General features: G+C 49.7%; 4 protein-coding genes and 2 pseudogenes across 4 annotated transcripts; 4 read left to right on the plus strand and 2 right to left on the minus strand.

The window, feature by feature from the left end:
• Positions 1 to 2,449: 2,449 nt before the first annotated feature.
• Positions 2,450 to 11,039, plus strand: ITPKA (inositol-trisphosphate 3-kinase A). Its single transcript, XM_037161810.2, has 7 exons — positions 2,450 to 3,069; positions 8,946 to 9,042; positions 9,129 to 9,345; positions 9,460 to 9,664; positions 9,861 to 9,962; positions 10,251 to 10,322; positions 10,432 to 11,039. The coding sequence occupies exons 1-7, from the start codon at positions 2,581 to 2,583 to the stop codon at positions 10,633 to 10,635; spliced, it is 1,386 nt and encodes a 461-aa protein (XP_037017705.2). The 5' UTR covers positions 2,450 to 2,580; the 3' UTR covers positions 10,636 to 11,039.
• Positions 11,040 to 12,479: 1,440 nt separating this feature from the next.
• LTK (leukocyte receptor tyrosine kinase) lies at positions 12,480 to 15,412 on the minus strand. Its single transcript, XM_053665264.1, is given in 6 exon segments — positions 12,480 to 12,586; positions 13,559 to 13,698; positions 14,215 to 14,271; positions 14,273 to 14,349; positions 14,594 to 14,691; positions 15,202 to 15,412. Coding segments are annotated over 6 exon segments (690 nt in total).
• A 6,856-nt stretch (positions 15,413 to 22,268) lies between these two features.
• RPAP1 (RNA polymerase II associated protein 1) lies at positions 22,269 to 37,019 on the minus strand. The gene is made up of 25 exons (XM_037161782.2): positions 36,637 to 37,019; positions 35,950 to 36,206; positions 35,457 to 35,605; positions 35,045 to 35,134; positions 34,243 to 34,363; positions 33,473 to 33,694; positions 32,460 to 32,642; positions 31,384 to 31,499; positions 31,001 to 31,099; positions 30,048 to 30,149; positions 29,654 to 29,821; positions 29,233 to 29,415; positions 28,973 to 29,107; positions 28,710 to 28,880; positions 28,078 to 28,235; positions 27,479 to 27,637; positions 27,125 to 27,326; positions 26,592 to 26,701; positions 26,141 to 26,336; positions 25,778 to 25,930; positions 25,422 to 25,564; positions 23,977 to 24,733; positions 23,077 to 23,253; positions 22,879 to 22,938; positions 22,269 to 22,773 (listed from the first exon to the last, which is right to left on the minus strand). The coding sequence occupies exons 2-25, from the start codon at positions 36,128 to 36,130 to the stop codon at positions 22,624 to 22,626; spliced, it is 4,185 nt and encodes a 1,394-aa protein (XP_037017677.2). The 5' UTR covers positions 36,131 to 36,206; positions 36,637 to 37,019; the 3' UTR covers positions 22,269 to 22,623.
• An 8,428-nt stretch (positions 37,020 to 45,447) lies between these two features.
• Positions 45,448 to 62,233, plus strand: TYRO3 (TYRO3 protein tyrosine kinase). Its single transcript, XM_037161806.2, has 19 exons — positions 45,448 to 45,825; positions 47,512 to 47,695; positions 47,899 to 47,999; positions 48,819 to 48,989; positions 50,478 to 50,564; positions 51,349 to 51,464; positions 52,976 to 53,153; positions 53,831 to 53,976; positions 54,519 to 54,663; positions 55,007 to 55,136; positions 55,216 to 55,316; positions 55,594 to 55,689; positions 56,027 to 56,107; positions 56,565 to 56,657; positions 57,048 to 57,169; positions 57,795 to 57,904; positions 58,067 to 58,226; positions 58,442 to 58,578; positions 60,784 to 62,233. The coding sequence occupies exons 1-19, from the start codon at positions 45,693 to 45,695 to the stop codon at positions 61,172 to 61,174; spliced, it is 2,682 nt and encodes an 893-aa protein (XP_037017701.2). The 5' UTR covers positions 45,448 to 45,692; the 3' UTR covers positions 61,175 to 62,233.
• Positions 62,234 to 80,171: 17,938 nt separating this feature from the next.
• On the plus strand, positions 80,172 to 80,318 carry LOC119061329 (uncharacterized; annotated as a pseudogene).
• Positions 80,319 to 90,137: 9,819 nt separating this feature from the next.
• Positions 90,138 to 90,668, plus strand: LOC119061245 (60S ribosomal protein L18-like; annotated as a pseudogene).
• The last annotated feature ends 14,895 nt before the right edge of the window (positions 90,669 to 105,563 follow it).

Here is a 105,563-nt window from a genome sequence, read left to right on the forward strand (position 1 = left end):
TTACTGTGCACACATGGGCGAGGTGGCACCTGTTCTTTTCAGAGGGGAGTAACGCAAATGGTGGAGGGTCAGTGAAGGTGGCTAGATCTCACCCTGCTGAACTATGCCAGCCCCTAATTCTAGAATATTCCCACGAAGCCTGTCTATTATGGGGCCAGAAAGGGCTGGCATGGCAGGGAGGAGAAACCGAGAGGCAAAGGGTCTGGAATTGTCAGGCTGAGAGCCATTCACTCCCTTTCCTCAAGAGAAAGGCCTTCAGTTCTTCCTTATCCTCAAGTTTCCATTGGGCCCTGGCTCCGGCCAACCGTCCAGCACCCTGTCCAGTATGCTCCGGGCAGAGAAGGGCATCTGACTGACTGGGGTGGGAAACTGTTTGTATGATGCAGCTGAAGGACCAAGGTCTCACTGATAGTCCCTTGGAAACAGTAAATGCAGCCATTTGGCATCTTGCAGCTTATTTCCTGGTTGGGTCCCTTTCTGGTTTCTTTCCTTCAGAAGACAATGTAAAATGATATACCACCACTCCCAGTAAGGAGGGGGGCCTCCTAAGAGCTACCCATTCCTGTATTCCTTTTACCCAGTACAGTGCCTGGCCCATAACAGCTGCTCAATGGAAGTTTGTTTGCTTGGTGAGTGACTGAATGAATCACAGGTATTGTCACAGAATATTGGAGTCTTGGAGTCAGAAAGTCACGTGCAGGACACCAAGCCCCACAGAGCATGTCTAGGAGTCGCTGATTAGAATGAGACCTTAATGACCTGGTCTAAAGAAACACTTCCCGCCGCCCTCCCAACACACACACACACACACACACACACACACACACACACACACACACGCTCTGCTCTCTCTGGAGAGGACTTCAAGTCTCTCCAAAGCAGCAACAGATGGCCCGTTCAGGCAGGTCCTCCCTGACTCCCCAGGTGGGTTTGTCCCCAGGCCCCCTCTGAGAGCAGTACCTCTCCAGCGCCCCCAACCCGCAGACCAGGGTAGCGCCAGAGGAGGGAGAGAAGTGAGTCCAGTAGACATGAGTGTTTCTGGGCCTCCCAGCTCCAGAGCACCCCGCTCGCACAGGCACCCAGGCTCCTCCAGACCTCCGTGCCTCCGAGGAGGCAGCCACTGCTTTCCCAGGTTCTGCACAGAGGACTCGGAGTTCAAACCCCTGCATTCCCTTCTTGCTCCCACTCCATTTCTTCAGTTCCTCCCCCTTCCTTCCCCTCCCATTCTCTCTCCAGTTTCCCACAGGATCTTCTCCTTCACTCTGCCGAAGTGTTCGGTTCTGTTTCTGAACCCTCCTTTTCTCTCCTCCAGGACCCTCCCTGGATCCTGGCCGAGGGAAACGAGGAACGAAGAGCCCCCTCTCCGGGCCCTCAGCAGCAGAGGCAGTCCTCCCGGGATGCCCTCCGCACAAGGCCACGCGATCCCTGGGCTCCAGGCACCTGCCAAGATGCTGGCTTGTGGCCTTTGAGGGAAGATGGGAAAGGCTGTGCAATACTGAATTATTAACTCAAAGCAGCCTCGCAGTTCAGCTGACCACTAACATGTGAAGCGGCCGAAGACCCACCACAGCGAGGCCACCGATGAGCACGCGGCGGTGCAGGAAACGTCGCGCCGGCGTCCGCAGTGTCTTCCCAGCCCGCAGCGCCAACGCCGTGGGCCAGGCGAGGCTTTCCTCATCACACCGGGCGTGCGGTGAACGAGAGCCTGGCTGTTTCCACCACCCACGCTAAAACTATTCTAAGTTTTAGAGATTTCATATCTTTCATTTTGTTTTGTTCTCACAGCCGCCCTGTGAGGTGGACAAGCACCTCGTGGAGGAGACTCGGCAGTTCACGGAGATGAGATGACTTGCTCACAGCCCCGCAGCAGACTCTGAGCAGCAAACCACAAAAGCAAAGGGGAAGCGGGCTCGGCCCCCGCCAGCCCCAGCCGGGCGTGCGGCCCAGGACGAGGCCGGGCACGTGGAGGGATCAGGGTCCCGCCCGGCCTCGTTCCGCCCGCGGGAAGTGGGGGTTTGAGGGGAGAAGTCTCCGCTGTCCCCGCGACAGTGTCCCCACTCGGGCGAGCGCCGGGGTAAGGCTCCTTCGGGAGGCCGATGGCCCTGCACTTTGTGCCGAAGGGGCACCGGGCAGAGAGAGCGGGGACGGGATGGACGCCAGGCGGAAAGCCACGCGCGGATCGGGTGGAACTGGCTCCGCCCCCGCGGGGTCAGCGGCCGCGGAGCCGCCCGAGGAGTCCTCCTCGGCCCGAAGCCAGAAACCCGGGGAGGCGGTGCAGCGGCCCGCCGCCTCCTCGAGGGTGGGCGCAACGGGGCTGCGAGGGCCGGGCCCTGAGTTTTCTGTCCAAACGTCTGAGCTTCCCCAACGCCGGCGGCAGCCGCCGGGAGCCTTCCCCGCCGGGCGAGGGCCGGGCCGCCCCGCGCTTTCTCTGAAAGTGAAAGAAGTGGGCGGGGGGCGCGGCCGAGGCGGGGCCGCGGGGAAGGCTCCGCCTCGGGGCAGTCCCGAGCCGGGGCGCCCGGCGCCTCCAGTCCCCACCGCGACGCGGGCTGGTGGGCTCCGCTGCGGCTCTCGGGCCGGGAAATGACCCTGCCCGGGGGCCCGACGGGCATGGCGCGGCCGGGAGGCGCGGGGCCCTGCAGCCCGGGGCTGGAGCGGGCCCCGCGCCGGAGTGTCGGGGAGCTGCGCCTGCTCTTCGAGGCGCGCTGTGCCGCGGTCGCAGCCGCCGCCGCCGCGGCGCAGCCCCGGGCTCGCGGGGCCAAGCGGCGTGGGGGACGGGTCCCCAACGGGCTCCCGCGGGCTTCCCCCGCACCGGTGATCCCGCAGCTGACAGTGACAGCCGAGGAGCCGGACGTACCGCCGGCCAGTCCCGGGCCGCCGGAGCCAGAGGGCGGCTGGCTCCCGGCCGCGGGCTCCTCGCACCTGCAGCAGCCGCGCCGCCTCTCCACCTCGTCCCTCTCCTCTACTGGCTCCTCGTCGCTGCCCGAGGACTCGGAGGACGATCTGCTGAGCGACAGCGAGAGCCGGAGCCGCGGCAACGTGCAGCTGGAAGGCGGCGAAGTCGTGGGTCAGGTACAGGCCGCGAGGGCGGAGCCAGCCCCGGGCACCGGGGGGCTGCTCTCGGGGGACCCGGCTCTGGGCTCTCCGAGGTCCGACTCCTTCCCAAGTTCCCTCCGCCGAGGGTCCGACCCTCGCTGCCCAGGGGCCGAGGGGCCACGGGGAGGCGCCAGTCGGGTCTGATCTCCTGCCTTGGCAGTTTTCGACCCGGTTCCACAGGCGGGTCTCGACCCGGGCCCGGGGGCGTCTGAGAAGGCGTGTGAGGAGGAGTCTGCACAAGTCACGGGGCGGGTGGGGTGGGGGGCGCGGAATCGTGACCTGCCGGCTGCGAGGTGGGGCTTATGGTTCGGTAGGGGTTGGCCTTGCCCCGAGAACTCTGGGGAGAGAGGGGCGAACGCGGCTCCCGATCTTGCCGCCCCCTCTCCCGCGCCACGGCCCCACCCCCGCCGTTGCCACGGTTTCGCTCTCCTGAGTGGGAGTGGAGCGGCGCTCGAGTCTCTGCTCGGGAGCCTCCGCCGCCGTCTGCTCCCCGCGCCCGCGCGCGAGGCGTGGACGTGGGGAAGGGAGGGGCGCAGGGCTGGGAGCTCCGGCTGGGAGGGGACCGCCGTCCTCCCCGCTTTACTGCTCCTAGTTGTGGCCGGGAGGGTAAACTGAGGCTGAAAGGGCGTGATCAACCTATTAGGCTACACCTCTGGTGTCAGAGGCCTGATTCGACCCTGGAATAATCCAGGCCAGGGTTCCCTGGAGACATTACCTGTGCCTGCCCCTTCGGGCTGCACCGCGCGCGGGACAGCCGTCCTGGGCCCCTTGTTTAAACGAAGGCCAAATACTTTCAATAACTCTTCAGGATCAGTAGGAAGGAGTTGCTCTAGATCCATGTTATGCGAGTGTCCCCAGAGCTGAGGGAGAGACGAAGGGCGCCCTCAGGCTCGGGTGGCTCCTGGCCTTCCCAGAAGGGCGATGGGAACCGCGGAGGCGCGCCACAGCTGCGGGGAGAGCACCAGGGCGCGCCGCGCGCTGCGATTGGACGAGGCGGGGAGACACTGGGACGGCTTGCAGTGGACCCGGCTTGGTTACCCCCTGAAACTTAACCACATTACCTAGAGGGCGGTATGGTTTGTGACACAAGAGGAAAGAGAAAAGTCTCACCGACTAGGTGTGGGGTGCGGGCGTCCCTCGCTCCCTCCGCGGAGTCCGGGTGCCCCTGCCCCACGGTCGTTCCCAGTGCCTCCCTGGCCCATGCAGTGAGGCGGTGCAGCCTAGGGGTTTCCAAGGAAGTGGAATGTGGGGCATTAAGAGGACTCCTCCCTCCTCGCCTCTTCGGAAAATCCGGAGCAGTCCACGGCTCCCCAGCTCAAATCTCTGACAGCTGAGAGGCGGGCGCAGGAGGAAGGGCGCCACGAGGGCAGCCTCGCCCCTCAACCCCGCCCCATTCCATCTAGAGCCTGGGGGCGAAGGAGGTCCCGCGGCCCAAGGCTGTGTGCTACGTAGGCAGCCCGACTGGGGTCAACGCTCCAGGGACCAGTCTCAGCTGTGTGCTAGGCCTCTTTGGCTGGCCTCTCCCACCCTGGGCCTCGCTGTCCCGGCACGGCCAGGAGCCGGAGCAGATGGCTGCGTGTAGGCCCTTCCAGCTCCAAGGCTGCGCCTCTCAGGCCTTCCCAACCCCCAGCCCGCCAGGGCCTCCCCAAGGCAAACAGCCACGGCGATGGCCGATAAGCCAGAAGCTGTTGACAGAGCCACCTGCGTCCTCGTGGAAGGGCCTGGCGCGGACTTTGCCTCTCGGCCAGTCGGGGAGCGGCACAGTGCGCCCGCCCATGCTGCCTTTAGGGCTTCCCCAGGCAGGAAGCAGAGCCCGTGGGCTGGCCAGCGGTTAAGGATGCACCTGGGAGAAGGGTATTGAGGCAGCGCTGAGAATTCCTAGGTCCCCAGGCCCTTACATTCGGACCAGGGCAGACGACGGGAGTAGCCAGAGCAGAAGGAAGTCTGGGAAGACTCTACCTTGCTTCTGCCGGGCACACACGTCCTTTTCCTTCTGCTAGGAGCCGCAAAAAGCCTGCCCAGAGCCTGAAGCTGGGCTCCCCATGGGGTCGTTGGGGATGGCGCGCCTGCCTCCCTCCCTGGACCCTTCCTTCACAGTACAGGGAAGACTCACGGGCAGAGAAACCCAACGCGTGGAAGCTGGGGTGGGGAAGAGGCTTTCCTCAAGGGCAGATGGCATGACTGTGTTCTTAGGACTTGCCTGCCTCTTAAAACAATGTTGGGGTGTTGCTGTGCCGGAAGAGAGGGTGTTGGCGCCTGTTCACTTGGTTCTCTTCTCTCAGTGCTCCAGGACGGGTAAGGAGACTTGGATGCCACCCTGTCCTGGACCCAGAACTCCCATACTTCACTTTTCACTAATTATAGAGCACAATTTAGGTTAACTGACTTCCTTTTTAAAAAGTAAATGCCCCTGGGAGGGTGAAGTCGTGGGTCACTTATACCTTAGTGCAAATGATTTTATAAATTTAAACTGATTGCTTTCACCACCACCACCACCACCACCACAGGGAGTACTAGTTTGATAGGCAGTGGGAACGTGGGGAGGGGGTGGGGCTGGTAGAGAGCTTCCGCCAGTGATTGGATGGCTGGAGGGAGGGAGTGGGAGTCCAGAAGTACCCGGAGGGGTACCAAAGGCAGAGTAAAGGGTTTATTCTGGCAGAAGATACACTGAGTGTCGGCTGTGATAGAAGAAGCAGAAGTCCTCAGGGCTTCAAACAGAGCTTGGATAAAAGCAAGTGAGAGGCTAGTGTCTAGAGAAGCCCTGTCGTCCAGAGAGAGATGTTCCTTGTTCAGCCCGAGGGGTGAGGAATTATCAGAGGGTCTCCTGTGACTTCATTAAAGACACACAGGTCAGCTCTCCTGGGCTTTTTGCCCCAAGAAGTTCTGCTGGCCTCTGGCTGTGAGTTGGCTTCCCAGACTTCTGTGGGGAGTAGCCTAGGCCAGAGAATGGGGCTTTGGCCCTCTTTTCAGGTAGCTCTCCTTTTGTAACACAATAAATCTTTCTGATATCCATGCAATAAAGGCCTTACCTGCTCAAAAATTATCTTCCCTGCTGTTGTTCATGTGCCCAAATCACCACCCACCCACCAAGAATGTTTCTGCAGGAATCTCCCTGGAGATATGCCTCTTTGTATGTATTATGTCCTCTGGAGGAGGTGGCTCCTGGAGAGGGAAGGTGGCAGTGAGTTGCATGACACTTGCACGAACCCCTTCCATGTGTGACCACATCCGTTACTGGCCAGGCTGCTGAACCTTGCCAGAGCAACCTCAGGAGGCGGCTGGGATGGCTCAGCTGGCATGATGGGTACGAAAGTCCTTCCTGGCCTGCATGGCTGGACCTGGCCTTAGTTTTTGCTGCTCTCAGCTGACATGATCCTCTCAAAACTGGTGTAGGGAGGGTAGGTGATGACCCCATTTTACATCATTCTTAGAAGCAAACTGATGCTGTGTTATCACACATCAGTCAAGTGGCTGTAGTCCAGGACTGCCGGTGCTAAACCTTCTTCTACCAGACCCACCCTCTACCTTCCATCCCCTCTCACTATGCCCACATGATCCCAGAAGAAAGGGTGATGCAGTTCCCTCATCTCACTTGACCCAAAGCTGATTCCCTCTTCCACTGGGGTGGCTACAGAAATAGATATACCCTCTGATTAACTCCGTCAGAGTCCCACTCTTCCCCACATTCTGCCAGTAGGCCCCTCAAGCTGCCTGAACCTCACCATTAAACCCACTCCCTCAGATGAAGGCAAAGGTGTCAAGCCAACAGAGGGATGGGTCCCCAGGCAGATCTCAGTGTTTCTGAGATCAAAGCACACCACTTTGCAGCTGTGTATTGCTTCACCTAGTACAGAGCTCTTTCTCATGGGGGGGGGGTCCCCTTTGACCCCCCCCCAAAGGGAATCAGGGTGGTAGCGTGGACTCTGGAACCTGCTGGGGCAATCAGAACATAGGAAGGGGGTTGGGCTGGTAGATGGTGCAAACCAGGGACTGGGAGGCTGGAGGCAAGAAGCGAGGGCATGCTGACTCCCCTGTGCCTTGATTTCTTCGTGTAAAATAGCAACAATGCCACCCCCTCCTGCACTTACTGTCTATGTGCTTCATTATCATCACTCTCAAACTGAGAGTGGGAGAAGAGGGTATAGGTGGTGCTGCTGAATACACATGGCACATACATCTTCCCAGAATTTTATTTGAAGTTTTGGAGGTGGGAGAGTTTCATAATAAAACTTGGGTTTATGCAGCATAATGCAAGCCTTGTATGTATTTAAAGAGTGAAAAAAGGAGTTTTGAAAGAGTGGGCTGCTTCTGGCTACACCCCTAGATCCCTGGAGATTGGACATGTGATCACACCCCAGCACACCATATAGGGGCTGCGGCAGGAAAGCAGGAGCACTGCTGTCTCGTGGAGGTTGAGAAGTGCCTGGCATGCAGTGGGCGGCCAGTAAATGGTGGCTTGTGTTATGGCAGCAGCTGTGCCTTCGCAGAAGAAACAGGATTGTACAGATGAAATTCTTGTGTGGACTCACTTGCCTAGAAAGTGACAAAGCCAGGCCTGGAACCAGCTCTTGACTCCCAGTCCAGTGCTCTGTCACTAACTCAATCTCATCAACCTCCCACTTCATCCACAGGAAAGGGCTAAGGTCAGCAGCCTTACCCTGCTTAAGCCACTGCCCCAGTTCTCCCTCTTCTTCTTAGAGCTCCCTCTGGTCAGGGAGGCTGGATTCCGGGGTTCCAGCCCTGTGGGGGCACATATGTGTAACTCCTCTAAAAGCAGGCACTCTTGGGAGGAGGCAGCCAACACCCGGTTTGGATGAGCAAACCTGTGTACAACAAACCTGTAGACATAGGAATGATGGGTTTGGGGTGGGAAGAGGAAAGGTTCAGAATATAAGATGCTTTCAGGACGGGGTGGAGGCCAGAAGAAATGGTCATGAGGCAGGAGGTACACCAAAATCTACGTTTCCCTCCCAGTTTGAGCTAAGATGACAGGCCCTGGGCTCTGCCTCCCATTTGCAAAGCTCAGGTTTCTAGGTCCAGACTAGGACCAAGAGTGCTCTGGGTCTTGCCAACTGGTGAGGAGTGTGGCATGGCATCCAGGGGTAGCAGACAGCTTTGGGAAAAACAAGTCTGTCTTTCTCTAGACATTGCCAGGCCCCCCCCCCCCCTGGGCCTTTGTAGAGGTTTGCTTCTGTGATTGTCTGTCTCCCTGTATGAGAGGAACCTATGGTCCCGAAGTGAATGAATCAGCAATCCAGATTTGTCCAGCTTCTACTTTGTGCCAGGAAATGAGGTTGGAGGACAGAAAGCTTGTCACACATTCAAGCCTCACTCACTACTCACAACAGCCCAGTGAAAGCGGTTATTTCCCTGTTTTACGGATGAAGACTCTGATGCACAGAGGCAATGTTTCTCAGGCCCCAAAATATCCTGAGGCATCAGAATATCCAAAATGCAAATTTTTGGTCCTACCGCAGACCTACTCAGAATTTCCCTGTGGTAAACCCAGGAATCTGCATTTTTAATAAGGGTGACCATCAGGTGATTCTCACACTCACAAAAGTTCTAAAACCTGGACAGAGCAGTTTAGTTACCGGCCCACGCAGGTTTTCAGCCTTCTGATGCTAAGTCCAGGGCACATTCGAGAAGCTAGATATCTGTCACCACCTTGTGCAGCTCAGTGTCCACCACACAGGCTCACAATCAACTTTCCTGAGAGAGCAAATGACTGAATTACCAGGCCCTAGCTGCTTGTCGTGGGGTGGGGCGGGCCGCGTCCCTGTTCCAGAGTTGGGAGGGCTCATGCACTGCCCAGACGCCGGACAAGGAGCCCCGGACCGTGTTGCTTTCAGAAAAGCCACTGGCAGAAGATCCGGACCATGGTGAATCTGCCGGTCATGAGCCCTTTCAAGAAGCGCTACGCCTGGGTGCAGCTGGCTGGGCACACGGGTGAGCACGGCCGGCGCGGGTGGGGAGGGTGTGTTCCCCGGGGACCGGGGTGACTAGGCAGCGCTAACAAGTGCCCCCGTCTACAGGGAGTTTCAAGGCGGCGGGTACCAGCGGGCTGATCCTGAAGCGCAGCTCGGAACAGGAGCGTTACTGCTTAGCGCGGCTGATGGCCGACTCTCTGCGCGGTTGCGTGCCCGCCTTCCACGGCGTGGTGGAGCGCGACGGCGAGAGCTACCTGCAGTTGCAGGACCTGCTCCACGGCTTCGATGGCCCCTGCGTGCTTGACTGCAAGATGGGCATCAGGTATGCGTGCCCTGCCCGGCCGTGCGGGGACCACCGGGCGGGGGGTCCGGGGCGGCGCTCCGCCGGGTCCGGGGTGAGTCCGCTCACGCCCCGCCGCTGCCTGTGCCTCTTTAGGACTTACCTGGAAGAGGAGCTGGCCAAAGCCCGAGAGCGGCCCAAGTTGCGGAAGGATATGTACAAGAAGATGCTGGCCGTGGACCCTGCGGCGCCCACTGAGGAGGAGCACGCGCAGCGCGCCGTCACCAAGCCGCGCTACATGCAGTGGCGGGAGGGCATCAGCTCCAGCACCACGCTCGGCTTCCGCATCGAGGGCATCAAGGTGCGCGCGCGCGGCCCCGCCTCCCTCCGCCCCGCGGCGTCCGCCTGCGGGGTTGGCCCCCAGCTCCCCGGAGTCGGCGCCCCTCGGCGGCCGCCTCTCAGCCCCTGGCTTCCGCCGTCTGGAGAGGTTGCTCTAACTGATCCTCTCCCCGCCGTCGGGCAAGGGCCCCTGACGCTTCCTGTCCCACCTCCTTAAGAAAGCAGACGGATCCTGCAGCACCGACTTCAAGACCACGCGCAGCCGGGAGCAGGTGATTCGGGTCTTCGAGGAGTTCGTGCAAGGGGATGCGGAAGTGCTGGTGAGCGCCAGACCCTGCACCTCGAGCTGTCGGGGAGCCTGAAAGCGAGGGGCGCCCCCAGCCAGCCTGTCTGTTGCCCTCGCCTCTGTGACCCCTCCCTAGCCTATTATCGCCTTGTCTTGTAATTGTTTTGCGCTCCTTCCCTTCTGTTCCGCGCGCCACTTGAGGGTCTGTGTTTTCCTCCACTGGTATTTACCAAGCCAAGCATGCATCTTGGCCCCTAATGTTAGCAGAAGCTCAGGTGGTGTTTAGCTAATTTGCCCTCCTCTCCTGCCCTACCCTCTCCAGAAGAGGTATCTGAATCGCCTGCAGCAGATCCGGGACACGCTGGAAGTCTCTGAGTTCTTCAGGAGGCACGAGGTAAGAGTTGACCCTCTTACCTCTGCGGTCCGTGAGGGCTGCACCGGAAAAGCGCGGCGGCGCTTTTCCCAGGGGAAGGGCTGTGGCCTGACCTTCTGGGGCTCTGCAGGTGATCGGCAGCTCGCTGCTCTTCGTGCACGATCACTGCCATCGCGCCGGCGTGTGGCTCATTGACTTCGGCAAGACCACGCCCCTGCCAGACGGCGAGACCCTGGACCATCGAAGGCCCTGGGAGGAGGGCAACCGCGAGGACGGCTATTTGCTGGGGCTGGACAATCTCATTGGCATCCTGGCCAGCCTGGCCGACAGATGAGGCTCGGCCCCTGTCCCCACACAGACCACTGGTCTGGCAGATGGACCCGCGTCTTTGTCCCCGCCCTGCATGCCGGGGAGAGACTGAAACCCAGAGGCTGGGGCGGTTCACAGGTTCCTGTAGGGCCAGGTGCCAGACACTATGGGATGCACTGTAGGCACCAAGGCTGTTCCCCATACAAACCCAAGTGGTCCCAGAGCCGATGACACTAATTTATGCAGGGGGGGTGGGGGTGGGATGTAGGCTGCCACAACGGGCTTCTTCCTCATCCCAGCTCTTCTGAGGGACTCTGTGCTTCTCCAGAGAGGCCAGAAAATGAATTTCATTTTGCAGGCACTAGATCTATTGATCTAACCTCCCACACTACAATGGACCCCCCTTCTCAATAAAACTCAAAGACATCAGCTTTGGCAACTCAGGCCTCATCTCCTCCCTCCCCTGGTCCCCTCTTTCTCACTTCCCAGGCATCCCTTATGTCCACTCAGATTGCGGGACGATATGAGAAGACTCTATTAGAGGCATCTGTAGGGCTGCAGACTACCCAGATGAAAGGTGCTCACAGGGGAAGGGCAATCCAGCCAAGGCTTCCTGCAGGAGGCAATCTCAACTCACCACCCACACCTGAGGGAGGGGGGTTGGCCTCTGTTCTGGTCCCAAAGTTCAAAGTCTGGGAGTGGCCAGGCTCTTCCCCAGGAGGCCTGGGTCTGGTTTCCAGGATGGAAAGTCCAGTGCTGCAGGCCGGCCCTGAGACAGGCCCAGGCATGCAGCAAAACTGGGGCGGGGGTGGCAGGGGAGAGGCTGCTGGAATAACAAGCCACCTAGAAACCTAGGGAGGGGCGCAGGGAGGAACCATTGCTAGCATCAAGTGCCTGTGCCCTCACCCTTGGCCCTGGGGCCCAGCAGCCATAGCAGGATTTCAGAAGTTCTGAGGTTGGAGTCCCCTGGATTTGGGGCAGGAGTGGGGGGGAGGTTTGAGGCCAGAGGGCAGCCAAGAGCCAAGGAATCTCCCTCCCAGCTCTTCAAGATCTCCAGACTCAGTTCCTGGGCCTGTGGGGACTCTTAGGCCCTCCAAAGGCTCACTTCCCCATCAGGGAGTCCCTTCCCCCTCCAGAGTGGGCCCCAGCCCCATTGGCAGAGGTGAATTCAGCACATTGGGTCCTGTAATAGGATGGTTAAGCAACTGGAGGGGAGGGAGTGGGGTTTTTTTCCTGTCTTTTTAAGATCTTATTTATTTATTTTTAGAGACAGGGGAAGGGAGGGAGAAAGAGGCAGAGAAACATTGATGTGGGAAAGGAACATCAATTGGTTGCCCCAACCTGGAACTGAACCCACACCCCAGGCCTGTGTCCTGACTGGGGATGGAGCCAGTGGGATGAGGTCCAACCAACTGAGCCACTGCAGTCAGGGCCCCAGTGTTGTTTCAGGCCTCCTTCCCGACCCCACGACCAGGTGATCGTGGCAGGTCACAGGGCACACCTGAGAGCAACTGAAGTTGCTCCAAGATGCTGGCAAAAGTGGGGCAGAGTTCAGGCTGCTGCTGCCAATGCCAGGTCATGATATGCTCCCTGGGGAGAAGCAGGATTTTGTGCTCCACCATGGCTGTGAAGCACCCACTCCCTGAGCAACACCTCATTCTCACACAATCCCTGATGGCCCCTGGGAGGGTCCATCTGTCCCCCTCTGGCTACTGGCTGGCATGCCCAGGGTAGGGCAATGTAGCCCAGTGAGATATCCCAGAGCAGTACCCCAAAAGACCTGCGTCATGAATGGGGGAACCAAATGAAGCCCATCAGGCACAGCCTCCTCTTCCCTCACCTGAGGCAGGGGAGTGGGAGGGTGTGGTATCACCAGGAGTCTGTCTTGGATGTAAAGGTGCCTTCCAGGAAGGCCTCTGGGGCACCTACTTGGCCTGCAGCAGAGCCCACAGACCCTTGCAGAAATGAGTGCTCAACTGGAGGGAGGAAGAGAGGGATGAGTTATTCAAATGTCACAGGAGGTTGCTGGGAAACTCCCTTGAAGCAGCAGCCTTCCTCACTGTCCTGTCTTGGCCACCAGGCTGTCCCAATGCAGCTCAGCAAACAGTCCTAGCAGTGATGTCCTTGCAGAGTTGGGGGTGGGGGTGGGGGACACTGCCAGAACTCAGAATCTCTGGCTCTAATCTACTTTCATAAAAGTTATGTTGGAAGGGCTCTTTTTTTTTTTGGGGGGGGGGGGGGGGGGTTGGACCAGCGGTTCCTTGAGGCAGGATTAATTGGACTTGTGGATGAAGGGATTTTCCTTTAGGTGGTGGCAGCCCTGGGCTGGAGCAGGTCCCACATGACCAGAGGTGACAGCTGGCCTGGGTTGGGCAGGCAGTACGTTAGCCTGCGCAGATGTGGCATACATGGACAGGGTCTTTAGAGGGGCCTGGGAGAAGGGTCTCCCTAGATAGGGCCGGCCGTGCCTTGGGAAACTCTGCATGTCCTCCCGGATGTCAGCTCCGATAGAATTAGGTGAGGGGCATCCCAGAGGCTGAGCCCCACATGGTGCCCAGTGTTTCGATGGCTGACCTTGCTGGGCAGGTGGTACACATACCCCATCACCAGCAAGGAAAGACACCATGCTTTAGGCTCCACAAAACTGGAGGGGACCACTGTGTCTCTTGCTACCTCTCAGCCCCAGGGTGAAAAGAGGCTGTTCCTGCAGGCAGTTCTGGGGGCCTCTCCCCCTACTTCCACGGGGCCTCTGGCCCCAGGTGCACCTGATGAGAGCACCTGCATGAGGAAGTCGGCGCCTCCTGTGGAGAGCAGAGTTCTGGCAGGGTCTGGGAGGACAAGGGCACAGAGCTCCTGAGCTTCCCAGGAGCTCCCCAGATGCTTCAGGAGGGTGGGTTGACCCTGGCATCAGCAATCGTTTCTCCCTCCATGGAACCCTGCTCTCCTACCCGCAGCTGGAAGTCCCACCCCCTCTGACATTGATAGCCACCCAGGAAGGCCAATCACCAGACCTTCACAGGCCTCTCCAAAGGCACCATAGCCCAGGTCTCTCCATGAGGACAGGTTGGAAGGGAGTGGGTGGCTGAGCCTGGGGAAGGGTCCTGGAGAGTCTAGTCTCCTTTACCTCCCTCCCCCCATCCCCTCCTTGGCCCTATCTGAGAGTCTGAGCTTTCTCTACATCATGGCATGTCTCAGGTATAAGTCCTGCAGAGGCAATGTTGATTGGCACAGAGCTGGGGCAAAAAAGAGAAAAGGTATGGGCTCAGGGTTGGAGTGGGAGTCAGTATGAAGCTCCCCCTTCGGTTCTGGCAGACACTCTGAGGTGGAGGCAGCTCTTGCTCCAAAGGAATCAGATCCTAGGGTCCCTACTATCCCAGAATTGAGGGTGACATCTGACCCTGGGCAAGTTATCCTTTGTCTTGGAAGTGCTCTGGCCTCTATCTCCTCTATACAAAGTATCTGGGCCAGCAGTTGCTCTCCGGGATCCAGAACTCACCACAGCAGGGGACAGTGTGGGAGGGGGGATTCAGAGTGCATAGGTTCTCAGAAAGGGGACAGAAGACTAATCTGAGCAGAATGACATTCTGGGGGAACATCACAAAGCCCTGGAGGTAGAGTCCAGGACTGGGCTGGGCCAAGCCCCATCTGGCAGCAGTCGGGCTGTCCTGATGGCGGATGTCTGAAGCTTGCTCACTTTGAACCCAGGGCCTGGCAGCCTTGTCCTCCACAGGCCCTGCCACTCCTGTGGTTCACTGAAGGTGGGAGAAGCCACCCTGCTCTGCCTCCTCCTGCCTAGGACACCTCTTCAGATGCCAGTTAAAACAAATGTTTTCCCCATGGCCTCCCCAGTTGCTCCTCTTAAAACCCCAGAGGAGTTCACCATTGCTCTGCAGGGAGTGGGGCTCTTGAAATCAGCCCCATGGGCCCTGAGACCCCAAACAGTTCAGTGGAGAGGTGGGCAGCCTTGAATCAGCCGTATCTGCTGGGTGATCCATACCCAGAATGAGGACCCCACACACTATAAGGAGGCTCAGTGTACATGTTGCCCCCACAGCTACCAGTAGGATCAGAGCCTGGGGTGTGGGCAGATCCAGGGAGAGAGACACCTCCAGTGGGACACTCCTCTCTCGTCCCTCTACTCCAGGTTCTTACCCCGCCTCAAGACTCAACTCAGGTGTTAACTTTTCATTCATTTTTTAAAAAATCTTTATTGTACTTTTCCCATCACCATTTAGTCTTTTTATGTCCCTCCCCCCAGCAATCCCCACACTCTTGTTCATGTCCACAATCGGGTGTTAACTCTCCCTTGACGCTTTTTCCACTTACCCTAGACAAACACAACCTCTCCCTCCTGAGAACCCCTAGAACACTTTACCTCCCCTATGGCAACTGTCACTTTGATATATGTCTATGTCTAGATATATAGATAGCTACAAAGTGCCTCTACCACTAGACTGTGTGCTCCCTAAAGGCAGAGCATGCACGGATGCATCTCTAATCTCCTGCCCACACCCAACACAGTGCCTGGCATACAGCAAGCAATGTTCGCCATACCCTACTGCTCCTCTCAGCCTGAGCCCCTGGAGACAAAGGCAGAACAAATGCATGCAGGGGATGTTACAAACAGCTAGCTCCATGCCCTCTGGGAACATGCATTCAGCCAGCTGGAACCCCGCCTGCCATTGGCAGCCTTTCAAAAAGCAATGACTTCAATTGAGATGCAGTTGGATCTCCACTTCTCCATGGTTCTCCTTGATTATGAGTAAAAGAACTAAAGATGGAGCTGTGGGGGACACATACATACTTTTGCCAGCCCCATAGATAATTCTAGCCCTGGACTTTGAAACAAGGAGCAAAGCCAGGCATTTAAGGGTGGGTGGGAGGTCTTCGGGGACTTCTCTCAGGCCTGGATACTTCCTTTTCTGGAATCTTTGAGCTTGCAAGTATTTGAGAATTCATAGTAAGGAAATACTTGAAAATCGCCCCAGAATGCCCCATACAGACAGCCAAGTTCCTAAGTATTTCTGTGTTGTGCAGGAAGCAGGTAGTTCACTGTGCAAAGTTCCTGGCTCAGATGGGAGTGGGCTCAGGGATTGAGGAAAAAGGCTAGGTCAGACTGAAAGCTGTGGGGTAGGGGCTAATACCTGCCAGAGGCTGCAGGTGGAGCTCACTGCTGGGGTGTAGAAAGGATACACCATCTTCCCTATTAGCAGAGAGCAAGTCCATCTCTGAGGTATCACCCCCGGAAATAGAAAGTGATAGAGGAGGAAGGGGCACACAGCTGCCTCACTGCTGGCAATGGCTTATGACCAGTGGGGAGCCATGGCTGGTGTGGCTCAGTGGATCGAGTACCCGCCTGCAAACCAAAGGGTCTGGTTCATTTCCCAGTCAGGGCACACGCCTGGGTTGCGGGCCAGGTCCCCAGTAGGGGGCACTCAAGAGGCAACCACACATTGATATTTCTCTCCTTTTTCTCCCTCCTCCATCTCTCTAAAAATAAATAAATAAAATGTTTGAAAAAAGAAAAAAAAAAAAACTGTGGGGAAGCTGGAGTCTCCCAGCAGAAATCCGGAATCCCAGCATGTGGCCTCCTCTATGCTAGCATCACAACACAGGTGCTGCCGGTTCACAGGTGGGAGCCAGGAGCCAGAAAGGTGGGAGGGAGTATTCAGCTGGAACCTGTAGGACTGTCTCAGGCTGGCTGGGACACCTCCTGTCCATCTGACTCCTCTGGTCCCATGTCCTCAGCTGTAAATGGGAGAGGCTGTATATAATGGGAGATGATGTATACAAACTACCGTATTTTTAGGACTTTAAGATGCACTGGACCATAAGACTCACCTAGATTTTAGAAAAGGCAAATAGGAAAAAATTTTTTGAAGCAAAAAATGTGATAAGATATTTAATAACCTGTGACCCGGCTCCACTGCCTCCCCCTCCCCCCCGCCCCGTTCCCCAGAGAGCCAGGTAAGCTACATTCGGACTATAAGACACAACCCCATTTTCCTCCCAAATCTGGGGGGAAAGTGCATCTTATAGCCCCCCAAATACGGTATTTATAAACAGTATAGCCCAGACAGACCCCAAGGCTTTGTTTCTTTACACCAGTGGTTTCCAAGCTCAAACGTATTGGAATCACCTAGAGGACTGATTAAAACACAGATTTCTACCCTTCCCTAGAGTTTTTTTCTTTTCCTTAAAAAATTTTAACATTTATTTTTTAACTTTAGAGACAGAAGGGAGAGAGAAGAAAAAGAGAGGGAGGAGAGAGAGAGAGAGACATCTATTTGGTGTTCCACTTATTTATGCGTTCATTGGTTGATTCTTGAATGTGCCCTGACCTGGGAATGAACCTGAAATCTTGGTGTATGGTATGGGACGGTGCTCTGACCAGCTGAGCTACCCCACCAGGATAACACTAGGGTTTCTCATTGAGTAGGTTGCAGAGGGGCTGAGAGTTGGCATTTCTGATCATTTATTTCAGTAGGTTGCAGAGGGGCTGATGCCATTGTCTCGGGGACCACACTTTGAGACCTACTGATTTAAATGATTTCTGCCTTTCTTCTTGTCTGCTTAGCTTGCTAATGTGGCCACCTGTGACTACTGCAGAACAAGAAGGGAACCTGTTGTGATAAAAAGGTCCTGGATTTCATTGAAAATCTAAGGAGTGCTGTCTGCAAGTGTGACTTGCAACTTATCTAACATTTTCCTTCCTTCCTTCCTTCCTTCCTTCCTTCCTTCCTTCCTTCCTTCCTTCCTTCCTTCCTTCCTTCCTTCCTTCCTCCCTCCCTCCCTCCCTCCCTCCCTCCCTCCCTCCCTCCCTTCCTTCCCTTTTCTCACTCTTTTTCTAAGATCTATTACTCTTTCTGCTCTGGCCCATTCATTCTTCTGAGAAACTCGGCCTGTTCTAAGGCTCTACCTTCACTTCACCCTGGGGGCTGCCCATCTGCCCAGGCCAAGGGCGCACCTACTCCCGTGGCCTCAGTCGCTTCTGCCTGCAGTGCAGGCCCCTCCGCCACCCTCGAGGCCGCTGGCTGCGGCCCAGCCAAGCGCAGCCCTGGCCGCCCTCCGCCCCGTCTCCGTCCCGCAGTGAGCAGCCGGCCTGCAGAGGGGAGGTGCAGTCGTCCCCTCCACCTGTGGAGCAGCCGAAGGATGGCTGGCAGCACGCCCACCTCTCCCCGCGGCCCCGCGGCCCCACCGGTCGCCGTGGAGCGGCTCTCCAGTTTCTCGGCCGCGGCCTGAGGTCCCGTCGCCTCAGGTGGGCCCGACAGGCTCCCCTGGACGCCACCCCAGCGGTTCAGCAGCGTGCTCTCCAGGCGTCGAGTGAGGACACGGGCGCTGGGCGACGGCTCCCCACCCTGGAGTAAGAAACGGGGCCCCCAGTCAGACCCAGGGACTTTGGGACCCCAGGCCCGCGCATACAGCGCTTGGGTGCGCACTCGCGGGAGAAGGTTGCGACCCCGACGCTGAGCGTTGGGGAGGGAGCTCCCAGCCGGAAGCTAAAATGTGCGCAAAAGCCGCAGGTGGAGCCCCGGCCCTCGCCGCTACCCCGGGGCCCAGCGCCGAGACCCCTTCGGTCCCGTCTGTCGCCGCGTGCCCCTCAGCGGCCTCAGACTCTCCGAGCCAGACGGCGGGCTCTCCCAGCTCCTTGGTGGGCGGCGGGCGCTAAGCAGCAGGGCCCCGGGCGCGCTCCGCGCAGCGCCGAAGGCTGAACTCGGAGGGGCGCTGGAGCCGCCCCTTCCCCGTGGCTCCGCCGACTCCCGGACGGGCGTCCTCTCTTCGCCGTCCAACCACGGAGGGGGAAGACGCCGCGAGCCTGTGACCAGTGGTTCTCGGCGCCTTTCGGCCCGCGACTCCGTAAACTGAGATCCTGCGGAGACCGTGGTCCTGGGGCCGCCCTCCTGAGGCAGAGGTTGGTGACAGCGGCGGCTCCGTGATTTCTTATCCGAGGGACTTAGAAGCCATAGTTCATTTTAAAGAGATGGGAGACTAGGTTTGCACACCATAAAATTACATTCTACACTTATTTAGGAAGCTTAATAGAGACGGGGTGGGAGGAGGCTCAAGCCACCCACCCCTTGACTCCGCCGCCGCTGTTGGCTCCTCTGCTGGGCGGAAACGGGCTTTTGGGTGTGGGCGAACGCGATGGCGGCTCTCGTCACCTTTCCAGAGATCCGCGGGACGAAGGGGCAGTCAAGGTCACCGGGGCCGCACGTCAGCGAAGGAATACCCTAAGACGCACTGTGGTGCGCGGGCGGCCGAGCACCTCGGACGCCCAGGCCATCGCCCGCCTCCATTCCTGCGCCTCGCTTACTGGTCCCCGCCCGGCGCCCCCGCTGTCGACGCCGCGTTGCTGCCTGCGTGAGCCCCGTCTCACTCTCTGTGGGCTCGCGCGGTCCGCAGGGCCCGCAGGCGGACAACTGCCAAAGCCCCTCGGTGTCTGGGAGCGGGGAGGGAGGAGAGGATAAATAGGGCACCAGCTCGGCGGTGGGTGGAGAAGGGAGGAAGGAGCCTGGAGCTCACCTGGGGAAACTAACAGAGAGGCTGGCTCCGAGCTCGCAGGCTAGGCGGGGCCTCGTAACGTTCGGGTCCCGGGGGTTGGAACCCGGCGGGGACGAGGGTGGCAAAAAAAAAAAGGAGCCTGGGACTTGGGGCTGAAGCAGAGAATGGCTCCTGAAAGGTGACAGGGAGACAACGGGGCTGGGAGAGGAGGCAGCATGCTCAAGGGGGACGAGAGATGAAGAGAGAACTTCTCCAGAGCTGGCTCAGCCTCCCTTGGCCCCGCCCTAGCCCCGCCCTAGCCCCGCCCACCCAGTGCTGTCTCCCCTTGGTCTCGCCCTGGCCCCGCCCACCAAGTGCTGTCTCCCCTTGGCCCCGCCCTAGCCCCGCCCACCCAGTGAGCCCCGCGCCGGGTGTCGGGCGTCCACCCAACCCGCGGGTTGGCGGCTGCTACTTCTGCACGTTTCTTTCCTGCAGAGGCCCTCCCAGTGAATGACTTGGGAGTCGCACTGAGTTTGGCCCTGCAGCCTCCCCATCCTTTCCTCGACTTAGCGTGGTGTTCCCGCCCCTAGGCGGTGCTGGGACCCCAGGGCCTGTCCCTCCTTCCCTAGCTGCGTGATCTGGAGCCTAGGATTCAGGCACACCGGCGCCTCTCCCGCATTTTGTAAGCATCCATTTCCAGTGCTGGCCGCAAGGATTAGAGGCTTCTGAAAGAGCCATTGGGACCCGGTCTGTCGAGACTTAGAAAAGTGCCTCTGGCTGGACAGTTCCTTGACTGACAAGAGAGCACTTACCCGCAGCTCAGCCACAGCAGGTGAGGGCTGTAGAGGCCCATCGCCTGTTCGACTGCTGCTTCTAGGTTTGCCGGCTTAGACCCAACACCCAGGGATCAAACGAACTACGATTTATAGGAGTGTCCAGCCGCTCACTACACACCAACTGGCCCTAGAGCCGGCCTGACCACTCCCACCTCAGATTCTGGGATTTCGAAAGAGGAAAGGGTGGGTCGTTTGATCAGAGAGGTCCCTAAGCTTCCGGAAGAGCCTTGCAAAGCCCCCCCACAAATGGACTCAGTCTCCTACCTCTGAGTTGCGCTGCCCCAGGGAATGGGGTGGGTACCCAGTAGGGGAGGAAGTGTCTCCAGCCTTTCGGAGCAGGATCATGAAAAAGTGGAGCGATAACCCTGACACCCACATGGGGCTTCTAGCTCTCTCCTGCCAGGAGCGGTGGGGTGTGTGCACTTCATTGGTAGTGGCCACTGTAATAACACATGGGAAGTGCTCTTTAAACTGCCCCAAGGAAAAATAAATAAACTGCCCCAAGAAAGGCAATATCACTTGCCCTAACTTGTGTCTTTCAGTGACTGTGCCAGCTAGGTTGCACCTCCCAATACTCTCAGAAACATGGACCTCTGTGTTCACCTCACACAATTCCATTGCCTGTGTTAACTCTGCACACAACTGTAGTGCGATGGTGTGAAACCCTGAGCCCTGATGTCAGGCGTGAGTGCTGGTACTAGTACTAAACTCGTGTCTCTGGTCAGTGGGTGAGGGTGCACCACCACACCAGTTCTGAGACAGTTTCCCCACCACCTGCAAAAATCATAGGAAGAGAAACTGCTCTGCAATTCACAAGGCATCCCACAACTGTGAGGGCCAAAATCTTCATAGTTTTGTGTCTTCCTCACTCTTTTGCACAAAATGCTAATTTTATAGGCTAAGGCTTGTGTTTAATATAAAACGTTGGAAAAAAGCAGCATTAGTGGCCCTGGCCCGTGTGGCTCTGTTGGTTGGAGTGTCATCCCTTAAACCAAAAGGTCGTGGGCCCATTCCCCGTCAGGACACTGTAGGTTTAGTCCTGGGTCTGGGGTGCTTACAAGAGGCAACTGACAGATGTTTCTGATGTTTCCCTCTTGCTCTCTCTCCCCTCCCCTCTCTAAAATCATTAAATGGGTCCTCGAGTGAGGGTAAAAAAAAAAAGCTATAGTAGTAGGTGCTTGGTAGTCTCTGTACAAGGCTAGATGTAGATTCAACAGTGATTTTGTAAAATCCCTGGTACCCACGCCCTGTTTAACTCTGTAGATATTCCACTATGAAGTCACAGAATTTACTTTGCAAGGTCTCTGTAAGCCAATGGTTCTCAAAGTGTGACTGAGCCAGGACAGCAGCATAACTGGGGAACTTGTTAGAAATGTAGATTCTTGGGTTTTACCCTAGACCTACTGAATCATAAACATGGGTGTAGGGCCCAGCAATCCGGGCCCAGACATTCTCCAAGTGATTTTCCTCTCATGATAAGTAACTATTGCTGTTTGCAGATACAGTAGTTGCTTAGTAACAGCTATTGTATAACACTAGGTTCAGCCCTGGTTGGTGTGGCTCAGAGGACTGAGCGCTGGTCCATGAACCCAAAGGCTACAGGTTCGATTCCAGGTCAGGGCACATGCCTAGGTTGTAGGGCAGTGCTAAAAGACTGAATGGTTGTACCCCCACCCCAAACCCCCACCAAAGCCAAATTCATGTGTTTAAACCTAATCCCCAGTGTGAGGATATTTGGAGATAGGCCCATTGGGAAGTGATTAATCATGAGGATCCTACCTTTCTAGTTGGAATGGGACTAGTGCCCTAGAGAGAACCTAGAAAGCTCCTTTGTCCCTTCTGCCATGTGAGAGCTGTCTAGGAACCAGGAAGCAGGCCCTCACCAAAGACCAAATCTACCAGCACCTTGATTTTAGACTTTCCGGCCTCCAGAACTCTAAGAAATATGTTTACAATAAGCCACCCAGTCTATGATAGTGTTCGAGCAGCCCAGATAGGACAAACAGGTATTGCAGCAGGCTGATTTTTAGTCTTTTTATGTCTCAGGACAGCAGTTGATGGAAATAGGAAACTGTAAGAAGAAAAGATGCTCACCTACTTCATTAAGGATACCTGCTCTCCAAGGGGACTGCTGAGAGTATCCTTCTAGAAGTGCCCACAACAACATGAACACTGGCCTGGCCTGGCTCCACTTCATAACCAGGATCCACATTTTTGTTGTCTCCACACATGTACTGTTTTCACCTTCCCCTGGTTCTTCCTCCCACATCTCTCCTGCTTCTCCCCTGGGATAGCCCAACCCTTGATACCACATCTGAAATCAGTCCAAATCACACTCCCAGAATAAAAAGTTTTGTTTATTTCAACGCACAGCTATAGCATTCATGTACCTTAGCCCGGGTCAGCAGGAGGAGAGAGGTGTCTTGTCCCCCAAGAGGGGATAAATAGCTAAGTCATCCTTCACTCCTAGCACTGATCCTCAGAAGTCCCACATCCTGAGCTCCAGGTATCAGGATATAATGGTAGGGCTGACCTGACCCTGCTCCAAAAAACTCAAAACAGCCTACTTCCAGGAGGGTAAGCCTTCTGCTCCTGTCTCCTGCCCTCCCTTAGGACACAAAGCCCTCCTGTCTGGCCAGGCTTCTGTTGGTGAGCTCCAGGAGACGGCATCCATCTCTTTCTCTGTAGCAGCTGTACTAGGTCTCCGGTACCCCATTTTGGGGCATCCCTGAGGTCAGTCTCTGGAGGTACTGTTGACGCAGAGGGGGCAACCGGGGATACAGCTCAAAGCCCTCTGGAAGGGCAGAATTAGGAAGCTTATAGTGGAGGAGGTGCTGTCGGAGACCCTGCAGAGATGGAAGAAACTTTAGGAGGTGGGTACTGAGGTCCCGTTGAGATCTGTCCCCCAAGACCCACCACTCTCCCGCCCTCCAGGAAGTGCCTGACCCTACCTCATCTGCCAGCAGCCACGTTTTCTGCAGCATGCTCCTGCGGGCAGCCTTCACCTCGTCCTAGAGACAGAACAGGGAGAGGTGGCCCTGGGCCAAGGGCTGGTACCCCTCGCTGGCCCTCACCTCCTCTCTAGCTGGCCCAAAAGCAGTGCAGTTGCAGGCTCCGTTCCTCCCTTTGGAGATGGGGCTGTAACTTACGGAGCTCTTTGGGTCCTGGGAGAAGATGAAGGTGTTGACATGGGCCACAGTTACAGCATAGAGCACGGGACACCAGTGTGGACGGAGTGCACTGGTCACCAGGGCCCGGAAGTAGAGCTGGAGGAGGGCCAGGTTGTCTTCAGGAGGCTCCGTGTAGCATTCCAGGGACACAGGCAACTGTGAGAGGGGAGACGAGATGTGCTGTGGATTCAATGGTCACCACTGGACAGTGGGGTTATGGAGGACTGTGATAATGTTCTTTTTAGTTCTCAAAAAATTTTTTAGTGTTTTTATATAAAGTATACATTTATATTTTATATGTATATTAAAATAGTTCTATTTTAAGTTTATCAGAATGTTATAAAAACAACAGCTCTTTACCGCTTATCAATTAAACTCCTTAGCTTGATATTTGAAGCCCTCTAAGACTTTATTAGCCTTGTTTCCAAGAAGTTCCCAAACTGAAATGAATTCCAGACTCCTCCCTCTTCCCCAGCCATCATATTCCTTTCTGCTTCAGTGCTTTTGCTTATGCTGTTCCACTAGGAACATTTCTGGTCAATGCCCAGTCATTTCCCAGTTTTTTCATAAAAGCCTTCCTCTTACGGGAAGCCAACTTTCCCTTCTCCGACTCCTGACTTAACACCTAAAATCTAAATAATTTAAAACTATTCTGGGATTTCAGTACATCTCTTACCTGGATCACAGCACCTCACAAACAAGAACCTGTAACTTGAACATCTACTATATGCCAGGTAACCTTTTCATGGATCCATTTAACTCCTTGAAGCCTCCAAGAGATAAAAGAACTGGAGGCCCATCAAAACTCCCCACACTCACGACTGCCCCTGAGGCCAAGTATAGGATGCCCGTGGTAGGCTCTGCTGGGTGAGAAAGTACCTGGGTCAGAGGCAGGCCCAGAGCTCGCAAGGCTCCCACGTGCTCCCCAAAGAGGGCAAGGCGCAAGTTGACGCTGAACCGACGCTGCAGGGGAAAGAGTACCAGAGCCCCAAAGAGGTGGTCCCCAAAAGAGACAGCCTCAAAATGCTCCAGGAAGTTGATATAGAGGTCAGGGAAAGACGCCAGGCCAGGAAGTGGGCAATCCAGGTTGAGTTTTGGCAGGACTGCAGGCTGGCATAGCCGGGCCAGGATGGCTGCCACCAGACGTTGTATTGGGGTCTCCCGGAACAGTTCACTGTCCACCAGGAACACACACATGAGCCGTGCCAGGCGGGCAGCAGGGGGAACAACCCAGAGGGCCTGGGGGCGCCAGCTCTCCAGGAGTAGCACCCACTGCAGGGCCCGCATGGCTGTGCCCACAGCTTCAGCAGGAGGGAGCCCTGAGGGGGCATCTGAGGCCTGGTGGTAGAGGTGAACCAGGGGCAGGAAAGGCCAGTCAGTGGGCAGCAAAGGCTCCTTAGGCAGGGGGAGCAGCAGAGCTGGGATTTGCTGTAGCTCCCCTCGGTACAAGGCCTGAGAGGCTTTCAGGCTGGGCTGGGCCAGTGAACAGTGGGTCAGGTAGCAGCTGCGAATGCTGGGGAGGTCCTGGCAGGCCTGGGCCAGCAGACCCCCTCGCCCAAACCCAGGGTCCCCGCTGCTCCCTAAGGACAGCCGGTCAGAGAAGTCTGCTGCTTCTGGGCCTCCTGATGCTCTTTCCCTATAACAGAACCCAAAAGCCACAAATAAGGGCCGGAACCACGGCACCCAAAAGGCTATGCCAGCCTTCCAGGGCTTCCCAGAGGTCCTAGGTGCTCCCAGTTCCCCCAATAACCTTCCATGTAGTGTGTGCAGCAGTTAATAGGATGGACACTAGAGTCGGCTGCCTAGGTGCAAGTTTACAGAACTTCTCTGTATCTGTTTCCTCGTAGTAAAATGGCTAAATAGTAAATCACACAAAGTGTGATCACTCTGTAAGGTATGTAATGTCTAATCAGTATGTTGTACACCTGAAACTAATATAATATTGTATGTCAATTGTAGTTGGAAAATAAAGAATTTTAAACAGCAATACCTATCTAATGGTACAGGTAAAATACATTCAAGCACTTAGGGAACACCAGACACAGAGGAAGCACTCAGTAACTGTTGGCTGCTGCCTGTGTACAGCCAGTTCGTTATTACTATACAATCATAACAAAGTCTCATAACAATTCTCCAGTGTGTTTATTCTCAACTGCATCTTACTAATGAGGAAAGGGAGGCTCAGGCAGGTTAAGGGTAATTCATGGAAGAAAGAGAATTAATTAAGCCCACGTCTCCTGGCTCCAAATTTAGGGGTACTCTATCAACGAACAACCACAGCCCCCTCTCAAAGGGCTGAGGTGACGCCAGTAACCTGGACTTACGGGAGAAACTCCAGCCGGAATACACAGCTCAGCAGTAGCTCAAGCACAAGGTGCTCGCTTCCGGGTAGCAGCCGGCTCAGCAAGGCCAAGGCCACGCCATGATGGAGGGCAGCACCAGTGGCTGGCACTGGCTGGAGTATTGCCTGTGGACAGGAGGAGAGCACAGGGGTTGAGAGGGGACAAAGCAAAAAGTGAGGACGAGGACATAAGCAAAGAGGGTGTATGCTGAAGGGCAGGTCTGAAGGAAAGCAGGAATGGCATCGCCTGCCAGCAGCAGCACAGGCTCCAGAGAAGCGAGAGGGTGATAATGTGGGGACAGGGGAGGGGATCGAGGTAAGGGCGTTGGAGACACCCACCGCTCTCTGAGCCAGGATGAGTGCCAGATACTGCAGGTGGTACTCATGGCGTAGGGCCCACGCCGAGTAAGGTGTAAGGGGCGGGGCAGCCCCAGGAGCCACACACTGGAGGAAGTAGTTCTGGAGTCCTGGGGCAGCCAGTACAGCAGCCAGCTGAGGAAAAGCAAGCTTGTTCAGATGTAGACGGTGACTCTGATCCTTTCTGGGGTGCCCAGGTAGCTGCTCCTTCCCCGACCTAACTCAGAAAAATGGGTGCTTGGCAGAAGAAGCCTCTTTTTTCCAAGGGGTGCCCTCCCTCCTTTCTTTATGACCCCTGCCATATTGGCCCCCTGCCTGGAACCTAACCAGGGGCCTAGGGCTCACCTGGCCACATAGCCCCTTGTGGATCCGGGCCAGGGTGTTGAAAAGACAGAGGAGGGAAGTGAGGACTGGGAAGGGTGAGGCTGAGCCAGCAAGACTGAGAGGGGGGCAACCTCCCACGCAGCCCAGTGACACGAGGCTGCGGAGAGCTTGGGGGGCTGGAGCACAGGACTGCGGGTTGCAGAGAAGAGAGCAGCACCTGCAGGCAGAATGGAGAATTTGAGGGGCTCTAGCCTGATGTGTGCCAGGCTGGGAGAGGCAGGGGCTTGGCTGTGCAGACAGTGCCTGCTCTGCAGCGGGCAGTGCCCATTCCTTACAGCCTCTAACTGATGCCACTTGGGAGTCAGATTTCCTACCGGCTGAGGGTTTCCACCTGGAATGGACCAGGGAGCTAGATTCTGGAACCCCACAGGAGAGAAACTGCCTCAACCACAAGTACACCCACAGTACCTACCTGAGGGAATCCCACAGGCTGCCCAGAGCAGGCTGGCTCAGCAGGGGCAGCAGCAGCTCCCCTGACAGGCGCTCTGTGTCCTGAAGCCAATCCTCTGGGCACAAGTCTGGCTGGAAGACCAAGGGGCTCACTGAGCTGACAGTCCGGGACTCCCATTCTCTTAGACCCTGTGTACCCAGGCCAAGCCCGTAATTCCAAGAGCCCAAAAGAGCCCTCCTATTTGGAGGTTCCTGCCGTCTGACCCTTGTAGAGGGAGAGAAAACCCTGAGGTTGCTCTGGCACTTGAGGTCTCGGGGTCCTGGGAGAACATAAAGGCTCCATGGAGGCTGAGCTGCCGCTTGGGGTTCTCAGACTCTTTGGAAGCTCCAGTGGGTACAGAGGTGGAAAGAGGACGAAAGGTAGGAAGGGAAAGGTGGAGAGCGGAAGGGGAGTGGGGAGGCAGGAGTGGAAAGATGAAAACAGAGAGAGAGAGGAGTGTTAAGGTAAAAGCAGGGCCTCCTGGGCACAGGGCAAGGCAGGAAGGCAATACTCACCTGCCGGCTCCAGGCCTGGTAGTAGGCATCTAGAAAGAGGAGGCAGGCAGTGGGCACCGGGCCCAGAGCACTCCACATCTCAGGTCTGGGCAGCAGCTTTAAGGTCTGTCTTAGACATGGCTCCACAAGAGGCTGGAGCCCAGACACCTGTGTCCAAGTGACAATGGAAGGGGAGGCCAACAGACTGGCCTCAGCGGAGTCACTACAGGAAAGCCAAAAGGGGCCACAGTGAAGCTCTGGCTGCCTCGACTCCCCTCTAAGTTCTAGCCACCATCTTCCTAGGGAGGAGCTCTCCTGCCTCTCTCAGAGCACCTGGTGGGAAGTCCCTGCTGGCACCTCAGGGCTATTGCCTACCTGCTGGGTTTGCAAGTAGTGCTGCTGGCTGTCAGGGTCAGCTGGGTGAGGACAGTGAGCAATGAGGCTATCCGCTGCATGGACAGGGGCTGAGGGTGGTGGGCGCTGAGCTCCTTTGGCATGACCTGCAGGGCCCGGATCAGCACCGGGTATAGCTCCCTGGAGAGAACAATGACTGCCTTTGAGTTCAGAAGAGAGATGGAGATGTAAGATGCAAGGCAAGGCCTGCCCAGGGCTCTGCAATCTAGTTAAGAAGTATGGGAAGGGAGAGGTTCCAGGCTGGGTACTCCTGGTCAGCTTTAAGAGGGAAGGAAGGTTGGGGGCTGAAGGGAAGGAGGTAGCCCTTCAGGCTTCCCCCCAAAAGGGAATTAAATCTGACTTATACCAATGCTGTTGTACACAGAATGTAAACAATGTTCTGTGGATGGCACAGATTTTGTTCGCCTCTCCCCTAGCTGGTCATTACTCCAGAATCCCCTCTTCCTCGTTTTCAGCCTCCTTCCAAGCTTAAAACCTTGAGCAAGGCTGAGTTATCAGTTTAGGCAAGAGTGCAGAACTGGAGGGGTCTCCCAAGGAGCCTACCCCTTGTTTTTCCTCACCTGTAAAGGTCACCGCCCTGGCCATAGGAGGCTGCCACAGCCCACAGACGGAAGGCCTCAGTATTCAGCATCTCAGCTTCCTCTGGGGGCAAGGTCAGTTCCTGGGGAGCCTCAGCTACGAAGCGGCACAGGCAGCTCCGGAGATCAAAGCTACTCAACTGAGAGTGGACAGAGTCGGGATCAGGATCAGAGCTGGGGATCAGGGTCCCCAGTAGCTTCAGGTACTTTCATTATGGAGACTGGCTCAACCTAGCCCTGTTCCGGCCCCCTCTGGTACCACAGGGTCATAGGACCAGGGTGAAACTACTTTTTCTTTCTCTCCTACCCTCCCCTCTCCTCTCCTTTTTAGCAAGCACTTGCTGGCACCTTTTCAAAGGCTACTTGGCTATGGGTGATGTGTGCCCATCTGTATGTGGCTCTTCTGGTCTGGGAGCCTACCCTTCACATAATGAGAGCACAGTAGGTCTAGAGGATACGATAGGCTCCAGGTGACTAGGTTCCTGACTGGTGTTTTTTGTTGTATTTCTAAGCAACAGAATCAGAGACGAAGAGGAAGATGGAATGAGCAGGGCCCCAGAGTCCAGGGGCCATGCTCAGCCCCCAGCCCCACCCCTGCCCTGTGTCCTGCTCACCAGCCGGGCAGCAATATTTCTACCAGCTGAGGCCAGGACACGAAGTAGCTTCATAGCAGCAGCACAGGGTACTTTGTGTAGACTGGGGGCAGGCCCTATCCCCATGGGGGACCAGCTGGTGGGCAGGAACTCTCGAACTATAGTCTCAATCAGCCGAGGGCACTCCAGGACCTGTGGGGGACAAGAGGAAAGGGAGGTAGGGAGGCTGAGGGTCAAGATCAGGCCCAGATAGGCTCTTTGTCCATACCCTGTCTCTTTCTCACCCTTGTGGCTGACTCCAAGGAATGCCGGGCCAGACGGATAAGCACAGCCAGGATGTCAAGGACCACAGAAGGTCCTGGGCAGGTGACCTCTAGCACATAGCGCAGCCGAGCCAGCAGGTTGGTGGCCAGAAGCCCCTGAAAGTTAGAGAGGTAAATGCACTGCCAAATGCAGCTGGGCCCAGGCTTTGACGACCCCTCTTGCCTGACATGGGTATGCCTTGGAGGTCATGGGACAGATGCAACTGTCCCAGCATCTTTACCTTGATGACATCATGTCGAGCCAGGTCAGATGGAGGCTGGTTTCCTTCCTCAGGGCTCTTTTTTTTGGCCTTTTCTCCTGAAGGCTCTTCATCTTCATCCTCGTCCTCCCTGTCCTGCTGGCTGGGCATCAGAGGGAACACCAGAGCTCCATGGTACCAGGAGAAGGTGCTGTCCAGGAGCTCCTGCCAGAGGAAAGAGGATGCGGCAGGAAGAAGAGGGAAAGCCAGGAAGTGGGTGCAGGAGTAGGGAGTGGAATGACCCACAAAGAGAAGGGCAAGGCTTCAGGGCTTTTAGGAGAAGAGGGGTATGCTTCCATCCCATTCTCTGCTCTGCCTGGCAAAGCCTTCACCACGAGGGCGTGCCCAGCAAGAGGAGTAGGGACACTGATACTTTAAAGCCCCATTCGTATCCTGGTGGTACCTCATCTCCAGGAACCACCAACAGAGCTCGAAGAGCACGAACAGCAGCTGCGATGACCCCATCCGCTCTGTCATCCAGGGAGAAGCGCAGCAGGAAGAGGAAACCAGCATCCAAGAGAAGGTGCAAGACGCTGCCTGCTAGCCGGTCCCCAAACTCACTGGCCTGGGCCTGGGGGGCAAGAGGATAGAACCTTGCAGGAGAAAGTTATATAGTCTTTGCCCTAAACACTTCATTTGCCTACCCATGGCCTTGGGTTTGTCCCGTTCCCAGTCTGACCCACAGATGGTTGGTGTATGCACTCGTGAGCCAGAGAGGAAAGGGCAGGAAGTGGGAAAGTCTAAGGCTGTGAGGTGAGGTGTGGGGGTAGGCAGGACCACGCCAGCAGTCCACTCACCCTGCTGACGACCTGGGCCAACACATGCAGCGCTAGTGCTCTCTGCTGGGACACCTGGCTTCGCGTCAGGTGGAACAGCTCCTGTAGGGAGTACCCTGCTCTCTGGGGCAGGGACAAGGAGTGAGAAAGAGCCAAGATACAGGGCAGCACCCCCTATATGCCATGCACTGAGTTAGGAGTCAAGGGGAAGACAAAAATAAGTGGTAGCTGTTGCTGCTGCTTTCCATGGATCCTCAAACTGGTAAAGATATGACTTGCATACAAGTAATTATGACATAAGGAAGACTGGGAGGAACATGGTAATCAGCGTTTAATTTGCAACCAGAGAACAGGAGCAAGAGAGAGAAGTGGAAAAGTGATATGGTGTTAGCGGGTGGGTAGAGCTTCTTCGATGGCCTGGCCTAGAGCACAGGGTAAAGGCGTTCCCTGGAGCAGGCTTTAAGAACTGAGCCCCGGAGGTCCGTAGGCATAGGGCCTGTGTGGGGAGAGGGCAGCAGAATGGCACAGCAGGAGTGAAGGCGCCAGAGACAGACTGTGGAAGGACTGTCTTGTGGGGCTCAGGAGCCAAGATCTTATTCTTTGAGCACAGGGGAGCCAGGAACTTCCTGAGGTGAGGCAAGGCATGGCCCGAGCTGGGCCAGAGGGAATCAGTGTGGCAGCCCCACGAGGGGTGGGATGGAATGGCATGGCAGAGAGGAAGACATGGTGACTGAGCCGACAAAAGGGAGCAGGGATCTTCTCAAGAAAGCACCAAGGGGAAGTGAGAGAACCGGCAAGTTCTGGGAACTGACTGGAAAGCAAGGGAATGAGGAGATTTCGAGCTAGGAGCCTGAATGGACAGTGAGACCATGAACTGGGTTAGGGCACACAGGAGGTCCAAGGCATCTGGCCAGAGGTCCTTTGCTACATGGTTATTAAAAGCTGCCCAGTCCTCCCTGGGCCCCATGCCTCACCTCTGCCTCCTCTCCATGGTGGTGTAGTCCCAGGTGGGTGGGCAGGTCCACATCGGGAGCCAGTAGCTCTCCCTGAAGGCTGAATCGGGCCTGCATCCGCTAATGGGAAGAGAAAAAGGACTATGTGCTGGAGACAGCAACAGTGGCTCCATACCCACTCTTCATCCATAATCCCAGCCTCTTAGGACTTAGGTCCTGATTCTACTCCTGGTTAGAAACGGCTCCTCTGGCCTATGATGCCAGGAGGTAAACACAAAGAAGAGATATTTCTCAAGCTTGGGGGAAGAAAAGGGTCTGAGTTCTGGGGCCAAGAGCCGCAGCCCACTCTCACCTGGCTCCACCCCTTAGAGGCTTGGGGGTGAGAGCCTTAGAGCCTTCCTCACCTCCTGTGTCCGCTGCCGCCGGAGTGGAGGCAGGTCCTGGGTCCAGTGGAGCTTGTCCAGTTCAACAGTGTCCATATGCAGCCACTCCTTCTTGGGGGTTACCGGCAGTGCCAGAGCTGGGGAGATGGAAGCAGAGTAGTACTCCCTCAGGGATTCAGCCCACTGACCCACTGGTGTCCCAGCCATCACCCCATAGCTGCCATGTCCCTCTCCACCCAAGGGTCTGGCAGCCTCTGCCTTCAGCTGTGGCTAAATGGCAGAGCTCAGGAGCTGGACTCCTGGGAACTGGGTGAATGTCTCAAATATGGCAGAACACACCCAGTCCCTGGGCTCTAGCCCCTATCTGACCCCAAGGGTTTGTTGGGAGGGGAAAGAGGAAGAGGAGAAGGTAAGGAGAGAAGAGGGAGCAGAAGAGGAAGGGAGGACCACGTATATCAGAGAAAACAGTTCTCCACTGGCTAGTATCCACCTCTTAAAAAAGCAGAGAAGTAGGGATGATGAAGAGGGAGCAGTTATACCGCTTCAGGAAGGCAAGACACAAAACACACACACCCACAGCATCCAACATCTTCTTCCTTTCTCACCGCAACCCCCACCCAACCTGCTCCGCTGGCCTGGAGCTCATCCAGGGGCAGGAGGATCCTGGCTCTCTTAATTCAATTTCTTCTTTTGTTAATCACTAATAAAATAATCAAATTCCTGGGAAATGAGTGCTCCCACTGGCTTCTGTGCTTCAGGTCTGGCATGTTCATAAGGCCTGCGTCACTTGTCCCCCATCTCCCTGGCCCTACCATCTCCCACACTCCCCCCACCCAACACTGAGAGCAGGGGCAGAAAACTAGGATGGATGGAGCCACACCTGGAAGGGTGAAGATGGTCTGCCAGGGGAGGAGGCCGTTCAGCCACCACACACTGCAGATAAAGAATGATTTCAATGCAACAATGAGGATTCATGTTAGGGGCTCAAGGACAGAGAAGATTCTCTTTTCTCATGTACCAGAAGGAATGAGAAATACTTTCTCCACTTTTCCTCTACTTATATTCTCCAAAAGATGTCCCCCCAACTTCCTGCAAACCTGGGGATCCTGGCTCTGGCTCCTCTTTGTGCCTGTGTTCACTGGAAGAAGTTGTCATAATGGGCTCTTCTCCAGAAGGATCCTCGACGGAGGATCCTCCTGGCCTCTGCTCCTCTGTGGCCTTTTCTTCTGCTTGCTCATGGGTGCAGCTGCGAGATCTCAAGAAAGCAACCAAGCTGGGATCTAGAGGAAAGAGGGATGAGAGAGTGGGTGAGGGCAGATCCTCTCTAACCTTCTCTACACCTGAAACCTGAATACTACCTGCCTATGGACGCCAAGACAAGCCACTTACCACCCTGGCCTGAAACCCCTGTGCTCTCGGGGAACCTGCCTGCCCAACTAAGCCTCTACCCTTCAGTCCCCTGACCCAGGTTTATGCCCATCCCTGTGTTTGGCTCTAGGTCATAGGCCCAAAGTAAGTTGCTGTGGAAAAAAATGAATAAATGTTGACTAGGGCGAAAGAGAAGGCATTTAGGGGAACGTATTTTCTCCCTTTTAGCTAATTTATTTATGCACAAATCTTCACTAAAAATCTAATATACACTATGCACTATATAGGCACTGAATATAGTTTGGAACGAGATGGACTTGGTGCACAGAAACTAGGAGGGAGGTACAATATAGTAGAGCATCATACAGTGAAGCACACTGCAGCCATACTAGAGAACAGCTATAACACAGCGCCTATTACACTAATGTAGTACAGTGCCCACAGCAGAGTGGGTAGAGCAGGGCCCGAGAGACCACATGGACCTGGGTTTACATCTCATCCATGTTCCCTACCAGCTGGGTGTCCTGGGGGAGAATTTCTCAAAAATTTGAGCCTCAGTTTTTTCTTTGTTTTTCATAAGTAAATGAGGTTAGTACCACCTACCTCCTAGAACAGTTTGAGGACAGAATAATATAACCCATTCAAGTACCCAGCACAATGCCTAGCCATCCCAGTAAGCTTTCCTCAGTAAGTGGCTGGCCCTTCTTAGCTTAGTCTCAGCAGGAAAGCCAGGTATTCATACCGAGCTGAGCCAGCAACCTCTGCCGTTCTTGCAGGATCTCCTCAGAAGTCATGGCTTGAAGTCTTGCTATGTTCTCTTCATGGATGGTCTGGGCTTCCTGCTCAGCCTCCTGGCCCCTGAGCCCTTTCCCTGTGACTAGATGGGGCCCCTGGAAGTTGTGATTGCCCCGTGGAAGCTGGTGATACTGCTCCCTGGGTGTGAGGAACTCACAGGTCACAGCACCTGGAAGACGTGTATGATCAGTTTCATTGCCTCATACCAACTGGGCTTTTTGGTCCTCTTCTCCAATCCCATTAGCCCTGGAGACAGATGGCGGCCCTACAGCTTTCCCAGACACAGGGTGGAGACCCCTACCTCTACCCACTCCTCCTTCTTTCCCCTGGATTTATATGAGGAATTTTCCCTTAGAAACATCCTACTTTCCAACTCTTTTCTCATATATGTTCAGGCTACTGTCTGCCTCCAGGCCATGCCCCCAGCTGTCCTGCTGGTAAAGGAACCATGGCTTCTATCTTTCTAGTTTCTGCTAGACACTTCTATCCTCTCCATTGGCCTGCCTCTTCCTGCACCTAAGACCCAGATACAGACACAAGCCACCCACACTTCATACTCTAAGGGAGGATATGAGAGAGCTTCCTCTTTAGATGGCTCAAATGCAATGGACATTTGAGGCAGGGAACAGCACCTGGAAGAAGTGTATGATCCAAAGATGGCTCTATGATCATGCATCATAAAAAAGCCAAGCCCATGCCTCTTCAACCTCAACTCACCCTCCGGTGGGTCCACAGTAGACACAACTCCTCTACCTGGTGGGACGCTGGCTTCAGACACTCTCCTTGCTGCAATTTCCTGGGCAAAGATGCTTCTCTTACCAGATACTGCTGGCTTCCTCTATGGGGTAAAAAGATAACAAGGATGACTGATATTCACTAACCCATTCTCTTCTCAGCCTCTTTATACCAAAGTCACTGGAACAAAGAGATAAAAGGGAACTGCTTAATTTCCAAGGATCACAACCTTAGTGCTCAGAAAAAGAAGGGTATTATGAAGCAGAGATTTTGAAGTCTGCCAGACCTGGGTTAGAGTTACGATTCTTCTATCTATCAGATATGTGGTGTTGGTCAAATTATTTGTCTTTTGGAGGGGGTCTCAGTTTCCTCACTTGAAAGAATGGGGATAATGTTACCTACCTTACATGGTCATTATGAGGATTAAATGAAGTAATGCATATGAAGTGCTTAGTATGGTGCCACTTTAACAACAGAACTATTTATCATTATTACGATTAATGACCTGGCCCTGGTAAGGTAGCTCAGTTGGTTAGAGCATCATCCTCATAAACCAAGCTTGTGGGTTTGATCCCCAGTATGGTCATATACAAGAATCAACCAATGAATGCATCAGAAAGTGGAACAACAAAGAAATCTGCTTTATTCTATCCCCTTTCCTTTCCCTCTTTAAATCGATAAATACAATTTTAAAAAAATGATCGATCTGGGAAAGATGAACTATGAGACTATGAGGCTCACTTGACTGAACCCTAAAGCACCATCTAAGGTTACGTCTGCCTACCTGTCTCCCCTGTGAGCGATGGAATACAGGAGGGAATGCAACACCACTGGGCACAGGCAAGTTCACAGCCACTGAACTTGTATCTCGTTCCTGCAGCAACAGAGCACAAAGGAGTGATGAAATAGAGATTTCCCCAGGCTGGAGCCTATCCCAGTAGCTCCAGTTCTTTATAACTAGAACCTCACTCTAGGAAGTAATACACCCACCTTGCTTTTTAGGGCACAGTGATTCTACACTTGACCTTAGCCAAAAGGCCAACAAGTGATGGGGGAAAGTGATTCTAAACCAGCCCCCAATCTGACTGTAGGTCCCACCCTTCTAAATCATCCTTTACTCATAAGGTTCACCACCCCCACCCAATGTCATTGCTGCCCTTGGATGCCTGGTCCCACTCAGCCAGGGTAAGACGCACAATAATCTTAGTCAAGACAGCAGTGATGTGCTGATCATGCCTGTTCAGCCTCTCCTCAGTGTCCTCGTTGTCAGCCAGGGGATGGCCAGGGCTAGGCTTGGCTCTTTTTGGGGGAGCAGGAAGCAAAGCTGGGGGCAAATCTGGGAGACCTGGGAGAAAGAAAAAGCAACCCAGATGTAGGGATATTCATTTATTCCCAGGAAGAGTCTGAGGATATTCATTTATTCCCTAATGAAATAAGTAAATTCATTTATTCACAGGAAAGCCAAAGAAAGTATCAGCTGCTGGAGGGCCCTGGCTCAAGCTGTGTCTCCTTGGACAAAACCTTTACCTCTTTGAGCCTCAGTTTCTTTCTATGTAAGATGGGATTGCAGCAACAGTGGCTATGTGGTATATGAAATAATAATGGGTAAAATCCAGCCACAACAGAATGAAGAAGGAGACCCTCAAGCAGTACCCCCTCCTTCTCAGCCTCACACCCACAGCCACTCACTGTCCAGCATCACTGTATCCCGATGATCCTGCAGCAGAGGCTGGTCCAGGTTAGCATTGGCACCTCTCCTACTTCCTTTCTTCACCAATTGTACTGCTGGGGCTGCACCAGCTGCGAGAAACTGACTCTGGAACCGGAGCAGGTCCACCTCGGATTCCCCTGGCTTTGGTCTGGACAGCATCTTGACACTCCTGGGGCCTCCCCAGTGCAGCTCTTTCCAGCACCGTTTCGGTGTGGGGACTCCCTCTCATTCACTCCTAAAAGCAATAAAGATGGGCCTTGTTTAAGTGAACCCTGTTTCTCTTTCTTGTGCATCAGAGAAGGCTTTTTTCTTGCCAACTCATTTCTCCTCATTCATGCCTTCTTGCCATTCTCTTCCTTTTTAGCCCTACCTGATGTCGTCAGCCTAGCAACAATATTTATTGCCAACTTAAGCTGATTACAACCTGTGGATAATAGAAAGTCTGGAGGAACTAAGGAAAATGTTTCCAGGAGCCAGGCAGATAAATGTGTCGTATCAGTTAGTGCAGATTCTGCATCAAACTGGAAAGAACACGCCTGGTCTAAAAGTACTGAAGTAGTAAACCACCTCGGGATGTAAAGGACAGATATATAAAAATCACTTCAAGTTTTATACACTATCAAAGAACGATCAGAAAATGAAGTTAAGAAAACAATTCAACTTACAATAGCATCAAAAAGAATAAAATACTTAAGAATAAATTCCACCAAGGAAGTATAAATCTTGTACACTGCGGGGCCCCGCAAATCCGCGTAGGGCTCTATGGTAGCGCGTGCTCTTGGACCACCAGTGTCAGCAAAGAGAAATCTCGTAGTTTCAGCCTACGCTGCCAGCCGATGGAGGAATGGCCGTGGCCGGGATCTCCACACGGAAGTGGCCTCGGCCGCCCCTGTGCAGTCCAAACACATTCCCGCAGGCTCTGACAAAGGAACTGAATATTCTGCAATAGAGCCCTCCACGGAGATCCCTGAAGTCAGTCTCTCCAGACCAGGCACCTACTCACTGTCGCACCGCCTAGGGGACGCCATCTTGCCCCGCACCCGCCCGGTTTCCGCCGCCTCCGTATTTGAGCTTCCGCTCAGCAGCCAGGCCCCGCCTCTTTGAGCCTGGCTCCTCCTACTTTGGGGTGTGCGGGCTTGGCTTTAGGGACCACTTTAACGCGAAAGTACTCGGCTTGCAGTGTACGCGCCACGTGAGTTTTGTGCTGACAGACCACATCCTTCAGTGTACAGTAGACACAGGTTCTTTTTCATATACAACACCCGCGACAGAGACAAAGCGCAGATAGCCTCACTAGCGCGAATAACCCAAGCTGCAGGAATGATGGTACTAAGAACTGAGAGAAGAAAGCCTCACTGCCCTCAAGGCAATCCCCTTCGTGAGCATTCTGCCTGTTAGTCAGTGTCCATTATTGGAAATTTTCCTTTACACTCTACGCCCAAAGTGTTTCTCTTAAGGCCTAGCTGGAGTCAACTGTAAAACCCTGGCCAACCTGGCTACTCACTGAACTTCGCTTGGGAACCTCGTGTGGCATGTTGGGAACTATCACTAGTTACCTTCTCACAAGCTTATGTTTTGTATCCTTCCACCGACTGAGTTCCTTGGGGGCATCAGGTCTTCTTTTTCGCATCCCTAAGGCTCAGCACTCTCCGTGTTGCCATGCATATAGGACCTTAGTCAATCATTGCCCTCTTAGGGCAGCCCAGAGGTTCTCAACTTGAGCAGGCACCAATCACCTGGAGGGCTTGTTAAAATAGATTGCTGGCCCTTGCTGTTGTGGCTCAGTTGCTTAGAGCGTCGTTCAGTGGGCCCCCGGGAGGGAGGGCAGGTGGGTCGCAGCTTTTATTCTGATCAGGGCAAGTGCTTGGGGTGTGGGTTCCTCCTCAGGCACGTAGGAGAATGTTTCTCACGACGATGTTTCTCTCCCTCTCTCCCGCCCTCCTCTCCCTTCCTTCCCCTCTCTCTAAAATCAATAACCATGAACTTGGTGAGGATTAAAAACAAAACAGAAACAAAAAACAGATTGCTGGACCTCATCCTCATAGTTTCTGATTCAGTAGGTCTGGAATAGGACCCGAGAATTTGCATTAACAACAAGTTTTAGAACCTTTTTTCAGTTCTCTTGATCGCAACTGCAGCAGTAAATTTCAGCTACTGGGATTTAGCCAAACTCGGAGTTCAAAATAGTACTGGACCTGGTCAGAAGTTATGAGAAAGGAGGGAGGGGAACTGGAGCCAAAAATGTAGGAAGAATGATAGTGGAAAATTGTTTTTGAACCACTAATGATATAATCACTCCAGGCAATGTTCATTAATGGCTGATAAAACTATTAAATGAAAGGTCAATTAGGATTTTATGTGGATGGATCAGGTTACCAATTTATGAATCTACTGATAAATCTTTTTTTAAAAAAATTTTTAGCCCTGGCTGGTGTAGCTCAGTGGATTGAGCACTGACCTGTGAACCAAAGGTTCACCGGTTCAATTCCCAGTCAGGGTACATGCTTGGATTGTGGGCCAGGCTCCCCCATGTCGGGCATGTGAGAGGCAAACACACACTGATGTTTCACTCCTTCTCTTTCTCCCTCCCTTCCCCTCTCTCTAAGAGTAAATAAATAAAATCTTTTAAATAAAATATTAAAGCAATATTTTATTTAAATATTGTTAAAATATTTTATTTATTTATTTTAAATAAAATAAAAAATATTTCATTTAAAAAGATTTTATTTATTTACTCTTAGAGAGAGGGGAAGGGAGGGAGAAAGAGAGGAAGCAAAACATCAATGTGTGGTTGCATGGGGGAGCCTGGCCCACAATCCGGGCATGTACCCTGACTGGGAATCAAACCAGTGCCCAATCCACTGAGCCACACCAGCCAGGGCTGAATCTATTGATGAATCACTAAAAAGGGGATCACTGTACATAATATGCTTCAAGATGTGATACAGTTGTAAATACAAAACACTTCTTCAGAAGGCTTCATGACAAAAATTGAATCTAGCCAAGCACCTGTATCTAACTACCAAACTTCAGGAAATATGGGCGGGAGAGGAACATGTGTTATAAATGATAGCACAAGGATACAGTTAAATCCAGATTGTGGGAAGTTCTCTCTCTTTTAAAAAAAGATTTTATTTATTTTATTTTTAGAAAAATGGGAAGGAAGGGAGAAAGAGAGGGAGAGAAACATTCATTACTTGCCCCTTGCTTGACCCCAAACAGGGACCTGGCCCAGGCATGTGTCCTGACCTAGAATCAAACTGCAGTCTTTCCGTTCTCAGGCTGGTGCTCAATCCACTGAGCCACATCAGTCAGGGTCGGATTGTGGGAAATTATTCAAATTTCTTCTATACATTTCATATCCAAATGAGAAAGAGATTATCCATTAACTATATGGTCCTTATTTATATCCAGATTCAAACAAATCTACTGTAAAAAGACATTTTTTGAGACTGCTGGGAAAAACTAAATACAAACTGAGTGCAATATGATACTAAGGATTGGTTAAAAATTTATTGGGTATGGATGTGTTCTTTTAAATAACTTTATTTTAGAATAGTTTTAGATTTACAGAAAAATTGCAAATATAGTTTCCATTTATCCCACACATAAATTTCCCTGTTATTAATATCTAACATTAATGCGGTACATTTTTTTCAGAATTAATGAACCAATATTGACATATTATTACTAACTAAAGTCCGCACTTTATTCGGATATCCTCAGCTTTTCCCTAATGTCCTTTTTCTGTTTCACCAGCCACATTATTTAGTTGTCAGTCTCCTCAGGCTCCTCTCAGCTGTGACAGTTTTGTGGACTTTGGTTTTTGGTGACTTGGACAGTTTAAAGTAGTACTGGTATTTTTAGAATGTCCCTCAATTGAATTTTTTCTGATGTTTTTCTCATTATTAGACTGGGCTTATGGTTTTTTAAAAAAAAATTTTATTTATTTATTTTTAGAGAGAGGGGAAGGAGGGTGAGAGTGGGAGACATCAACTGGTTGCGTCTTGCACGCCCCCTACTGGGGATCTGGCCTGCGCCCCAGGCATGTGCCCTGATTGGGAATCAAAACAGCGACCTTTTGGTTCACAGGCCGATGCTCAGTCTACTGAGACACACCAGCTGGGGCAAGACTGGGTTATGGGTTTTGGGGAGGAAGACCACAGAGCTAAAATGCCATTTTACAGGGGTAGCTACTATCAACATAACTTGCCACTGTTTATGTTAACCTTACTCATCTGGCAGAGGTAATGGTTGTCGGATCTCCCACTCAGAAGTTACCTTTATCCCGCGGTGCTCCATCCTGTCCTTTTTGAGAAAGCAGTCACTTTGTATGGCCCCCACGTGAGTGTGGAGTTACGCTCCACCTCCTTGAGTGAAGAACTACATAAATTATTTGTAATTCTTCCACATGGGAGCTTTATCTACAATCCCTGTTTATTTATTTATTTTTAAATTTTTATTTATTTATTTTTAGAGAGAGGGGAAGGGAGGGAGAAAGAGTGGGAGAGAAACATCAATGTGTGGTTGCTTCTCATGTGTCCCCTACAGGGGACCTGGCCTGCAACCCAGGCATGTGCCCTGACTGGGATTCAAACTGGTGACCCTTTGGTTCTCAGGCTGGCACTCAATCCACTGAGCTATACCAGCCAGGGCTCCCTGTTTATTTTTTATTCCAACATATACTGATATTTGACCCTTTGACATATGCCATCATTGTGTGCATTTGGGTTCTTGTTTCTGTTTGGGGGCACTTTCTTACTTTCTGGGACTGTAAGATATTCCAGGCTCATCTTGTATATTTCCTGCCCCAGTCGTAAACTCAGCCATTTTCCCAAGAACTCTTGTTTCCTTTTACTAGAAAATGGTATTGGAAGGCAAGATTTGAGTGCTAGATATGCACATTGCCATGGGGGTGTCTTGCTTTTTGCCTTTCTCAGCTGACAAAGGAAATATACGTGTATACTATTATATATATACAATGTCTATAAATATTTTTATATATAACCACTTGAATCTATACATGGGTGAGTTTTTTTAAAGTCTGTTACAGATATGTAGTGTAATATTTACAGCTGAAAATAATTATACAGCTGTGATTTGCTTTTAAAAACTCCAGCAAAGGCCCTGACTGATGTGGCTCAGTGGGTTGGGCATTGTCCAGCAAACCAAAAGTTACTGGCTCGACTCCTGGTCAGTGCACATGCCTGGGTGCAAGGCCAGGTCCCTGGTTGGGGTGCATACAAGAGGCAACCAATCGATGTTTCTCACATCAATGTTTCTCTCCCTCTCTCCTTCTCTTCCCCTCTCTCTAAAAATAAATAAATAAATAAATAAATAAATAAATAAATAAATAAATAAATAAATAAAGTCTTTAAGAAAATAAAAACTCCAGCCCTGGCTGCTGTGGCTCAGTGGATTGGGTGCCAGCCTGTGGACTGAAAGGTTGCTGGTTCAGCTGCCAGTCAGGTCCCCAATTGTGGGGTGTGTGAGAGTGAAAGGCAACCAATCAGCATATTTCTCACACATTAATGTTTCTCTCTCTTTCTTTCTCCCTCCCTTCCATGCTCTCTAAAAGTAAATAAATAAAGTTTTAAAAGAAATAAAATAAAAACTCCAGCAAAACAACAAAATAATAGGACAGTTGACTAAGATAATACAGAGTGATGGGTATACTGGGGATTCATTATTACACTATTCTCTCTACTTCTATGTTTGTTTAAAATATTCCATAATGAATTTTTTAATATAAAAATAGATCCAGCCCTGGCTGGTGTAGCTCAGTGGATTGAGCACCAGCCTACGAACCAAAAGGTCACCAGTTCGATTCCCAGTCGGGCACATGCCTGGGTCGTGGGCCAGGTCCCCTGTTGGGGGCAATTGAGAAACAACCAATTGATGTATCTCTCACACACTGATGCTTCTCTCCCTCTAAAGAGAGAGAGAGAGAGAGAGAGAGAGAGAGAGAGAAATCCAGAAAAGCCTCATTTAAAGATAATCAAGTCAAAAAGAGAAATACAGATAGCCTGACACAGGGCATTCAGATACACCCACACTTACACTCACACAAAAAACTTCCTTTCTCGGTGCAACTTTGCCATCCCTAAGTGAAATTTTGAAGGGGACAAGTTTTTTTCTTCCACATGTTTGGACTCATCTGCCTGTATAGAAACCTCAAACTTCCTGCTGTCTTTCTACTTCCTAAATCTGCTTTTGGAAAAAATCCAATCATTTGAAAGTTCCCTGACTATAAGTCAATGTATAGTTTCTCCTCAGGGTTTACCTTTCTGCTTCATCTTTGGCTGGACATGGAGCGGCACTGTTTTTGGCTTAGGAATTTCAGGCAAGGGGTGTTTGGCAGGCACAGCAACAGTCCCCAGCACCCCTGGAATTGTACCTGTGGTTGGTTTTCCTCCAAGCCCCACAGGCATAGATTTCCTGCCTTCTCTAAGGTGATTGAGGAACAGTCTGTGGCCTGTGTCATTCCTTAAGAGAGACTTCCCAACCCTCTCCTCTTTAACCAGTAGTTGGGAAAGAACAAGGTCTTGGTCACAGGGCTGGAGAGACTGCCAGGACTCCATGGCTCACCTTGGATCCCTCTTGGTCTTCCTACCTCCAACCCAGGGTTGAGAGGGGGTGGGAGGCCAGGGAGAGGAGGTCCAAACTCTGAAAATGGTGAAGTAGCTGCTTCCTGTTTTCCTGGCAGACGGTTTTTATTTCCAGATTTGTCTTTGTTTTCTCTGGATCATTGACCTCCTTGGGCAGTCAGGAGTCATACAAGGCAGAGAGTGGGGAGGTACCGAATTCACCTATGTAGTGAAGTGCCGAGGCTCAGCCTAGCTCCATCCATAAAGAATTGCTGTGGCCCTTTCTCTCTCCTGCAGCCCCTTTCCCCTCTAGGGATAGATCATAGCTGGCTCCTGTTTTGTTCTGAGGACAGGAATTCCTGGGACAGCTGATCTTGCATTAGGTCAAATATATTTCCTGTTGATTTGATTAGTTCCCTCCTAAGCAATGGGTTTATAAAAGGAAGGGAGATTTTTGCAGGCATGTATTTGCATAGGCCGCCAACCTCCTCCAGGCGCACTCATGCAGGCACACACACACACACACACACACACACACACACACACACACATTTTCTCCTTATCCACCCACAAAGCGTCAGTCACATTTAGAGTTTGCACAAATGCACACCCTCCCTCATATATCACAATGCACACCCTCTCACCCACCTACACACTTCTCCCACAAAATCACACCTGCTTGAATACCCTTAAAAGTATGTTCTATACCATGCAGAGAGAGAGAGAGGAGATAGGTAAGAAAAATGGGTTATGAGGGCTCAGGAAAGCAAGCACCCTGCAAGTACAAATACTAAGAATTGAGCCCTGGCTGGTGTGGCTCAGTGGATTGAGTGTGGGCTGCGAACCAAAGGGTCACCAGTTCAATTCCCAGTCAGGGCACATGCCTAGGTTGCAGGCCAGGTCCCCAGTGGGGGCCACGTGAGAGGCAACCACACATTGATATTTCTCTCCCTCTCTTTTTCCTTCCCTTTCCCTCTCTAAATAAATAAAATCTTAAAAAAAAAAAAGAAGAATTGAAAGGGATTTGGAAGCAGGGGTAAAGGAAGCGGAACTCAGGGCTTCAGGCCCCATGTGGACAGTGTGCTTTGGACCTGTGACAGTGATGTGTCTCAGGTCTGCAGCTGAAGCAGGAGGTTTGGAGATTCTGAATAGAGAATGCAGTGGCATCCATGGCTTGTCTGAGAAGCCTATTCTGATGGGTGGTGAAGGATGTTCCTTGGGCTGGCATTCCTGGTCAGAGTTCAGGAAATGACTGGGAGGGAAAGAGGAGAGTAAAGGAAGTGGGAGACTGGGTTTGGGCTCAGGCTTTAACATTCTCTAGGAGGGTTCTTTCCATTGTCAATAGGAGGGCGCTTCCTTCCACTGTAAACTGGAAGTCCCCTCTAGAGAGGATGGGTGGGGGAGAGAGCCTTGAGAAGTGACAAGTGCTCAATCAAGTGCAGGGCTGCAGCAGCCACACTGCCGCAGTAGGGCCCTTGCAAATCTGGTTTCAACCCCAGACTGTTGTCTGCCTGATATGATCCAACTCAACCCAAATTCAGAAGCTTTGGATTCTGGAAAGGAGCTTTTTTTTTTTCTTCAGGAAACGGTTCTGGAGCTAACCCACAGTGCCCAAGAAAACTGGTCTAGTGCTCTGCTAAGCTGAAGGCTGGGCCCCTGCCATCAGACAGCGCCTGCGCTTCGGCTTCCGGAGTCTCTCCCTGTGCCGCCGCCTGGGGGCGCCCCCAGCTGGGTCTGAGGCTGCCTCCAGCACTGCTGTTGCTGTTATCATTAGCGTAATTAATAAACAAGCACTGATGCGGCCAAGTGGAGAAAGAGGCAGGCTCCCGCTGCACTGAAGGCGAATCCCTGGAAAGATCCAATGAGGCTGCGGGGCAATGGGGGCTGAGTGGTGGCTTGTCCTTCCTCCCCCACCCAGGAGTTCTGGAAAGGCGCATCTGGAGGAAGCTCTAAGGCCCAGGTAGACAGAGGCTAGGGCAAGGGGAAGGGAACACCTGGATTTGGAACCAGCTCGGCGTCTGCCCGACAGAATGTCCGTGGGATCATCCACCCCAGTGATTACTGGTTGTGCGACAAGCCAAGCTCTGAGGAAATTATTTAACAGGCATCTGCTTATTTATTTATGGTGTGCAAGGTGCTCTACTAATAACTAATGTTTTATTAGACACTGAAGTAATAGAGGCAACCTTCATACCAGGTCCTGCAGAATGGGAGGCAGAAGCTGAGGAAGCAACTAGGAAGAATGATAACTCCCCAAAGCTATTGGGCACTGGATTTTGGCCTAGCAAATAAAACCTGAGGATTACCCAGTAGAGCTTGGAAAACTCAAGAGTAAAGGCTCAAGATCTTGGAAACAAAGGGGTGGGGAATGGAGCACCAATTGGGGAATTTGGGTGAAAGTCTCAAGAAAGAGACATGAAGAGGTGCTAGTAGATCCTGTGGGGGGAGCCCTGAGTCACAATTTCGGGGGTCCCGATGGTTGGAAGTGTCTACGACACTGAGATGCTTTATAACCTTAGAGGTAGGCGCTGGGTTTTCAGACTCAGAATCTGGACAAAAGTTAGTGTGCCGTAGAGGCTTCTAACAAGGTTGTGAAGGAAGGATCAGGAGTGCTGGGCTTGACACGATTCTGGAGTGTATTTGGCAAAGGAGGGGCGTGGCCGAGGTGCCATCCAGGGACCCACTCAGATCCTCGGGTTCGGCATCGAGGTAGCTCGGGCAGCGGGTGCTGCTGACCAGGGTGGCGATCGGCCGGGAGGCAGAGACTAGTCTGGCAACCTGCAGGTTGGCGCTCGGAGCCCCGCGGGGGGGCGGTACGAGCTCCGGCTGCGGGCGGGAGGAGCAGGGAGGAGGCGGCGGCGGCTCGGAGAAGAACATGAATCAGCGGCGGCGGCGGCGGCTGTGGAAGGAGTGCGGTGGCCCAGGAGCGGCCCCGGGGACCCCGCGCCGCTGACGGCGGCCGCCGCTACTCTCCGCCGGCGCGGGTCTCGGACGCGCGGGCCCCCGCCCCGCCCCCGGCTGGCCCCCGCCCCTCCCTCCCTCAGCCCTCGCCTCCCTTTCCTCCCCCTCGTTTCCCTCTCCCTTCTCCCTGGTCACTCGCCGGCCGGGCCCGGCATGGTGCGGCGTCGCCGCCGATGGCGCTGAGGCGGAGCATGGGGCGGTCGGGGCTCCCGCCGCTCCCGCGGCCACCGCCGCCGCCGCCGCCGCCGCCGCTGCTGCTGCTGGCGGGTCTGACCACCCTTCTGCTCTCGGAGCCGGTGGCCGAAGGTGAGAGCCGGCCCGGGAGGCGGCGCGAAGCAGGGGCCGCGGAGGGGCGCGGCCGCGTCGGAGCCCCGCGAACCCGGGCCTGGGCGGGCCGGAGGTTGGGGGGGGGGCGCCGAAGCTGGAAGGCCGAGGCTTGGGCGCTGGGGGAGGGGCAGCAGCGTGTGTTCGCATCGGGTCTCGGGGCCCCCACCCCCAACTTTCTCTCGGCGGGGGCTCTTCTGGCGGGGTGGGAAGGAAAGGAGTGGGACAGTGTGCCGAGTGGCCAGCGGGGGCGTTCGGGACTGGGTTCTCTCACCTCTGTGTTCCTAGTTGTTTGCTCTCCCCTTCCAGTCCTGGGGACCCCCATTCTGCCAGCGCCACGCACTAGGGTCTCTCTGAAATCACTGGCGCTGAGGCTGGGGCTGAGCACCCAAGAGACACCATTTAGGTACAGAGGCCGCGAAGGTGCCGGCTCACAGAAAACGTCTGGGCAGACTCTAGTTTCTGTGCCCGCCGAGCTTCCTGAAGCCTGGCATGTTGGAGAGGGTGAGAGGTCGCTAGTCTTTGTGGGAGTTAGCCTTGTGTTCCACATAACGACGGGGACATTTGCCAGTCACAGCAGTGCTCCTTGCAGCACCCCGGATCCTCAAGTTTACTCTCGGCACCCCGAGACCGCTGGGTGTGCATGGGGAGTGAGCCTCTCCCTCCTTGCCCTGTGACTGATGGTGATCGGCTGAAGGGAGTAAGGAGAAACACAGGCCGGAGCAGCTGGCACTGAGCTGGCACCTGCTCTTGAGACAGCACTCCCTGTGACTCTCAGGGAAGGGAAAGGAAACAGTGAAAAGTATTTACAGTCTGAAAGGTGTGTGTGTCTCGGGATCAGAGAGTCCAGGATTTGTCTATAGAGCCACACAGCAAAGAGTAGGAAGAAGTAGAACTGAATTTCAGATATGTGGATAGTTGAGAGGAAACCAGGAGGAAGGTGTGCGTGTGTGTGTCTGCAGAGGGTAGTGTTCAGAGGGTGGCTTCTGTTGGTGTGACAGTTAGCTCAGGGGGCTTGTGCTCCCCATTCAGGGCCCCTCCTCTCCCTTCCACCTCCTACCTTCCTAGCACCCACCACTGCACACATTCAGGTATTAATAGAGCAGGCGGCTGCCAGGAAGACTGCCATGTGTTTGATCTGACGTGGTTTTGCAGCCATATGTTCTGCGCTTCAGGGGAGCACCCCCTCCTTCCTTTTCTAGCCTCCTTTCTTTTGCCTGGGGGTGTGCAGGGGATTGCCAGCAGGGGCTCAGGTTTGGGCTGACACCTTGGGTGGAGAACTGGCTGCCTGTTGCACTGGCTGTATAGCAGCCATTCCCTGGGCAGCACCTGCCCTAGGTGTATAATAATGCCCCAACTCTTTCAGCTTGGCTTGCCTTCTTTTTAGTTTTTGGGCCTGAACTTAACATTGCCCAGCAGGGAGGTGTGGAGCGGAGGTCTCTTCCTTGGCACTGGGGGAAAGTTGGCAGTGGCAGAAATGGTGCCTTGGAGAGTCTGTCATTACCCCTTCCCACAGCTCTTCCACATTGTCTTGCCTCTGCTTCCTTGGACGATGGCTGAGAATGAGCCCTCTGATACAGAAGCTAGATTCTAGAAGAGGATAGGGGCTTTTTCCAGAGACTGGGGACCTCTCAAGATGACTGACACATTCTCCTTCCCACCTTTCAGGCCTGAAGTTCATGGGAGCCCCGGCGAAGCTGACAGTGTCTCAGGGGCAGCCGGTGAGTCTCAACTGCAGTCTGGAGGGGATGGAGGATCCTGACATACAGTGGATGAAGGACGGGGCTGTGGTCCAGGGCCTGGATCAGGTGTACATCTCAATCAGCGAGCAGCACTGGATCGGCTTCCTCAGGTGCAGCACTGTGAGGGAAGGTGTGGGATGCCAGCCTGGGGACATGGGGAGCTGGGGGCAGTGCTGATGCCCGGAGGTCTGTGGTTCTTTATTTGGCAACCTGTGGAAACTTCCAGAAGTTGGGGCAGGCTGAACCCATTGAGCAGCAGAGCTGCCTGCCTCCCATGACACTGGGAGGTGAGCCTGGTGTCTTGTTTCCACAGCCTGAAGTCAGCAGAGCGCTCTGATGCAGGCCAGTACTGGTGCCAGGTGGAGGATGGGGGTGCAACCAAGACTTCCCCGCCAATGTCACTCACAGTAGAAGGTGAGGAGAAACATGAGCATGTTGTCTCACTGGTGACTACACCTCTGGAAAAGGAAGCTCAATGGAGGAAAGCAGCCTCAGTGCCTTCCGGAGCCTGATCGTACCAGGCTCCAGGCCCACCGCAACATGGGAAGACCTTACCCACTGGAGTCTGGGTATTTGAGAACCAAGGGTGCAACTAGGACCCATAAATGGGATGCGAGTCATTTTCAGTTGTCTGAACAGCAACAGCATTTTCAGTTGCCTGACCAGTTGTCAAGCACCCATCTGGGCTGGTCCCTGTTTTGCCAAATGGCCAGGCCAGGAAGGGTAGAAGTGGGGGAGGGGAGGATGGCTCTGCAGCTGTGAGAGCTCAGCGCTGTTCAGCCCAGGAAAACAAAGTGACTAAGAAAGTAACAAAGGGCTCTCAACTGGATCTGGGTCCTGCCAGCAGAACTCTGCTCCAGCTCCCGCCCATATCTCCCTTTTTGCCCTTCCCCCAGCTCCCTACCCTCTGCCCCATCTCTCCCTTTTTGCCCTTCCCCCAGCTCCCCACCCTCTGCCCCTGTCTCTTGTTCCTTGCTGGAGAAGGGCTGTCAGAGCAGATCTGGGAAGGGAGAATCCGCGTTGCCCGAGGGGACAGCATAGAGGATATTCTTAAGGGGGGCAGGGGGAAGAAGAGCTCTTATGTCAGGTGAGGTGCTGTTCTGCAGTTGACCCAGTCATAAGGGCCTGTGGGGACCTTATGTAGAGAGCTTCAAATGGTAGCAAACTTGCAGTTTGGGCAGTTGGAAGCTGAGAGTTGGCAAGTCTCATTCCCCGTACCCCTTTTCTCCCTAGGTGTGCCATTTTTCACCGTGCAGCCAAAAGATCTGGCGGTACCACCCAATGCCTCTTTCCAACTGTCTTGTGAGGCCGTGGGTCCCCCTGAACCTGTTACCATTATCTGGTGGAGAGAACACACGAAGGTTGGGGGACCTGCTCCCTCTCCTTCTGTTTTAAATGTAACAGGTGAGCAAGCTTAGGAGGGGCTTTGAACAGGGGTGGTGAGGCTGGCAGAGTTCAGATCTGCTTAAATCACTGTTTGCTGTTGTGAGTGTCCGGAGCAAACCCTGGTGCCTGGGTACGTGTGCTGCGCTATTGCTTAGCTTATTAGTCAGGTGTGCTAGGCTGGCCGGGTGGGCAGATTAGTGCTGATCCTGCTGTGTGTGCCTAAGGAGGATGCTGGAGCCTCTTTGCCTGGTTCATGATAGTGCAGGCTGTATACAGCTGGTGCTGGGAGGTGCAGTGAGTGGGTTCAGGGGCACCCATTCCTCCTCCACCGCCACTCCTCCTGAGGGAAGGAGCCAGGAACCAGCCCACGCAGAGCTAGGAGGAGTGTCTGGCAGACATGCCTGGAAGATGAGCGTCTCAGGCTGAAACGTAGAGGGAAGGAAAACAGGGAGGGAAGGACAGCACAAAAATACAGGGCCTCCTCTCCTAATGGCCCCTGTGTTGTTTTCCTAAACAACTCTCTGTGCATACCTCCGCACAGTTAAACCAAAAGCAGTCACACCTGCACTCCTGCCTGGACCCCAAGATCCTTGGGCATGTACCTCACATGGTTGAGGGGCTCAACTTATTTGTGAAACAAAGTTAATGTTTTTGGTGGAGGCTTGAACTGGCCCCCAAAAAAGACTGTTGTCTGAGGTTGGTCTCAGGGACTTGCCAGTGTGGGAGGGTCGGGCTCTGACCTGCCAAGTTCCCTAGTGGTGTGGATCTTGAGACAAGGCGGATGGCAGGACCTGTTGGAAACAAGGGCAGGTCCTGTTCAGAGGTGCTGGTTGGAGCAGATCAGAAGGGAGCTTGGGTTTTGTTCTCTCCAGATGTGTATGGTTGGGACCCTCGAGCAGCCAGCCTGATAATAAGCACTCACTGAACTCCTACTCCACACTTCACACTGTGCTAGGCACCACGGGGGATGGAAAGAATACAAAAGAACTAGCAGCCATCTGTCCAGCCCTTAAGGAATTAGAGACAAGACACATGCATAGGGAGCCAAGAACTGTTGCAAGGCAAAGAATCTGCAGACACAGCAATGCCATGGCACAGAGCAGGCGAAGGGCTCTGGAGTGTGCGATAAAGGAGTGACCAGAAGAGGGAGGCAGTTTTGCGCTGTGTTTGGGGGATGGGATTGAAGTGGGAGGGGTGGTACTGCATCTCTCAAGGGCTTACTGTGTGCCGTGCACTTGACATATTTGGTGTTCAACAGCCCCCCGCTTCCATCTGGGAGATGAGAAGGCAGAGGCCCAGCTTTTGGATTTATACCCAGGCCCATTAGACACCAAAGTCCCTGTTCGTTCTGCTGTACGCGGCTATGTAGCCCGTTTGGCTGGAGGAACTTCTGGGACATTAAGTTCTGGAGCCTAAGTAACCACCTTTCCCAATCCCAGGCTGAGTGGGAGTTGCTGTGTGTGGGTGGGGGTGGAGTGGGGGCTGACTGAAGTTTTCATGCCCCAGGCGTGACCCGAAGCACTGTGTTCTCCTGTGAAGCTCACAACCTGAAAGGCCTGGCCTCTTCTCGCCCAGCTACTGTACATCTTCAAGGTAGGAGAACTGTGGGGAGGGAGGGTAGGTGAGGCAGGGGCATTCTCTGCGAGCTGTCCAGCAGTGGGGAATGGCAGAATCGTTGGGTGTTCCAGCTCTTCTCAGTCCTGCTGGGATCTGAGGGATGAGGGGTTAATTGGCACAGCTCCATTCCTAGTGGGAGCACCTGAGACCCTGCTGAGGCTGAGATGAGAATAGAAACTTGACGTCACAGCAGATTTCCCATCATGAAGCAGAGCCCTTGGGAGGGAGGGAGGAGGAGAGAGAGAGAGAGAAAGTGCCAACAGGAGATGGTCAAGGCTCATGCCCAACCTTGCTTCTGCCAGCCCCTATGGAGGGAGTGGGGGAGGGGAAAACTGCCTGGCAGGATGCTAGAGGAGACCCAAAGGGCTGTGTGTGCACGGAGGGAGGGAAGGGGGGGAGATCCAGCTTGTGGAGAATGGCCTGTGGCTGCAGGGGCTTCCTCTCCCAAGGCAGAGGTACTGCCTGCCCCCTACCCACTGTCATCCTTTTTCTTGGTCAGACAGGGCCCCTGGTTCGGGGTGAGGCAGCCTCCTCCCCCGACAGCCTGGGCACTCTCCTGGGTGTGAGCACTGGCCTCCTGCTGGCTGTGTGGCTTGTATCCTCTGTGGTTGGTTCCGGGAGTACTGAGCAGTCATCTTCAGTTTAGGGGGGCAGACCCTAGGGAGGGACTCAAGGCTTGACTCTCATGCCTTCTGTCCCGACCTCTCTTGTCCTCCTGGGCACCAAACTCCGGGTGCTGACTCTGAGTTCTCATCCACAGCACTGCCTGCAGCCCCCTTCAACATCATGGTGACGAATCTCTCCAGCAGCAATGCTAGCGTGGCCTGGACCCCTGGTGCCGATGGCCGAGCTGTGCTCCAGTCCTGCACGGTCCAGGTACCCTGAGAGGGCGGGGTGGGCTCTCCGGGCCACGTTCGCTCTGGCTGCTTCAGTGGCACTTTGTAGGCAGCGGTATTGCATTGGATAGCACTAGGCTCACCCACGGGGCTTGTCTCCAGCTCTATTCAGGTGTCGTTCCCTTACCGGGAACTGTCCAGGCCGCTGCCTCTTACCGTAGGGTGCTCTGGTAACCAAGCGACTGTGCAGATTGGCTGAAACCCATGCATTCCTCAGGCTGGAAAGCGAATCACTAGAGCAAACTTAGGATGTCTGGACGGGTTTGTCTTATGTTGATGAAAACCCACACCTTCGATTTATCGGATACCTGCACTCTCATGCCTCGCCCCTCACTCATGCCAGAGGGAGCAAGGACACTAGGAGTTCTTAGCCCCAGAGGGTGAAAAACCAGATAAGGTGACACTAAAAACAAGAGGCAACACAGGCTTATTTATTTTCAGATGTTTAATCAAAAGGTTTGTAATGAGCACCTTGGAAACTGACCTAGACAGTTCCCCCAGGCAGAGAGGCTCTGTCCTGCGCCATCCAGACAACCCCACTCTGGCCCTCCTTCGGCTGCACCCCCACACCCGTTGTCCCAGGGCAAGTGGGGCGTGCCTACCCAGATTGTGAGGACAGCCCCTCGGTCCCCCAGCCACCACACCCCACCGCACTCTAGATGCTCGGGGTTCCTTGTCTTGTGGCAAGTCTGCTTCTGGGCCTGGTGGGCCTTTTCCCTGACCCATTCCCGGGCGCGTCTAGAATGTTCGCCTGTGTCCAAAGCGCAGCTGTTTGTGGGGGGAAGGGTCTGCAGGCAGTACTTCCACCCTGTGCAGGTGACGGCCCTCAGGGTACAGGTCCGGAGCCACCATGTTGTGGCTTGGGCGTGGCGTCCAAGGAGTTGGAGGATTATAAAGGCAAACCTTCTAGGTTGTTTCGAGGCTTTGTCTGTCAGCATGTTAATGTAGAAAATATTTTGGTATTTTATTTCACAGCTTTGTTAGTTGATCTATAACATTTAAATATTTAGCTACATGGGGCCTGGGTCTCCACTTGTACTGTTGCCGTGGGCTCCCCAAGTGGGAGGTGAAGGCCCGGTTCACGGTGTCCTAGGCTCTGTGACTCTGCCCTTGAGGGGCTCTGAGGCTCTGACCCTGCTGGCGTGCAGTCACAGTAAGTGGCCACTACTGTGACCAAGTTACATGCCAAGCATAAAGGGGCATGAATTCTCTGGAGTAGTTGAGAAAGGCCTTCACAGAGAAAGTGGTATTTGTGTTGAGTGTTAAAGGGCGAGTTGGACTTTACTAGGAGGAGCAGGTCATTCTAAGCAAAGAGAACAGTGTTCACAAAGGTGTGGAGCTGTGGCACCTGGTGTGTTGCTGGGGGCAGGGTTGGGGGAAGGGGTGGGTTGTGATTGCTGATAGGCTTAGAGGAGGCGTTCGCTCAAGCCCCTTTATGTCCATCCCATCTTCCATCTCCCTCTACATCATTAGTTTTCTGATTCTTTGTAGGTGACGCAGGCCCCTGGAGGCTGGGAGGTCCTGGCTGTTGTGGTCCCTGTACCACCTTTTACCTGCCTTCTCCGGGACCTGGCACCTGCCACCAACTACAGCCTCAGGGTGCGCTGTGCCAATGCCTTGGGGCCGTCCCCGTATGCCGACTGGGTGCCCTTCCGGACACAGGGTCTGGGTAAGGTGCTCTCAGCAGAGTGGCCGCAGGGCTGGAGCAAGGGAGGGGCCATCTGACTCCAGTTCTGAGCTCAGTTGACTGGGAGAAGAACTATTAGAGGGAGCTCATGCACCATTTGGCAAACACTCACTGATGACTTGCAGCCTCCTTATGAAATAGATAAATCCTAACCCCACACCCCACACCCTGCAGCTCTAGTCTGGTAAGTGGTACAGATGAGTAAAGTAAATAAGATCAGATAAGGAGAGCCCCAGGGTTAGGTCTGATTGATAAGGGAGGAGCCATGTTTGGCGGGTATCACTGCAGAAAGAGGACACAGTGAGTTCAAAGACTCACGCTGGGAGCTCATTTGAGTTCTCTAGCAATTGCAAGGACTTTGACAGGACTGTGGCCAGAGTAGTGAAGGACGGGAGTAGTGAAGGACGGGAGTAGTGAAGGACGGGGCTGAGGCAGTCTCCAAGGCCATTAAGAGAACACTCTGCATAGGCGGTGTGCTGCCACTGCTCAGCCCTCCTCCCCAGGGCAACGGCGAGAGCAGCCAGGACTGGGAGGCCAGCTTTCCCCTACCCGTTGCTGTCTATGTGGTTTAGTTCTTGGGAGTTGGCTCCAAAAACCTGCCTGGGATAGTGGTGGTGAGAAGGGCGGGGCTCTTAGCAACCTTCTCTCTTTGGGTGCAGCCCCAGCCAGTGCTCCCCAGAACCTCCATGCCATCCGCACAGACTCAGGCCTCATCCTGGAGTGGGAAGAAGTGATCCCTGAGGGCCCTTCCGAAAGCCCCTTGGGACCCTATAAACTGTCCTGGGTTCAAGACAACGGAACACAGGTAAGGGAAGGAACCCAGGTAAGGGAAGACCAAAGCCTCCAGTTTTTGAGTGTTCTTAAGTCACCCCTCAGGGCTCTGAAGCTGCCGGCTGTCCTTCATAGGCCCCCGGGTCTTGGTGGGCTCAGCCTCCCGTCACCCTAGGGAGCCCACTTCTCCCACCTTCCCCTGCAGGCTGCACTTCTTATTGGATGGATTATGTTCGCTGTTAGGATTTCATCGATTGGCTACTTTGTTTGTAAAGCAGGAAGCACATTTCTGTGCAGACTGGGGGAGGGCACAGATAAGGCCTTATTATCCTCCGGCCAGTTCCCTCCCATCCCCCACGGCTGCATTCCTGGGACTGAGCTCTGTTTGTGTTCCCGAAGGGCCTCAGCAGCCCAGAGCAGGAATGCGATTACTCCCAGCAGGTCGTGTTCCTGCAACCTTTGAGCCCAGTGCCTCTAGGCTCCCCTGTTCCCAGCTAGACCTTTTTCTGCCTTCAGGCCCCAGCTGGAGGCCTTTTCCTCAGACTCCGTGTGAGATGGGGCTTTTCTTGGCTGCAGGGTGAACTGATAGTGGAGGGCACCTGGGCCAACCTGACAGTCTGGGATCCCCAGAAGGACCTGACCGTGCGTGTGTGCGTCTCCAATGCAGTTGGCTGTGGGCCCTGGAGTCAGCCACTGATGGTCTCGTCTCATGACCACGCGGGTGAGGCCAGTAGAGTGAGGGGACAGGATGAGGGCTTTTGAGGGCACCCTAGACTGGTGGGAAGAGGGTGGCAGCACCTTACCTCTCAACAGGCCCAAGGACTCGGGGTCAAGCGGTTGAGGCCAGGGTCGGCACTCACACTGCATCTCACACAACCTGAGGTTGTGCCTTAGGTCCCAACAGCCAGAGCACGTCACTGACAGGGTGGGGGCTCTCAGGACTTCCTTTGGAGCCTCTTTCTACTCGGGACCTTAATTGACTTGACCACGCCAAGTGGCCATCATTGGAAAGCTCTAAAGGGACTCCTTGGCATTAGCCTGCCTCATGCCCACGTCTCCCACAGGCCAGCAGGGCCCTCCCCACAGCCGCACGTCCTGGGTGCCTGTGGTCCTGGGTGTGCTGACCGCCCTTGTGACGGCCGCTGCCCTGGCTCTCATCCTGCTTCGAAAGAGGCGGAAGGAGACACGCTTCGGGTAAGGGGTAGGGACACAGGGAGAGGCAGAGGGTGACTGAAGACCTGGGGCTGACCCTGAGACCTGGCTTTCCCCCTAGGCAAGCCTTTGACAGTGTCATGGCCCGAGGAGAGCCAGCCGTTCACTTCCGGGCAGCCCGGTCCTTCAATCGGGAAAGGCCTGAACGCATTGAGGCCACGTGTGAGTGGTGGGGAATCTACGTGGGCAGAACGGGCTACCTTGTACCCCTATCTGTATTCCTTTTACTAAATCATTAATTTGACCAATACGATGAGTCCCAAGCAAATAGTATGGAAAAGACACACAGACCTTACCTTGTGGGGGGCGCCATTCTGGCTGTGGGAGAGCCAAACTAAGCTCGTCTCTGCTCCGTGGGTGGAGTATGGGGTGGAGGAGGCAGGCTGGGTTTGGGAGTAGGCACCAGAGTCCCTCTCCTTTCTCCACCCGTCCCCACCAGTGGACAGCCTGGGCATCAGTGATGAACTGAAGGACAAACTGGAGGATGTGCTCATCCCGGAGCAGCAGTTCACCCTGGGTCGCATGTTGGGCAAAGGTGCGCGGGGCTGTGCAGGGTTTGGTGTGAGTGGAGTTTGCTATGTCTGGGTGTGTGTGGTTGCTCCCATCCCTGTCGGTGTGGATTTGGGTCAGCTCCCATAAAAAGGATGTGCTTGCGAACTCCCAAGTTGGAGTCCTTGGGGGAATGGCAGCTGGGGACAGGGAGCACTGCTGAGGAGTCTCTCCTGGCTGTGCTTTGGCCGGGGATGAGGGAGCCTCCGCCACGGCCCCAGAGTCTGATGAGTTTGTGTCCCTATGGAGGGTCACCTGGGAGGGATGGGAGGGGAGAACAGGAGGGCGAGGGGACTCCGCACCACATCTGAACTGGTTTGCAGGAGAGTTTGGTTCAGTGCGGGAGGCCCAGTTGAAGCAGGAGGACGGCTCATTTGTGAAAGTGGCTGTAAAGATGCTGAAAGGTGAGTGGAGAGTCGCAGAGGTGGAGTGAGGGCATCGCTTGGGAGGATGAAAGGGGCAACTGATCCTGAAGCAGGTGCTGCTGGGCCCCTGGGCTTTCCGAGGAGAGTTAGTCAGCACTAACTGGGATGCCACGTGACTGAATCACAGGCAGGAGCCCACACACATTCATGCCCCAGCCTTTGCTCTCTGCCAGCAGTGAGACTGTCCTCCCAGCTCACACAGAGTGATGAAAGCCGCAGTTGGTCCAGCTGCTGGGCTGTCCAAAGGGAAGGTATCAGCGAGCGGAGAAATTCTTAGAGAGCACCAGTGCTGTGTTAGGGTTTCTCCTGCCATGGCCAGACTGTCTTCTTGGGCCCCTGGGAAGTCCAGGATATCTGAAGGACAAAGCTTAGGAGTCTTGGGTCAGAACTGGGGACACATCTTTCTCATTCCCTCCCTCCCGCTGTTCTCTCCCAGCTGACATCATTGCCTCGAGCGACATTGAAGAGTTCCTCAGGGAAGCAGCCTGCATGAAGGAGTTCGACCACCCACATGTGGCCAAGCTTGTCGGTGAGCTCCTTATGGGAGGCAGACACAAAATAAGGCTAGAACTGTGCTCCCCAAAGGTGGGAGGGCAGCCTGCAGAAGTGAGGTTCAGCCTTACCTGATAAGCAAGCAGATGGCAAAATAGCCAGGAAGTCCTGGCTGAAATCTGCTCAGACTCCAGGTGAGGAGTTTAGTTTGCAGGCCCTGTACTGAAAGTCTGCATGTGAAGGAGGAAGAGGGGACAGAGAGGGTGCTCCAGAGAACTGGGGGCAGCCACAGTCCATCCCAGGTGGTCACTAGGCCAGTGGGGAACTTCTGGGGAAAGAGGTTGTAGAGCCAGGGCTAGAGGCGGGGGCTCATGGGGACACCTGAGCCGCCCTTTGACCATTCTGTGATCCGCTCCCTTGTTCCCAGGGGTCAGCCTCCGAAGCAGGGCCAAAGGCCGCCTCCCCATCCCCATGGTCATCCTGCCCTTCATGAAGCACGGGGACCTGCACGCCTTCCTGCTTGCCTCCCGGATTGGGGAGAACCCCTTTGTGAGTGCCAGGGCTGGGGGTGGCCAGGAGTAGGAAAGGGACGAAGACCCTGGGAGAGGTTGTCTGTGTAGAGGGATCCGATCGAACTGGTCAGGAGAAGGCAGGCCTTGAATTTGACTTTTTGCTTTTTTTCCCATTGCCATTTATCCCCCTTATACTCCCTCCCCCTGCAATCACTACGCTATTGTCCGTGTCCATGAGTTCTTTCTCCTTTTTGCTGGATCCCTCCACCTGCTTTCTGCCCCGCCCCAGATCTGTCAGCCTGCTCTCTGTGCCTCCGTCACTATTTTGCCTGTTCAGTTTATTCATTAGGTTCCACACATGAGTGAAATCGTATAGTATTCATCAAGTTTGATTCTTTGTGCTTGCTGGGAATTTTAGGCTGGGTGAGGACCCTTTCTCAAAGAAGAGGCCTGTGGAGTCCCAGTTGGGGGAATCTTGGAAGAATCACTTGGGGTGCTCTGGAAGATTTGCCAAAGCTTCCTTTGCTTTGGGGAGCCCCTCGACTTCTTTCCTTTCAGTGATTCCAAGGACAGTCTTTGGGCTTTCTGGCCGAGGAACCTCATTTACGCCGCCCTGGCTGGGTGGACAGATCCAGGCTGAGCTTGCTCTGTCTGCCCACCAGAACCTGCCCCTGCAGACCCTGATTCGGTTCATGGTGGACATTGCCTGTGGCATGGAGTACCTGAGCTCCCGGAACTTCATCCACCGAGACCTGGCTGCTCGGAATTGCATGTATGTGAATTCTGGAGGCCCAGACTGGGAGGGAGGGGCTAGTGCCCGGAGGAGCTAGCTGATCGTCAGCTCTCACCCAGGGCGGTATCTGCTAGGCGAGGGGACAGCTGGGGAACCTAGTAAGGCTGCCAGTAAGACCCGATCCTTCAATACTCCTCCTAGGCTGGCAGAAGACATGACTGTATGCGTGGCTGACTTTGGGCTGTCCCGGAAGATCTACAGTGGGGACTACTATCGTCAGGGCTGTGCCTCCAAATTGCCTGTCAAGTGGCTGGCCCTGGAGAGCCTGGCTGACAACCTGTACACTGTGCACAGTGACGTGGTGAGTGTGGTGGCACAGTGAGGCTCGTGGTGACATAAGTGGTGTGGACCGGTGTGCAGGTGGGCCTGTAGGATCCTCAAGGGCCCAGCCAGGTCAGCACTTGGCCTCGGCTGCCTTGTATTGAGGCCCCTGAACCCCAAGACATGCTTACTGCAAGGGCTCTGCCCGGCTCAGGAAGCCTAGTGACACCTTTCCTCTTGCCTTGACTGTCACAGTGGGCCTTCGGGGTGACCATGTGGGAGATCATGACTCGCGGGCAGACGCCATATGCTGGCATCGAGAATGCTGAGATTTACAACTACCTCATCGGCGGAAACCGCCTGACACAGCCTCCGGACTGCATGGAAGATGTGTGAGTGCCCGGGAAAGGGGTCACGGGAGGAAACGGGAGTCCGGGTTTCCGCACACGGCTGACACCACGGCTGCCGGGCCAGTCGGAACCTCGGTTAGACCCTTTAAAAAAATGTCCTTGTTGTTCATTAGAGGAAAGACTGACCTTGACCCCAAACTTCTTCACCTACTGCCTCCTTATTTACTTTCTTTCCTCCCTTCCTATCTCATATTTCTCACTCCAGCCTTTTCCTGTCACAGTTTTCTCCAGTTTTCAGGGAGAACCAGGGACCCAAAAGGCAGAGGTTACAGGGTTGAGCAGCAGTCCGTGCAGGTTTCCCTGTCACCTGCTCCCCTCCCTCCCCCTGCTCAGCCCCAGCCGGTCTGAGACCTCCCAGGCAGAGCGGAGCCCTCCCTCCCTCTGCCAGAGGGCTGCACCTGGGGGCGGGTGACAAGGAAAAAACTGCTGCTCCACCACATTCCTTGCTTGACAAGGGCGCGGAGCTGGGGACAAGAGGTTGGGTTCCTTCCTTGTCTTGGCCTCTCAGTGGGGTGGAGGGACTCTGTCTCGCTGGTACCAGTGAAAAGGTCCTCTGGGGGCCCAGGAACACCCTGGCTTGCATGGGGTAAGGGAATAACACTAGAACAGACAGATCACAGTGGGCATCATGGTTAAGAGGCACATATTCTAAAATGACAGGGATCTAGGTTCAAACCCCAACTCATTCACTTAATAGCTTTGTGACATTGGTCATGTTACTTAACCTCTTTAATCCCAGTTCCTCTTCTACAAAATGGAGATGATACATGATAGTCTTTAACTCATAGGATTAGAGGAGGATTACCTCTCTTGCGGTGGAAGTGGACCTCCAGCGGTCCAAGAGTGTGGACAGGTAGCGGAAGGCTCAGCCTGAATGGCAGGATCCTCTTTCTCTAGGGCAGGGGTTCGAAGTGCCCTGAGCCTGGACCGTAGGTCAGAGGCAGATCAGAGTCGCAAACCAGGCTACCCCTCCTATTCATTCAGCAGAGCCCAGGGCATAGCTCCCGAGAGTCTGCTGGGGAGTGGGGACTAGCGCCTGGTTTAGTCTCCTGGGCTGGAGCTAGCGTTGTCAATAGAGGGTGGGCGGGCGCTGGCCTCCCGCCGGGCAGCCTGGTGGACAGGCGCCAGTTGGCTCCCAGCACAGCCTGGAGAATGTGTCCCAGCCTGGCCACAGACCCTTGGCCTCAGACCATTCCCACGGCCCACTCTGTGTCTGGCACGGTTCCCCCCACCACGGGGGCCCCTGTCAGGAGGGCTGGTGTGTGGGGAGTGTTGGGAGGTTTTTTGTAGGCACAGGAGAGTCGGGCATTTGCTGTCTCTGACTAATGTGGTCTCCGCCCCTGCCCATGGGTTCTTTTTTCCCTCCTCAGCCTGAGGCTTGCCATAGGAACAGGGAAAACCTCCGGGAATCTGTGAGGTTCCTGAAACTGAGTGTCAAAAGTGTTCCTGCCCGGGGAAGAGGGCTGGAAACTCTCTTCATATCTCAAAGGTACCAGCAAACAAAGAGGATTTAAGGCCACCTGAAGAGTTGAGGATTTAGGACAAAGGGTGGATGTTAAAACCCACATTCCAGGATGCGTTCTGCCAGACAAACACTCCTAGTTCTTCCTCCCAAGAAGAATAGGAGGGACTCGGGCGACCCACCTGGCTTCCAATCGCAGCTTCGTCACTTTTTACTTGTGTGACCTTAGCTAAGGTTTTTAACCTCTCTGTGCTTCAGTTCCCACATGGTAAAGTGGGGTCCCCTTATTTCAGAGGGTTGTTGTGAGAAGAGCCCCTGATACATGATGGTAAGCCCTGTACACGAATGTGTTAAATTAAAAAAATTTAAATCCGGGTTTTGGCCCTGGCTGGGGCGGCTCAGTGGGTTGAGCACCAGCCTGAGAACCAAAGGGTCACCAGTTCGATTCCCAGTCAGGGCACAGGCCTGGGTTGCGGGCCAGGTCCCCAGTTGGGGGTGTGCAAGAGGCAATCCGTCCATTTATCTCTCACAAACATTGACACATCACTGTTTCTTTCCCTCTCTTCCTTCCCCTCTCTCTAAAAACAAATAAATAAAATATTTAAAAAGAATTTTTTAAATCCTGGTTTTGTATGATTAAGGGCCCTCTGCTTCTGTGGAAACGACCGTCCTTCCCCTTTCTTCTGGCTCCTCACTGCCGTCCCTCACTCTTCTGTCTGCCCCAGGTATGAGCTCATGTTCCAGTGCTGGAGCGCCGACCCCAAGCAGCGCCCGAGCTTCACGTGCCTGCGAATGGAGCTGGAAAACATTCTGGGCCACCTGTCTGTGCTGTCCAGCAGCCAGGACCCCTTGTACATCAACCTGGAGAGAGCCGAGGAGCCTGCTGAGGGACACGGCCTGGAGCTGCCTGGTGGGGACCAGGCTCCTGGTGGGGCTGAGGGTGGCAGTGGTGTGGGGGCGGCAGGGGGCACCCCCAGTGACTATCGGTACATCCTCAGCCCCGGAGGGCTAGCTGAGCGGCCCAGGCAGGAGGAGCAGCAGCCAGAAAGCCCCCACAACGAGTCCCAGAGGCTACTGCTGCTGCAGCAAGGCCTACTGCCCCATAGTAGCTGTTAGTCCACAGGCAGAGAGAGGGCATCTGGGGCCACACAGCTAGCCCTGCTGGCTGACCCTGCCCCATCTGACCCCAGGCCAGGCAGCAGGACGTGGAGGCTCCTGTGGTAGTCTTCCCAAGCTGTGCTGGAAGCCTGGACTGACCAAATCGCCCAATCCCAGTTCTTCCTGCAGCCACTCTGTGGCCAGCCTGGTCTCCTCAGTTGCGTGGAGGTGGGCCAGGCCTGGTTGTCTAAACCCGGGCAGCTGGCAGGAGGGGGTGGTTATGTTTCCATGGTTACCATGGGTGTGGAAAGGAGTTGGGGGAGAGTACATCTAGCCCTGTGGGCCCTTACTCTCTTGGCTGAGCTACCCTGCTGCTTCAGTGCATGCATTGAGGTGTTTCTGTAGATCCCAGGTCTGTGCCCATGCTTGGGGTTTAAATGCCCAGGTTTGCCCCTCCTCACAAAGAGATGCCCTTGCATTATTCCCCTTTCAGTGAGTTGGTACAGTCAGGACCTAAGCCCTGTGATAGGAGGCAGTGGGACATTCTCAGGTCTGAATCGTCTCCCTCCTGATTACCAGCCCCGCCTAGGCCAGGAGTAAAGTGCAGCTGACCAGGTCACAGAGAGGCTGGATTACCACAGGCTGCCACTTGCCCGACTTGTAAAGGCAGTGCCCTGAGCCTGGCAAGAAGGGATACTGTAGGGCTTGCCCAGCAGTGAGTGAGGCAAGAGAGGAGACCAGCAGCCCCTCTTTGCGCCCTCTTACAGTGTGTCTAAGCATGCTACCAAATCCCGAAATATCCTAAGACTAACAAAGGCAGCTGTGTCTGAGCCCAGTCCTTCCATGCAGCATCTCAGTCTCAATGTTCCCTCTAACCAGACACCCTCTTCTGCCCCAGGTCTCTGGAGATGCAGGGAAAACAGGCCCGATGGCTGGTGTGGGTGAGGGGGAGTTAACTGGAGCCTGGACCCCAGCCCTGGCTGGGGGAGTGCATGGGTGGGCCCTTGCCGTTAGGGACATTTCCAAACCCTTAGATGCTGGTTAAAAACAGAAATAAAATTAAAGGCTAAAAACCTACGGCTTTGTCTCTTAAATGTTTACTTTTGTTCCAGATCCCCAAAATGAAGCATTTCCACCCAGAGAAAAGTCTGGAAAGACATATGCCAAAATGTTAACAGCTGTTACCTTTACATGTGATTAGGAAAGCTTTGTTTCCTTTGTGCTTTCAGAGTTGTTTGCGTTGAGCACAAACTGCTTTTGTAATTAGAGAAGACCCCAGAGAATCTGGTATTAAATAGTCATTTTAGATCATTGTGAAAATGCAGAAGGTCATTTAAAAAATACTAAATACCCGGGATGGGGAGGGCGGTGGGTGGAGGTGGAGGAGAGGATAAGGGGGGGATAAACGGTAATGGAAAAAATACAATAAAAAATGAACTACTTAGAAGAGAAAGCCACTCAGTTTGGGGCAGAGTCGACCCCTGCAGTCATGTACGGGGGAGCCGCGCAGTTTCAGCAAAGTAAGGGACCTCCTCTTGGTGAGGTGAAAGGGGAGAGCCACTGGGTCCCAGCTGAGTTAAGACCCCCTCTTGTGGAGGTGAAGAGGAGAGAGAGCCACGCGGTTTGGGGCAGAGTGAGGACTCCCTCTTTCCCAGGTGAAAGGGAAAACCACGCAGCTTTGCCAGAATGGAGATCCCTGCAGCCAGGTGAAGAAGAAAGCCACATGGTTTTGGTGGAGTGCAGACTCCTGCAGCTTTGGTAGAAGAGGCCCACTTGGCTTTGGGGTGCCCCCTTTGGCCGAATGGCCTGGAAAGTAAGAGAGACTTTGACTGGAACTGGGTACAAAGAACTCTTGCCAGTGGACCGTGAGAGGGTGCCATATGACTTTGGATTAATTAGAGAGACCCTGCCTGCACGGTGATACAGCTGACGGTGCCAGTGGCCCAAAAAACAGACGTGTGCTCTTTTCCTGATTTACGGTACCCGGAGTTGGGACAGTGGGAGAAGTGGGAGCTGTGTGGGTGTAGGTGTATACCCTAAAGGACTTTGATATTTTAGTGGAGTAACTAGGCCTGAACAGCATTAAATAAACATTTTGTCTCCTTTTCACACACACAAATAAACTACTTTAAAAAAAAATGCTAAAAAAAGGCCCTGGCTGGTGTAGCTCAGTGGATTGAGCGCAGGCCTGCGAACCAGACAATCGCGGTTCGATTCCCAGTCAGGGCACGTACTGGGGTTGCCGGCCGGTTCTCTGCAGGCCAGTTCCCAGCAGAGGACGCACAAAAGGCAACCATACATTGATGTTTCTCTCCCTCTCTTCTTCCCTTCCCATCTAAAAATAAATAATTAAAAATTTAAAAAAATAAAAAAATGCTAAAAAAAAATGCTAAATACCACCCTGGCTAGGTGGCAGGGGTGGCTAGGTAGGTCAGTGGTGAGAGTGTGGTGAGAGTGTGGTTCCAATATGCCAAGGTTGCAGGTTCCTGGTCGGCACACACCAGAAGCAACCAATGAGTGGACTAATGGGTGGAGCAACAAGTCCATGTTTCTCCCCCTTCTTCTGTGACTGCTACCAGAAGTAACCACCTTTTTAAAAAAGATTTTTTATTTATTTATTTATCTTTAGAGGGGAAGGGAAGGAGAAAGGGAGAGAAATATCAATGTATGGTTGCCTCTTGTGTGTCCCCTGCAGGGAACTGGCCTGCAACCCAGGCAGGTGCCCCGACTGGGAATTGAACCGTGATCCTTTGTAGAAGTAACCACCTTTTGAAAATACAGATTTTTCCCCCCCCTGGCTGGTGTGGCTCAGTGGACTGAGTGCTGGCCTGTGAACCAAAGGGTCACGGGTTGGATTCCCAGCCGGGGCATGTGTTTGGGTTGTGGGCCAGGTCCCTGGATGGGGGCGTGTGAGAGGCAACCACACACTGATGTTTTCTTCCCTCTCTCTCCCTCCCTTTCTCTCTCTCTAAAAATAAATAAATAAAATCTTTTAAAAAAAGAAAAGAAAATACAAATGTTTTGAAAAAGTTCTTCACCTTGGAACAAGGACAAAGAGCCCGCTTTGGCTCTCTCCTCTTTCTGTCACTGGGTGTGAGACATTGTTCTCACCTTTATGCTGTTGGCTGGAGCCCCGGGGAAACCAGGAAAAAGTGCACAAAGAGAATGGTGAGCCTCCTGAGGATTAGAAATAAAAGCATGAAGTTTGCTTCCAAATAATACCACCTGAAAATTTTAGTTTAGAAGATTTTTAGAGCAAGCTTCTAAAAGGTTTAGAAGGGAGGGAACACGCAGCAGGAGGCGTGAGAAAGAGGCCCAGCTCTGTGCTGAGAGCTGCAGGGAAACTGGGCGGGCACAGGTGTCACACTGCTGGATAAGGGGAATAGAATGAGGCAGGTGCATCCTGAAAAACCTGTTGCTGACACTCCAGATTCTGGTTCCCACAGGGATCATGACACCTGAATGGACTTTCAGAAAGTTTCCTGCCTAACTGCAGGTGATGATTACCTGTGAGGCAGTGTTTGGGGGTTACTGACTGAGAGGACCTTTACTCAAATAATTGTCTATCAGTGGTCTAACATGCCAGGCCCTGTCCCTAGCACTTCATATATACTATCTCACTTAATACACAGAGCATTCCTATAAAGTGGGGATACAAGAAATTTGGAGAAACTGGCCCAAGATATATATTGTAGCCGATGAGTGGTAGCTCCAGGCTCCAAACCCACTCAGACAGCAGAGTCTGTACTTGCTCCTCCCACCGCCCCAGAGAACACTCTGTAGCTCTATTGTGATCATGTCATCTTTGGGGCGAATGCAGTCAATAGTAGGCACCTTTTGAAACGCACAGGAGTTCTGACAGGAGTGTGTGGGAGTTACCTACCAGTGATTAAATCAGCGTAGATAATTTATTAGCTTAGTATCTTTTCCTCACGAACCTTGCTTCTCCCCAAACCAGGCATGGTCAAGGGGTTTGAGGAAGTAGATAATAGTGGAAGTTGTAAAGAACTTTTTATTGCAGTATAAGACATAGAAAAAGTACACCAATCAGAAGTGTATTGTCCTTAAGAATTCCTACTAATAGCTCAGTCTGGGTAGCTCAGTTGGTTAGACCATTGCCTCAATGTGCCAAGGTTGTAGCTTCGATCCCCAATTAGCACACATATAAGAATCAAACAACGAATGCGTAAGTAAGTGGAACGAGAAATTGATGTTTCTCTCCCTCTCTTTCTCTTTTCCCTTTCTTTCTCTCTCTAAAATCAATAAATTAAAAAAAAATTTTTTAGCAAGGGCTGTGAACCAAAGGGTGGCCAGTTCGGTTCCCAGTCAGGACAGATGCCTGGGTTGCAGGCCAGTTCCCAGTAGAGGCTACTCGAGAGGTAACCACACACTGATACTTCTCTCCCTCTCTTTTCTCCTCTTCCCCTCTGTCTAAAAATGAATAAATAAAATCTTTTTAAAAGTTTTTTTTTTTTATAAAAAGAATGTCCACATTCAGATCTGTATATAACCAGTAACATTACCAGCCCTAACCCTTGGGTCCTGCTGCTGTTTACCTCCTCCCCAAAGGTAACTTCTATTCTGACTTTTAACATCATGATTAGTGTAGCTCTTTTTTGAAGTTCATAAAAATGGAGTCATAAAGGTTGGATTATTTTGTTGCCTTCTTTCACTCAGCAATTTATTTTCTAGAATTGTCTAACCACAGCAATTCTGACGGGGGTCAGAGATTAGAGACAAGAGTAGAGCAGTGTTTTTGTTTTGTCTTTCTTTGTTTTTTATTATGTCTTCTAGCTCGGTGTGTGGGTGTGTGTTTTAAAGATTTCATTTATTTATTTTCAGAGAGAGGAGAAAGGAGGGAGAAAGAGGGGAAAAGAAACATCAGTGTAAGAGAGAAACATTGATCAGTTGCCTCTCACAGACCCCCAACTGGGAACCCAGCCCTCAACCCAGGCATGTGACCTGACCAGGAACAGAACCAGTGACCCTTTGGTCCACAGGCCGACGATCAATCCACTGAGCCACACCAGCCAGGGCTAGCTCACTATTTCTAATACCTCAGACAAGATCCTCCAGAGATATCACCTGAGAATCTTGTTACAGTGTAGACTGATTCAGTAGGTCTCCCGTGGGGCCTGAGATTCTGCACTTCTAACCAGTTCCTAGGTGATACGGAGGCTGCTGGTCTGAGGACCACATACGCTTTGCAGTGCAAGCAACTGTGCTCCATCACTGATCTGAAAGTGTGGAGCCAGGGTCTGAAAAACCATTCACTAATGGAAAAGCCTGGAACGCAATTTCTACATCTCATAATTAATCTACATCTCTTAATTACTTTTTCTTTCTGTGTTCCTGATTGATATTTTTCTATTAAAAAATTAATTTATCTTTCTAAATAGATGTTAAATACCCGTGGTAAAAAATTAAAAAGGTATAGAAAGGTAGACAGTGAAAATAAGGTGCCTTGCAGCTGGTCCCTCAGTCACTCTCTCTAGAAGCAGCCACTGTTACTGATTTATGAAGTTTTTAAGGAATATCTTACCCATATGCTTATTTTTCTTTTTTAAAAAATATTTTATGTATTTATTTTAAGGAGAGGGAAAGGAAGGGAGAAAGAGAGGGAGAGAAACATGGATGTGAGAGACATCAGCTGTTTGCCTCTCCGAGGCGCCCAACCACCTGACCAGTACAGGACTGAATCTGCAACCCGGGCACATGTCCTAACCAGGAATCCAACTGATGATCTTCCGATTTGTGAGATGATGCCCAACCAACTGAGCCACACTGCTAATGGTTTACTTTTCTTTTATAAAAATTACTGTACTTGCTACCCTGGCTGGTGTGGCTCAGTGGACTGAGTGCCCGCCTGTGAACCAAAGGGTCACCAGTTCGATTCCTAGTCAGGACACTGACCTGGGTTGTGGGCCAGGTCCTCAATAGGGGGCATGTGAGAGGCAACCACACATCCTCGTTTCTCTCCCCTTTTCTCCGTCCTTTCCTCTCTCTCTGAAAATAAATAAATAAATAAATAAAGTCTTCTTTGAAAAAAATTACTGTGTATGCTGTTTGTCTTGTTCTTTTTATTAACAATATATATGAGTAAATAGTTAATGGTATATACTTTGGATAATGTTCTAAGTCCTTTTGGTATTTCTTTTAACTCATTTAATCTTCACAACAGCCCCATGCATTAGTTACAGTTATTGTTTCCATTTCGTGTGTGTAATTCAAATCCAGTATTACCTACAGAGCCTCTGCATTGTGAAGACTTCTCTAGCTGCATATACACCGCTCCACTCCTTTGTATGATGTCAGTTCATTTCACAAGTTCCCTATTGATAGGTATTCAGGTTGTTTGAAATACTTTGTTATTACAAATGGTGTTGCAATGAATTTTCTAGGCATATTATCTCATTCTCATAGGGATACGGCTATAAGCAAACTCCCGAAAGAGAAATTGCTGAGTCAGAGGAATGCGAATCTTAGTTTTGGTTGATGTTGCCAGGCTGCCTCCCATGAGTGAATGCCGCCTACCTGGTGAGACTGGGATTTCATTATCATTTCAGTTTGCATCTCTTTCTTTCTTTCTTTCTTTCTTTCTTTCTTTCTTTCTTTCTTTCTTTCTTTCTTTCTTTCTTTCTTCTTCCCTTCCTTCCTTCCTTCCTTCCTTCCTTCCTTCCTTCCTTCCTTCTTTCTTTCTTTCTTTCTTTCTTTCTTTCTTTCTTCTTCCTTCCTTCCTTCCTTCCTTCCTTCCTTCCTTCCTTCCTTCCTTCCTTCCTTCCTTCCTTCCTTCCTTCCTTCCTTTCGCATTTCTCTTATTTTGAATGAAGCATCTTTCCAGATGTTTAAGAGCCATTTTGATTTTCTTTGCTGTGAACTGTTTGTCATACACTTTTCCACTAAGTTGTTGGTCTTCTGTTTCTAATTTGTAAGCAGTCCTCCCCGCCCAGTCCTCACATAAAGATACGTTTATTGATTTGAGAGAGAGAGAGAGAAAGATGTGTGAGAGAGAAACGTATGTGTGATGTGAGAGAGAGACATCGATCAGTTGCCTCCCGTATGAACACCTGGGCTGGGAATAAGCCTATAACCTAAGGTGTGTGCCCTGACTGGGAATCTAACCTGGTATTTATTGTGGTAGCTGTTTGTGTCTGTATTTGTGTCTGGCTTCTAGGTTCGATGTCATACTTAGAAAGAACTTCCCACTCTATTTTTATTTTTTATCTTTTTTTAATTTTTTTTATTGATTATACTGTTACAGTTGTTATATTCCCCCCTTCATTCCCCTCCACCCTACCCCCCATCCCCACCATTACCCCCCTTTAGTTTATGACCATGTGTCTCAAGTCCTTTAGATTCTATATTTCCCATGCTATTCTTGCCCCCCCATCTATTTTCTATCTACTGTCTATGCTACTTATTTTCTGTACCTTCTCCCCCCATCTCCTCCTCCCACTCCCCTGTTGCTAACCCTCCTTGAGATCTTCATTTCTATGTTTCCACTCCTGATCTAGCTGTCCTTTTAGTTTGCTTTTGTTTTAGGTGTGGTTGTTAATAACTGTGAGTTTGTTGTCCTTTCACTGTTCATGTTTCTTTAACTTCTTTTTCTTAGATAAGTCCCTTTAACATTTCATATAATAAGGGCTTGGTGATGATGAACTCCTTGAATTTGATCTTATCTGAGAAGCACCTTATCTGTCCTTCCATTCTAAATGAAAGTTTTGCTGGATAGAGCAATCTTGGATGTAGGTCTTTGGATTTCATGACTTGGAATACCTCTTTCCAGCCCCTTCTTGCCTGGAAGGTCTCTTTTGAGAAATCTGCTGACAGTCTGATGGGGACTCCTTCGTAGGTGACTGTCCCCTTAGCTCTTGCTGCTTCTAGGATTCTCTCCTTCATTTTAATTTTGGCTAATGTAATTATGATGTGCCTTGGTGTGTTCCTTCTTGGGTCCAACTTCTTTGGGACTCTCTGAGCTTCCTGGATTTCCTGGAAGTCTATTTCCTTTGCCAGATTGGGGAAATTCTCCTTTATTATTTGTTCAAATAAGTTTTCCACTGGTGGCTGTTCCTTTCCCCCTTCTGGTACCCCTATAATTCGGATGTTGGAGTGTTTAAAGATGTCCTGGAGGTTCCTAAGACTCTCCTCATTTCTTTGAATTCTTGCTTCCTGACTCTTTTCTGTTTGGCCATTATTTGCTTTCTTCTGGTCCACTCCATTGATTTGAGTCCCAGTTTCCTTTTCATTGCTATTGGTGTCCTGTGCAATTCCATTCATTTCAATTAGTTTCGCCTTCATATATTTGTCTAATTTGTCGGTATAATCAACCAGTTCTGTGAGGATCCTGATCACCAATGTTTTAAACTGTGCGTCTGTGAGTTTTGCTATTTCTTCATCGCTTAGATCTATTGGCTCTGGGGCTCTGAGGTCCTCCTGTGCCATTCTTGGTCTGTTCTGGCCCTTTAAGTGTGAGAAGCGGCGCCTTGGATTCCCAGGTCGCTGGGTTGTGACGCTGTATGTGGGGGCGTGGCCAGAGCGGGAAATGGCGACCCCCTCAGCTGCTTCTCACAGCTGGGTGCGGAGGAGCAGTGCCTTAGGTGGTTCACCTGGGCCGGGCCACTCAGAGTCGCTGGGGTATGTGGAGGTGGGGTCAGAGCAGGGAAATGGCGGAGCCCTCCACTGCCACCTGCCGTGGGGACCTGCCACCCGGTCCAACCGCCCACTCCCTTGCCTGTCCACCCACGCACAAATGCGTGACCCCAGTCAACACGCAGCCCTGCTGCCCCGCTGTCTCCCCCGCGGTCGCTCGCCTGGTCGCTCACCAGGTCCAACCCTGCGCCTGGATTCCGCGAGTCTGACCGAGTTTTCCTGTGCAACCCTGCTCCGCCAGCCGCTGGTTTCGCCCCTTACCGGTCAGGCTGAAGAATTTGTTGTTAACGGACTTCCGAAAAGTTCAATTTTCCGTGTTGTGGCTGTGTTTTCTGTTGTTAATATTTAGTTTTCTCTAATCTTGGTTGTGTGAGAAGGCAAGGCACATCCACCTATGCCTCCATCTTGGCGGAAGTTCCCCCAAGATTATTTTTAAAAATTTACATTCTCTTCTAGTGCTTCTAAAGTTTATTTTTTAGTGTTTCATTTTGAGATAAATGTATCTTGTGAGATAAGGATCTAAATTTCTTTTTTTTCCTGTTTTTAAAGATTTTATTTCTTTTTTGAGAGAGAGAGGAAGGGAGAGAGAAAGAGAGGGAGCAACGCAGGCATGTGCCCTGATTGGGAATCAAACCAACAACCTTTTGCTTTGCAGGCCGGCACTCAATCCACTGAGCCACACCAGCCAGGGCCTTTTTTTCTTCTTTTATAAATGGCTAACCACTGTCCCAACACCATATGTTGAACAAACTATATTTTCAAACTTTTCTTGAATAATCTATCTCTGTATATGTATTTCTATACAATACTTCCTTTGTCATATACCTTATTCACATATATGTATTTGGGTTTTTCTAGACACATTTTCCCTCTCCCAGCACCTGGGGAATTTGTCTTGCCAGCTCTCACTCCCCTTTGTAATTACAGTCTCCAGCTGTGGCCCTCATCCCCTCCCCCGATGCAAGCTGCGTGAGCACAGAGGTCCTGTCTGCTCCATTCATTGCAGCATCCTCAGCACCTTAGCACAGAGTGGGCACCGAACAAACAGTCATTAAGTGGACGTGGGGGTAAAGGGAAAGGAAGAGCCTAGTAAAATTGATAACTGGAGGATTTGGTGGATAAAGAAGTTATTAACTGGTGCCTAGGGCACAGAGGGGAAAATTCTAACCTCATTTTTCTAAGAATGAAAAGATAGAATGGGAAGATAATATTTACGTCACAAGTCCTTTTGAGGATTCACTGAAATTAAGTGTTCTAAGTGCCTAGAAGGGTGCCTGGCACCAGGCAAGTTCTGTAAACATTAGGCAGGGCTCTTCTCCCCCCCCCCCCCCCAAGTCCTGTTACTACCTGGTGCGTGGGGGGCAGGGGTGGGGTGGGGGAGCAAAGGAGAGAAGCTGTCCTAAGACACAGGTGGAGGAAGCCCCTGAAACAAGAAAAGGGTAAAAGGAATTTTACATTTCCATCCAGATGGTTGTACCTGAAATTTGCTCAAACGTGCTAAAAAATTCTGGGACTTTTTACCCACGGGGTCGCCCAGGAGAGGCTCTGACAGGGGCGTCGAGGAATGCTGGGGCCTGGGGAGGCTCTGCAGGCGCGGCCGCAAGACCACGGGCGGGTGTGCTCCGCCCCGGCCTCCGCACAGGTCTCTAGGCAGCCGGCAGGGAAAGGCCCAGGCCCCGGAGGGACAACCAGCCCTTTTGTCCGCAGCGTGGAGGGTCCCAGATGCAAGGCCCTAGAGTGGAGCCGCTGCGGTGGCGGGAGGGGAGGCTTCCCCGCCAGGGTCCGGTGAGTGACCGTGAGAGGTCAGCTGGGTGAGGAGCGGGCGGGGAGCCCTCCCATCGCCCAGAAAACATTCCACTGGCGCTGCTTTCGTTAAAGCTGTCTAAGTTTGTCGCTTCTGAAGGTAAAATTTAATTCACCAAGGACTGACTTGGCCAACAGAAAAGAACTGTCAGCCCCAGTTTTTACGCCCAGGGAGCTCACGCTTATAGAAACAAAGCGTCCCCAGTCTGTCCAGAAAGAGCGAGGGATCGGTATGGACGGTTAAGTGCCAGGGAGAACAGAGAGGGGGAGCGCTAAGCGGGCGGGAGCCACCTATGCACAGTGGAGGCCTGAAGATGTCCCACCCAGGTGGCCATAGCTGTGGGGATGCCACACGGAAAAAAGGTCTGCAATTAATTACTTACTGGGCAAACACATAAACGAAGAGTAGAAGGAAATTGCAAAAGCCAAAGACCATACATCCTGTTCAACAAACACTTTTTCAACATATTTTTACAAGCTGTTTGCAGTAATCTTTTATTGAAATTAAAATGAAATATTACGTATAATGTCAATATGTGAAATGGATGAAACTCCTACATGAGGCCCTCAAAACATTGAAATCTACTTTTGTCCATGTCCAAACCTGTGGAGATTGTTTGAGCCAAAGTGACAGCATTGCCAGGAAGGTAGATCTCAAATGTATTTGGGGGAACCACAGGGTTGCAGGTTTTGTTTGATTTTATTTATTTTTAAATACAGGGGAAGGGAGAGAGAACGAGGGAGAGAAACATCAGTTGGTTGCCTCTTGCAAGTGCCCCAACTGGCCAGGGACCTGGCTTGCAACGGAGATATGTGTCCTGACGAGGAATCGAACCAGGGACCTTTTTATTTGAAGGCTGGTGTTCATTCCAGTGAGCCACACCAGGGTGCGCAGTTGGGAGAAAATAAGGCAGAGATTGGATTACAGGATAGTTAACAAAATAATGTGTGCTGTGGAAGGTGGTTTGCTGGACAGATCTGCAGAGGAAGCATTTCAAAGGTATGTTAACAAAAACAAAAACAATAGACAAGAATTGCTGAAGGCAGAGATAACCTTTTACTTAGGGTAATTATAGGCCTGAGGTGGGATTGTCCACCCTGACCTGCCCAGTTAGTACTTTATGATCAGGTCACCCTCCCTGGGTCCTTTTCAGTCCACACTTCCTTATTTTCGACTTTGAGGTACCTTAGTCCAATTACTGAAATTTATAGTTGAGAAAAGAAGGAGAACCAGAATCATTTGTTACTTGCTCAAATGTCCATTGTAAAATATAGCAAGTAGCTCTCCGGGTGCCTCAGTAGGTTGCAGCGTGGTCTCCTGCACTGAAAGGCCGCAGGGTTGATTCTTGTCAGTGCACACACCTAGGCTGCAGATTGGATCTTCCCGGTTGATGATTCTCACACTCATGTTCCTCTCTCTCTCTCCCTCCCCCTCTCTCAAATCAACTAAAAAAAATATCCTTGGGCAAGGATTTTTTTTTTAATGCAGCAAGCATTTCTGCCAGCAGGATCTCACATTATCCTGCATTGCAAACGTGGGATGAGGAAAGGGTTTAAACCTCATGGAGACTGAGCTTTGCCATGCATCAGCAGTGTCTTCTAGAAATACACTGCGTGTTATTGGAACTATGTAGCCTTCTTTCCGTTCTATTCTTTTAATCAAATCGTGGGCTCCCCTTTTGAGAAATTATTTATTTATTTACTATTGTGGACAAAAAGAGGCCATATACAAAACTTGGCAAGCTCAGGTGGGCCTGCAGAGCAGCCTTACAAACTTAGAAACCTAAAGTAACCAATCTTTACCTTAAGTGAGCCTGTCTGTTGTCTTTGCATCTGTGATTAAATACCTTTGGAATAGAAAGGTAACTTCCCTTTCTCCAAACCCCAGGGCTGGCGGTGGGTGGGAGGGGGTGGTAACAGCAACCCACACCAGCAGAGACCACAATTCCCTCACTGTTATTGTTACAGTGCTAATTGCTGACTGTTAGCTATCCCGTAGCTACCTATGTAACAGAAGTATGTGCCTATCATTTTACCTTTTTTAAAAAAGATTTTTTTTTTATTTTTAGAGAGGGGAAAGGAAGGAGAAAGAGAGGGAGAGAAACATCAACGTGTGGTTGCCTCTTGTGCTCCCCCTACTGGGAACTCGCTTGGATTCCTGGTCCCCGCACTTGCCTGGACCTCAGACTGAGGGCCCTTTCCTCCTACTGGGGGGCGTGCCAGAGGGAACACTCCGTTGTTTCTTTCTCCCTTTATTCTCTGCTCTCTAAAAAATAAATAAAATCTTGAAAAATATAAAGCAATTTTAGAGACTGTCTCCTAGGCAAAGAAGGCTTCTGAGGCTAATAAGTGCCAACACCCCACTCCTCTCAGCAACTCTGAAACCAGACAGTCTGTCTTTGAAATGCAAATACCTGGTCTCCAAGACCTCTTTTTTCTTTTAAATATTATTTAATTTCTTTTTATTTTTCCTTAGGGAGAGGGGAAGAGAGGGAGAAAGAGAGGGAGAGCGACATCGATGTGTGAGAGATACATCCATCAGTTGCCTCCCACAAGCCCCCAACCCAGGCATGTGCCCTGACTGGGAGTCCAGCTGGCAACCCTTTGGATCCCAGTCTGGTGTTCAATCCACTGAGCCACACCGGCCAAGGCTCCAAGAACTCTTATCTGGACCATCTTTTAAAATGCAAATTTTTGGAAGGTAGATCTTATCAAATGGGTTGAAACACCATAGCCATTTCTGAACAAATCAATTTAATTTAGCTACTGTTAAATTCGATAAAAGTTATTCAATATCTGGAAAATTTAAAATAACAATAAATACGGAAACACTGATTGCTTGAGAAGAGCTGCAGTGAAGGTCTTGTTAATAAATGTCTTTGTTGGAGATGTGTTTCTTGCACCCGAGTGTATTTGCCCATAGAGGAACCATTCCCAGTCAGGGCACATGCCAGGACTGCAGGCCAGGACCCAGCTGGGGGCGTGTCAGAGGCAACCAATGTTTCTCTCCTTCTCTTTCTCTCCCTTCCTTCCCCTCTCTCTAAAAATAAATAAAATCTGTTTTTAAAAAGTTAATTTACTGGCTTATTTTTGGTTATCATTGGAAATTGAGGTTTCTAAAAGTGAAATTCAAATAAAGTTGGAAGGCGGTTGTATGGCTCTGGTACTAGAAGGCGTGAGATGGAAATACTTTTGAGGGAAAAGGAAGAAAGTGAGTTGTTCCAAACATTCATTTCTGAGTGGGTAAGAAGGTTTGTGAAAATATGAAAGTTGTAAAAAGGTTTGTAGAAGGTCGTGAAGGTTATAGAACTCTGTGAAAGTTTTAAGTTTGTAAAGAAAAATCCCCAGCCATGCCTAATTCCTTAGATTGAGATTTTCTTTATTTCCACCACTCATTCAGAGCCCTTGAAAGTCTCCACAGGTCTTCCTGCTTGGTATTTAGGACCTTTCCTCCCCTTTTCAGTCTCTCAAATGTTATCAAAAGCAAAAGAGAAAAATCTTGCATCTTCTTGACCAAAGTCAGTAACTCGGACTATGTGTATGGTCTTTGTGACGTGTTCATCTAATGTATTAAACGAGTGGTGTAGTTTCTGCCTCCAGATGGCATTACTGGGTGTAATATTTTATTGGCCTAAAGAGATTAAACACTTACGTAGATTAAGCAGGATCTTGTGGTCTGGATGAGATATTTGATATCAAAACTGGTTTAAACCCTGGCTGGTATGACTCTGTGAATTGAGTGTAGGCCTATGAACCAGAGGGTTTCCAGTTAGATTCCCAGTCTGCGCACACGCCTGGGCTGTGGGCCAGGTCCCCAGCAGGGGGCTTGTGAGAGGCAACCATACATTGATGTTTCTCTCCCTCTCTTCCTTCCTCTCTCTCTGAAAATAAATAAATAAAACCTTTAAAAAAACTGATTTAAGTTTGATGTTTTTTATTTTTTAAAAGATTTTATTTATTTACTTTTGGAGAGGGAGGAAAGAAGGGAGAAAAATAGGGAGAGAAACATCAGTGTGTGAGATAGACAACAAATGCTTGCCTCTTGCACACCCCCACTGGAGACCTGGCTCCAGCCGCCCAGGCGAGTGTCCTGACTGTGAATTGAACTGGCAATCTTTCGCTTTGCAGGCTGGTGCGCCATCCACTGAACCACACCAGCTAGGGCATTTGATGTCTTTTATTTATTTAAAGATTTATGTATGTGTGTATATATTTATTTATTTTTAGAGAGGGGAAGGGAGGGAGAAAGAGACAGAGAGAAACATCAAGGTGTGGTTGCCTCTTGCACTCCCCCTACTGAGGACTGGGTCCAGGAGAGTTATGCCTGCAACCCAGGCATGTGCCCTGTCTGGGAATTGAACCAGCGATTCCTTGGTTCCCCGGCCAGCACTCGATCCACTGAGCCACACCAGCCAGGGCAAGTTTGATGTCTTTTAAAGTTATTACCATAAAATGTGTTCATTTTACCCAGATTTACAAAAAAGATTTATTTTATAGTCACTTTGGTTAAGTTTGTTTGACAAAGCTTCCCAAAGTTTAAATTTTAAAAAACTTTTAAAAGAAGATTTCATTTATTTATTTTTAGAGAGAGGGGCAGGAAGGAAGAAAGAGAGGGAGAGAAGCATCAGTGTGTGAGAGATTGCATGCCCCCAATTGGGGACCTGGCCTGCAACCCAGGCATGTGCCCTGACTGGGAATCAAACCAGCAACCTTTTGGTTCTAAAACCAGCACTCAATCCACAGAGCCACACCAGTCAAGGTTTAAGAGACTTTTTTTAAAAAGAAGATTTTATTTATTCATTTTTAGAGAAAGGGGGAGAGAAGGAGAGAGAGGGAGTGAAGTACCAATATGTGGTTGCTTCTCACACATCCAGTATTGGGGACCTGGCCAGCAACCCAGGCATGTGCCTCAACTAGGAATTGAACTGGCAACCCTTTGGTTTGTAGCTCATGCTCAATCCACTGAGCTACACCAGCCAGGGTTTAAGAGGCTTTTTTAAACTGAGGAATGACTTTGACTTGTTCCAGTGGGCCCTGGAATACTTCAAGGATTTATCCTCTCTCCTGATAAAAGGAGTTTTCAATTTAATTAGTCCTTCTGAGACACTCGAAGTTACATGGAAAGCTTTGCCAAAATAAATAAATAAATAAACAAATAAATAAATAAATAATAATAAAAAAACAACTATAGTGTATCTGTATACCTCTTTGCTTTCACCTGGGAAGATTATACGTTCACTTGGACTGTAATGTCCCAGGTATATTTGAAGAGTTCTACCTATTGTCTTAGATACTAGGAGCTGATTTTAATGACTTAAGATTTGCCCTGGCTGGTGTAGCTCAGTGGATTGAGCGCAGGCCTGTGAACCAAATGATCATGGTTTGATTCCCAGTCAGGCCACATGCCTGGGTTGCAGGCCAATTCCCAGCAGGGGGTGCACAAGAGGCAACCATACATTGATATTATTCTCCCTCTCTCCCTCCCTTCCCCTCTAAAGATAAATAAATAAAATCTTTAAAAAAATGACTTACAATTTCCTTAAAATTGGAGATTCCACTCCAATTCAATATGTGAATGCTCTAGGAAATTACTAGACTCCCAAAAGGATGGGCTCTGATTCTGTTTACCCCACAGGTAAAATACTTTGGTTATCTGGTATCTCAAGATGGACTACTAATTAACCCTGAAAGATTCAGAGAAATCCTATTTTTTTCCTCTTCCAAGAAAGCAGCTTAGAGGATTCCTGAGTTTGATTGATTCCAAAATTTTATTGACGGCTCAGCCTCTCTATGTCTTATTAGACTCAAATTGACCTGACCACCTTCTTGTTCCTAGAAATGGTTTATAGGAAACTCCCTGATAATGCTGATTTAATTTGGCTTACAGATGGATCTTTAAAAGATAAACAAGAATGTTACTGAGCTGGATATGCAATAACTTCCACGGTGGACATAACCAAAAGAACTTACTTACCAGAATCCTAACTCATTTTATTTTTTCATTTCCAGCAGTGTTTCCTAGTTGCAGAGAAGGAGTTTTGTTTGTCTTCCCTGTCATGCTGAGACCTTGTTGCATCTTCAGATGCTGTTGCATTCACTGGTGGTGAGCTGGGGCCTGCAGGATCCCCTCCTGGCTTCCACTGAGCCAGTGACTGGGGGTTCTCTTGCTTTCAGGGTTGTCAAAAGCTCATGAAGAAACTGCCCCAGTGCCTGGCTTCAAGCCCTGAGCCTGCTGCTAGACTGCAGTACTTTTTGTTCCCTAAGTGCCTGGCCACCTCCCTTGCATCATATCAGGATCCTTGAAGCCTTGAGGCTTCAGTCTTCCTCGTGACTTGTGTTTCTGTTTAGTTCAGGGTCACAGGAATGATGATCTTGTTTTGAGCTCAGTACTATCATTTTGGTTTCTTTGTATGTTTAATTTATCCCTGCTATGTATTTAGAGCAGAGGGAGTGTCCAAAGAATGAATTCACAGAGCCGTTTTGCCTCAAACTATTTCAGAAAACAGTTTTGAATGCATAATGCACAATGAACTGACAGGGCCCCTGTGATGCTACAGAAATGAGTAAGGAAGGGCTCCTGCTCTCACAGGTGAGAATGCGTTGAAAGCAGGTAACTGGTAACCCCACCATGAGACAAATTGAAAACTGCTCTGTTGGAAGTGATTAGTAGAGATGGGAGCCCATAAGAAGCAAGGCCTTGTGAGAGAGGGGACGAGGAAGGCTTTTCAGTGAGTGGTAATGGCTTTGAAAGGGGCTCTTTGGAGATGTAGTGGCGGAAGTGCAGGGAAGTTTGGGAGCACTGTCTTTGGAGCTGGAGCACAGGCTGCTGTTGTGGAGTGTGGAGGACATCCTTAAGGAAGAGGCTGGCGGTTAGCGCGCAGCCTGTGGAGTTTGCAAAGACCTAACTCTGATTCTGCCTCTGCCACTGGCGAGAGGGGTAAGCCTGGACAATTCACTTCATGTGTCTGAGCTCTGATTTCATTAATAGAAAGGAAATATATCTGCTTCATAGTCGTGAGAAAAATTGGTGGAGATATATATATATATATATATATCAATCATAGTAAACCCCTTTAAAAAATTTATTTTGACGTTGTTCAAGTACAGTTTTCTGTCTTTTACTCCCATCCCAGCCCACCCCCCGCAGCCCTCCCCACCTCCCTCCTATTTCCACCCCCCCCTTAGTTGTTGTCCATGTGTCCTTTGTACTAGTTCCTATAAACTCTTCCCCTTTTTCCCTGGGAATTCCCTCCCCCCTCCCCTCTGGTCCCTGTCAGCCTGTTCTCTATTTCAGGGTCTTTGGTTATATTTTGCTTGCTTGTTTGTTTTTTTGTTTAGGTTCCTGTTAAAGGTGAGATCATATGGTATTCGTCTTTTGCTGCCTGGCTTATTTCATTCAGCATAATGCTTTCCAGTTCCATCCACACTGTCAAAAAGGGTAGGAGCTCCTTCTTTCTTTCTGCTGCATAGAATTCCATTGTGTAAATGTACCATAGATTTTTGATCCATTCACTTACTGACGGGCACCTAGGTTGCTTCCAGCACTTGGTTATTGTAAATTGTGCTGCTATGAACATTGGGGTGCATAGGTTCTTTTGGATTGGTGTTTCAGGGTTCTTAGGATATAATCCTAGCAGTGGAATTGCTGGGTCAAAAGGCAGATCCATTTTTAGTTTTCTTAGAAAATTCCATACTGTTTTCCATAGTGGTTGTACCAGTCTGCAATCCCACCAACAGTACACTAGGGTCCCCTTTTCCCCACAACCTCTGCAACACTTGTTTGTTCCTTTGTTTATGATGGCCATTCTGACTGGTGTAAAGTGGTATCTCATTGTGGTTTTAATTTGCATCTCTCTGATAGCTAGCGATACTGAGCATCTTTTCATGTGTCTCTGGACCCTTTGTATGTCTTCCTTGGAGAAGTGTCTGTTCAAGTCCTTTGCCCATTTTTTAATTGGATTGCTTGTCTTATTAGAGTGGAGTTGTGTAAGTTCTTTGTATATTTTGGAGATTAAATCCTTGTCCGAGGTATCATTGGCAAATATGTTTCCCCATACAGTTGGTTCTCTTTTCATTTTAATACTGTTTTCTTTAGCCATGCAGAAGCTTTTAATTTTGATGAGATCCCATTTGTTTATTCTTTCCTTTGTGTCCCTTGTTCTAGGGGACATATCAGTTAAAATGTTGCTGCGTGAAACATCTGCCGGAGGCACCTGATTGATGTTTCTCTCTCACACTGATGTTTCTCTCTCCCTCCCTTTCTTCTTCTCTTTAAAACCAATCCTCTCTAAGCCCTGGCTGGTGTAGCTCAGTGGATTGAGCGCGGGCCTGCGAACCAGACAATCGCGGTTCGATTCCCAGTCAGGGCACATACTGGGGTTGCAGGCTGGTTCCCTGCAGGCCAGTTCCCAGCAGGGGATGCAAGAAAGGCAACCATACATTGATGTTTCTCTCCCTCTCTCCTTCCCTTCCCCTCCAAAGATAAATAAATAAAATCTTAAAAAACAAAACAGTCCTCTCTAAATCCTTGAATGAGGATTAAAGAAAAGAAAAAGACACTCCATAACATGTTTCCAACGGCTGTGGCTGGTTGTAGCCATGGGGTCTCCAACTAATGTGGGGTCTCCAACTAATGTGGGAGCAACCTGGAGAGACTTTGACAGCTCCGGTCGGCATACTCCCTGCAGCTGCCACTTCCTCTCCCCATCCTTCCATTCTGAGAAGACACAGTGAGGAGATGTTTTCTGAGCCAGACAGTGACCCCTCACTGGATACCAAATCTGCTGGTGCCCTGATTTTGGACTCCCAGCTTCCAGAACTGTGAGAAATTTATGTTGTTTATAAGCCACCTAGTCTAAAATATTCTAGCCTGAGTGGATTAAGACAAAGTTTTGGGATGATTCTAGATCGGAGGCACCATTGATATTGTTACCAAGCAGCAGTTGGGGTCCTGCTGCCAGCTGCCACCCTCTAGGAAAAATTCCAGAGGCAAAGTTTTGGTGATAAAGGAAAGGAGTCTTTATTCAAAAGCTTCACAATTTTGGAGTAACAAGTTTCCACAAGAATTAATCATTTAGGCCTATTAATTAAGGCTAAGCTCTAATAGCTGTGTTCTCCTAGCATTTTTCCTCCATTAGTTTTTAATTATCTTATTTCTATAGGGTTAGTTTACAAACTAAAACAACACAGATACAAGAGCCACACAATTTTGGAAGAATGGCAGGCTTCTGCATCAGAGGTGGTCTCCTCTCGAACACCGGAAGAATAACCCTGCCACCTGCTGCCAGGCCAGCCTGATCCTAAGCTGCACCCAGAGTTTCTTCCCATCCAAAATACTGCCCGTTGGGAAACGCAGGCAGCTGCAGCACGATCATCCGATCATCCGGGCACCCTTGGGGAAGAAGTGAGAGCCAGTCCAGGAACCAGGGAGCCCAAGAGTCAAAAAGTCAGCCCTCTTTTTATTTCCATGACTTCTGGAGGCATTCGCCTTCTCAGCCAATCCGTCCTACACTGCTTACCATTCATTGTCTTGGCAAACTCCTCCTGTGGCCCCTCCCTACTTCTCCCCAGTGATCGGATCTCTCTGTATCAATATGGTAATGATTTAAATTGTAATCCCTTTGCTCTCACTCTCTGTGGGCCAACACCAGGCACACTTACCCCCTACAAAGCAGCAGCCCTTCTTTCTTCTCCTCTCTGGGCAACTTAAAAAAAAACACAACTTATTGATCTAGAGAGAGAGAGAAAGAGAGAAAAAAAATCATCAATTTGTTGTTCCACTTACTTACACATTCATTGATTGCTTCTTGTATGTGCCCTATCAGGGGATCAAACCCGCAGCCTTGGTGTATCAAGGCAACACTCTAAGCAACTGAACTACCCGGGTAGGGCTGCGTGACTTCTAGAGCAGCAGTTTTAGAAGAGGCAAGGGAGGAACGTACCAGAGTCAGTGGGGTAATCTTACAAACTATAAATGCTCACTATCCCCTTCTCTCTTGCCTACCCAAGGAATCTGCTATGCCCTTTCCCCACCTTCCACACCCTACAGAATCATTCTTTTAAAGTAAATGCTAGCCCTGGCTGGTATAGCTCAGTGGATTGAGCATGGGCTGTGAACCAAAGGGTTGCCAGTTCGATACCCAGTCGGGGCACATGCCTGGGTTGCAGGCCAGATCCCCAGTATGGGGCACGTGAGAGGCAACCACACGCTGATATTTCTCTCCTTCTCTTCCCCTCTCTCTAAAAATGAATAAATAAAATCTTTAAAAAAATAAAGCAAATGCTATATGAGAATTAAGAAGGAGTATATACATAGAGATATATACAAAGGGAATTAGAGCTTGTTCTAACTCTTATCTTATGGCTATGTTCATGCTATTGACTGTTTTCTGTGGACAGAGCTTCCCAGAGCAAGCAAGGAAGACTGAGTGTCTTCCCTTCTGTTCCTTTTTGTGTTATCTCCAGTCCTGGGAAGAACAGGTTCTATTAGCTAGTGTCCCTCCTGATGCTAAAGAACCCTCTGTTCCTACTTAGGACCCAGCCATTCCTATTTTGCTTTGGACAGGGTTCTGTGTCCCAGGGTTAGGGACCGTGTTTTCATTTGGGACTTCAGTAAATGAATTCTCTTGGCTTTAGGATTCTGATCCTGCAGAAGTCAGAAGCCTCCTTTGTCCTTTGCTAGGGTTGCCAGGATCAGAACCCTTACTGGACCCTCTCTGTTACTTCTCTGACTTGAAACACCCTGTCTGCAGCTCCTCTATGCTAGTAGATCCTAGTCTTGTAAAAAAAAAAAAAAAAAGAATCTAGAATCAGTGTTGTCCAACCTTTGGCATCTCTGGGCCATAATGGAAGAAGAAGAGTTGTTTTGGGCCACACATTAAATACATTGCAACACGTTATTGCAACAAAAATCTCATAATGTTTTAAACAAATTCACAATTTTATGTTGGGCTGTGTCCACAGCCATTCTGGGACGCATGCGGCCCGTGTGCCACGGCTGGACACCCCTGCTGGGTTCCTTCTCAGATCTGTAATTCTGGGATTGGTCTGCCTCCACTGTGCTCTCCAGCCAAATTCTTGGATACATTTCCGGGGAGTCAGATTTCTCAACTGGTTTGCTCTAACCCAGCCCGCAGCTTATTTTCTCTAGCAGTCCCTGCTGTCGGATGGTTGCCATTTTGGCCAGGCCCTGGCCAGGTTGGCCATCGGGGTCCCAGATACTTCTAATCTCATTATCAGTTGGTGGGGGAGAACAACCTGTTTGTCTTTTAGATTACTTTGTAAATCTATTGATTAATTTTAGAGAGAGAGATAGGGGAAGAGAAACATTAATTTGTTGTTCCACTTATTCATGCATTCATTGGTTGATTTTTTTAAAAGATTTTATTTATGTATTTTTAGGGAGGGAGAAAAAGAGGGAGAGAAACATCAATGTGAGAGAGAAACATTGATTGGTTGTGCTCTGACTGGGGACCGAACCCACAACCTTGGCATGTGCCCTGACCAGGAATTGAACCAGTGGTCTTTCTCTTTTCAGGACCCAACTAACTGAGCTACGCCAGCCAGTCAGGGCTATTGGTTGATTCTTGTTTGTGCATCAACCCGCACAAACAAGTGCGGGCATCTTGACTGGGCATCAACCTGCAACCTTGGTGTATCTGGGACAATGATCTAATCGACTAAAGGAAGAAGAGATTCTCTTCCTTTTAGCTGCTCTGGCAGCTCATTCGCCCCAACCCAAGTCTAGCTCAGTGACTCACGTCTGGCTCATGACCCCTGATCCTGCCCATTCAGTTCTACAACCCCTTTTCTTAGCTGCAAGCATCTGCTCAGATTAGGATGAGGAAGGGGAACGTGAACTCTATGGACCACAGTGCTATCTTTTATAATATTTTTTTAAAAGATTTTAGCCCTGGCTTCAGTGGCTCAGTGGAGTGGGTGCTTACCTGCGAACTGAAGGGTCCCTGGTTCTATCCCTGGTCAGGGCACATTTCTGGCTTGCAGGTCCCCAGTAGGGGGCACATGAGAGGCAACTACACATTGATGTTTCTCTCTCTCTTTCTCCCTCCCTTCCCCTCTCTCTAAATAAATAAAATCTTTAAAAAAAGTAAAGTTCTATTAAAAATATTTTATAAAGTTTATTTATTTTTAGAGAGGGGAGGGGAGGGAGAAAAACATCTTTGGTTGTCTCTTACATGCTCCCAACCAGAGAGACCTAGCCCACAGCCCAGGCTTGTGCCCTGACCTAGACTCAAACCAGTGACCCCTCGGTTTGTGGGACGATGCCCAACCTACTGAGCCACACCAGTCAGGGCCCTTTTATAATATTTTATATTTTAAAAAGATTTTATGTATTTATTTTTAGAGAGGGGAAGGTAGGTTGAAAGAGAGAGAGAGAGAGAGAAACATCAGTGTGTGGTTGCCTCCCACACACCCCCTACTGGGGACCTGGCTGCAACCCAGGCATGTGCCCTGACTGGGAATGGATTTGGAAACCCCTTGGTTCGCCGCAGGCCAGCACTCAATCCACTGAGCCATACCAGCCACGGCTAATATTTTAAAACAAATGTTGAATCAGAATATAATCAGCTCTCAACACGGGAAGGGGCATCTTTCCCCACAAGGAGGAGATGTATGCATGTGCTCACCTCTGTGACACTGAACCCGGGACAGCGTTTCGGTTCCGTGTAGGAGTAAAAAGGTGTGGATGGTGTGTTCAGTCCAGCACTGTCCCTTCCTGAAGTCCTGGGGAATTGAGGAGTTCCCCCTGAACCATTTCCTTTTGGGGAAAGAAGTTTCTGTGCCGTCTTCTTCCCAGCTCCAAGGAGGGGCCTGTGTCTCTCCCAGTGTCCAGCCCCAGCCCTCCTGTTCCTCCTCCGCACTACCCCAGGGCGTGCCTGACTGTGTTCAGGGTTTAATGGCCCGCGGACAGGCCACACTGCACTCCCTGTAGTTTTAGGTCACATTCCAGCTATCAGCGTTCCTAGATTCAGCCCAATTCTGGAGACCATAAACAGTGATTCAACATTTCTAGGGGCTTAATATCAAATTTGCTCTGCCTTTATGTCCTTGGAACAGGGATTTTTTTTTTTCCTAGGACCATCTGGCCATCTGATTCCCTAGAGCTGCTGCCAATAACACAGAGGGGAAACTCCAGCCCAGCCCTGGGATACCAGTGTGGTTTCCTGTGATGTGTTCCACTTTGCCAGGTCAGTCGGATACAACCTGTTCCTGTGTTTCACGGAGTCCTTACAGTGGAGCCGTTGGGTTCCTCCAGGACCATGGGAGGAAAACAGGAGGAGGAGGACTGGAGAGAGAAATGCTCATGCAAAAAAGAGGTAGTAAGTGATGCTGAGGGAGGAGAAAAGGGGAACAGCAGCAGCAGGAAAAAAATCAGAAGAGTGAGGGTGTGCGGGAAGGACCAAAAGGCAGGGTTCTCCTTACCACAGTATTAACTGGAGTTCCTGGTTAACCTTTTCCAGTGACCTGTCAAATATGCATAAGAAAGGAAGGTAGCTCAAAGTTTGAATGATTAGAAAGTCTATAGCCATACCAGCCTGAACACACCCATCTCATCTGAATTGACGAGAAAGCCCAGTGTTTGCATAGTCCCCCTTGGGTGGAGCTGTGGGCTAACCCCCAGGTTTCCCCTGCAACTGAATCTCAGAGCTCAAAGTCAGGGAGGCGAGCAGAGCTGAGTGGCTTTCTCGCACTCCCCTGCCCTTGTATTGACAGAAGGTCCCCTGTATCTTAGTGACTGAAATGTGAACATTATCTCTGAAGATAATTCAGTTTATATCTTTCTTTCTTGTGTTTCCCCTCCTTTTACTCTACTTTGTGTTCTCTTTTGGCCTCCTTGGCTCTGGATAAGTCATTAAACCTTTCTGAATCTTCTGCATCCATTAAATGGAAATAAGAACACTTTCTTTGGCCTCTTCACTACAATGCTGCAAAGATCAAATCAGCTCTCATTTACAAAAGTGCTGTGCATATTGTAAGCTGCAACACAAGTGTTAATCGTGATGACTGTAATCTACAATGAAATAAATTGCTTTCCCCAACATACAAGCTTTCTGTCCCTCAGTATGATTATCAGATAGGGTACTATTAGTATGTTTTCCGAATCTCCTAGGCATCAGGAAATATTTAAGGGAACTTGGAAAACAACTGCTGGATCAGTGGGATTAAGATGGAGGCTGTATTCTCAGTGTTTTCTGTTCTACGGACAGGGATCCACCTCATGTATTCACAACTCACGGCCTTGCTCTCCCTTCATTAAGTTAAGCAGCTATTTTAGGGCCAGACCCCCCAACAGCTATGGATTCAGGCTCTGCATATCTATTTAGAATGAGTCTACTTGGGCTCAGGACATCTGGACCCCATCTAAATACTGAGTGCATGTGTAGGGGATGACCTTGAAAATGCTATAGAAATAGTGGACTAGCAAGGAGGGCCTTCTGAGTGGTTCGAGTGAGCTAATTAAACCAGCTGGAGAGAGGACAGGAGAAGTGACTATGAGAAAAGAAGAGCTGATCTCTGGTAGAGATAGCTAGGTAGTGACAAAGAGGGAATGCAATATGACGTAAAAATTCAAGAACAGCGTTTGAGCCTGTGCCATAAGCAAAAGTAATGAGGGAAACAGAATGTTTTAGAATCTGTGCGTATCTTTTTGTTCTGCTAGGAGGGACAGAGGCTTGGTGGAACTTTGGGACTATATGGAACTTTCTTGAAAAGACATACAGATAGGTTAAGGTCCGATATGGCACACGGTGACCTTCAATATGTGATTCCTTGTACATGTAGTTGGATGCATAATACCTAGCTCTGATTAGAAATAGTGATTAAAAGATGGCCTTCTGCTGTTATGAGAGACTGCTCATTCGTGGAGCACCCGGGGCTGTGGCTGGATATCAATGATAAGCTGTTAGTGTAATGGCTTTGACAGTCTAAACTCAGTCTGCTTGAGTGTCGGGCACGGCTGCTCTTTCCCCGAGCTCTCACACAGTGTGGTTAGAAAAACTGTACTGTAGGCGTCCCTTCCCAGTAAAGGATTAGATGTTGCTATTGCCACTCCTCTTGAGTCTGTCCACAAAGAATGAAGAAATAGGTCAAGGCTTACCCATCAACCCTTCTGAACTGATCTTCACTGGAGGTTTCTCTGTTGTCCACACTTTAGCTTCCACTTCACTATAAGGAGTGAGTCTTGCCTTTACAACCACCCGGAGTCAGAGAGCAGACCTGCCTGGGTGATGCCAGGGGCAGCTTAGCTCCCAGGGGTTTATCAATCTAGCCCTACCTCTCACCCCATTTCCTTCCTCTGACAGCAAATGCGGAGGTTACAGAGCATCAGGTTTGTTTCCCAGAGTGGGGAGGAGGGATATGAGGGAAGAGAGACAGCATATCAAAATGCACTTCCCAAACGAAAGTGATTTCTGTGGCACATGGTGCTACCGAGGGAGAGGTGCTGACAGCCTCCTCCCCTTTGCGGAACAGTTCCCAGCGTTGTCTGTAGGCGGGTTCACGTGACACTTTCTTAAACCCAGTTCCATTCTGTGCTGTGTTTGCTCCTTGTTCACATCTGAGTAACAGTGGATCTCTACATCTTTGTATCTGACTTTGACTCCCAATTGGTTGTCAGGCTGTGGCAGTATTTATGCTCTGAGTCATGAAACCTCGTTGTTGCAGTTCTGCATGCACGTGTGAACTGGGATATTGAATTGTATGAATGTTCATACCTTAAGAGAATTATTATTAAAAGGTTGGGTGTTCTTCACAATGTTTTAATGTGAAAATACTAATGTATATTGCTGGAGGAAGTGATATCAATGATGCACATTTGCCTGGAATCCATCCTGATCCAGTTTGCCTTTCTGTGAAATAAAAATTGGGTTGTGACATTTTTTGATTGGTATTTCTATATAAAGAGGTTCTTGGCTTTTTAGTGTTGTTGCTTTCTGTTCTCACTCCTCTAAGAATCTTTGCCAACATACTGCTGACATTTGAAGAAGAGAATAGAGACAGTTTGGCTTCTTGTAAGTTTTTCTGTTTCCTTGGTGATGTAAATAATTATGAAACATATAAAAAGTTTTTAGCAAATTCAAATTTTATTTTGAAAAAGCAGATTTGCTACCTGTGGTGAGGGCTACAGGAACAATCTCAGGAAGAAATTCTCTGGTCCTCCTTAATTCGCTTTAACTTAGAAAATCTACCTGGAAACATAGAAGCTACTGAGATGCCAATTCTAATGCCAATACAAAACACACACTTTGTAAGGTTCAATAAAGCTGCCCAGGTGTATGGGTGACTTCAGGCCTCATCTCTGAGAGCCAGAATAATTCTCTGCCATCTTCAACTTTACTAGGAGAATCCTGTCCAGTGGGCAGACGTAGAGGTGAGGAACGTGAAGGAGGGGTTGAATCACTGAAACTGAGTGAGGAGTTATGCAGATCTCAAATGTGGATTATTCCAGTTCAGGGGTTCATGAGAAAGAATGAAAATATGGGGCTGCTGCTCTGGAAGGGGTCTTACTTTAATTGCACACTCCGTAGCATATTGTTCACTTTGGCTATTCTAAACTTTCTCTATTCTTCAAGTCTTCAATTTCCCTTTTCCTTTCTTTCCCACCACTTCTTTTAATCTTAGCAAATCACCTTGTTCCCTTCCTATCTCACAGGTGGAAACAGGAGTTCTACCATTTACTATTACCTGTGTGACCTCGTTAAAGTTACTTTGCTTCTCAGTGGCTGTTTCCTTTTCTACAACGTGGGCACGGCAAGGGTGCAGGCGGACCCCAGGCCTGTCGTGGGTCCCTCTCCAGACTGTCCTGATGAAGTGAGTTGTAGCATTTCTGCTGGTGAAGGGTCTGACCGTCAATTTCTAAAAAAATGCAACATCTGTGAAGTGCAGTGAAGTGCAGTTAAATGAGTTATGCCTGTACTTATCTTGGATTAAATGAATTCATATACAAAAGCTGTTTAGGCCAGTATTGTGGTGAATGCTTTATAAATTTATTATCTCTTAGTTTTACATAGAAGACAGAGGCTAATGACAGAAACTCCGTATCCAAACCCCTCTCCACCTAAAGATAACACCTGTCACTATCCATTCCTGCTTCTGTCTCTCTGCCTCAGAGTAAAGTGCTGTCTTATTCCTACTCTGCGCTTTCCACCTGTGTCTTGATCCCATCCTCTCCTGTCTCCTCAAGAGAAGTTATTGCATGAATTATTTTCTCATCACATTTTGAATTCGTTCCTTTTTCCTGGCTTCCTCTTTTCATTCTCAGATACTCAGGTTTCTCCTATTTTGAAAAGGGCTTCCATTTGACCCCACTCTTTAAGCTACTGTTCCAGTTTTCTTCCTCCTTTCACCGCCAAATACTGTGTGCCTCCAGGTCTTCATGACTCATTCTCTCATTATTCCTCTGCCATCTGGTTCTTTTCCCCAGGCCCCACTCTCACATGGTTCTGTCTATGGTCATTTATCTCCCAATGCAAAGACTTTTCTTGATTTCTGTCCTCCTAAACCTCTTTGCAGTGGTCAGTAGTGCTGACCATCACCTGCTCTGAGGGTCTTCTCCTCCTGGCCTGTGTGCAAATCTATTGTACTGCTTCTTCTCTTGCCCTGTGGCTTCTTTGACTAATGCCATTGCAGATTCCATTTTTTCCTTTCTACTCCTCAGCACCCTCCTGACCCGTCTCTGTACTCTTACCTTTGATCTCCTTCTTGTCTCATGCCTTACCATGATTTCTCTAAGTACAGCTCCCTCATCATGCCTTGCGCTCACCTCTTCAGTCTCATCACGTATCACGTTTGCTGTCACTCTATGTTTTGGTCATGGTGACTGTCTTCTAGTTTCTTAAAGGTGCTGTGGCCTGTTTGACATAGGCTCTTTGTTATTGGTGTTGTTTGACTGGAAATTATTTTCATTTTTATGGTAATTTTTTTCTATTTTAAAAGTTGAGATATAATACAAACACTACAAAATTCACCCTTTTAAAGTATACAATTCAGTGTATGACAGTATATTTACAAAGTTGTGCAACCACCACCACTATCTCGTTCCATAAAATTTTTATCATCTCAGAGACAAACTCTAGCCCTAGCTGGTGCGGCTCAGTGGACTGAGCTCCAGCCTACAAATCAGGAAGGCTCTGGTTCAATTCCTGGTCAGGGCACATGCCTGTGTTGTGGGCTAGGTTCCTCTTTGGGGGCATGTAAGAGGCAACCAACCGATGTTTCTCTCTCTTTTTCCTTCCCTTCCCCTCTCTCTGAAAGTAAATAAATGAAAAAAATTACAAAACTCTATGCCCATTAGCAGGGCCCCCTTTCTCTCTGACCCTCCACCGACCCCAGGCAGACACTAATCTACTTACCATCTCTATGCTGTAGACTTTTGCACATGCTGTTCTTCTTGCCTAGAAAGATTGCCCTCTCATCCATTACGCTTCTGTCTCTGCAGTCAACTTCTGCCCTTCCTTCAGTGATTAGTGCCAGCTTCCTTGAGCAGCTCAGCTTCTCTTGTTAGGCCATCATGGGAATTGACATCCACCACAACAAAGACCCAAAGGTTTGCTGCAGGGGGCCTAAGAGCCAGGACATCTATTTGAGGCTGTTGGACAAGCTATGTAGGTTTTTTGTCAGGAGACCCAACTCCACCTTCAACAAAGTGGTGCAGAAGGGGTTGTTCAAGAGTTGCACCAACCAGCCCCCTCTGTTCCTTTCCAGGATCATCTAGAAGATGAAGCTTCTTGGCTGTGAGGGCAAAACTGCCGTGGTTGTAGAGACTATAACCGATGACATCTGTGTCCAGGAGGTGCCCAAATTGAAGGTAGATGCACTTTTTGTGTGCAGCAGCACCCAGAGCTGCATCCTCAAGGATTGGGGCAAGATCTTTACCTTCGACCAGCTGGCCCTGGACTCCACCAGGGACTGTGGCACCATCTTGCTTTCTGATCCTCACAAGGGCGGAGAGATGTACAAGCATTTCAGCAAGGCCCCAGGAACCCCTCACAGCCACACCAAACCCTATGTGCAATCCAAGGGCAGAAGTTCGAACATGTGAAGCCCGTGGGCCAGCCATGGTTACAAAAACTAACCCCAGATCCTACCTTGTTATTAAAAAGATTTTGGTTGCTGAAAAAATTTTTTTCTCTTAGTATATGTTTTTATAGGAATATGCACCTCTATGAGGCATTTATGATAAACTTCAATTTTATATTCACTTACAGAATTCTTTGCTTTGTGTCATATATACACACATATGTGTATTTTTAAGGGGGAGGCATTTGTACATGTGTAAAATGCCGTATCCCCATCTATGACAGTTTTACTTTAATATAATAGTGTGACACCTACCATGGCTAAGACAAAATTAGTATTCTCCCAAAACTAATTCCTCCTTCATACTTCCCCATTTGGTGATGCTTACTTATTCTCTCTCTCTCTCTTTTTTTTTTTTGAGAATTAAAAGAAAATGTTTATTTGAACCAAACTGATGACTTATGCCAGGAAGCAATATCTCAAATGCTCTTTTTAAAAAAATATATTTTATTGATTATGCCATTACAGTTGTTCTATTCCCCCCTTCATTCCCCTCTACCCTGCACAACCCCTCCCCCACCATTCCCCCCCACTTTGGTTTATGACCACCTGTCTCAAGTTCTTTAGATTCTATATTTCCCATACTATTCTTGCCCTCCCGCCTATCTATTTTCTACCGACCATCTATGCTACTTATTTTCTGTACCTTCTCCCCCACTTGTCCTCCTCCCACTCCCCTGTTGCTAACCCTCCATGTGATCTTCATTTCTATGGTTCTGCTCCTGATCTAGCTGTCCTCTTAGTTTGCTTTTGTTTTAGGTGTGGGTCTTAATAACTGTGAGTTTGCTGTCCTTTCACTGTTCATCTTTTTTATCTTCTTTTTCTTGGGTAAGTCCCTTTAACATTTCATATAGTAAGGGCTTGGTGATGATGAACTCCTTAAATTTGATCTTATCTGAGAAGCACTTTATCTGTCCTTCCATTTTAAATGAAAGCTTTGCTGGATACAGCAATCTTGGATGGAGGTCTTTGTTTTCATGAGTTGGAATACTTCTTTCCAAGCCCCTTCTTGCCTGTAAGGTCTCTTTTGAGAAATCAGCTGACAGTCTGATGGGAACTCCTTTGTAGATGACTGTCCCCTTATCTCTTGCTGCTTCTAGAATTCTCTCCTTCATTTTAATTTTGGCTAATGTAATGATGATGTGCCTTGGTGTGTTCCTTCTTGGGTCCAACTTCTTTGGGACTCTCTGAGCTTCCTGGATTTCCTGGAAGTCTATTTCCTTTTCCAGAATGGGGAAGTTCTCTTTTATTATTTGTTCAAATAAGTTTTCCACTGGTGGCTGTGCCTTTCCCCCTTCTGGTACCCCTATAATTCAGATGTTGGAATGTTTAAAGATGTCCTGGAGGTTCCTAAGCCTCTCCTCGTTTTTTTGAATTCTTGTTTCTTCATATTTTTCTGTTTGGTCATTTTTTCCTTCCTTCTGGTCCACTCCCTTGATTTGAGTCCCAGTTTCCTTTCCATCACTATTGGTTTCCTGTGCATTTCTTTTCATTTCAATTAGTTTAGCCTTCATTTCTTCCTCTAATTTGTGACTAAAATCAACCAGTTCTGTGAGCATCCTGATCACCAGTGTTTTGGACTGTGCATCTGATAAGTTGGCTATTTCTTGGTTACTTAGAGTTATTGGCTCTGGGGCTTTGCGTTCTTCTTGAATCATGTTTTGGTCTGTTCACACCTGTTATGTATGAGGGGCAGAGCCCTGGGTGTTCACCAGGGTGGGGCCACCCAGGTCACTGGGCTGTGACACTGTATGTGTGGGTGGGGTCAAAGAGGGGCAATGACAGTTTCCTCTGCTGCTTCCCGCCTCTGGGGCCTGCGGGGTCTGTCTCACTGCTCACTCCTTTGCTGGTTTATCTGTGCGTGAATGTGTGACTGGGGTCAGCCTGCGGCCTTGCGCCCTCAGTGGGTCCGCCTGTTGCAACCCCATACCTGGGATCTGCCAACTGCCACCATGTGTCTGAATCGGTCCTGCCGAGTTTTTCTGCGCAACCCGACTCTGCCAGTCGCTGGCTCTGCCCCTCTTACCAGTCTGGCTGAGTGGTTCGTTGTTGTCAGACTTCCGTATAGTTCAATTTTCTGTGTTTTGGCTGCATTTTTGTTACTAAAACTTTCTTGTCTTATAACTTGGTTGTGTGAGAAGGCACAGTGTTTCCATCTATGCCTTCATCTTGGTGGAAGTTCAAATGCTCTTGATGCTTTCTTGTTTTCTAGGGCACACAGGCTCAGAATCAATTCAGATGTTTGATTCCTTTCTTTTTCTTGTTTTCAATATTCAGTACTCTTCAAATCCTCACATCCTGTGAATTCTTTTGTAAACTCTTGTAGTCAAGTCCTTAGTACAATGTCCTTAATGTTCAGTAAACATTTGCTGATAATTGATTACTTTGGGAGATATCTGTAGTGAAGAAATGGTTATAGCTGTGATGTTGGGTGAGACTTTATTTTTATTTTTAATTGATTTTAGAGAGAGAGGAAATGAGGGGGAGAGAGAGAGAGAGAGAGAGAGACAGATTTGTTGTGCCCTGACTTGTGATTGCTCCTGCAACTTTGGTAAATGGAGGTGAAGCTCTAACCAACTGAGCTACCTCATGGGCTGGGGGGGGGCGGTTTGGCTGAGACTTTAGAAACTGCCAAATAGATGAGGGAGAGGGGGAGGGGAGGGCCCCAGGAGAGGGAGAGACAGAGGCTGAAGCAGATAGTGGAGGAGCCAGTGGATGGACTCTCCAGAGGCACCTGTGCCACAGAGAGCTGGAGAAGAACAGTAAAGTGATAAACAAGCAGAGGGAGAGCCTGGCTAATACACTACAACCATTCACTTACTGAGTGCAATCTATTACTTGCCTGGTACTTTGATTATGGCGATACTAAGATGATTCAGAAGTTGTATCTTCCCTAAGGAAAGTCAGGATGTAGTGAAGGAGAAAAACAGGCAAATAAAAACTGACAACACAATATGACAAGTGTTATAATGAAAGTATCCACACAGTGTTCTGCTGGCGAGAGGAGGTGGTGACTAAGACTGTCTCATACGGGGTGGGTAAAGGTGGGCGTCGCAGGATGATGGGATGACTGGGACTGCAGTGACCCGAGAAGGGAAGGAGTGACAAGCCAGGAAGACAGCCTCAAGAAGCCTGGGCCCATGCGAGGCTGCACATCATTTTATTGAGACTTAGTATAAAGGGTAGGAAGGAAGTATCCTGGGAATTCAGACTGGGGCTGCATTGTGAGGAATGTGAGTCTCTGAGCAAGGTGAGGAATTTTATCTTTATTTGCCAGTTAATAGAGAGTCAACAAAGTTATTATTATTTTTAAATCAACTTCATTAGGTCTACTTTACATACTTTATAATATTTCATATATTTTTGTCTTTTTAAAATATTTTATTCATTTATTTTTAGAGAGGGGGAAGGGAGGAAGGAAGAGCAGAGAAAGATCTATGCGTGGTGCCTCTCACATGCCCCCCACTGGGGGCCTGACCTGCAACCCAGGCATGTGCCCTGACTGAGCATCGAACTAGTGACCCTTTGCTTCACAGTCCAGCGCTCATTCCATTGAGCCACACCAGCCAGGGCATACTTTATAATATTTAGATTTTAAGTCTATAGTTCAAAGAATTTTGATAAATTCTTGTAACTGCTACCCCAGTCAACACAAAGAACATGTCCATCAGTCCTGAAAATCCCCTTGTGCCCTTTGCAATTGATCCTCCTCTTCCCCAAAGAGACTACTGATATGATTTGTATGGCCATATGTTTTGGCTATCTATTGACATATAAAGCCATCCCCGGATTTAGTGACTAAAAATAACAAAAACCCTTTATTTGCTCATGGGGTAGCAACTTGGTCAGGGTTACATGAAATCAGTTTATTTCTGCTCTCTCTATATCACTCTCTAAAATCAATAAATAAAATAAAGTAAAATTTATGAAAATTGTGAAACTACTTTCCAGAGAATTTTGCCATTTTATATTCCCAGCAGCAATGTAAGAGAATTATAATTGCTCCAATCAAAGTGACACTTGCTATTGTTAGTTTTTTAATTTTAGACATTATGGAGGATATGAAGTAGTATCTCATTGTGGTTTTTATTTGTATTTTTCTGATAATTAATTGTGCATCTTTTTTATATGTTAATTAGATTTTTTAGATTTTTGTGTGCGTGTCAGTTCAAGTCTTGCCTACTTAAAAAATATCTAAGTAGGTTGCTGCCCTGGCTGATGTAGTTCAGTAGTTTGAACACGGGCCTGCAAACTAAAGGGTTGCAGGTTTAATTCTCAGTCAGGGCATATGCCTGGGTTGCAGGCCTGGTCCCCAGTGGGGGGTGCACAAAAAACAACCTCACATTGATGTTTCTCTCCCACTCTTTCTCCTTCCTCTCTCTCTAAAAATAAACAAATAAAAATCTTTAAAAAAGACTTAGTTGCTGTCTTATTATTGTGTTATAGAGATTCTTATATATTCTGAATATTTCTCCTTGGTCAGATATATGTATTGTGACTACATGTTAATGGATTGGAAAACAATATTATTAAGATACTAGTTTTTCAGAAATTGATCTGTAGACTTAATGCAATTCCAATTAAAATACCATCAGGTTTTTCATAAAAACTGACAAGTTGATTTTAAAATATATGTGACAATATAAAGGCCTTAGAGTAGTCTAATTTCGAAAAAATAAAGTTGAAGGACGGATACTATCTGACCTTAAGACCTCACTATAAAGCTACAGAAATCAAGACAGCATGACATTAATATGCATATAAATGAAACAGAAGAGAGCCTAGAAATAGACCAAATATATAGAGTCAATTGGTTTGTGAAAAAGTATGTTGTGGTAGGCAGTCTCTAAGATGGCCCCCGGTGATTTCTACCTGCTTGTATAATCTCCCCATGAGTGCGGGCCGACAGAAGTGACAGGATGTTACTTCTGGAGTTGGGTTTAAAAAAACTATAGCTTACATCTGTGGGTACTCTTTCTCTCTTGGGTGACTTGCTATTGGTAAAGAACTAGCTGCCGTATCGTAAGGCAGCCCCCTGGAGAGGGCCAGGTGGCAAGGGACCAAGGCCTGCCAAGACCCACATGAATGAGCTTGGAAGAAGACTGCTATTCCCTTGAATCAAGCCCTTAGATGGGGAGGACTTCTGGTCAAGATGGAGACATAGGTGGAAACATTGTGCCTCCTTGCACAACCAAGTTTAAAGACAATAAAGTTTTAGTAACAAAAGCACAACTGAAACACAGAAAATTGAACTATACGGAAGTCCAACAACAACGAACCATTCAGCCAGACGGGTAAGAGGGGTGGAGTCAGGGGCTGGCAGAGCATGGTCGCACAGGAAAATGTGGCCAGAATGACCCAGGAAAGCAGGCAGTGGTTGGCAGATCCCAGGTGTGGGGTGGCAATGGGCAGACCCAGTAGGGGCGCAAGGTGGCTGGCTGACCACAGTCACACATTTGTGCACAGATAAACCAGGCAAAGGAGCAAGCAGTGAGATGGAGCACACAGGCTAGGGCCCCAGTGATGGAAGTTAAAGCCTAAAAGCACCAATTGGAAAAACCTTCTGGGTTGAGGTGCTGGGAGAAGCTCCCAGGCTCACAGAGAGTTTGATGGAGAGACCCACAGGGTCCTGGAGGGTACACAGGCCCACACACCCAGGAGCTGGCACCAGGGGGCCTGGTTTGCTCGCAGGAAGCAGCATAGGGGCCCCAAATCTGAGAGAGAGCAGAACAAACACCACTGCCAGTCTCTGACCCTGCCCCCACATACAGCGTCACAACCCAGCAACTGGGTCGCCCAGCCCTGGTTGAACACCTACGGCTCTGTCCCTCATACATAACAGGTGTGAATAGACCAAAACATTATGGATCAAGAAGAACAGCTCCAAGCCCCAGAGCCAATACTTCTAAGCGACCAAGAGATAGCCAACCTATCAGATGCATAGTTCAAAACACTGGTGATCAGGATGCTCACAGAACTGGGTGATTTTAGTTACAAATTAGAGGAAGAAATGAAGGCTAAACTAATTGAAATAAAGGGAAATGCACAGGAAACCAATAGTGATGGAAAGGAAATTGGGACTCAAATCAAGGGAGTGGACCAGAAGGAAGAAAGAAACAACCAAACATAAAAGAATGAAGAAACAAGAATTCAAAAAAACGAGGAGAGGCTTAGGAACCTCCAGGACATCTTTAAACATTCCAACATCCGAATTATAGGGGTACCAGAAGGGGGAAAGGCACAGCCACCAGTGGAAAACTTATTTGAACAAATAATAAAGGAGAACTTCCCCAATCTGGTACCTCTTGCAAAGGCAATAGACTTCCAGGAAATCCAGGAAGCTCAGAGAGTCCCAAAGAAGTTGGACCCAAGAAGGAACACACCAAGGCACATCATAATTACATTAGCCAAAATTAAAATGAAGGGGAGAATCCTAGAAGAAACAAGAGCTAAGGGGACAGTCACCTACAAAGGACTTCCCATCAGACTGTCAGCTGATTTCTCAAAAGAGACCTTACAGGCAGGAAGGGGCTGGAAAGAAGTATTCCAAGTCATGAAAGGCAAGGACCTCCATCCAAGATTGCTCTATCCAGCAAAGCTTTCATTTAGAATGGAAGGGCAGATAAAGTGCTTCTCAGATAAGGTCAAGTTCAAGGAATTTATCATCACCAAGCCCTTACTATATGAAATGTTAAAGGGACTTATCTAAGAGAAAGAAGATAAAAAATATGAACAGTGAAAGGACAGCAACTTGCAGTTATTAAGAACCACACCTAAAACAAAAGCAAACTAAGAGGACAGCTAGATCAGGAGCAAACCATAGAAATGAAGATCACATGGAAGGTTAGCAACAGGGGAGTGGGGGGAGGAGGAGAAGGGGGGAGAAGGTACAGAAAATAAGTAGCATAGATGGTAAGTAGAAAATAGGGGGGAGGGCAAGAATAGTATGGGAAATATAGAATCTAAAGAACTTGAGACAGGTGGTCATAAACTAAAGGGGGATGGTGGGGGAGGGGTGTGCAGGGTGGAGGGGAATGAAGGGGGGAAATGGGACAACTGTAATGGCATAATCAATAAAATATATTAAACAAACAAACAAACAAACAAACAAAACGTCCTTAGATGAGACTGCAGCCCTGACCAACAGCTTGACTCAGCCTCGTGAGAAATGTTTTTCCGGAGCACCCAGCTAAATTGTATCCAGATTTCTTTACCACAAAAACTATGAGGTAATAAATATTTGCTGTTTGGAGCTTCTAAGTTTTGGGGTAATTTGTTTCAGAGTGATAAATAACTATGACAGGTACCAAGGTAATTTAAAGGAGGAAAATAGTCTTCCACAAATAGTGTTGGATCAATTTGATATGCTTATGGGAAAAAAGAACCTTAACCCCTACCTTACAATATATACTGATATTAATTTGAAGTACATCTTAGACCTAAGTGTAAAAGCTAAACTGTAAAACATCTGCAGAAGCACAGAAGAAAACAGCCCTGGCTGGTGTAGCTCAGTGGATTGAGCACAGGCTGTGAACCAAAATGTTGCCAGTTCGATTCCCAGTCAGGGCACATACCTGAGTTGCAGGCCAGGTCCCCCAATGGGTGCCACGTGAGAGGCAACCACACATTGATGTTTCTCTCTCTCTTTCTCCCTCCCTTTCCCTCTCTCTAAAAATGAATAAATAAGATCTAAAAAAAAGATTAACAAGTATTAAAATAAGAAGCACAGAAGAAAATCTTTACAACTTTGGGATGGGCAAAGCTTTCTTATTGACATATGATAAGTGCTAATCATAAAGAAAAGATTGATAAGTTGGACTTTGTCAATGGTGTCATGTGGCGGCATTATGATGTGATGTGTGCTTCAGAAAAATAAGCTCCATCTGGGAGCAGTGTGGAGGATGGACTGGATAGGGCAAGAGACTGGGGGCAGGAAGCCAGGCAGCAGTCTACTGTAAGGACTGAGAAAGTGCTGAATCAAAGAAGAAAGTAAGAGATACAGGAGAAAGGAAGGGACACACACATGGAAACAAACAGACACAGAGACAGTCTGACTTAGGGTACATACCATAGAGAAGATATGGTACGATACTTTCTTTTTTTATTAAAAATCAAAACTTGGCTTTTGTTATAAGTAACAAATTACATAGTGATTTTCAGTGTAACGTCTCATTAATCCTGGAATCCATCATATTTTTTTCTGCTCCGTCTGTCTTGTTGTCTCTGTCTCTCTCTTTCACACACATACACACACTCACTCACTCAATACTAGTAATCATTAGAGGTAGCCAAATCCAGTGAAGTCCAAATGGTAAATGAGGCCCTGAATGGTGTGGTTCAGTGGGTTGGGCATAGTCCCACAAACTGAAAGTTTGCCTGTGTGATTCCTGGTCAGTGCATAGGCCTGGGTTGTGGGCCAGGACTCCATTAGGGGCAGGAAAGAGACAACCAATAGATGTTTTTCTTGCACATTGGTGTTTTTCTTTCTTTCTCTTCCCCTCTCTCTACAAATAAATAAGTACAATCTTTAAAAAAAAAAGGAAATGGTAAATGAGTATCAGAAACATCAGTCTAGCTTTGGCTGGTGTAGCTCAGTGGATTGAGCACTGGCCTGCAGACCCAAAGGTCACCACTTCAATTCCCAGTCAGGGCACATGCCTGGGTTGCAGGCCAGGTCCCCAGTGGATGCTTCTCTTACACATCGATGTTTTTGTCCCTCTTTTCCCCTGTCTCTAAAAATAAATAAATAAAAATCTTGAAATGCTTAAAAAAAGAGAAACATTAGTCTTAGACCATGGTGGGCATGGCTTAGTTCTGTGTGTGGAAAGGTTCAGGGTCAGTCCCCAGGCCTCTCGATGGGGTGCTTATGGGAGGCAACCATAGATGTTACTCTCTCATATCGATGTTTCTTTTTCTCTCTCTCCTTTCTGCTCTCTCTAATATCAATAAATGTATCCTCCTGTGAGGACTGAAGAAAAAAATCAGTCTTACTTTGTATGTGCATTCATTCTTTCATTCAGCCAACAAATATCTGCTCTTTTTATAAAAATTGTGGTAAAATATATACGACATAAAATTTTCCATCTTAATCATTTTGACTGTAGTTCAGTAGTGTTAAGTAAATTTACATTGTTTTTCAACTAATCCCCGGAACTCTTTTCACCTTGCAAAATTGAAACTCTATTTCTTTTAAACAACAACTCTCTGTTTTCCCCTCCCTCCAGCCCCTGGCAACACATCTACTTTATTTCCCTATGAATTTGATTACTCTAGGTACCTTATATAAGTAGAAACATAAATAAAGGATTTGTCTTTTTGTGCCTGGCTTAATTCACTTAGCACAATATCTTCAATGTTCACCCATGTTATAGCATGTGTCAGAATGTTTCTTCTTTTTTCAGGCTAAATAATATTTCATTGTATGTATACAGGGTCCGGCAGAACTGAGGCTTGCTTAAGTGTGGTTGGTAGGATAATAATATGGGGTGATCATTTATAGTTTTAATTTGAACATTTCATCTAAAACGTCATATGGTGTGCTTGAGTGTGATGTTGTTATGTTGCAGAATTACATGCTTACGATTTTGTAATATAAGATTTTGTAATAAAAAGGGGGCATTATTTGTGCCAGACCCTGTATTTGCTTATATTAGCAGAATTATTTCACTTACCCTTACTAAGAACATTCACAGTGTAGGGTGTTAGAAACCTGTATGGTCTATTGTAAATACACTATAGATTATATTTTTTTAAAAAGATTTTGTTTATTTGTTTTTAGAGAGATTGTAAGGGAGTGAAAAAGGACAAGAAGCATCAGTGTGTGGTTGTCTCTCATGTGGCCCCCACTGGGGTCCTGGCTGCAACGCAGGCATGTGCCCCAACTGGGAATCAAATTGATGACTCTCTGGTTCACAGCCTGTGCTCAATCCACTGAGCTACACCAGCCAGGGCGAGAGGACATATTTTATATTCTTTTTTTAAAGTATATTTTATTGATTATGCTATTATGGTGGTCCCATTTTTTTCTCCCTTTTCTCCCCTCCACCCTGTACTCCCTCCCACCAGCATTCCTCTATACCACTTAGTTCATATTCATGGGCCGAACATGTAAGTTCTTTGGCTTCTCCATTTCCCGTGCTATTCTTAACCTCCCCTGTCTACTTTGTATCTACCATTTATGCCTCTTATTCCCTGTGCCTTTTCCCCCATTCTCCCCCCTCTCCCTCCCTGCTGACAACCCTCGGTGTGATCTCCATTTCTGTGATTCTGTTCCCGTTCTAGGTATTTGCTTAGCTTGTTCTTGTTTTTATTTTAGGTTCAATTGTTGATAGTTGTGAGTTTCTTGTCAGTTTACTGTTTATAGTTTTGATCTTCTTTTTCTTAGATAAGTCCCTTTAACATTTCATATAATAAGGGCTTGGTAGTGATGAACTCCTTGAACTTGACCTTATCTGGGAAGCACTTTATCTGCCCTTCCATTCTAAATAAAGGCTTTGCTGGACAGAGTAATCTTAGATGGAGGTCCTTGCCTTCATGACTTCAAGTACTTCTTTCCAACCCCTTCTTGCCTGTAAGGTTTCTTTTGAGAAATCAGCTGACAGTCTTATGGGCACTCCTTTGTAGGGAAATGTCTCCCTTTCTCTTGCTGCTTCTAAGATTCTCTCCTTATCTTTAATCCAGAATAATGTAATTATGATGAGCCTTGGTGTGTGCTTTCTTGGGTCCCACTTCTTTGGGACTCCTGGAGCTTCCTGGATGTCCTGGAAGTCCACTTCTTTTGCCACACTGTGGAAGTTCTCCTTCATCATTTCTTCAAATTAGCTTACAATTTCTTGCTCTTCCTCTTTTCCTTCTGGCACCCCTATGATTCTGAGGTTAGAACATTTAGACTTGTCCTGGAGGTTCCTAAGCCTGCCTCTCTCTCTCTTTTTGAATTCTTGTTTCTTCATTCTGTTCTGGTTGAGTGTTTATCTTCCTTCTGTCCCAGATTCCTTCCCTTCACTCTTGGTTCCCTGTATATTTTGCTTTATTTCACTTTGCATAGCCTTCACTCTTTCCTCTATTTTGTGACCATACTCAACCATTTCTGTGAACATCCTGGTTACCCGTGTTTTGAATCCTGCATCTCATAAGTTGGCTATCTCTTCATGACTTAGTTTTAATTTTGAAGTTTTGATCTGTTCTTTCATTTGGGCCATATTTTTTTTGTCTTGCCTCACCTGTCCTGTTTTAAGGGGCGGAGCCTTAGTTATTTGCCAGGGGGAGGCAACTCACTTTGCTGTATTGTGGCACTGTCTGTGGGGGAGGCGTCTGAGAGGGAACAATGCCGCTAGCTTGGCTCTTGGCCAGCTTTCAGTCACTTCCCTCACTACCCACAAGTAAAGTGGGCCCTTCTGGTGCTGATTCCTGGGTGAGTGGATCTGTGTACATTCTAGGACCTTGCAAGTCTCTGCAATGAACTCTCCTGTGAGGCTGGGAGTTTATTCCATTGTCACAACCCTTACAGGTGTTTACAGCCAGAGGTTTTGAGACTTTTTTCCCCCACGCTTGAACCCTGGGTTGTGCAGTTTGTCTTGCTCCCTAGTTGTTCCTCCCAGCTTATCTGCACAAAAAAATAGGACAGCTCAGTCCTTTAGCTGTTATCTCACCCACCCCTGTCCTCCAGCCACTGCCTTGCCAGGCACCCTTTATGGCCTGACTGCCTTTCTCTGCCTCTCTTACCAGTCTGGATGAATGTTCCTTTAACTCCTTGCTTGTTGGATTTCCATACAGTTTGATTTTCTGACAGTTCTGGTTGTTTTTGTTTTTAAACTTGTTGTTGTCCTCCTTTTGGTTGTGTGAGGAGGAAAAGTATATTTGCCTACACCTCCATCTTGGCCAGAAGTTCCCACATATTTTATATTCTGAAGTCGACTTTAATATGCTATTATTATTATTATAGTGAAGAATGTATATTTGTAAGTTCTCATAGAGATAAAGGTTGAACTAATGCAATGGTGGGAGAATGGAAAGTAAGGGTTGTATATAAATGAAATTCAAGGGCTAGAAGCCACAGAATTTGGCTCTGGCTGGTGCTCAGTTGGTTAGAATGTCATTCTGATATACTGAGGTTGTAGGTTTAATGCATTGACAGGGCACATAAGAGAATCAGCCAATGAATGCATAAATGAGTGGAACAATAAATTAATGTTTTTTTTCTCTCTCCCATTCTCCCTCTCTCTAAAAAAAGAAATCAATGAAAAAGTTTTGTTTTTTTTTAAAGAGGCCACAGTACTTTGTAATCAATTGATTGTCAAAAACAAATGAGAAGAAACAATTAAGGATAATGGAGGTTTCCTATGGAAGAGTTATTAGAATGGTGGCATTATTGCCCATTTAAGGGAATACAGTAGTAATTGGTGTGTGGGTTAAAAGAATGTATAATTAATTTGAATTTGGAAATACTGAATTTCAGATGTGTATGGGTAACTCTGCCTTAGCTAAACCTTCCCTTTGTTACGAGTTGGTGGTGAAACTAGAAGAATATAAAAGCAACCACCGGAAGGAGACTGGGAAGAGAGCATCTAAAATATCGTTATATAAGTGAAGGGAAGTGTGAGTTTTGAGGCTATTTTTATTCTGAAGCATATAGATATACACAGTTTTAACCTCCTTTAAGTATTATCATTTTACTTCAATAATGTCTACAGTTCAGCATTTTAAATGTTAAGAGGAAAAAAACCCTGAAATGAAAGCAGGCGATAAGGTAACAATTTGTACCAACAGATGGGCAGTAGTCATCCAGGAGTCTAAAAGAGATCTGCAGTGTCAGAATCTGTTACTGTGCCTCTAGCACTGTCTGGGGGAGAAACAGAATAGTGGAGAAAAAAAAAAGGATTCAAGAATCTGTTGTACTGGAGAGAGAACAGGATGCTGGTTAGAATACAATCTTTGTCAATAAGTAATAGTCATATTTACAGAGTACTTCCTATTTACCAAGGACTATGACAGGTATTCTCTATATTTTTATCTCCGAATCAGCATGATAATCCTAAAACTAAGTATGATGGGCCCCAATTTATAGTTCAAGGTACTAAGCCTCAAAAAGTTTAAAACCTGTTCGGGGTCAAAGTACAATAAGTGAGAGAACTGCAAGTTTACCCAGATGGGTCTGACTTCAAGGCCTGGGCTGTTTCCACTTTATCCAATAGTCCCCAAACCTATTTGGGCATCAGTTTGCCTGGAGCATATGTTAAGACACATTTGCCAGCGATGGCCTGAGAATCAAAGGGTTGCCAGTTTGATTCCCAGTCAGGACACATCCCTGGGTTGCAGGCCAGGTCCCCAGTAGGGGGCATGCAAGAGGCAACCACACACTGATATTTCTCTTCCTCTCTATCTCCCTCCCTTCCCCTCTGTCTAAAAAATAAATAAATAAAATCTTACAAAACCCCACATTTTCCAGACTTCTACTCAACATTGTCTCAGAAAATTGTAAAATTAGTATAGCATTTTTTTTCTCAGCATTGTTAAGATTTCAAGCAGTAAGATATATTGGAGTGTTTCATAAACTTCAAGTTTAGCATAGATATGGTTTAAAGACCATAATTGTTTATTATGTGATCATCTTACTCCCTTTCTTTTATATTTATATTATTTTATTAATTTATTATTACATTTGGGGGTAACATTTGTTAGCAACATTATATAATTTTCAGGTGTACATTGTAATTTAATATCTACATACACTATAGTGTATACAGATATGCTATCTATCTAAACGAGATTCCATTTGTTGTCATTCATTTGACACCCTTTTACACATTTTGCCTTTCTTGTACCCCACCTTCTCCTCTGGTAACTAACAATCTGTTGTCTGTAGTAAGTTTGTTTTTGTTTTGTTTGTTCATTTCTTTTTTTGTTTTATATGACACATGTAAGTGAAACCATATGTTTTTTTGTCTTTTTTTCATCTAACTAGTGTTTTTGTGGTTTTCAAATAAATATCCAGATGTTTAGATTGATAAGAAAAGATACTACATTTGATGCTAGCCAAAAGTCCAAGAAGTGCTATGGATAAACACCCAGAAGTTTAATTCTTTTCTTTTGATTTTCTACTCAGGAAATAATTTTCTGATAATTAATTACTCTCATCAAGTACCTTGAAGCCTGAAAAGGGAGGCTGAAATTATGTTTCAGCTTGGTAGTATCCATTTTATAAATCCAGAAATATTTTATTTATAATTTCCCAATCTCAATAATTTCTTTATGAACTAAAATCATGAAGTTGTTTTTAAAAGAAATTTTATTTATTTTTAGAGCGAGGGGAAGAGAGGAAGAGAGGGAAACACCTATATGTGAGAGCTAAGTAGATGTGTGAGAGATACATCAATCAGCTCCCTTTACTTTAGCTCACCCCCAACTGGAGACGTGGCCTGGAACCCAGGCATATGCCCTAACTGGGTATTGAACCACGACCTTTCAGAGGCTGGCACTCAATTCACTGACCCACCCCAACCAGGGCATGAAATAAAATTTTGTGATCAGCAAAACTGAGGAATGAAGTTAAAAGCAGAAGAGGTATAAATTATTTTAATTAGGGACTTCATTGGAGCAGAATGTTTTTACTTGGAGGTTGGTTTGTGAATAGTTTACAAAATTAACTTGTTTTGATATGAGACCACCTTTTTTCTCGGTTCCAATATACCATAGTTAGTATTAACTTGAGCCAGAAAATGTAACGGGTCCATATCTATGGCCCCTTTAAAAAAACTCCTGCCTCCTGTTCCTTCCTCCCCTGCCCCCACCACTATCCCTAACAAGAGTGGTGTTTTTGTTTTGATTAGAGAATTAGGAGTTTATTTAAGCCAGTCAACTG

This window comes from Artibeus jamaicensis, unplaced genomic scaffold, assembly GCF_021234435.1.
Source record: "Artibeus jamaicensis isolate MK-2021 breed Jamaican fruit bat unplaced genomic scaffold, CSHL_Jam_final contig_1132, whole genome shotgun sequence".
NCBI classification, from domain to species: domain Eukaryota; kingdom Metazoa; phylum Chordata; class Mammalia; order Chiroptera; family Phyllostomidae; genus Artibeus; species Artibeus jamaicensis.

Coding starts and splice junctions, on each gene's coding strand:
- RPAP1 (XM_037161782.2), bottom strand. CDS start 36,130: ATGCTGTCCAGACCAAAGCCAGGGGAATCCGAGGTGGACCTGCTCCGG. Junction 31,100..31,383: donor GGCGGCAGCGGACACAGGAG/GTGAGGAAGGCT, acceptor TCTTCCCATTAG/CGGATGCAGGCCCGATTCAG. Junction 26,702..27,124: donor ACCAGGCCTGGAGCCGGCAG/GTGAGTATTGCC, acceptor TTGGTCTTCCAG/CCAGACTTGTGCCCAGAGGA.
- ITPKA (XM_037161810.2), top strand. CDS start 2,581: ATGACCCTGCCCGGGGGCCCGACGGGCATGGCGCGGCCGGGAGGCGCG. Junction 9,043..9,128: donor GCAGCTGGCTGGGCACACGG/GTGAGCACGGCC, acceptor CCCCGTCTACAG/GGAGTTTCAAGGCGGCGGGT. Junction 9,346..9,459: donor GACTGCAAGATGGGCATCAG/GTATGCGTGCCC, acceptor GTGCCTCTTTAG/GACTTACCTGGAAGAGGAGC.
- TYRO3 (XM_037161806.2), top strand. CDS start 45,693: ATGGCGCTGAGGCGGAGCATGGGGCGGTCGGGGCTCCCGCCGCTCCCG. Junction 55,690..56,026: donor GGGTCGCATGTTGGGCAAAG/GTGCGCGGGGCT, acceptor ACTGGTTTGCAG/GAGAGTTTGGTTCAGTGCGG. Junction 56,658..57,047: donor ACATGTGGCCAAGCTTGTCG/GTGAGCTCCTTA, acceptor CCTTGTTCCCAG/GGGTCAGCCTCCGAAGCAGG.